The sequence below is a fragment of the Coloeus monedula genome, assembly GCF_965178545.1.
Source record: "Coloeus monedula genome assembly, chromosome: 11".
Taxonomy (NCBI): domain Eukaryota; kingdom Metazoa; phylum Chordata; class Aves; order Passeriformes; family Corvidae; genus Coloeus; species Coloeus monedula.
Window position 1 is genome coordinate 8,966,699 of NC_138791.1, and position 136,958 is coordinate 9,103,656.

Here is a 136,958-nt window from a genome sequence, read left to right on the forward strand (position 1 = left end):
TTCTTTGATCTCACTGAAATAACATCAAGTGCCTCAGTTTGTCAGCCTGGCATGGCAGCAGGCTGCAGACAGGTCACAGTGTTCATTCAGTTCTGCCCCACTCCTTGATGATTTTCCAGATCCGTGCCAGAGATGATGCTCTGCCCCTTGCTCATATTGCTCTTGCCGTGGAGGGGCCAGGATGGGCTGATCCCGACAACGTGGTCCTCAATGTGGCTAATGCTATCATAGGGCGCTACGACCGCACTTTTGGAGGTGGGAAGGTAAGAGTCTTGGGAGTGCAACAGGGAGAGCCTGGAGAACCTTCACTTTAATGTGAAGTGTTATGGAGACCCTAGGTGGATGTGCTTTAGGGGAGGCTGTTATGGTAGACTTCCAACTGCGAAGGGGTTAGGAGCCTGGAAAGTAGAATAGAAGTGTAATCGAGGCTAATCCAGGACAGTTCTTGAGAGGTGATGCTGGCAAATGAACTGAACCTTCTGTGCTAAGTTTGGAAGAGGTGTAGCTGGTGAATTCTCAGCAGCTTATTCCCACCCTCACAACTAACCACTCTGTGGGGGTGGTGATGGAAGCAGGACAGAATACCCTACAGTCTCATGATGCAAGTTTGCCTTACCACTGCAGAGCAAATGGAACTTGTTTAAAACCTAGATATTGCATCCGTTATCGTCTGGAAACTGTCTGGCCTGTGTAACTGTGCTAACCCCTGCTGCTGGGAGACCTTGTCCTCCCCATTTTCTCCCACTCCTACGATGGTGTGCATACCAGCTTTTCATCTGCAGCTGGGAAAGGAAATGGTTTTGCTGAATGGACTCCTAGCCCATTGTCTGTGGCTTTTCCAGCAGTGATTCTCATCTGTTGACCACATGAAGGCTCTAAATTAAACTCTCCTTCAGCAAAGTGTTCCGCTCTGTCTTGTCTGTGGTATTTGTGAAAACAGCTCAGTGGGAAAGAATTTGAGCTGTGAGGAAGCTGAAAGTGAAATGGCTGACAATATCTCCTTATTTACAGAATCAGTCTAACAGGGTGGCTGCGCTTGCTGCGGAGCATAATCTCTGCCACAGTTTCGAGCCATTCAACACCTCTTACTCAGACACCGGCCTCTTCGGTTTCCATTTTGTTTCTGACCCTCTGTCCATAGATGATATGATGTTTTGTGCTCAGGGGGAGTGGTAAGTACAACTTTGGCACAAGGTGCTGTTTAAGATCTGAGCCTCTTGTGGGAGACTGAGCTGCTGGGGGAGCATATTAAGTCTACAGAGAGCTGTGTCTCTTTATGAACTTCTTGGTGACTTGCATTCTGGTTAAGTGATCCTGTAAGTGGTTTCTGTAAATCTCTTAGGGTATATGGCTTTTGAGGAGCTGTTTAAGTTTCTTAGGGCTTTTCAGGTCTTTTATTCATGCTTTCAAGTATTAGCACCGAGGCTTTGGGGATTTTTAGATACAAGTGAGATCATTCCTTAGACAAGGCTTTCCTAGGTGCCCAAGAGATGTATCTCCATTGTCTTGTTAAGCCTGAGCAAAGCAGGCAGAGTTCCTGCTGCTCAGGTCCTTGTGTTGTGGCTGATGAATGACCTGCTGCTGGAATCATGCCAGCGTTTGGGAGCCTTCTGGCTGTCCATCTTATTGTGTCCATGAACCAGTAATGGTTCAATGGTACATCTGAGCTACAAGCCATGCTGTGTGTGGAGCAGGTGGAGTGAGCCCTTGCCCCAGAGACGTGGCCATTGGCAGGGGAAGAAGGGATTTAGCAGCTGGAGTCCAAACAGACTTTGTGGAGCTGTCTTGTTCTTTCAGCATCAGTTTTCATAGCAGCTTTCCATGCATGGGAATGGATGACACGCCTTCCTTCTCCTGTGACAGGGCAATACACAGCACATGCTGCTGGGCAAGCCAGAGCCAGCACCAGGGCTGCTGAACCTCTGAGTGTAAACTCAGTGTCTATCCTGCTAGCTGAATCCCCTGCCTGTGTGCTGGAGCTCTTACCTCCTGCTGCTCAGTGCTCCCCAGTTCTTAGCTGCTCTGTGGAAATCAAGGATGAATGTCAACCTGCAAGACAAGCAGTGTTGATAACAGCTTATTTTCGAGGAGGCTTGGGAAAGGGAGGAATTCACTTTCTGAGCAGACAAACATCTTTAAGAGTTTTCATGGTCTTTCTGTGTCCTCTCCAGGATGCGTCTGTGCACCAGTACCACAGAGTCAGAGGTGACAAGAGCCAAGAACTATCTCCGAAATGCCATGGTGGCTCAGCTGGACGGTATGTTCTGGTTTATGGGTTGACCACTGTGCAGCTTTCAGAGGGTTTCTGCTTGTGCTTCTCTTGGGGAGCAGGACCTGTGCTAAAGACTGCAGTTCTGCTGGCAGGCACTGGGCAAAACTTCTTTTTCCTGCTCCACACTCCTCCTGCCATGTTGTCAAAGCAGCTGACCCCAGCCTGCTGTGCTCCCACGAGTGACATACTGCCTGGTGACCTAAGAATTGAGACCCTCAGACTCGTCTGCCTTGGCTGTAACATTTTGGAGACTAGTGAAGCGATCTGTGTATTGCATAGCTCCTGGTGGAGCTGCACAGACTGGGAATTAAGACTGTGCTTCGTTAGCAGATGATTTAATGGTTAGAGTTTCTACTCTGTGCTTTGGCTGATGATCCTGCTGTGCAATTCTGGAAGGCTTCTTGGTGCACTAACAATGTGATGTCTTCAACATCCAGGTACCACACGAGTGTGTGAGAATATTGGAAGCCATCTCTTGCACTACGGACGCCGTATCCCTCTGGAGGAGTGGGATGCCAGGATTTCTGTGGGTATCCATTTGTTTTGGCTGGGATACCTGAGCGTGGTTGGTGTCAGTATTGTCTGGCCTTGGTCTGCTGCAGTAACACGTGGCTTACTTATTCCTTAATCAGACTGCCTGGAGTCCAGACGGTTATCCTGCTGACACTGATGTAACTGTCAGAATCTCTGGCACACACACAGTGGTGTATCCTGTGTCCTTGTGACTGGAGTCAGTCCATCCCAGAAAGGGCATACAACTGTGTCAAGCAGCACCACCTGAAATTCCTTTAACAGTTTTCCTAGTTTGTGTAATTCTGCAGCCACTCTATCCCTTAGGAGACTTCCGATTTTGGACTGGCTTGTCTTCTGTACCCACAAAAGAATGCACTGTGTAGGGACATTAGCCATACTTGCAGGCAGAGCTGGGCAGTTGGTGCAGATGGCCCCAAGGGTCTGATTGTATCTTTTAATGATCTTGATGTGTAATGGCAACAGTAACTTGCAACTTTGAGAAGTGGAGATCTGCGGGAAGAGTCATTAATTGCTTGTTTGATGTTTATTAGGCCGTTGATGCAAGAATGGTGAGAGATGTCTGCAGTAAATACATTTATGACAAATGCCCGGCAGTTGCAGCAGTTGGTGAGTAGCATGTGACAATCAGTACACACTTCAAAAACAGGATGGGGCCAAGAGCAGAGTGGAAGTGAGCTGTGGGCAGTCCTGATGTGTCTGTCCTGACTCCTTAAACCACTCTGGTTCTTTACTGGTGTCCTCCTACCTCTGCACATGAGGTGTGCCAAGGCCCATTTGCCACGAGATCAGACCTGCAGGTGATGGAGATGCAGTGGCAGTGAGCTGCTGGCTGTCCTCCCACCTCTGCCTGCTGTGGAGCCGTGACTAAGACTGGGAGTCCTGTAGCTGGGTGCGGGCCCAGCACGTCTGCCAGGTGCCCTTACCCTGGGGTCAGGGTGGTTTATGTAAGGGAAGTGAAGGGACCTGATCCTCCTGTACTGCTCTGGCATGTCTGTTTGGCCAAGGACAAATTCCTCTCGGAAAACCTGCCTAAGCAGCTCAGCTCTGCTGCCTCCTTCCTGTGTGTTGTGAATTCCCCTCCTCCTTGCAGCTGTTTCCTCTGGCCTTCAAAGTGGAGCAGTTTGGAAAAGGGAGAGAGTTTTTGAGCAGGAAGTTGAAATGACTTGGTGGCTCCCTGTATTTGATACCTGTATGGGGAGCTGTACTGAGCATTATGGAGCAGTGTGAGGAAACACTTAATTTTGTCAGGAGCTGGTATCTGCTAGTTTTATTGATGCAAGTTTGAGCTGTAGTTGCCTGGTTTTGTGCAAAGCTGCTATGGATTGCAAGCACAGGCTGCTCTGCCACCATCTGTTTTAAAGACCATGAGAAATTATACAGGGATTTTTAAGTATGTCTTCAAGTGACTTTTCTCCTGTTCACTCAGGTCCCATTGAACAGCTCTTGGATTACAACCGCATCCGCAGTGCCATGTACTGGATCCGTCTCTAGGATGTGTTGCCTGCAGGTTGGAAGTAATGAAGCTGTGGACTGTGACAGGTTCCCTCTGGCACTGAATGTCTTGGGCACCATGGGCAAGCTGAGTTCGTTCAAAGCAGCTGTCTTCTCGGTGTTAAATGTATAAAAATAAATACATCCTATGTGGAGTTGGTTCTGCTGGGAGTCAACTGTGTCTTGCTGGGTGGTGTGTGTAGACATTGTTAATCTTGCCAGATTGGGGAGATAGGATGTGAGGAGCTGGGGCTGTTGATAGACAAACATCTTTCCAGAGGGGCTATGTTATGACAACCCATATGTTTTTATATGGAGATGTGTTACCTCTCACCTTAAGCTTCCTGGTTATCTGTAAACCAGCTCAATAATGAGCAGAGATTATTATGTAGTGGTAGTATTGGGCTCCACATTCTTGTACATGACTCCATGCAGTCAGGCTCAGCTGTGCAATAACTGAGAAGCTGCTGACTGGCCTATGCCCATAAGATAATCTCTAGGTCTGAGTAGTTGGAAGAGCTACCCAGCCCTTTCTGCTTTTTTGGTGTTAAACTGGTTGTTGCTCCCTTGTCTTGCCTCTGGGAAATTGGAACATGGAATGGAAAGCATGAAATGGAGCAAGGCAGGGGGGTGGAGAAAAGTTTCCCACCAGGTGGCACTAGCCTGTCACAGCTACCCTTGGAAGCTGCAAGGTATTCCTGTTTGATTTTTTTTCTTTGGGATAAATGTCTCTGAGGTTCTCATTTAGTTTCCAGGGTCTGCCCTGACAAGTGAGATTTAAAAATAGTGTAAAAGTTTCTCGGAGTTAGTCATTACACTTGAGACTAATCCAGTGTGCTAAATCATTTGTGCTGAATCTGGATTCTTGATCAGAGAGTCAGTGTGTCTGAACCCATTGCGTACACTAGGCAAGTTTGAAACTGTTAAATGTTCTTGATGCAATTTGGATTTAACTATCGTCACAAGCTCTGGCTCGTTACAAGTGCACTGAGGGCTGAAAAACTAGACAAGCTCACTTATGCCTCCAGCCTTGTGGAACCAGTAAATTATTCTGCCTTGGTTTTGTGACTGCAATCAGACTAATCCTCTTTTGTCTTCCATTGCTATATATTTTCCCCTCACGGGTGATTTTCTAAAGTGTTTTGCAGTTGGTGAGAAATACAAGGAACAGGAGATGTATATCCTCGCCTTAGCATTTCCTACAAGTTTTCTTCTTTGGAGGTATCTCTTTGGGAATGTCTGTTTTCCTTGAGTAATTAATTCCTCAGGCTCTTCTCTAGTAGTTTATTCTAGGAACAGATTCAAACCCCTCAGCAACAGATGCTTTCCAAGTTGCTCTGTTTCTCTGCAAAAGCATCTGGCTGTGCTGAGCCTTGCTCCCAGCACTTCAGCAAGGAGCAACTCCTGACCAAAGGCTGCAGTTCTGCAAGGCTGCCTGGCTTATGCACCCTTAAATGGATTTTGTAGATGCTTTTTCCGTGTAGAACTCAGAGTATCTGGGCACATCTGGACTAGGACCTGTGCCCTGGTGAGTGGCACTGGATGCAGAGAACTGTTGGGTGCCTGTTAGAGTCAAGGCTGAGCTGTGCCCAGGATGTTGGCACTTTCAGACTGCAGTTGTGATGGCACTCTGCCTTGTAGTGCATGTTGTGTTAGTGTGCTGTGGCAATCCATGCCTCCAGAAATGTGTCTCACCAGCTCCAAGGATTGAGAGGTTTGCCATACAATTTTTTTTTCCTTGGTAAACAACAAGCATTCAGACTTGGGATCTAAAAGGTGGGGAGGGGAAACCCATTCAGGAGTCGAGAGTGTTCCAGCTTGGCAAAGACGCCCGTGCTCTGCGCCTTATCAGGGGCTTGGGAAGTGTAACCTGGAATTGATGGCAGTCATTAAGCATTTGGCAGCTGAATGCTTTGATACTGGAGGAACTGAAGCTCTAATCTCATTGGCAGGTGTCTTGCTGTTTGAGTTGTATGGGGGTGTTTCTGTTCCTCCACCGGAGTAGCCTCAGTCCCAGGGAATCCAAACTGGGAAATGTCCGGCATGACGGAAGTGTCCTACCTCAGCTTTTCCTGAACCTTGAGAAAGAGATCTTTTGCTGGACCTCTCCTCTCCCCTTCCTGCAGTTTCTGCTGCCCAGTGAAGGACAGTGCCAGAGGAGGGAGCTGGAACTATCCCTAGAAGCATCCCAAGTTCACTGTAACTGGAGATGGCCTGGGTGACCTAATAAATCTGTTTCCTGGCTCCATGGACAATGCGGGATTGTTCAGCGGGACTCTTTGACCAGTTTAGTTTTCAATGGCTTAAGTGTTTTATTTTGCTACTTCACTTGGAAGGTTACTTGGGATCCCATTAGTCTGTGCTGATAAATTTAGCCTGGTATATGGATTGGCCTTTGCTCCCTCCCCTTCTGCACAGTTTTACCCTCTCCAGATAAAGTCCCCTCTTTCAAGCTATTGCACTTGCTTTTCCTCCATGACACCTTGGCGTTCCATCTGTTGGCTGCAAAAGGGGAGGATTTGGAAAGGAGGATACTGTGCATTGATGTGCACCCTGTGCAAGGCTCTGCAGTTCCCTGCACAGCACTTCACTGGCTGTCTCCACCACACACAGCTATTCCGGGAGTATAAACTCTAGCAGTGAAAATGGGGAGCACTCACTAGAGCCCTGTGCTGAATGCTCTGTGTTGTCCTGGTTTCTGCAGAGAGAGCTGCTGGTACCCCCAGTGCAGGGCTGCAGGGCCCGGCAGATGTACAGGGTGGATCTGCCTGTGGAGCAGGCAGCCCCTTTGATATGTGAGATGCTTGTTTGGGATTCCAGTGCTTGCCAAGAGAGGGGCCAGAGCAGCCAATTGTCAGAGTTGCCTCACCTGAACTAATTACCCACCCTGGAAAGTACAGTTGATACTCATCATGGGTGCTGAGCCAAGCCTGTCCTGGGGAAGCAGGGAGCTGCAGGGAGGCTTTCACAGAAATGAGAGGCTTGGAGCTGTGCCACTCTTTGGTGCCAGAGGGCTCTTGGGAGGAGAGCCCACAGCCCTCCGGGCCTGCTCCTGTACTTGCTGTCCTGCCAAGGCTGGTGAAAAATGGCAGTGGGAGCCATAGGTGAGTGGGGTTTAGAAGACAGGGCAGCAGTGCAGCTCTGTGGTGTCTTGTGTTGCTGGAGCCTTGCTCTGCTCGGACCCCTGGTGCAGGGATTGACTGAGGTGTTGGCATGGCTGTGACCAGGGACTTTCTCCCCCATCTGGCCCCTGTATAGTGTGGTTTGCTCAGGAAAGGATTGGGTTCCCCCTGTGATGAAGTGTCACTCAGTGGGGCTGCAGGATTGCCAGGCTGAGGGAGGTACCTGGTTCTTGGTAGTCCTGACCAGGGCTCCTGCACTTCACTTTGCCCTTCTGTGCACTGCTGAGACTTTGTACACCAGCAGAGAGGAAGTGTGAGCAGTGGTATCTGGACGCATACCCAGCAATCCTGTTTCCTATTTGGAAAAGGAAATGCCTCGTGTAAAGCTTTAGTGTATTGATTGCGTGGAAAAGCAGTGGACAAAAGGCCCATCCAGGCCTGACTGCCAGCAACAGCCATCCCAGGCTGCTGTGAGGCACGAGGCATGGTGGCAGGAGCTGTCTTTGTCTGCAGTGGTGTGCCTGGAAGGGGTGAGCTGGAGCCCTGAACACCCTCATTAAAAGCTGCTTTACCCCACACGCCATCCAAAGAGGTTGGATGGTTCTCACTTTTCCATGCAAGTCTCTGCTTTCCTGTCCTTTCCCCTTACACATTTTCCTTCCTCAGGGCTCTGAGGTTTTTAGTGGGGCTGCCAGGCTGAGGTTTGGCTTTGCTGCCCATTCAGACCATCACTGAGGATGCCCAGAAAAGCTATTTGAAGTGTGGGGCCTGGAGAAGGATCTGCTCAGGAATGGAAAATGGAGTTGCTGGGGTGGCAGCCTGGGGAGGTCCCAGCCCTGATCTGTGAGAGCAAGAGGGGTTTTTTTCTGTACAAAGAGGTGTCAACAGTACCTGTGCTGGGTCATCTACCAGGTGCCCTGGAGACACTGCTCCTGCTCAGTGTCCCACCATCCACTGCTGAGCCTCTGCCATGACCTGGGGTTATTTAAGGCTCCATATCCTGCTTTGGTGCGAGAGCTGCACAGCGGAGACAGCACGAGGACAGCAAAGGAAGCTGGGTTGAATGCCTGGTTTGAGCAAGGCTTAAGATACTGAAACAGGAGCCTGAATATCTGAGTGCTGAGTTCCTGGTTCCACCAAGAGCCTGCAGTGTGACATGGAGCATTCAGCTTTCCAGGGCGCTGTGTCGAGGTGGGTGCTAACGCCAGGTGTATTGCACAGAAATAAAGCTGCTCCCTGTGCACTGCCCTCCACACACAGCGATTCAGGTGTGCAAAGCATTTTGTAAAGCAGCCCCAGTACTGTGCACTGCTTTCTGCTTTGCATGTGACTTTTATTCAGAGTAGGCACTTGGATAATGCAATAAAGGGAACGTGCTGCTTATCTTTGATTTGTTATATTTAGGGAAGAGTGAGTTGACTCTTCTGGGGGGGATTTTTTTAGATTAAACATTTGAATGTTTAATCTAGGGAATTAAAGTGATGTTGCTTCAAGATTTAGCAGTGGATGTATTTCAGATTCAGCACAGCGCACTCTGAGTTTCTTGGGGTGCACTGTACAGTTCACCATTGTACAGAGTCCTGTGTACCAAACCCATGGCCCCTGGTTCAGGTCGCATCACTCTTGAGCAGAGCTCGTAGTGATAGAGAAACAGGCTTGGTGCTACCCATGGAACCTCGAGGGTGGGATTTCCAGGTAGGGATAACTACCCATGAGCACGGGGGTCTCTCCCAGGAGGCTTGGTGAGCAGGGGCTCTATGAACTGGAGCAGCAGGTCCTGTGTCTGTGGCAAGTTCCTGCCTCTGTTCCCCTGGCATGAAGGATGCCCCAGCGTACCAAGGGGCTGTCAGGATGAGGAGATGGCAGGTGAGTGTGCTTGGGCATCCCAACTCCACGTGGCAGTTCTACTTTTTCCACCCCTTCCCCCCACTGTCTGCTGCGAGGCTGGAGGTCCCCACTGCCCCTGGCTGCTGTCCACTGTGGTTCTCTGGCTTCCCCTGCTTTGTTTACAGCTGTTCCAGATGTGCAGCACTTGGCAGGAGCCCCTATGACGTGGGAACACAAGTATCTCCTGTTCCTGCCTCGCACGCGTAGTGGTGACTCACAGGTGACCTTGGCCCAGCTCTGCTGAGGGGGATGGAGGATGAGGTCGTCACGGTTCAAGGTGAGGCCCGAAGGTGGTGAGGGGCCAGGGATGGGATGCTGTGGTCTTCCCTTCTTGGTGGCAACAAAGAGGGGTGCAGAGGTGCTGGTGATGTGCTTTCTGCCAGAACCTGGAGCTCTGAGAGTCCCCATTTGTCACTGCTCTGGGGATGCACTGTGTGGATGCAGACCGTACCCCATCCCCATTGGGACCCCCTCCCTGCCCCGTGCTGCTCAGCCTTCCCCCTGGAGCTCCACAGCATCCTGCCCCACAGCTGTGGGGTCCTTGTGTGGGATGTACATGTCCACCCGCCCCGTGCCATGCTGGTGACGAACCCTCCTGCTCGATGGAGATATGAAGTCATCCTGGGGAGGTCTGGGGAGGGAGGAGTTCCCATGGTGACAGACAGCGATTCACCCGACAGGGCAGGGCGGGTACTTCGTCCTTTTTGTTCCTTTCTTCTGGAGTCGGGCATGCAGCCAAAGAGCTGAAGGAGCAATGGCACAGCCTCGCGGGGGAGAGACACAAGGACAAGTCTGGTCTCGTGAGCTGCATGAATCCCTCTGGAGCACAGTTTCCCCTGCAGCCTGGCTGCTGCCCCACACGTAGGGGTGAGCCTGACCCCTCCTGCAGCATTGATTCCCTGGGTGCTGGCTCCCTACAGCTTCCTGACCATCCTAACAGACTGATAACCAGACCTTAATCCTCCTTCCCATGGACCATGGGCCATGTGTGAAACATTCAGGGCAGTATCCTGCAGCTGCTGGGGATCCACCGCTGTGTTAGCCTGGTATGGGCAAGTGTGGGTAGAAGAGCTTTGTGCTTATCCACGTGCTTTTACCAGTGCCCAAGGCCTGCAAAAGCCCTTTCCCCAGAGGCTGCAGCATGGCCCAAACTCTCTACTGGTAAGAGCCCCCTCCTGTGCCCCTGCCCATCTCAGGCAAGGCCCCTGCTACGCCCGGGTGTGAGCTGTGCCGTCCCCTCCCTGGCGGAGCACGTCTCTCACCAGCCCTCCAGCCGTGGGTGCTGCTCCGCAAGGCTCCACTGGGCTCCCCTTGCGCAAGGAGCAGCCGAGCCCCAGGAAGAGTGGGATAGGGGCTCTTTCATGAGTCCTGCCAGAAATTATATAGAGCTGCAGGTAGTTTTTAGGGGAGGTGGTGCAGGTTGTGAAACACTTTTATAGAGGCAGAGAGGAAGCGTTGAGCAACCACCCCATCCTCCCAGCTGTCAGACCGGCATCCCAGATGCAGAAGTGGAGAAGTGAGAGCAGGATCATCCAAAAGGGGTGTAAGCAAGGGACAGCCTTTCCCTGGCACAGGGGCTCTGAGAAATCTGGGTTTGGCAAGATGAGTTAGGCAAACTCCTTCCTGTACAGCTCCAGAGTGTGTCTCTTGGTGTCACTTGTGAGCACAGGCTGGCGTGCTGCTGTGCCAGGGCCAGTGGTACCAAGGCCTGTGGGCTGGCAGCAGGAGGGACCGAACACAAGGCATTAGTGACTCGTTACTTCCATCTCTTGGGAAGGCAGTGTCAGTCCACAGTGACCTGTGGGACAGCAGCAGGGTCCAACATGTCCGTCCTTGGGGGTTGGGATAGGGGCCTCTGAGGACTGGCTCCTTGGACTCATGAGGAATAGCCAAGCTATTCCTCTTGGCAACACTCCTCCCCTGTGAATCTTGAGCCCCTGCAGCCAGGGAGGCATCTGCTGTTGCCGTTGAAAGGAGGAACAAATAGCCCCATCAAGCTGTGTGAACCCCCTGCAAGGAGCAGCTTCTTGCAGCACAGCTGGCAGCATCCCGGGAACTGCTCCAGCTTCCCAGGCCCACGTGCTGCCTGCTTGCCTTTCCTCCCTGCTGCTCGGCAGTTGCTGTGAGCCCCTGTCACTGCCCTGCTCCCCCCCAGCACCCCCCTACCATGCTGCTGTCTGCTCCTGCAGGTTCTCCGGGGTCCATGGGGGCTCCCATGGCTGGGTTAGCCTGCAGCTGGCCTTGTGTCCTTGGGTGCTGCTCTGGGAGCTGGGCAACTGCTGTTTCCGAGAAAAGCTCAACATCAGGCAGCAGAACAGCTTCCACGCACCGGGGAGGTGGTGCTGCCTTGCCCATCTACCCCTGTACCATCTGCTCTCAGCATGGGTTGGGAAGGAGGGATGGGGCAGCCATGGCTTCATGGTGCTTGTCCCACTCTAATGGGGAGTAGAGGGGGTGCGGGGGGGATCTGATGGGAAGCTTGTCCCCACATGTGACAGGGGCTGCTGTGCTGCTGCAAGTGGCCTTGCTCTCTGCAGGGCTGGGCTCTGTCCTGGCCTCCTGCAGACACCGCTGCTTGGCTGCTCCTGTGTGCCCTTCCAGTCCCCTGAAGCCAAGGTGCCCCTGGAAGCCAGATTTGGGACAGAGCACCCTGCAAGGCCAGGAGCAGCCCCTGCTGTGACAGCCCCCCAGCACCTAGTGGGGCCTGAGCTGTCCCATCTGCCACACACCTTCTTGAAGGGATGCTGGTGAGGGCTCGAGGCAGCCAGAGGTGTGGCACCTTGGTGTTTGCAGGTAAGATGATCTCCTTGCTTTCCCCGGCACTGCAGGGAAGCACCAGTGACCTGGCCTTGCCCCGAGCTTCCTTCCCAGGGGCCGGCTGCAGGAATGCCACCTTTCACCTCTGCATCTCTCACCTGGCCCGAGGCGCTGCGCTGCCGACAATGCTGGTCCCTGGGGAACCCCGCAGAGGCGCGGGGTTGGGCGGGCAGGCTGCGCAGCGCTGGTGGGTGCAGGCGGGCACGGGCTGGCTCAGCCGCTCGGCGTGTCAGGTCACGCTCTGCGCACCCCGACCCAGCCCGCACATGCCCTGAGTGTGTGCGACGTGGGCTGGCAGCTCTCCCTCGGCTTCCCTTCATCTCCTCCTTCCTGCAGGCATCCGAGAGGAAACCGCTCCCTCTGCTCTGCCAGGCCCCGCTCCTGCGCTGCAATGGGTCCCTGGGTCTCCCTTCGTGCACCTCAAGCCCGGCTGTGCCCCAGGCGCTGCCAGCCACTGCCTGCTGCTGCCTGCAAACCCTACAGCCAGGGTTGGGCTGGGAGCACCTCAGTCCTTGTAACCGCAAGGCAGGGAATTTTTATCTGCCCCTACAAAGAAGCAGGAGTTTCCTTTCCGTAGCTTCATGTGCTGGGCTGGCTGAGGCATCTCTGGGGCATAAGCACCCCATGGGACTGTCAGCTTGAGGAAAAGCAGCACTGGCCCCATGCAGGGGTTCTGGGGGAGCTTTGCTTCACCTGGTCCCTGCATTTCTACCATCTCCTACATGCCCATTCTCAAGGGCAAGGCAGGTTGGTTTTACTGAGCCTGGACCCTGCTGCAAGTGGAGGCTGTAGGGCCAGTAGCAAAGGGGAGCAGCTTGTGCCTCAGTCAGTCGAGAAGCTGGATTCCTGCAGAAGATCCAGGCTGTGTGTGTGGCCACCTGCAGCGTGGGGCACTTCAGCCCCTGCCTGCACTCTGCTTACCCCTTCCCCCTGCCACCCCCTGGGTCCCTGACACCCAGCCCCAGCCACTGTGCAGCCTCTCTGGGCATCCCCAGCATCACCCAAAGCCCAGCCACAGGATGCAGCTGAGGGCAGCTTTTCAACTAGGGACTCTAGAGCCCCATTCAGTGCTGCTGGCTCCTTATCCTGCTTCCATCAGCCCTTCCTTATCCTGCTTCCATCATCGTCACCTTCCCTTTCTGGCACGCTGCCCCCATGCCATTGCAAAGCACCGCCAGCCCTTGGCAGAGCCCTGGTGGTGCCTGGCTCTCCCCTCACTGCTGTCCCTGAGAACCAGCCTGGCCTCTGCAGTCACGCTGACCAGGGCTGCCTTGTCCAGTACTACTCAGCCAAGGCGGGGTTACATCCCTGTGGTGTCACGATTCCCTCCTGCGCCCGTTTTGCATGGCCAGTGGGGCCTGGCCACAGTCCAGCACAGCTTCGTGCAATGCTGGTGTGCGGCTGTGCTGGCAGCAGCCTCCAGACACAACAGTTTACGGGCAGGAAAAGCTTTCCATCCCTCCACAGCAGTTGTGGGAGAGCTGGAACACACAACCACCCTATGGAGCCCTGGTGTGGGGGCACAGCAGGCTCAGCCTGACCCCAAGCTTGGCTGCCATGGGACCACTTGCCTCCATCATCCTTCAGTCACCAGACAGCTGCTGTCTCCACAGCAGCTGTGGTCTCCCACAGCTGGTAGCATCCCCTTCACTTTAGACATCCCAAGAGCCACTGGGCAGAGAGGGCAGCTCACTGATCGTGACTCCATCCTGATGTCATACTTTGATTTGTTTTGCCAGAGGGATGTGGCCGTGGGCAGCAGCAGGAAAGGGGATGCTGTAAGCTGTCCCCTCTGGCACAGAGAAGCTGGGGGGCTTCTGTCTGTTTTCCTTGTGAAGTGCAGCCTGGAGGGCTGGCATGGCTTTTTCCCACCCCTGACCCATTGGGTTAGGTCAGCAGGTGGTAAGGGCTGATCATTTCCCACCCTGGTCTATTTTGTGGTCTCTTGGGTTGCTGGGTTGTCCCACAGGCTGCACAAGCCTTCCCCAAGGCTGCACTGTGAGTGTCACCCTGGCCCTCTGGCCTCTCCCCAAGCTGACCGGTGATAGTGGCCAAGGGTCATGGGCCCCTTTCCCGGGATGCTGGGCATGGAGCTGGCGGTGGCTGGTGCTGGAAGACATTCCTGGAGCATGTCCTGACTGGCCCCTGTGGCAGACAAGGTTCCCCCTCCAGGCTCTGGCCAGCTCCTCCTCTCCTCACCCGCCTCAGCACCAGCCCGCTGCTGCTCCCCTCTGTTAGAAAGCTCCCCAGTTTGAAAGTGCTGGGAGAGGTGGCTTCTCCCTCTCAGCAGCTCCAGAGCTCTCCCGTGCATCCTCTCTGGCTGGGGATGCTCATGCTGTGCTGGAGCGAGGAGCCCTGCAGGACCACTGTAGGGCCAGAAAACTAAAATCCTGTAAGGGTTGTGCTGAATCCCAGCTCCCAACACCAGAGGCAGGGGGTGGAGAGGGTGGGCAGAGGATGGGGCACACTCCCCACAGTAACTCAAGTGCAGCTGGCTCTGTATCTTACCATGATGTGTGACTCATCCCGTCCCAGAGAGCTGAAACCTCACCTGGGGCTGAAGATTTCCTTCTTGTTTCCCACTAAGGCAGCTGTGAGGCCTCATGCCCAGCAAGCACAGGCAGGGAGAAGCTCAGCTCCCGTGCTTCCCTTGGGCATACTCTCAAACCAGGGGGCTCCCTTCCCTGGGGGTGGCATGACCCCTGTGGGGCTCAGGGTTAGTGCTTGCCTGGGCAGTGCCCTGCAAGGACCAGGGTTGTTGGGACCTGTGGAGGTGTCCTGGAATGTCTCGTGATCTGGCCAGCTGTTGAGTGGCATTTGGGAACCAGGCTGGTATGCACAGGCGAGGAGCTGGGGTCAGGGTCAGCCCTACACGTTTTGGTCAGTGTCAATGTAGAGGAATCGGCATGCTTTGGGGCTGAGCCCTGTGGGAGACAGGGAACCCCAAGTCTGGGCTGTGAGAATGACTAGTGGCTGGGCTGCCAGCCTTGCAGGCTTTAAGAAGGGTGTACAGCCTTTCGGGATGTTCCCGGAGGGACTGGCGTGCAGCAGCGCGGGGGTGTGTGCGTGAGTCACTCACACCTGGTGCTCTCGCTCTGCAGAGGCAGCCCCGTCCCGCGCCGGGGGCCGCAGATTCCTTACCTGGCCCTGGTATGCGGAGGGAAGCTGGGAAACACCGCGGAGGGGGAGACACTCTGGTTTTGGGGACCCAGCACCCCTGCGCGCCCCACTCCAGTGCAAATGTAAGGGGAATGCTGCTGGCAAGATGGTCAAGATGCTGCCGGGCTTTCCATGGGCGATTGGGGTTTGGGGACCACCCCAAACTAGTGCCTGCCCCAGTCCTGAGGGCCGAGATGGTGGGCAGAGCCCCCGGCATGGCTGTGAAGTGTCGCTGCCCCGGTGCCGCTGCCTGCGGTGCCCGCTGGGCGATGCTCGCCCCAGCGCTGCCCCCGTTGGCCGGGGTGACCCCCAGCCGCCCGTGCCCTGTCTCCGGCACCGCGCCCGTGGGGCTGCTCCACCAGCTCCGGGCCCGGGGCCAGCCACAGAGCCCTTGGCAGGCCCCTCCGCTCCCTGTTTAACGAAGCCCCTTGTCTAATTGGGACAGGCCGCCTTGTCTTCATTAAACGGGCTCTGGCGGGAGGAGGGTTTGGGGATGGTCCTGACCTGAGGATGCTGGACTCACGGCCGGACCCACAGGGCTGGGGCAGGCAGGGGGAAACCTGTGGCCACGGCGGCCTTCGGAACCCGCCCGCCAGGTTTGGGGGCCAGGGCTGGGGTCTAAGGAGAGGAAGGCTAATGAAGAGGAGGGGATGCACTGCTTGCTGTGCCTTTAAGAAGAGCGGGGGCACCGCCGCTCCTCCCCTGCCTGGGAACAGCGTGTGCCTGGGAAAGTTGCCTGCAGCCGACCCTGGAGCATCTTTGCTCGGTGGCCGGTGGCCCTGCCCCGGGCCCCCAGCTGTGAGGTGGCCGTGGGCCCCAGCAATCCCCACTGTTGCTCCCCTTGCTGCCCGCAAGAAGATGCCCCTGGACCTGTCCATTGCCCTGCCAGGAGCCGGAGGGGAGCTCCTGGGCCAGTGGCCAGGAGGGCACAGGTACGTGGGGCGCTGGGGACAGGGGAATGCAGGGTGGTCAGGGGGACAAAGGGCAGGTGGCATGGGGTGCATGGCAGGTTCCTTGAGCCAGGGTCAACCCCAGGTGAGCACAGGCACCAGTGGGGAGGATGGGGTGCTGTGTGATGTGCCCCAAGGAGCAGTGCGGTCCCACAGGTGCCCTGGGGATGAGGAGCACCCTGAGGGTCAGGGGTGCACCCTGGACTGAGGTGGAGCCTCAGGGGACTGTTCCACCAGTCACAGGATGGGCAGGAAGTGAGACCAGGGCAATACGAGGTCCCTGCCTGCCTTGCTGGGCATCTTCTCCCTTTTGCCTCCTCCCAGCAACTGCAGCCGCATCACCAGTGGCTTTCCAGCCAGTTTCTCCAGCTCTCAGATAGGTCTCAGCCACAAGCCTGCTGTGGTAGCTGCTGTGAGATGGTGTTTTGAGGAGAGCAGGATGATGTCTCACAGCTGGTTCCAGCGAGTCCCTGTACTAGAACCATGGGTGGCTAGGGTCCCACACGATGGGTACCCTGAGCCATGGGTGCAGGAAAGGTCCTGGACGAGGCCTGGCTGTCCTGCAGCCTCATGGGAGCTGCGCTGGCATGGGGACCAGCCCTTCACCACCAGTGTCCTTCCCAAGGCTATTGCTCAGAGCCAGGCTTTAACCCAGATGGTGCTAGGGCTCAAATTGCTGTGGCAGCTCTATCCAGCTCTGCTTGGGGCCAGGCCCCAGGTCTCCAGGACACATTCCCCTGAGATGGATGGATGGATGGATGGATGGATGGATGGATGGATGGGTGGATGGGTGGATGGACGGATGGATGTGGGTGGCCAGCTCCTGGCTGGCAGGTGCCAGAGCTCCTCACCTTCCTGGAAGATGTCGATTCTGGGAGGAAAACGGCCTTGAGCCTTACTGGAGCCCATTCAGCCCCTCACGGAGGTCTCGGTGGTAAACCCAGCAGCAAACCTTCCCGGGTGTCCAGCCCTCTCCTACTTCATCCCTATCCCGGAGCCGCTGCGCGTCGTGCAGCCGCGGGGCAGCCCGGGGTGGCACTTGAGGGGGAAGAGCCCGAGGAGCTGCTTTCTTTCCTTCCTTCCCTCTCTGGGAGCGGGTAGGAAAAGCCCTTTGGGGGGGGCCGGGCTGGGCGGGGGCCGCGCCGCTCCGCTCCCCCCCCGGACCGTGCTCCGGGCCGCCCTCCATAAAGGGGCGGGAGCGCCGGGGGCCGGTGCGCGGCGGCACCGCCTGCGCCCGGCTCGGCTCGGCACGGAGCGGCTCGGAGCGCTGCGGGACGGAGCGGCCCCGCGGGGCGGCGGGTGAGCGCGGGGCTGTGGCGGGGGTCCCGCCGCGGGTGGGGGGCACTGCGGGGCAGGACCGAGCCTTTGCGCGGGCACCCGTGGGCACTTGCCCACCCTCCCGCGGCGGGGCTCGCACCGCCTGGGCCGGGCTGTGCTTGGGCTGGGACCCGGCATAGCCACCGCGGGGGATCGGGCCCGCTGCCCTTCGCCCGCGGCGGAGCAGGAGGCTGGCAGGCAGGGCTGCCCACGCTGGCTCCCCGCTGCCCTAGAGCACCTTCCTGGGGCGGGAGGAGCCCCTGCCGGCGGGGGGGCCGGGTGCAGGAGCGGCCGGGGTGCGCCGCTACCGGTGCCGTGGCGTGGGGCAGGGGAAGGGGTGGCGGAGGTAGAGACCGGGCTGGAGGGGGCCGGGAGCTCCCTGTAGCCCCCGCACCGCGGACAGCCCCACCCGCTGTTCATGGACCAGCTGCTGTCCGCCTGCCCCGGCCCGAAGCGGGGCTCTCTCTGCCCCGTGGGGTGGCTGGGACGGTACTGGCACTCTGCCCTCCCAACGCTGCCAGGCGTTCTGACACGGGTGGTGCTGGGAATCTCCCGGACTGCTGTCCCCAGGGCGTGGGGCTGGTGTGAGACGATGGTGGCAGCATCCTCTCCTGCAGGCTCCCACGATGAGCAGCCAACTCCTGCTCCTGGCTGTGCTCCCGGCACTCCTGGGCCCTCCAGCTGCCATGGCACAGAAGAGGAGCCAAGGTGGGTGCTGAGCACTGGGTGCACACTGTGGGTGGGACAATAAGAGGGGTCCAGCATCAATGCGCCGCACTGCCAGTCTGTGCCCTGAGTGCTGTCACTGCTCTCCAGTAGTGTGCGAGGATGTGCTGGAGGCTGACATCGCCTTCCTGGTGGATGGCTCATCCAGCATCGGCAGGAACAACTTCCGTGCTGTCCGCACCTTCATGGACGAGCTGGTGGGGCCTTTTGTGCAGGTGGTGGGCGAGAAGGCAGTGCGCTTTGCTGTGGCACAGTACAGTGATGACCCACGGTGAGCCCAAGGGAGGGGGCATGTGGGGTGCACGGTGGCAGGGCTGGGACGTGACAGTGTCCCCTGCACTCCCCAGGGTGGAGTTCCCATTCTCCCAGCACAATGATGGCACAAGTGTCCGGAGGGCCATCCAGCAGCTGAGCTACAAGGGTGGCAACACGCGGACTGGTGCTGGCTTCCGCTACATTGCTGACAACTTCTTCGGTCCCACGCAGCGCCGGCCTGGGGTCCCCCAGGTATGTGCAGAGCAGTGGCCCTGGCAACATGGGGAGAAGTGTCAGGTCCATGGGCCCCATGCTGGATCCCACAGTTCTTGCCTGGCCCCGCAGATCTGTATCCTCATCACGGATGGCAAGTCCCAGGATGATGCTGAAGGGCCGGCATCAAAGCTGAAGAGCCAGGGCATCAAGGTCTTTGCCGTGGGTGAGCAAAGCTTCTGCACCACGTGAAGGAGTCTTCTGCTTGGTTCAGGTTCCTCCCTCACCCATCATCTCCCTCTGTGTAGGTATTAAGAATGCTGACCACAAGGAGCTGATCCGTGTGGCCTCGATGCCTACTGACGCCTTCTTCTTCTATGTCGGTGATTTCAAGCTGCTGGACACGCTGGTGCCGCTGATGACACGCAGGGTGTGCACGAGTGTCGGGGGCACCCTGCGCCTGCTGGGTATGGGCCCCCATCCTCCTCCCTGAGGGCCACAGGTGCTGATAGTGCTGGGTGCCAGACTGTGCACCCTTAGCATCCATCCGCTCTCCCCAAAATGACCTCCTGGCTATCCCATCACATCGGGCACACATCTGTGCTGCCCCAGCAAGTCCTCCCCTCTGCTTCATGCACTGTGGAGCCAACAGCCCCTTTGCTACCCCACAGATGGGCCAAGCCACACTGGCCCCTCCAACCTGGAGATCCCAGAGCGGGGCCTTGACCAGCTACAGATCCGCTGGAGAGCAGCCAGCGGTCCCATCACTGGCTACCGGGTGCAGTACGTGCCGCTGACAGGGCTAGGGCAGCCGATCATGGCAGAGAGGCAGGAGGTGAGTGCCCCCACCTGACTGCTCAGAGTTCCAGGGGGTTCCTGGTGGCCCCAGGTGTGACCTGGGGAAGATGAGGGGGTGACACTGTTCCTGTCCAGGTGAGCGTGGGGCCACGGGACACAAGCACTGTGCTACGGGGACTGCGCATGGGGACAGAGTACCTGGTCACCGTCACTGCGCAGTATGCCAACAGCATCGGCGAGTCAGTGTCTGGCCGAGCACGGACCCGTGAGTGTCCATGTCCATAGGGACGGGGGTGAGTGCAGGGACTGGGTGCCCACAGCACATGGAGCTGGGGACTCATCCCTGCTTCTGTGTGCCTCCAGAAAGCCGTGCTGGCTCCACGCTGGATTTTCGTGTGGTGGAGACTGGACCAACCTTCCTGCGGCTGGCCTGGCAGCCTGGGCCTGAACCCCCCCAGGGCTACAGCCTCAGCTACGCTGTGCAAGGTGAGGGGACGGTCCCTGCGAGGGTCGGTGCTCCCGGACACCGTGCCTTTGTGCAGCCCCACGGGCACAGGGGCGCATGGGTGAGGGTTAATGCAGGGATGCGTGCCCAGAGTGCTGTGGGTGTGTACACACCCACCTTCACCACGGCAGCCGGCACGCGTGCGCTGGGCGTGTGTGCAGAGGTGCGGAGGCAGCCTGTGTATTCCCACACCCGGAGGCTTCATGCGCAAGGCTCAGGGGGTGTGCTTGGGTGTGCACAACGGCTGGGGGCCTGGCGTGTGCCCCCATGGCTGCTGCACGTAGAGGGCAGGCAGCAGACCCCCATCCCAGCCAGGGACAGGGCTGGAGCCGCACACCTGGCGGCCCCACCCTGGCCTCAGGCTCTCCAGGGGGTGCCCCTACCCTGGCTCAGGTCCCAGCCTCTCCTGGTGCTCCCCACCCCTGGCACTGACTGGCATCCTCAGGGCAGGGTGCAGGCCCACAGACACCCCTTCCCTGCCGGGCCTGGTGTGTTCCATGTTCCTGTGCCCACCCACACCCCTCCAGGAGCACCCCAAAGGGAGGAGAAGAGCCTGGCGGCCAGTGCACAGTCAGCCACACTCAGCAACCTGCGGCCCGACACTGAGTACGTGGTGATGCTCCAGCCCCGCTATGCACAGCAGCCCGCTGTCCCTGCCACCCTCACCGCCCGGACACGTAAGTACTATGCCCAGCCCTGGGCCCAGCTGGGGTTAGGAACGGGTTCCTAGCACATGGATGCTTCCCTCCAGTCACTGTGCCCCATTGGGATGGGGCTGCCTGGCCCATTGCTGCCTGTGGGAGCAGGATGGGGATGCAGGTGAGCATGGCTACAAGGTGATGCTCTGGGCCCCAAAAGTTGCTCCGAGGGCAGGGTGCAGCACTGTGCGCTCCCAATTTCCTTTGCAGCCTTCTGGGAGTGTTTCCACCAGTGCTTTCCTCCCATGACATAAAAAATGTTGACTGAAAAAATGCAGGGTTTGAGTACAGCGCTCTGCAGGAGGAAAGTGTGGTTTCCACCACAGCAGAGGCTGCTGGAAAGCATCTCTGGGTAGGACTGGGGGTGAGGCCCCAGGGCAACATCTTTGCAAGCATCAGATTTTGGCAAACCAATTCCTTGAGCTGCCCCAGGCAGTCTTAACCCACAGAAAGTATTTAAGGCATTAAGAGGAAGACATTTGAGCTCCAGTTTGCATGAGTTTGATGCTTTGAAGGAGCCACCTGAGCTCAGGCTGCACTCAGTGATCTCAGTGTGGTTAGCATCCGTGAGCAGGGGCAAGGGGGCTTCCTGGAGAAGGTAGTTTGCAGGTGAAGGTGCTGCCCCCTGCCCCATTCTCCTGTGGGAGATGGACAGTCACCTCACTTCCACAGGGCACCTGGTGGGCGTGCAGCACTTGACTGTCCACAATGTCTCAGCACAAAGCATGCTGCTGGCCTGGCAGTCTGTCAGTGGTGCTACCGGCTACCGGCTCTCCTGGGCGACCCTCACAGGTAGGTGCCTCTCCCAGAGCTTGTGCCCCTTCTGCTGGTGGCCCCTGTGAGGAAGGACAGGAGGGAGTTGGTGGCACCTGCTGCCTGAACCCCCCAAGGGACTGCTGCACTGGCTCCCACAGGGCAGGACAGGCACAGGGTGGACCTGGATGCTGGGCAGATGTCACATGCACTGGTGGGGCTGCAGCCCAACACCCACTACGTGGTGATGGTGGCCCCACTCTTCGGGCAGCTGGAGGGGCCCACAGCCACTGTGCGGCAGAGGACAGGTAGGTGTTGGGTACAGGTGATGCCATCCTGCTGCTGTGCATGGGAGCAGGCAGGGACCAGCCCTCATAGCCCCTACTCTGCCATGTGCTGGGTGGCTGGCAGCAGAGTGGCACAGGGCCCATGGGGTCCCTCTTGCAGAGGCAGGTACAGACCAGACGCTGCAGACCAGCATCCTGGGCCCCACATCCATCCAGGTGCTCTGGACCAGTGCCCGTGATGCTCGTGGCTACCGTCTGGAGTGGAAGAGAGCCACAGGTGGGCTCGGGGTGCCTGTTGCCCCTCTGGGCCCTTCATGCCAGCAGCTGGCTGTGACCCTTCCCTTCCTGCAGGACCAGAGCCCCCCAGAATGGTGTCTCTGCCCAGCAGCACCAATACCTACCAGCTGACGGGGCTGAAGCCAGGCACTGAGTACCGCATCACCCTCTACACGCTCTACGATGGTAGGGAGGTGGCCACCCCCGTCACCACCTTTCAGACAGGTGAGTGCTGCTGTGGGTCCCCTGAGTTGCCCCCCACTGTCCCAAGCTTTTGGCATGGAGGGATGTCTTGCGGGGCGTTGCTCAGCCTGAGACTGCCTTGGCCATGAGACCCCCCCCAGCAGTCTGGTCACAGCCCAGGATGAGTATGGGGGCCATGCTGTCCAGGCTGTGCCGCTCCAGCCATGCCTCACATGTCCCCTCATAGGCGTGGAGGCACCCGTGGGTGCTGTGTCAGACCTGCGGCTCGTGGAGGAATCGGGCAGACGGGTACGGCTGAGCTGGACCGGTGTCCCCGGTGCCACCGAGTACAAAGTGGTGGTGCGCAACAACCAGGGTGAGTCTGTGGGCAGGGGCACAGGTGGCACCTGGGGGACCCTGACCAGCTGACACCGAGTGACTGCACTGCCCTGCTCCTGGCAGATGGCACGGAGAGGACGAGGCGCATCCCAGGCAGCCAGACAGGGCTGGAGCTTGGTGACCTCCGGGAGGGCATCACCTACCTGGTGCGTGTCTCGGTGCTGGCAGGCAGTCGGGAGGGCAATGCTGCCACACTCACCGTCCGCCTCAGTAAGTCCACATCAGGGTTTGGCGCCAGGAGTCCTGGTACTGCATGTTCCCACTCTGGCATGCATCTGTCGTCTATCCCCCCGCAAGCCCTTGGGGGGGCAGTGTGGCTGTGGGGTCCCTTTGGACTCCCCAAGATGATGCTGTGGTGCTGTGGGGTGGTGCAGAGTATCCGGAGGTGGGCAGCGTTTCGGAGCTGCGGGTGATGGAGGCCGGTCCCAGCCAGCTGCGGGTCACCTGGCGAGGGCTGCCGGGCGCCGGGGGCTACCTGCTGACGTGGCAAGGCAGTGACGGTGAGTGTATGGACCATGGGATGCTGTGGTGGCAGTGCTGGAGCCCTTCCTATCCCAGCCATCTGTCTTAGGACTCAAGAAATCCCGCTTCCTCCCTGCCGACCCCACCACCTTCACCATCGAGGGGCTGCACGCCAACATTGTCTACACTGTCAGTGTGTCAGCCATTGTGGATGGCCGTGAGGGCAGCCCTGTCACTGCCACGGGACGGATAGGTGAGGTGACCCCTGCCTGACAGTGCTGTCTGGTGCCATTTGCTGGGAACCTTGGTGACAATGGCCCTCTTGGTGTCACAGTGCCTGAGCAGGTGGGGAAGGTGACCCAGCTGGAGGTGCAGGCATCCAGGAGCAACGTTGCCCGTGTCACCTGGGTTGGTGTGCCGGGAGCCACTGCCTACCGTGTGATGTGGAGCCGCAGGGACGGTACTGTGGGACGGGGATGGGGGCAGGCTGTGAGGGCAGCAGGGCGGGGGGCCTGATGCCACAGTCTTTGGCAGGGGGGTCGGAGAATAGCCGGCGAGTTCCTGGCCACACCAATTCCTTTGACATCCCCAACCTGGAGGGAGGCGTCTCCTACACTGTGAAGGTGGCGGCACTCATTGGCAACCGGGAGGGCAACCCCGTCTCCATTGTCGTCACCACCCGTGAGTGCTGGGGCAGGGGGCATCACCCCAGGGTGGCACTGGGCATCACCCCAGGGTGGCACTGGGCACTCCTGCCCCTAATGCCTGCTCCTCTGCCCTGCAGCAGAGGCAGCCCCCCTACGCCCTGTCAGTGGCTTCCAGGTGACGGAGGCCTCGGAGCACCACCTGCGCCTGACCTGGCTGCCAGCGGCTGGCAGCACTGGGTACCGCCTGCTCTGGCGCCTGGCTGAAGGTGAGCAGAGCTGGCCGGCACCCCTGCATCCTTGCAAGCCCTCACCCGCACCCCCTCACCCCTCTCTGCCCCTGCCAGGGGGGCCCCAGCGCAGCCAGCAGCTCCCAGCCACCTCCAGCACCTATGACCTGTCGGGACTGGAGCCGGGCCGGCGCTACCACATCAGCATCACTAGCCTGGCTGGCAGCCGGGAGAGCGAGCCAGCCACCATCACTGCCATCACCGGTGAGGGATTGCCTGGGGCCAAGGCAGCATCCCCCTGACACATGGCTTGAGCCCAGAGGGGCACCCAGGGACTGGACTGTCCCAGCATTGGGCTGGGGAGGGAGCTGGGAGCAGGTTGGCGGCTGCCCCATGAAGCTGGGACAGCCTTTCCTCCTCCTTGGTAGGTGACTCAGGCCACATCACCAACCTGCGGGTGACAGAGGTGCAGAGAGATTCGGTGACGCTCACCTGGACCCCAGTCCCTGGTGCCTCCGGCTACGCCCTGTCCTGGAGCCCTCCTGCAGGTGAGAGAGTGGGTGGCCCCGGGACGGCGGGCAGCATCCCCGCAGGGCCTTGCTGATCCCTCTGACTGTCCCCTGGGTGGCAGCTGGTGGGGAGAAGGGGCGGACGCTGCCCAGCACTGCCAGCTCCCAGCAGGTCTCTGGGCTGCGCCTGGGCCAGCGCTACACCTTCTCCCTCCGCCCGCTCCTGGGGAGCGCACCGGGTGCCGAGGCGTCCGTCAGTGAGCGCACAGGTACTGTGGGGTCACTGCAGGGCTGGGCTGGGCTCGTCTCCACTCTGCTGGTGGCTTCACTCCTTCCCTGCCTGCAGTCTGCAGGGATGCCCTCGGTGACGTTGTGTTCCTGGTACACGGCACTCGCGACAGCTCCTCTGGTGCCGATGCTGTCCGCACCCTCCTCTCCAACACCGTGTCCGCCCTGGGGCGCCTGGGCCCCGAGGGCACACAGGTAGGCTGCTGCCACAGCACTGAGGCACGGGGGGCAGGGGTGGGCTGTGGTGCCCACTGCTCCCCTGCACCCTTGCAGGTGGCCCTGGCCACGTACAGCTACCGCAGCCTGCCCTGGCTGCTCCTCAACCGCTCCAGTGACCTGCTGGCCGTGCTGGAACAGATCCGCACCATGCGCTACGAGGAGCCCAGCGGCAACGCCATTGGTGAGGGGCAGCACTAGGAGCTGGGGCAGCGGCTTCTGGGATCCTGCTGACTGTCCCTTCTTCCTTCTCCCTCTCTAGGGGCAGCCATCACCTTTGCCAGGACCTACCTGCTGAGTCCTGGAGCAGGGCGCCGCCCCGGGGTGCCAGCAGTGCTGGTGGTTCTGGCTGACGGCCCCTCTGGGGATGATGCCATCGCTGCGGCCAGGGATGTCAAGGCTGGGGGTGAGGATGAATGGGGTCTCATCAGGGTGTGCAGGGAGTTCTGTGGGGTGCTGAGGGTGCTCTCGGCTCAGGGGTCCAGGTGCTGGCAGTGGGCATGGAGGGGGCAGACCGGGAGCAGCTCCGGCGCATGGTCACCAGTGAGGACCCGCAGTACATCTACCATGGCAGCAGCCTGGCAGAGCTGGAGGGAGAGCTCACCGATGACCTCTGCACCATCATCTCCACCAGGGTAAGGGCCAGAGTACCTCAGGGGGTGTGGAGGGGGAGCAGCCCCAATAAGCCAGGGGGTTCCCTTATCCCTGGGTTCACACAGGCTTGTCTTTTCTTGCCAGCCAGATCCACAGAAGCCCTGCACTGTGCAGTGCCCCAAGGTGAGCCTCCCCATGCTATGCCATGACATGGCGTGCCACAGGTGCTCAGCATGGGTCAGGGACCCCCAGTTGCCAATGGCAGAGGCCCAGTGGGGAATCAAGTACGAGGGTGCCAACCCCTAACCCCTTCCCTCTGTCCCCTTGCAGGGCGAGAAGGGAGACCGCGGTGAGGCAGTGAGTGCTTTGGTGACTCCCTGCCACCAGCTGGTGGCTTTGGGCAGTCTGCATCCCCTGAACCATGCCAACACCAGCTCACAGGGGATGCTCACCACTGGCTTTGTCTCTGCAGGGACTGCAAGGACGTGTGGGACCACCGGGTCCCCCTGGTCAGCCGGTAATATCCTGATGAGGGGGCAAAAGAGGGGCAGCTCCCCAGAGAGGGCAGTGACATGCTCCCCATGTCCTCATGTTCCCTTGTCCCTTTGTCCTGCTGGTGGGTGGGTGTGGGGCAAGGACGTGTCCAGCCCTTGCTACAGGGGTGGACAGGGAACACCTCTTGACCAGCACCTGCCACCCAGCCTGTCCTCTCTGCTGTGTCTCCAGGGTCGCCATGGCCTTCCTGGGCCTCCAGGTATCCCAGGGCCACAGGGTCCACCAGGAGAGAGTGCTGAGCGCCTGGGCAAGAAGGGGGACAGGGTGAGTACCTCTGGCCCCTCACCCAGGCACCCCAGGATCCCTGGACACAGTCACCTGCCTCCCTGGGCCCTCTCACTGCCCCTTGTCCCTTCATTCTCCTCCACACCTATGCTTGAGGGGGAATCCTGCTGAAGAATCGCAGTCCAGCCCGATACTGTCCCCTCATACCCCAGCTCAGCACACAAGGGAAAGGCATCCTGGAACACAGCTCTGCCTTGGGGCTGCCCTGGGCTCCCAGTGCTGGGACTAGCACTGCTTGGGGCACTGAAGGAGTCTGGCAGTCCTGGGGTACACCAGATGCTGGCATGATGCTCCTCTGTCCTGCAGGGATTCCCTGGAGCTGATGGGACACCAGGAAGCCCAGGACGCCCTGGGAATCCTGGATCACCTGGGCAGCCAGTGAGTAAGGGTGTCCTTTGGGTTTGCTGGTTCACAATGGGCTCTTCCCATCACCCTGCCTGCTGCCTGAGCCAGCCTCTGCCTCCCTGTTCCCTGTGCTGGGGGAGTCTCAGCAGCTGGCAGGGTCACTGCTGTCTCTGGTGTGTGTATCCCAGGCAAAGTGTACTGTCTATCCTTGCTTTGGCTGGAGCTCCCATGCCATGCCATGCCATGCCACCCCATTCCACTCCATCTCTTCCCATCCTCACTCCCCTGGCTGGCAGGGACGTGTTAACTTCCTGAGCTGTTGTTTTCCAGGGCATCCAGGGCATCCCTGGTCCTCGAGGAGATCCTGTGAGTATGGCCCCGGCCCTCCCTGGCCCTTCTCACACCCAACACCCCTCTCATTCTCATCTTCCCTTCCCAGGGGACACGGGGGCCCATGGGACTTACTGGCCCAAAGGGGGAGAAAGGTGAACCGGTAGGTGAAGGGCAGGGGGCTGCCCCACACTGGGGAGCACTGGGGACCCTGGTGGGCACATCTTGGCACCTGGCATATCCTGGCCCCAGGGTCTCCCCATCTCCCTGCCAGACTCCTGGCCTTGTGGCACTGTGGCCACAACAGGGCACATGGAGTCACTGATTTCTCCTCCCCCTCCTCATGCAGGGAGAGCCCAGGATGATCACGGATGGAGAACAGGGGCTGCCGGGCCGGAAAGGGGAGCCAGGTGTGCCGGTAGGTGTGGGAATATGGGTGTGAAGGGTCTCTGCCAGCTCCCCTAGCCCATGCCACAGCCTCAGCTGATGGAGCACCTCCGTCCTCCAGGGCAGCCCCGGCTCGCCTGGGATCCCCGGCACACGAGGGCCCCTTGGTGATCCAGGCCCCCCCGGTCCACTCGGACCCATGGGGCTACCAGGACCTCCTGGAGAGTTTGTGAAGGTACATCTGCCCGGTGCTGCATGGGGATGGCTGGGGGGATGTGTGGGCAGATGGATGGGGGAGCAGCCAGCAGCTTGGAGCTGCTCCCCCGTGGACTCCTGCTGGCCCTGCTTGTGGGCTGTGCCCCCCAGCAGCTGTGCCTGCACACACAGGCACATGCCTGAGCTGTTGCTGGCACTGGGCAGTGTGGGGAGAGGCACATGGCATGCACACACCCTAATGCCACTGATGATGGGCTCTACACAGCCTGTTTCTCTTCTATTCAAGGAGGGCACGGGGACAGCCCAGAACTGCCCTTATTTGCTTTTTTTGCCCTTGCAGGGAGAAAAGGGTGACCGAGGGGAAAGGGTGAGTGGCTTTGCATTTCCCTGACTCCTCTTCCCTCCAGGACGGAGGTCCCTTGAGTGTCCAAGGGTGCTGTAGCCCCTCAGAGTGCTGGGGAGGACTGAGCCCTCAGGGCAACCACACAGGAGCTGACACTTGTCTCTGCAGGGCCCCCCTGGACTCGTGGATGGGGCAGCACCTCGAGGGGAGCCTGGACCCCCAGTGAGTCCAGCCCCTAGGCCAACAGGGTTGGCAGAGGGGATCAGGGCTGCAATGGCTGTGTGTGCCCAGGGCTGAGTTGCATCCCCAGGGGCTGAGATGTTCTCTCTTACAGGGCCTGCCTGGGGACCCTGGGCCTCGGGGACCTGCTGGGCCCCCTGGCCTGAAGGGAGAGAAGGTAAGAAGGTGGCAGGGATGCTCCCCACTGGGGCTGGACCTCACACCACTCTCCAGTGGAGATTCCCATCGCATGGGCATCCCCATGTCATGAGCATGGCTATCACCTTTCCTAATCCCTAGGGTGATGGCACAGAAGGTTTCCCAGGGTCACCTGGCCGCCCTGGAGACCCAGGAGACAGGGTGAGTTTCCTGAGAGGAGGTAAGACAGGCAGGAGCTGGCCATGCCAAGAGCCAAGCCCCGAGGGCACATTGGAGGGCTCCTGCTTTGGACAGCCCGGGCATTTGCCTTGTCACACCACAGGTGACAACGTCTCCATCCTTCTTTGCAGGGTCCTCGTGGACCACCAGGGGAGCAGGGCAGGAAGGTGAGTGGTGCAGGGACCGAAGGGACACTCTTGCCATGCCTTTGGCAGGGAGAAAAGGGTTCTGCTCCAGGACCCAGGATGTCCCTCAAAGGTCCTGCTGCCCCTGACCCTGTTTCTCCTACACCAGGGAGACCGTGGGGCACCAGGCGAGCTGGGAGAGACGGGCGAGAAGGTGAGATGGTGCCAGAGCAGACCAGCACTGGCAGGTCCTGGTGTCCCTGAGACCTGGTGGTGGCTGTGCCTGGGGCTTGCTGTCTCAACCCAGTGGGCTTGGATGGGATTCAGGGCTGAATCACGAAGAGTTCTGGGGCAGTGTGTGGGGTGGGGGCAGTGTGATGTAGAGGGAGGAAGGCTCCCTGAAACCCTCCTCTGCTTTGCTCTGCAGGGAGACCGTGGTGTGCCGGGCCCTGAGGGTGAGAAGGTAGGTGTGCTGTGGGGCAGCTGTGGCACGGTGGAGTGAAGCCTAATCTGCCCTGGAGCAGCCACCCTGGCAGGGTCTGGCAGGATGCCCACGACACCTTCCTCTCCCTCCTGTCCTGCAGGGTGAGACGGGAGCCCCAGGGCGCCCAGGGCCATCGGGCAGAGAGGTGAGTCAGGGTAGCAGTTGTGGTGCTGTGGAGCTGGGAGCTGCCATGCCCTGGGTGCATGTTCCCTGGCACTGCCAGCTCCCTGAGGTCTCTAATCTTGCCACAGGGAGCTCCAGGACCGGCTGGCCCTCGGGGGGAGAAGGTGAGAGCAAAGTGGGGTTCCAGTGGGGTGGCAGGGGTCTGTTGGGGAAGGGACTGGCAGTGACACCTGTCTCTGCAGGGCGATCCAGGACCACCCGGCAAGCCAGTAAGTGATGCTGCCCAGCGGGTCCACCTCTGCCTGCCCCAGCCCCAGAATGGGGAGCCATGGGCAGTGCCCAGCATGGTCTCCTCTGCTTCCCCCCCAGGCTCCCAGCGTGGCCGGTGTTGGAGGAGAGAAGGTAACCCTGGCCCAGCTGTGCCCTCCACCCTCTGGGCATGGCCATGGGCTGGGGAGGGGGATTGCACAACTGGGCAATGAGCTGCACAGTTGGGCTCATCCTGGCCCCAGGCCTGGTTGTCCACAGATTCAGTGGGGAAAAAAATGGGTGGTTTGGGGTGCTGATTTTGTCTGCTCCAGGGTGACAGAGGTTTCCCAGGACCAGAAGGACCTCCTGGCCCCAAGGGTGACACAGGAGATAAAGGTGCTCGCGTGAGTACTGCCTTGAGGATAGGAAGCACAGAGCACACGGCACAGCCCTCCCCAGACTCACGGTGCCTGTGCCATTGCTCCATGCTACATCCTTTCATGTCTAGGGTCCCCCTGGCCTGAGCATCCCAGGGCCAGCTGGCCCCAAAGGCGAGCAGGGCGATCGGGTGAGTCTGGGGGCACCCTGGGGGCACCAGCTCATGGGCCTGGTCCTTCCCCTGTCAAGGAGTCACCGAGGTTCCCAGTGACACATGCTCTTCCTCTCCAACAATCAGGGTATCGTTGGCCTCACAGGCAGGAGTGGCCCAAAGGTAATGTCACTGTCCTTCCATCCATCTGTACGTCCATCTGTCTGTCTGGCTGGCTCTGGAGAGGCTGTCCCTGCGGGCTGTGCCCCTTCTCCCCCCAGCAGCCCCTGTGCTGCCCCCACGCTGCCCTGACTGTTGCCCCTTCCTTTGCCCAGGGTGACCCAGGAGAGCCAGGGGAGAAGGGGGAGCCAGGCCGAGCAGGCGCCCCAGGGCAGATCGGGATGCGAGGCAAGGAGGTAGTGTGGGACAAGGGGCCATGGGGCACTGTGGCCCCGAGGAGAGGTGGGGCTGGCAAGGAGCAGGGGGATGCTGGTGACTTGTGCTTTTCTCCCCTGGCCGGTGCCCACTGACTTGTGCCACAGGGAGAGCGAGGAGAGAAAGGTGACGAAGGCACCCCGGTAAGTGAGGGTCCCCAGGACCACTGCCCCTCTTCCCACTGCCCCTCTTCCCACTGCCCCCACTCGCCCCCTTTTTCCCCACAGGGTGAAGCGGGTCTGCCTGGCAAGCCTGGAGACAGGGGTCCCCGGGTAAGTGCAGGGCTGCCGGGCACCCTGGGGCAGGAGAGAGACCCATGGCCTCCGGGTGGCTCCTGCTAATGCTTATCTTCCCTTTGCCCTCCACCCAGGGCCTGCCTGGCTACCGTGGCCCCCCTGGGGAGAAGGGTGACTTGGGGGACCCAGGACCTGAAGGCAGGAATGTGAGTACCCCCTTGTATGTACCCACTGCTCCATGGACACCCACCACCCCTCACACTCCATTGCCCCACACCCACCCTTACCCCAGGGGTACCCCCCACCCCACAGGACCCACACCCCGTGGGTCCTCCATTCCCTCCCCCTCTGACTCCACCCCTCTTTCCTGCAGGGCAGCCCTGGAGCACCAGGGAGCAAGGGTGACCGTGGGGACCCGGTGAGTGACACTGGGCCACGTGTGGCCCCCCGACCCCGGCGCCAGCTGTGCCCTCCCCTGGGCTGCACCAGCTCCCCTTAACCTGCTTTCCTTGCTCTTCTTTCAGGGGCCTCCTGGACCCCCAGGAAGAACTGTACGTTCTGTCTCCCTCTTCTCCCTGCCCACGGGCTGGTGTCCAGCCCCATGTGTTCCAACAGCTCCTCTCTGCCCCACAGGTCGATGTTGGGCTCGGAGGAGCTGGGGAAAAGGGGGAGAAGGTAATGAGTGAGTTCCTGGCATGCTGTGGTGGGCTACCCTCTGCTGTCCTCTGGGCTCTGCCTGGGCACTGGGATCATTGTCCATCAAGCCCTCCCTGCCCAAAAGAGCCTCTGCCATGTGCAGCTGATGTGCACCACGACTGAGAGGCACATGGGATCCAGGGACACATGGGCTGACACTCCTGCTGGTGCTGGGAGGAGGCCCTGTAGGGCTGAGGTCTCCAAAAGAATTGGTGTGCTCCTGGCTCCCCAGCCCCACAGGACAGCACCCTACGCTCTGGGCATTCTGCTTTTACAACCCAGCTTAGGCTCAGGACAGTTTTGGCCACAGGCAGTGCTCTGTGCTGGGTGGCATTGTGGTCCCCAGCTGTGGCTGAGCTGGCTCCTGGCTCAAGCAGTGCTGCTTGGTGCCTTCCTTCTGCAACCACACTCTGGCCTCCACTCCCCCAACGGGAGCTGCATCGAGCCCAGTCACCTCTTTTTCAGCCTGTGCCTCTTCTTTTGAGACTTTTCCTATCACCTCACCCCTAAACTACACAGCACCAGCACTGTGCACTCTGGCACAGGCTTGGCACAGCGCAGTGCCCTCTGACCACTGTGCCCTTCCCTGGCAGGGGGACCCTGGTGACCCTGGCGAGGATGGTGCCAAGGGCGCCCGGGGTGATGCTGGCTCCCCTGGAGTGCCTGGAGAGAGGGTAGGTGCTGGGTCCCTGGTGTGGGAGGCACTGGGACAGCACAATGGGGGATGTTCTGCAGGGGGTCCTGGTGTGCAGGGACTGCCTGCAGAGCACCCAGGATCCCCTCCTTTCCCCCCATGCCCCACTGCTGAGCATGTCTCTCTCTTGCAGGGTGTGGAGGGCCCCCGTGGTGCCCCTGGCACACGGGTAAGTGTCCCCTTTCCTGTGGGGGTCTGAACGGGGGACCCGTGCCCTGTGCAGCTTCTGTTAATGGGAGATGATGCTCACTTTCTCTTCCCACCCCATAGGGTGACCCTGGGGACCGAGGCCTGCCAGGAGAGAAGGTGAGGGGATTGGGGGCTAAGGGCTGCCTCACAGCACCCCCATCCCACCCAAAACTCCAACTGTCCTGCCCTGCTCTCTTACAGGGGGACCGTGGCCCACCAGGGCTGGATGGCCGCAACGGGCTGGAAGGCAAACCTGGGCCCCCAGGGCCTGCTGGGCTGCGGGTGAGTGTGGTCCAAGGTGGGGGAAATGTCTGTCCCTGGGTGCCACGTGGGATGGAGGGATGATGGGGTGGGAGGAGCTGTCCCCCTGCACACCCTCTGCTCCAGGCTGGGGATGCTCTCGAGGGGGGGCCTTTGGCAGGATGGGAATGTCCCTGTCCTCACCTCCTCCTTGTTTGCAGGGGGACCCAGGAAAGCAGGGAGATCCTGGCCGGGATGTAAGTACCTCTGGAGAGAGCAGCTTTAGGTTGTATTCCTGCTGGGGCCATCAGACTTGCAAGGGACCAGTGTCCTGTCCCATGCTACTTGGCCCAGGGCAGTGCAACAGGACCCTCCCTGTCCCCAGCAGGGTGCCACTGCCAGACACACTCCCTGCTCCCAGGGCTGGCTGTGGCAGATGGGTGCCCTGCTGCCTTGTGCTCCCACCATCTCCTTTCCCCACAGGGGCTGCCCGGGCTGCGTGGGGAGCAGGGACCACCTGGCCCTGTGGGTCCCCTGGGACCACCCGGTGTCCCTGTAAGTACCAGCCAGCCTGGGGACACATCCTGCCCCATGCCCTCTTGGATCCCAGCTGGATCCATCAGGCAGGGCTCGCCCTGTGCCCAGCTCCCCCTTCCCTGCACCTTGGGGCTCCAGTGGGGCCCAGGCACCCCTGGCTGCTGGTGGCCCTGGCTGGTGGAGAACCTGGGGGGCTGCCTCACTGCCTTTTTTTCCTCCCAGGGCAAACCCGGTGAGGATGGCAAACCTGGCCTGAATGGCAAGAATGTGAGTAGGGGAAGCAGGGCTTGACTTTGGGGCTCTCCCAGGATGCTGAGGGATAGTGATCCCAGTACAACATAAGGCAAGGGGAGGAGTGGCAAAGAATCCTCATGCTCTGAGCCATCCCCTGGTTTGTACCCATGCTGAGATGGTTGAGTGGGGCGCTGACAGGCAGCCTTTGTCCCCAGGGAGAAGATGGGACGCCGGGAGAGGATGGGAGAAAGGTAAGGAGATGATCCATGGGTGGTTCCTGTGTGGTTCCTGCATGGTCCCTATGTGATCCCCACAAGCCTGGTGGCTGCTCCCTGCTCGGACCAGGAGCACCATTTTGGGCCATGGGATGGGGCAGCATCCCTCAAACTCCTTTCTCTCCTGGTTAGGGAGACAAAGGGGATACAGGAGTCCCTGGCAGAGAGGTGAGTACTCCCCAAAGAGCAGTGTGATGATGGGGGGTGCTGGTACTTGCCCCCATCAGGGACAAACCTGGGTCCAGGTTCTGGGGGTGATACTGCTCTCTCGGCAGGGCCGCAGCGGTGCCAAGGGCGAGCAGGGGGACAGAGGAGTGCCAGGCCCCCTCGGCCCCCCTGGCCTTCCCGGTGTCCCAGGGCTGGTCGGGCCCCCAGGGCAGGTGTGTAGTTCTCAACCCCACGGTGCCACTCAGCACCAGACCCTGGCGTCCGGACTGCTCTGAGGCAGGCAGGACCCGCATCCATGGCTCCCTCAGGGCACTGCCCTGTGTCCATGGCTGCTGGGTGCTACTGTGTCACCTCCGTGTCTTCCAGGGCTCCCCAGGCCTCCGTGGGGTGGCCGGACCAAAGGTAAGTGTGCTTCTGCCCCCCAGACCCCAAGGTCTGGGGGGGACCACGTGCCAGAGGGAATAAATCCCTGGCAGGAGTCCCCACCTCCATGATGACGGGGCTGGACCCTGGTGCTGCAGTTGGTTCTGGGAAGCCTGACTGCTCCCCTTGACCCCTTTGCTGTGTTTCAGGGGGACCCAGGGGAGCCTGGACTGCGAGGGGAGCCGGTGAGTACCCAGCACTGAGCCTGGCAAGCTGCGAGCACCCTAATCACAACTACAGCCCCTGCCCAGGCAGCACCAAAGGGTTAACTCTGAAACCTCACTGCTCACCCCTCTGGCTGCACCTCTGTACATCTTCTCATTCCCTCTTTTCCTGTAAACCTAGGGGCGACCTGGCAACCCTGGAGCACGTGGAGACCCTGGGACTACAGTGGTGAGTCCCTACCCTGACCTACTGTGCTGGGACAGCAGCATCAGCCCTGGGGGATGGAGAACTGTCCACAGTCCCCAGGGTGGGAACAGACGAACACCTGCTTTGTATTTCATGTCTTTCTATTGCAGAACATTGAACGTAGCCTGGAAGCGCTTGGCATCAAGGTATGTATTTCCTGACTGTCAGGCTGGAGCTTTTTCCTGCCACATGGCAGCAGGAAGACGGCATGGGCAGTGGTGGGAGATCCAAGCAATTTAGGGCGGGTTAGCAGGACTGTGGGGTGCTGCCACAGCTGGGTTCCACTTATGCCCTGACCAGTGGCTCTCTCCTCCCTCCCAGGTTTCATCCCTGAAGGAGCTCACGGGTGCCTATGACGGGAGCTCAGACTCGTTTCTGCCAGTGTCTGAGCGGCTGCGGGGCCAGAAGGGCAGTCGGGGGGATCCAGGAGAAAGGGGGCCCCCAGGCCGAGAGGTGAGCAGAGCCAGGCTCGATGCCAAGCCCAAACACTCTGCCCCACTCCCGCTTTCTGGGCTGGCTGGCGGGGGTCATGCAGCCAGCTCAGCCCTGGGGTGTTTGGGGGAGGCTCACAGCCCCGCCTCAGGGCTGGCTCTGGCAGTGCAGCTTATGTTTTGCAGGGCTCCTTAGGCTTCCCTGGCGAGCGAGGACCCAAAGGTGACAAGGGGGACCCTGGTACCCCCGGCCCGCAGGGCCCCATGGGCCGGGCCGTGGGTGAGCGGGGTCCCGAGGGCCCGCCCGGGCAGCCAGGGGAGCCTGGCAAGCCAGGCATTCCCGGAGTGCCAGGCCGGGCCGGGGAGCTGGGGGAATCTGGGCGGTCCGGTGAGAAGGTGAGTGTGTGTGGAGGTGCGAGGTGAAGTCTGGGGGACCTGGTCTAGAGGCTTGGGGACAGCCCTGTGACAGCCACCGTGGTGTTTTCACAGGGCGACCGGGGCGAGAAGGGCGACCGAGGTGAGCAGGTGAGCTGGGATGGGGACATGGTGCCCTCCATCCCCTCTTGTGTTGTGCCCCTCTTGAGGGGATGCAGGGCTCTCCGTGGGGCAGGCACATGCCCTGCAGAGGCCAGGAGTGCCCATACCAGGGTGGCTCTGCTCTCCCACGCCCTTTGACACTCAACCTACTTCTCTACCCTTCCCAGGGAAGGGATGGCTTGCCTGGACCCCCAGGGCCCCCAGGGCCCAAGGTAGGTGATGGCTGCTGCTGGGGACCATCATCAAGGTGCCAGCCTGCCCCTCTGGGGATGGATGGCCACATCCAGTCCCTTGGCACAGGGGCTTGGGGAGGGCTTTGCCCCTGAGGGGACCTTCCTGAGGTCCCCTGGGTGCTGGCCCTGACTGCGCCCTGCCCACAGGTAGACGTGGTGGAGGGCAGCCTGATGGGCCTCCCAGGCGAACGCGGCCCCATCGGACCCAAGGGAGCCAAGGTGTGTGGCTGGTCTGAAAGGAGAAGGGCAGCCAAGGCAGCCGAGCTGGGGCAACATCATGAGCTGGGACTGAGGATGGTGATGGTACAGAGGGGCAGCAAGGGCTGATGGCATCTGTCTTCTTCCCAACACAGGGTGAGCCAGGAGCCGAGGGCGAGCGGGGACCCAAAGGAGATAAGGTCTGAGGTTATAAGTCTCCAATGTCAAAAGGGAGCAAAACCCTGCATGGGGGTTCTGCTGGGCACACCCCTCTTTGGGTGTCAGCAGGCCCTGGGAGGTCATGGGAAGATCCCTGTCTGTCCTGTGACCCTGTGCCTGTCCCCACTGCAGGGTGAAGGTGGCTCGCGGGGTGACCGAGGGGAGCCTGGCGAGAAGGGCAGGGACGGCGCCCCGGTGGGTACTGCACTGTTCCCCTGCCTGGCACTGACCCCGGCCCCTGCCTGGCACTGACCCCTTCCCTGTCTCCGTCTTTTGCTCCAGGGTCTCCCGGGTGAGAGAGGGCTGGCAGGCCCTGAGGGGAAGCCGGTGAGTGGGGACATGGTGGGGGGATGCAGGCTGGGATTCGGGGAGGTCCTGTGGTGTCACACGAGCCATCACCAGCACCAGAAGGAGCTTTTATGCCTCATTCACCTCCTTCCCTGCCCCCTCTCACCTCCCTCACCCCATGCAGGGCCTGCAGAGCTTTAGGGGGCCTCTCCTGGCTGATTACCACACACTGGGAATGAGGAGCATGCGTGGGGGGGCAGGCAGGGCTGTGTGGATGTGGTGGGTTTCTGCTTGTCCACTGACCCTGCTGTGGTTCTTTGCAGGGCTTGCCAGGCTTCCCTGGCGTGCTGGGACGCCCGGTAGGTGTCTGTGTGTCCCCCCTGTCCCTGTGCTCCACCACCTCAGCACACAGCTGGGGGCTTGTGGCCATGAGTGCTTGGTGTTTGAATCCATGGGGGTCACCCTGTTGCTGGACTAGGTCCTTGGCCCCCCACAGCTTAGCAGGACCTGTCAGGCTTGTCTTACTTGGTGCTTACAAGAGCCACTGGCACTGTCAGGGTCTGCTCTCCCTGGGGACACCCCATGCTCCCACTGGGGAAAACCCATTTCTGCAGTGATCCCATTTCTTCCTCTCTTCAGGGCAATCAGGGAGACCCAGGACCCCCAGGACCTCCGGTAAGGAGCCACCTTGCACCAGGTGCAGGGGACTGTCATGCCAGGGCAATGTCAGCCAGGGTGGGCATTCCCCCAGGGAGTGGAGCTGGGGTGGCAGTGCTGGGACTGAGTGGCCCTGCTGCCCCCTCCCTGTCCTGTGCGACCAGCAAGCACCACCCCAATAATGTCCCCTTGTCCCCTGCAGGGCAGCACTGGCCCACCAGGGACCCCGGGCCCAGCTGGTGCCAAGGTAAGGCAGAGGCATTGGCATCTGCATCAGCATTGCCATGTCCAGCCTGGCAGAGGGAAAATGGTGCCTTGCCAGATTTGGGGACTGGAGGGAGGGCCACATTTCGGGAAGTTTTGGGCTGGAGGGAGGGATATTTGGGCTGGGCCCTCTCCTGGACACAGGTATGCAGATATGGCTGTGACCACAGTAGCTGGTGGGTTGGGGTTGTGGGGCTGATGCAGCATGTTCTTCACAGGGTGATCCGGGGGACCCTGGCTCTGGCATCCGTGTGAGTACTCATACCTTCCCTGCCAGCACCCACCTGACCCCCCCAAAATCAGCCAGTCACACCCCAATACACCTTCCCACAGGGGCAGCCAAGGTCCTGGCTGTGCCATCCCCTCTCTGATGTATCTGTTTCCATTGCAGGGGTTGCCTGGCCCCCAGGGCAACATGGGCCTGCCAGGACCCCTTGGCCCCCCCGGTCCAGGGGTGAGTATTTGCAACACCCCAAGCCCCTTGGCTGTTCCTGGTGCCTGGGATACTGCTTGATTCCTGCTCATGTCTCCATTGCAGGGCCCACCGGGTGTCCCTGGGCTGCCAGGACAAGTGGTGAGTGTGCTGCCCCCCACATCTGGCTGCCATCGGTGTGGCTGCTTGGGGCTGCCTGGGGGGCTGTAGGACCCCCACGCCCCAGCCCCACTCTTACTGCCTGCAGGGGGAGAGTGGGAAGCCAGGTGTGCCAGGCAGGGATGGTGTGCCAGGGAAGGACGGTGAGGCAGGAATGCCTGGGAAAATGGTATGTTGATGCTCACCCTGCCCCATCCCAGGGGAACCCCTACGCAGCTCAGCCTGGGTTGTCTGCAGCTAAGGCTGAGGGCTGTACCGCTTGTCCCAGGGCTTACCAGGACCTTCGGGGCCTGCTGGTCCCAAGGGAGAGCCAGGGGATGCTGGAGCCCCAGGGCAGGTGAGTGCAGAGCTGCCTTGTCCAGTGTTCCTGGCCAGGATGAGGGGGAGCATCCCCGTGCAGCCCTACTCACCTGCCCACTCTCTCATCTGTGCCCCAGGCCATCGCTGGTCCCCCCGGAGCCAAGGGAGAGAAGGTGAGGAGCCAGGGTGTGAGGGCTGGGATGGGCAGGGATCTGCTGGGCACTGGCATCCTCTGTAGGCACATCTGAGCACCCACGTGTCCCTGCAGGGCGAGCCGGCGCTGCTGGAGGGTGTGCTGCTGGGAGAGCCCGTGAGTCACCCCGTAAACCCCGACACCCCCATTACCCCCATCTCCCCTCATTAACCTTTCCCTACCATTAACCTCATCCCCTCCCACCACCCTTGCCTTCTGGGGAGCAAGCCAGCCCTGTGGCTGCCCCCTCCCCTAACACTGCTGTCCCCAACAGGGCTCCAAGGGTGACCGAGGCTTGCCAGGCCCCAAGGGCGAGAAGGTGAGCGCTGCCCTGTGGGTTGTGGGGTCCCTGACACCCTGGCTGCTTGGCCACAATGTGGGGATCCAGCTGCAGCTGCTCCCCCAGCTCATAATCCCACACATCTGCTTTTTCCTTGTTTTCTTCTGCTAGGGGGAGCCAGGAAGGTTTGGGGAGCCAGGAGATCCGGGGGAAGATGTGAGTAGGAGGCATATGGGAGTGGTGGGTGAATATTGGGGACAGTGGATGCTGGCAGAGGCTGGGATCTGTGCCCTTGCCACCTACTGCCCAGGTCTTCTGGGGGCTTGGTGTCTTCACAGGGAGCCAAGGGATCCTCTGGAGCCAAAGGGGAGAAGGTACGTGTCTCCTGCCCCCCGGGGGATCCCCCACCCTGGGGGATGCTGTGGCTGGCCTGGTGGCCCTGGCACCCCCATGCCCACCAGCCAGGTGATGTGCCACACACTCACTGCCACCTCACAGGGATCACCGGGTGTGGGTGCACGGGGACCGCCGGGACAGGATGGGCCTCCAGGTTTGAAGGTAACCTCTGTCCTCGTGTCGCCCTGGCTCTGATCACGTCCCTAATGCCCCAGTGATGCTCTAGCTTGGCTGGCTGTGTGAAAAGCACACTCCTGAGGAGCTGCTTTTGTGGGCTTTATCTTTTACTTCCCTGCTTCAGGGTGACACTGGCTTGCCAGGATTACCAGGACCCCCAGGCTTAGCAGGCATTGCTGGGACGCCAGGACAGCCAGGCCTGAGAGGGGAAAATGGACAGCCTGGCCCTCCGGGTTCCCCAGGAGAGAGGGTAAAGACTACAACCAGAACGTGGCATCATTGGTCCTGGTGACCCCGGACCCTTGTGTAGTGTCCGTGAGGCCCCTGCAAGCCCCACTGCCTCCCAGCCACAGCCCCTGCCCACTCCCTGCTTTTTCTCTGCCAGGGTTTGATCGGCTTTCCAGGCAGGGATGGCACCGTTGGACCACCAGGACCTGTGGGGCCCCCAGGGCCGGCCGTGAGTATGGTGCCCCAGCATTCCCGGGGGTGCAGGCTCTGCCCCCGCCTCCCCGCTGTGTCAGACAGGCTGACAGGGACCCAGCCGCAGCTCCCTGGCCCCTGGGGCGGGGCATTGCTGCAGTGTCCGGCACCGCGGTGGGAGTCTCAGCGATGCTGAAGGGTGTCTGGCATTGCCTTCCTCCTGCGGCTTGCTCACCCTCCTCCTTTCTTTTAGGGCATACAAGGGGCCCCTGGCCTGAAGGGAGACAAGGTAGGACTAAGGGCAGCGCTATAGCATGAGAGGTGGGAGGCTGCTTCTCTTGAGGAGTGTCCCTGCAGCCACCTCCCCCTGAGGGTGGTGAGCCCGCTCTGGATGGTGGCACATGGGAGCTTCCTGTGCACCAGGCACCCAGAGAGGTGGTGGGGACTGTGGGGTGTTCCCTGGCATGGGGGGGTACCTGGCAGGGCTGGGAGGAGCTGTGGGCAGTGAGGATGGGGATGAGTTCTTGCGTTCCCCTGGCAGGGGGCTCCAGGGGCCGGGCTGCCAGGAGCCAGAGGTGAACGTGGTGACCCGGGACCACGGGTAGGTACTGCCACAGTCCCCCCAGGTCCCCACAGCCAGGGACAGGAAGGCTCATGGTACCAGCCCTGACAGGACTCTGCACCAGAGCTGCAGCTGTCCCTGGGATGGGGTGATGCTGGGGAGCCCCCAACCTAAACCCCTTTCTCACATCTCTTCCTTCTTGCAGGGTGAAGATGGGCGCCCAGGGCCAGAAGGGGATCGTGGGCCACCAGTAAGTACCCCCCTTCCCCAGCTGCACCCTGATCCAGGCCCCTTCCTGACCACTCCTCTCTTCTCCTCCACAGGGCTTGCCTGGGAACCGGGGGGAGCGTGGGGACAAGGTAAGGGACTCTGTGGGCCGAGGAGCTGGGGGGAGAATGATGCACCTCCAGGTATTGGGAGGTGCTGTCCGCTCCCTGCAGTGCATCCTTGCAGCATCTCGCCTTCCTCACAGGGGGACCTTGGGACCCCAGGACCCAAAGGAGACAAGGTGAGTCCTTGGGGTGGGGGGCAGTGGGAAGGCAGGCAGCAGCCCTGGCCCCCCTGCTCACCCCCACCTCTCTCTCTGCTTTGGGTGTACAGGGCGATACTGTGGTGGTGGAGGGGCCGCCTGGAGCACGGGGCAGCAAGGGGGAACCGGTAAGAGCTGTCCCTGTCCTCCCTCTCCCCATCCTCCCTGTCCCTCTGGGAGGAGCTGGGGGAGCTTCTTCCTGCTCAGGAACCCTCCCTTGCAAAACATATTGTCCCCTCTCCTTCAGCCACCCTACAGACCCCCATGTTCCTGCCCCCAGCGAGGTCTGTCCTCCCCACCCTGATGTGTGTCTGAGCTTCTCCTCATTCCCTGGCCCCTCCCTGTGTTTCCTCCTTTGCAGGGAGAGCGTGGCCTGAAGGGCACAGAAGGGGACAAGGGGGACAAGGGGGAGCAAGGCATGCTTGGAGAGAAGGTACAGGGCTGGGGGAACTTGTGCCAGGCTAGGAGCTGCTGGGTTGGGGATCATGGAGGGCTGTTGACAGCGTGATGGACAGAGGAAGCAGGGCATGATGGCATCCCTGTGCCCTATGTGCTGGTGCTAGTAGGCACCAGGGATATGGTGCAAGGGGAGCTGCCAGACCTGGCCACGGAGATGACCATGGCTGTGCAGTGGCCATGCAGTGGCTGGAGCTCTCCCTCCTGCCCTGTGCTGATCTGGGTTTCTGCTTGCAGGGGATGAGGGGTGAACAAGGAGAGAAGGGCTCCATGGGCTTCCCTGGGGCACGTGGCCCTAGCGGGCAGAAGGTACGGAGTTGGGCAGCCCCACTGCTGGGGGATGCTGGTGGCACCATCCGCCTTGCCTGCCCTGATTGATGCCTTTGCCTTCCCCAGGGAGAGGTTGGAGCGCCGGGAGAGCCTGGCGAGCCGGTGAGAAGTTGTGTCTTGGTGCCTCTGCCACGTCACTGCAGGGCAGGAGCAGACCCTCGTCATGCTGTGTGCTCTCCCACAGGGTCAGCCTGGCCGCAATGGGATCCCCGGGGCCCGGGGAGAGAAGGGGGACATGGGACCCCTGGGCATGCGTGGCCTCAAGGTGGGTTGGCCTCTCTGGCTGCCAGTGCTCTCCTGGCCAGGACAAGTGCTGGCTTGGCATGACTCTGACTTCCCTCCTCATGCTTGCAGGGTGACCGGGGCATGAAAGGTGCCTGTGGCCTCAATGGGGACAAGGGTGAGAAGGTGAGTGGGTGCCTGTAGGGTGCTGCAAGAGCCTGGATGTTGCCTGGAGGCTGTGGCCCTTTGGATCCCCTCCGTCAGCCAGCGGGAGCAGGGAGATGGCTGAGGCCAGACCTTGACCCCCCGACAGGGTCATGGGGTCCCCTCTTCTGCCTTGGGCTCTGGGGTGAGCATTGAGGGGTGAAGGACTGACCGCCCTGCCTCTCTCCTGCCTGCTGTAGGGAGAGCCGGGGATCCCGGGGCGCTCAGGACTGTCAGGGCGGAAAGGCGAGCCGGTAAGCACTGCACTGACACTGGGGTGGGACAGGAACCATGGCTGGTGGCTGATGGACATCTGCTCTGTCCCCCAGGGAGAGCTGGGTCTATCAGGACCACCAGGCATTCCTGGGAAGGAAGGGCTCATGGGACCCAAGGTAGGTTAGAGCAGTGCTGGGAAAAGCTGTGCTGGCACTTCATTCCCTCGCTGCCTGCCCCCCACTGTCTGTCCCCTGCTGCCTGTCCCTTCCTCTTTGCAGGGTGACCGGGGATTTGACGGGCAGCAGGGAGCCAAAGGAGACCAGGGGGAGAAAGGAGACCGGGTGAGCAGGCTGGAAAGGGATGGGATGCATTGCACCACATTGCTTGTACCAGGATACAGCCTTGGTTGGAAGCATATCAGAGCCTGATGCTCCCAGAGGAGTCATTTGGCGCTGCTCTAAATTATATCACTAAACAATGAATGACAACAACTCCCTGCACTTCACAAGAAGGCACCAGTGCTAGTTCTTGATGCCCAGCTGTGGGGTCAGAGGATGTCCATGGCATCTGCTCTGGAGTCGGGGGCTCTGACACCCCTGGCCTCACCCTCTGCCTCTCCTCCAGGGAGCCCCGGGTGTTATTGGTGGCCCTGGTCCCCGGGGCAGTGATGGTGCTCCTGGCCCCCCCGGGCCCCCAGGCAGCGTTGGCCCACGAGGTCCCGAGGGCATGCAGGGCCAGAAGGTGAGTCCTCACCACAGGTGACTGGTCCCCCTCTGGGGCTGTGAGGATGGGAGGACCCAGTCCCCTTAGTGGGTGAGGGGTGGGTGGCATCTGGAGTCATGTCCCAGCTCTGTCCTGCCCTGCCAGCTTGCTGGCTTTGGGTTCCTCCCTTGTGTCCCTCTGCCCAGGGGATGGGAGTCTGAGGGGTCTGGGACCCTGCCTGTCCTTGAGTTGAGCTGGACCTGTCCCCATTCCCACCTGCAATGGCACCCCTGGGGTGCAGGGGTGGGAAAAGCAGCACATCCCTGGTTCTGGGGAGAGCAGAGAGGCTCCAGCACCCACCAGCCAGATCCTGAGCACGTGTCCTTTGCAGGGGGAGAGAGGCCCCCCTGGACAGTCAGTGCCGGGTGCACGCGGTGTGCCCGGCATCCCCGGCGAGAGAGGAGAGCAGGTGAGTGCAGGGGTGCCTGCCCCTGCCCGCACGAGCTCCAGCCAGGGCCAGCTTCCCACCTCCTTTCTGGTGTCTCCAGGGCAGTCCCGGCAGCCACGGGCTCCGTGGGGAGAAGGGGGAGCCAGGCATGACGGTAAGGAGCCAGGACCCATAGGCTTGTGGCACTCAGGTCAGTGGGGTGGGAAGGGATGCTGGATCCATCCCACTGCCACTGATGGAGGGGCTGCCCTCACCTCTGGGCTCTTCTGGACCTTGGGAAAGGGTTTTTTCTCCTCTTTAATTGCACCATCCCCCATTACTCTGTGCGACCTTTGCCCCTTCGTGTGCCTGGCAGGAGGAGGAGATCCGTGCCTTCGTCAGGCAGGAGATGAGCCAGCACTGTGGTGAGCATCTCCCACTGCTGCCCTGGGGCTGGGGGTCTGCACCTGCTGCCCCTGACCCCCACCCTGTCTCTCCCACAGCCTGCGGTGGCCACTTCCCACGGCACCAGGATTCACGTGAGCACTCAGGTTGCGGCTCTTCCTTCCTACCTCCCTGCCCCACACGTGTGGCACTGAAGGGGCCCCGGCACCCAGGTGTGCCACTGGTTTTGGGGAGCTGGAGGTGGCTGGCACTCTCCATGACCCTTCAGTCAGGGTCAGCATCAGCATCAGGACCCTGCACAGGGAGAAGGGATGGTGTGTTGCAAAAGTGATGGTGCAACAGGGATCCCCAGGGGCAGCTGGCTTGGGATGGTGCCAGTGGGGTCTGGGTGCTGCCAGGGTCTGCCCAACTGAAGGGGTCACAGGAACTGTACCCCATCTATGCTTGGGTATCAGAACTGGGGCAGGGGTCTTGCAGGGGTCAGCAGTGCTGGAGGGGAGGGTAGGCTGGAGGAGTGGGATTGGAGGCAAGGGGTGGGCTGGGATGAGGTGGGTGCTTTCTCTCCAAGGAGGCTGGGGGGCTCAGCCCAGGAGCAGCTTCCACTCTGCCCAGGGAGGAGGAAGAATTGTCCGCCAGGAGAGAGAGCATGACCAAACAGGTGATGGAGAGTCTGGAGGGCCTGTAAGATCTGGCCCCATGGGCATGTGTGCCTCCCTGTGCCCTCCCCTGTCCCTATCCTGATGGGCTCCAAGTGGGTGCTGTCTCTCTGGGCCTCCCCTGCCTGTCCCTCCTCTAGAAGCCCCCATGGCAGCCCTGGTCTGTGGTGCAGAGAGAGGAGCGGGTATTTCCAGGTCCATCATCCCTGTCCGTGTACCCTGTCAGGCTCCAGCAGGGTTGGGGCAGTGCTGGACTGCTCCACACCTGAAAGGGGTGGTTTTCCTTTGGGAAATAAGGGGAAAGCACCCCAGACTCCCTTGCCTCTTCCCTGATGCCTGTGTCCCCTTCACAGGGTCCTTCTCCACCCAGCCGTTCCCTGCTGGCAGCACTCACACAGTCCCTGTGCTCAAGCTGTCACACACTGAGGAGGAGGAGGGTGTGTCATCCCTGTGCTTTTAGTCCTTGTCCCCCTTTTTCTGTGCTCCGTGTGTGTGTGGTGTGCACTGCTCATGCATGGTGCTGTCTCCCAGGGCAGGACAGGCAGATCATGCTTGATGATGACGACCTTGAGTACGACAGCATGGATGGAGAGGAGGAGGACTACGATGAGGTCCCAGAGGTGGACAGCTTGGAGCAGCCCACACTGGATGGTGAGCTTCCCTGCACTCACCTGGCACTGAGGGTGAAGCCACTGGAGGAAACCGTGGAGCTGCCCCAGGTTTTGCTGGGGTGGTGTCTTTGCATCCAGCTGGGCAGTGGGTCCCTGTGCCATCTGTCTGGGAGAACTGGGGATTTTCAGCCCTCTTGCTGGTACCTGGGTGGGTTGCACCTTCTTTATCATGTGCTGTCCACACCATGCAGACCTTGTGCTCTATCCCCCTCACTGAAGCCATCACCAGCAGTGATGGGTGGTTTGCTGGGCTGGTGGGACCTGCTGCCTTGGCAGATTTCCTGTGCTCTGATCATGAGCCACAGGAGGGATCCCAAAGGCCCCAGGAGATCAGGGAAGTCCCAGTGGCAGCAGCCTTTGGGGAATCCCTCCACAACCCTTCCACGGGGTGCTGTGGCCATCATGTCCCCACGCCTACCCCCTTCCAGCTCCTTGCTGGGAGCTGTTCTGGGAGACAGCTTGCCCAGAGTGGTGCCTCCTGCCCTCAATTCCAGCAGCTGGGCAGAGCACAGAGATGGCTCCAGCCAAACCCTTCCCATGCTCAGCTGAGAGCCATCCCCCGCCTTCCCCTTCTGGGGTTTCCCCTCCTCTGCCAAGTGGGTCTGGCAGCCGCCAGTGTGCTGCCAGCCCCTGCCTGCCCTCACCAGCAGCGTTTTCCCGCAGCTGAGCCCTGCAGGCTGCCGCTGGACGAGGGGGACTGCCAGCGCTACACCCTGCGGTGGTACTACAACCAAAGAGTCACCGAGTGCCGGCCCTTCGTGTACAGCGGCTGCCGGGGCAACCTCAACCGCTTCGGCAGCAAGGAGGAGTGTGAGCTGCACTGCGGGCAGCGCCCAGGGGCAGGTAGGCAGAGCTGGGCACAGCTTGGCACCGGCAAGTCCAGCAGCATCCCCACCCCGTGCCGTGGGCTCAGCAATGCAGAGCTGGGGGGACAGCGCTGGTTCCCCACCTCAGCTCTGACGGCGCCTTGCTTCTCTCCACAGATTCCCGTGGCAGTGCCGGCAGCAAGGTGGGAGGGCAGCCAAAGGTGTAGGTGCAGGCAGTGTCTCGGCAGGCAGGGCTGCCTGGAAGTGGGGCCCAGCTGCCGCCCCGGCCGGGGCTGGGCTGCCCGTGGTGGCGGGGGCCACGCACCCACCAGCCCCAGCAGGAACCTGGTGCTATTTCTAACCTGTCTTTATGCTGCTCATGGGTTTTTCATTTCATATCAGTTTATTGTCATTAAGGTGAAATTTATATCAAATGGGAAACTGCCTCCCACCAAGGGCTTTGAATCCCCTTTCCCATATGGAGGTTTCCTGGGCTGTTCTCAGTTTGATTTTTAAATTATTTGTTGCCAACAGCACGGTTCTTAGCCCTGTTCCCTCTCTCTGGAAGCAGAGATGGGACTTGGCATAGCTGGGCTCCCTCCCCTCACATAATACCCTTGTACTCTTTCTTGCCCCCCACAAACCCCCAAACTCCCTCTCTGCTCCCCTCTCTCTGCCAGGAGAGCTGCCCACATCCTTGTGCCGGGCAGTGCCTCCCTGCACAACACCACTCACCCCCCATCCTGCAATCAGCTCCATCTGAATAAATTTCACCTTAACCTCAACTGGGGTCCAGTTCCCCTTTTGTGGCTGCGATGGTTTGGCAATGACCTGTGGGGAGACTGGAGGCTCTTTCCATGTGCTATCCTCCAGCTCACATGCCTGCCCGCAGCCCATCTGTCTTTAATCTGGGGGAGTCTCACCTGCACCCCCAGGCCTGTCAGGGAAACCCTGAGGATGGTGCTACGTTAGAAGAGGTTCCTGCTCGCCCACGCTTACTCTCAAAGGCTTTGTGAAAGTGATGTTGGCTGCTGGGGTCACAGCCCCTGGTTCCCCCCCAGCCCCAGGGCTGAGTAGGGACATGCCCCTCACTGCCCCAGAGCCCCAGGGGCTGCCGGGTGGGCTTTGTGGCCCCCACACATACGCTGCTCTCTGTGTATATCTGTATACAGCGAATGTATATGTGTACCACTGCGGGGGGGATGTGTATTAAAGATGCGCTCACAGGGACATGTCACACTTCTTGGCACGTTGCTGGAGTTGCCTGTGGAGTTTGGGGACAGCTCTTGAGTCAAGCATGCCTCCTGCTCACCCCAGCTGGGCTGCCCTTTCCAGCTGCCCACTGTTCCTCACCCCTTCCAGGGAACCCAGTGCCCCATCCCCATGCCCAGCACATGCCCAGCTGACACAAGCCAGGCCATGAGCCCCTGTCCAGGCCCTGACGTGTCAGCACGTGGGTCTGTGGTGCTGCATGATGTAATGTGTGAATCACTGCTGCCAGCTAATTTTGGCTACTGGGTGTGAGTTCCTGGCTGTCCCTGGGAGAAGGAACAGAGCTGGCATTATTTCTGTTCCCTGCCATCCCAGGGAGGGTGGCATAGGATAGGTCACCCTGTGGCCACAGGGGTGGGCAGACCCCCAGCGGTCTGAACCCTGGGCACCCTGGCTCCTGGCCTTAGCCAGCCCACGGGGCTGAGTGCCCACAACTCATCTCATGCAGGTGCTCACCCAGCCTGAGAGCCTTGGGATGCTCCCACAGTCCCTAAGGGGGGAACTTTTGGTCAAAACCCTTGTATATGGGGCTCACCCCACAGCATGGCCTACAGGCTGCTACCCACCTTGGGCAGCTGGCAGAGGGCCTGGGCCAGGCTGGACTGGTGCCTGCAAACCAGTGGTGTTCCAGTTGGACTGCCTTAAGGTGAGCTGCAAGCCACTGGTGTCCTGCAAACCAGCAGCCAAAGCAATGCTTGGGTTTGGCACAGCAGGGAGGTGACATGTCTCTAGATATGTCCTCCATGTGACCAGGGAGTCTGTCAGGACACTCTGCCAAACTGGTACCAGGAGATGTTTGGGGGCCGTGTGAGGCACAATGCCCAGAGAGCTGCCCATGGTTACTGGCCAGCAGCAATATGCTTGTTCTCTCCCTTCCTTGAGTAATTACCAAGGAGCAGGGAGGCCTAATTAGACGGAGAAAAAACATCTTGCAAGTCAGACATGAAACAATTGCATCTGAGCTGTCCCAGGTTCCCGCAATCCCCTCCAAATGCAGCTGGTAGAGCTGCAAGGGGGCACACGCCAACCCACATCCCAGGATGACTTCATCTGCTATTAGGCAAAATATATTAAAAGCATTTCCACCCCTCCGTCACCGTCACCCCCTCTGCGGGTCAGAGGTGGAGCTGGGACAGGATAAGAGCCAGGGCTTTGCAGAGAGCAGAGCAAATCCCCAGCTTGTGGTCCCTGCACCCCAGGAGCACTGCCTGAACATCGAGGAGACGAGGACCTGCTGCAAATGGTGAGGCTGTGCCCTTGGCAGTGCTTTCTAGGGGCTTTTAGCTGGGAAATGGGTTGCGGGGGGTTGGATGCTTTTCATTCCCCACTTCCCAGCAAGTTAACCGCCTCTGGCTGCCTACTCTGGTACTTTCCAAAGGGTTCCACCCCAGAGATATGTTGCAGGAGGTTGGTTTCACTGCTCTGCTTCCAGCTGGACAAACCCTGCTGGGTGACTGATTTTGGGGAGAGGCAGCCATACAGCAGGATTTGTGCAGTAGTGCCCCTGCACCTGCTCTGACCCTGACCCACATCCCAGCACCCTGACCCCCACCCTGTAGCACAGCACCCTGCAATCCCTGGGGCCCTCCCTGCATCAGGGTGAGGGATGGGGTGGAGAAAGTGGCTGAGGCTTGACACAACTCAGCACGTGTGGCCAGACTCCTGCCCTTGTCACCCCATTGCGATCAATATGCTGCATATTTTAGGCCAAGTGGCTCGTGTCCCTCCTTGGTGGGTGACTTTTGCCCCAGAGAGCCCAGCAACACTGTGATGAATGACATCTGCCAGGGAAGGTGTGGGAGGAAGAAAGCCCCACATCCCGCCCAGCCCTGAAACCCCAGGCACGTTACATTTCCCTGGCCAAAGGGCAGGAATGGGTCGGGGAGCAGCCACAGTACCCAAGCAGACACCCTCTGGATCAGGATTGGCTCCTCCTCTGGGTGACAGAGGAAGGGGGTGAAATTGAGGGCACAGCCAGCATCTGGCATGGGGCTGTATGAAAGGACAAGGACACCCAGGTGATTTGCTTCCCACGTCCCCTTCAGCCTCCACAAAACTCCCCATCCTGTTCAAGAGGATTAAAATCAAGGTGGAATAATGAAGGGTTCCTGAAAGGAAGGTGAAGCCCCGCCAGCTGGTGCAGGGAGTGGAGGGGTTCTGTGGGTGACACGCTGGTGGGGACATGTCCTGCCTGGGGGGCTGTGGGGCCATGGCAGGGTGAGGGGGGTGATGCTCAGCGCCAAGCCACGTGCTCCCCACAGGCACTCCCAGCCACGCTGCGAGGCAGGATGCTGCTCATCTTCCTGGTGGTCCTCGGGGCACCAACGAGAGCCTGGAAGGGAACGAGCCATGAGCAGCTCCTGCCGGGACCCCAAGCCGTGGATGGAGGGAAGCTGATGAGGCAGGAAACCACCAGCGATAACAAGATGCTGCCAGGTCTCCCTAAAATGAGGAGGGGTGACAATGGCTCTGGGGAAGGGTCTCATCTGGACAAAGCCAGCCTGCCACTGCTAGAGGGATCAGAAAGACAAGCACTGCCCTGGTCAATGAGCCCAGCCACCAAGAGAGCTGCTCCCAGGAAAAAGGGGAGGAAGGTGTCCCTGTCCCTTGATGTCCACACTCACTTACGGAAAATCCTGCTTGACCTGGCCAGAGAGAAGGAGCTGCAGGCCAAGGCAGCTGCCAATGCTGAGCTGATGGCCCGCCTTGGGCGCAGGAGATAAACTGTCCTGGCTGGGACACAGCTGGGCTAGAGAGGGCAGGGGGCTGCCCGGGGCACAGGCAGAGGGAAGCGTGGAGCAGCATCGGTGCGTCCGCAGGGGACTGTGGCAGCTCATTCCCCCGGTCTCGGAGCTCATGGCACAAGCAGCAGCCACGGGAGGATTTGGTTTAATAACCATCACCTCAGCACCACTGGAGAAGATAGAGCTGGGTTTACCTTGGCCAGTGCTGGAGCACAGCTGTTCCCAGCCCCAGGCACCACAGGGATTTTTATGTTTGGCTTTGCTCCCTGCTCATCCACCACTGAGATGTCTCTGAAGAGGCTGCATCCAGCCAGGCAGCTTTTCCTGTGTGCTGCTTCTCTCTGGGTGACCGGAGTACCCAAAATCCTCTACAAAGCTTGGCCGAGCCTCAAAGCCGGAGTTTTGCGTGAGCGTGCACAATAAAATGCAGCATCAAACACAACTTGTTGTGCTTTATATGGGTTCTGCACCCCTTTATACTCCCATTTTATGTTCCCTTTCCCCAGAGATGCTGTGAGGGCATGTTCTGGGCGGGGGTCAGCATAGGAGGTCATTAAATTCCAAACGAGGGATGTCAGAACTTGCACCGACAGCGGAGCCAGCCCCTGGCCCAGGGAGCCCACAGCAGCTCTGGGCCAACAGGGACACGGTGTTGTGCCACCGGAGCTGCTGCTTTCAGCACAGCTGGGAGATAAGAGCAGTGCAGAGCAGAGTGTGGCCGCCCCGTGCAAAGTACAGGGTGGTGCGAGCGAGGCAGAGGCCGGGGGACGCCTGCAAAGGGGCCACTGGAGCTGGTGGGGGACACAGCCATGCTCTTTGAAGAGTACTTGATGCAGGGTGAGTGAGCCCTTTTGGCTTGGAGTGGGCACTGGCTTTGGGAAAGGGGCAGAAGCAACTGGGGTGACCCCACGTTCCATGGGAGGGACAGATTTCAGGAAGGGATGTGCCAGCAGATGGTGGGTTGGGGTGAGGTGGTAAGGTGGGTAACAGGTCCTTTGCCATCTCTGCCTGACCTGAGGCTCAGGTGACACCCAGGCAGCGCTGGCCCCTTCAGACACCCCCCTGCACCCACTGGGTGTGTGCTGTGGGGCTGAGCCTGGAGTTTGTGGTCCAGGGTACAGACAGGGTACCAGTAGCAGTGGGAACAGGGGTCACAAGACGACCTGCCAGAGATGGTGCATCCAATTGGGACACTCCAGAGCAGGCAGCCTGGGTGACAACTGTCCACCACAAGAAGGGGGTTCTCCCCTGCCACCCCCACTTGTCCCTGGGACGCTGAGGATCTCCTCCTTTCCATGTCCTGCCCCAGTGTCCCATCTGTCGTCCCCGAGGCCCAGTGTGCCCCCATACTTCAGCGTCCTCTACCCCTAGCGTCCCCTCACCTCCCCAGTGCCCTTCCCCTGCCCAGCTCAGGGATCCCAGTGCCACCCCCCATCACCAGTGTTTCCCCTGGTACCAGTGCCTCCTGCCCCAGGCCCAGTGCCCTCCCCACCCCAGTGTCTCCAGTAGTGTCCCAGTGTCCTCCCCACCCCAGTGTCCCCAGCAGTGTCCCAGTGTCCCCTCCAGCCCCAGTGTCTCCAGCAGTGTTCCCTCCAGCCCCAGTGTCTCCAGTAGTGTCCCAGCGTCCCCTACAGCCCCAGTGTCTCCAGTAGTGTCCCAGTATCCCCTCCAGCCCCAGTGTCTCCAGCGCTGCCCCCGTCCCAGACCCCTCCGGTCTGACCCCAGCCCCGCCCCTCCGCCAATCAGGCCGCGCCATTGCCGATTGGCCCCGCCCCCTGCCTGTCAGTCACGGCTCCGCGCCACGCCCTGCGCCACGTCCGGGGGGCGCCCCCGCGCCTGCGCAGTGCGGCGGCCGCGGTGACAGTGACAGGCTGGCAGGAAAGGGCGGGGGCAGGAAGGGGCGGAGGCGGTGTCGGGATCGGGATCGGGATCGGGAGCAGGACCAGGATTGGGACCGGGATCTAGACTGCGACTGCCATTGCCACTGCCACGGGACGGGAGGGCCGCAGCGACAGGCCGCTCGGCAGCACCATGCTGAAGAAGTTCGACAAGAAGGACGAGGAGTCGGGTGAGGGGAGGCCGGGGGCGCTGTGAGGGAAGAGACCCCTCTGTGGGTTCGGAGCGGATTGGTGAGGGGGGACTCCTTCGTGGCTACGGGGGGAGCGGTGAGAGGGGACCCCCCTTTGGAAATGAGGGGAGCTGTGAAGGGGGAACCCCTCCTGTGGGTACGAGGGCAGATGTGAGGGGGGGGACCCCCGAGGGAGCTGTGAGGGGAGGCTCGGTGCCGGCTTGGCAGAGGGGGCTGGCTAGTGAGCACAGAGCGCAGTGGGAAGCACTGTGGAAGCGCTGTGGGAGCACTAGAGCAGTGTGCTGCTGCCTTCTCACAGCTGCAGCCAGAGGCTAAACTGCTGGCATCGGCACACCACACCGAGGTTGCCTGCCACATCACCAGGTGCAGAGCCTGAGACTAAATATTGACCATATTAGCCCTGTTCACTGTTGCCCAGCTCTCAAACCAGGTGCTAAAGCCAGGTGTAATCCAATTCATCGTTTCTGGCCCTTTTTCTGACACATGTGGTCTGCTCTTCCAACACAATCACTGCTACTTTCAGTGGATCAGAAAATCTGAGAGCACCAAGTAAACACAAAGTGATTGCCCAACTTTTCAAAACTTTAGGCTGGTTAGTAAGGAAGAGGTTGATATTTTATGTGGTGTGTAATTCAGATGGAAGTGATGCTTCATAAGACAGTGTTTCCTTTCACGGTTGAGCCTTGTGGTATCTTTTTCATCTTCCTATGAAACTTTCTACACATCTTGCTCTGCGTAACAAATCAGTGTGTCCTGAAGCAAATTGATTCAGCTTAAATCTTGGTGGTTGTTCTGTGTGACTGTGCTTGCTTTTTATCTTAATGTGCATTAAATGCTTTGCCCTTGTTTCCCTTGTCCAAAGCCTCCAGTGACGTCTTGATAAGCAGAGAATTTAGTGAGGCAGCTGTTGGAAGGGAATTGCTCTTGGCTTTAATTTTGGGGGCTGTTCTTCATTTGCACCTGCCACACCCATCGAGGTATTGATGTTACCTATGGCTAGGAGATGCAAGTATCCAGTTAATTGGCTTCTGTGTCTTTGCTTTCCACGGATGGTTTAGCTAGCCGTGGATGAGCTGCTCCCCACTCCCTTTGATATATTATTTTGAGCACAAAATGATGTTTCTCTACAAATCAGAATAAATTGTTGTTAGGTATCCAGTATTAGGAGCTTTATGAACACACAACCTCTGCTCTCCCTACATCTTCCCTCTCTGTGGAAGGAAACTTTGACGCAGGGTGCTGTGAGGACTGGGACCCCATGTACAATGTATTGCAAGATCCTGTGTGCTGTGAAACATAAAGAGGTGATGCTGTGTTGTTCATGGCTGATTTAAGGATTGTAGACATGCTGGACTATGGGAATATTGGGATGGTTTTTTGGGGCACGTTCACATGCTTATACTAGAACTGGTTCATACTCATACTAGAAATATTTTTGCTCTTTCTCCTTGTTTTCTTCTACCTCTTCAACCTCACATAAGTGTCTGTGCTTTGTTCAGCCACCTGCTGCCTTTGTAAACTTCTCCTGAGCCAGAGGAGGGCAGTTTATGAACCAGGAAGGAGCCAGAGTGCAGATGTGTTTGTGTATGTAAGGCTTACTCTAGAAAGGGCTCCTGGCATCAGCCTAGGGTGCTTCAAGCTTGGGTCAGGTCAGATTTGGGCCCAGGAGATGTTCTCTTTAGTGGATCAGGCTTTGGAACAAACACTGGAACAACCCTGGAAAAGGCTGCATTTTGTCCCAGGGCCAGGCTGAACATAGGTACTAATTAAAACCTGCTTATCAATAACTAGGAGCTTTTGAAAAGCTGCAGCTCACAAATGCTTGGGAGGCAATCTAATAGAGACCATGCAGAATGATAGTGCTTTTCCCTCTGATTATTTCATCCTTAATTGCCAGGGGTTTAATTATTTAGTGTAATTTACTTTGTTAAGTGGAACAATGAGAGCCAATTGTGTCAACAGTCAACAACATAATTGTGTCCAGCCTATCTAGTCTGCTGTCTTGTACTCTTAATTAGTGATAGAGCCAAAAATACTTTACTGGTGGATTCTTGATTGGTTTATATGCGAGGGATAAAACACTCCTGATTCACCAGTCTGGCAAGCAATACCTCTTTCTGTCTAAGCCTATCCTATCGATGCTCTAACTGCCAGCAAGCTCCCAGCCCAGGGGTGGAAATAGGTCTTTGGGGATACAGTGGAGCACAGTTATTTTACAGATAATCAGTCTACCTCAGCTCAGAGTCAGTTACTTCTGGAGGGGATGACAAATTGAAGAATGTACTGTCTGTTCTGCCTTCCCTGCCTGTCCTGAGGACATCCAATTAATAACTTCAAAGAGGGTGCTCTGATTGCTTGGTGTTCATGAAAAAAAAATCGCCCCAAAATGCTCAGACTGTTTTTAAAGTATGGGCATGGTTAAAAAGTTGCTTTCCCATGGCACTATCCCTGGAGAGATTTTTACTCTCTTTGTTTTGCAGGTGGGAATTCCAACCCATTCCAGCACCTGGAGAAGAGTGCAGTTTTGCAAGAGGTAAATCTTCCAACCATGTCCTCTGTGTACCCCACTCTGGATGGAGTCTTTCCCTCTCTTGAGCAGGTCACTGGAGAACTTCAGCAAGGAAATGAGGGTTTGTTACAGTCCTGCTTGCTCTGAAAGAAATGGACAGCAGTTCTTATTTTATTTTTGGACATATGAAGGGAGAAGGTTGAAATGGTCTCTGTAACAAATTAAAGACTGTGGACTATAAATAAAAGGAATAAAAATATCTGGGAATCACCTTAAACCAGGAAGATTGGGAAATTGGCCTTGGACACCCCAAATGTCTTGTGGATGACAATGAGAGGGGTGTGAGTGGTTATTAAATAGTCTATGAATTTTCTCTGAAGAAATGCCATTCTGTTCAAGAGCAGGTGAACATCTCAATTCCCAGCCCCTGTTGTTTCAGCATTCTCTGTTTGCTTGTGAGGTTGGGAATGGTGTTGGCTCCTGTAGCCTCGGCAAGCTCAAGTTCGTCTGTTGGAAGAGTGGTGCTTTAGCTAGCACACAATCCAGACCTGTGTGAGTGAAAGTGTGATGAGAATTTGGCCTTTAACCTTTATTGCTCTTGGATTTGTAACCCCAGACTACAAAACCAGCTGTTTAAAGGGGCCTGTGTTTAACAGGAATTAAGGGAAAATCTGATCCAAAGTCATTGAAGATCTTGCCATACCTCACTCAAAAAGTGTTGCTTCTATCATTGGCCAAGACCAGGCAGGACAGTGTTTGCAAGGGGGTGGTGGTGTCAGTCCTTGTCTGCTTTGTTTCCAGGCTCGAGTGTTTAATGAGACTCCCATAAACCCACGAAAATGTGCTCATATCCTCACCAAGATCCTGTACCTCATAAACCAGGTAAGAGAGAGAAAATGTACATCTATACAGACATGTGCATCAGGCCCAAAGCTGGTTGTGGTAATTGGGATTTCCTTTCTTCTTTCCGAACAACCAGGGGGAGCACCTTGGTGTCATGGAAGCTACCGAGTCCTTCTTTGCTATGACCAAGCTTTTTCAGTCCAATGATGTAAGTCTGCCTTTTGTTTTCTTTATTTACCTGGTAGGACAGGTTGTCCCTTGAGATATGCATTTTTATACAATCAACTTTTCTGTCCTGTCTGAAGCTACCTGATCTGAGTAGGAAGAGTAGGGTGAAAGTTTAGAAATGGTGATCAGCTTCCTAGCCCTTCCCAGATCTTGTAGCAGCTTAACTGAAGTGTGCTGTGCTCTTGAGGCAAGATTCCTCCCTCTGAATTGTTGTTTAACTCTTGAGATTGTGGTACACAGGTGGAATTTACTGTGCTTTGTCCCCAGCATTAAAAGAGCCTGCTGAGAGTCAACAATTGTGTGTCCTGGAGGAGGCTGGGAGTTAGTGCCTACCCACAGCAGTAGCACTGTCATTAGTTGTCCCCCAAACTGCAAGGCATTAAAATCATGAGACCAGTGTAGAAATCCCCAGACTCAGGAATATAAATTGTTGGTTTTCTTGCTTTTGAAGCAACACAAGGCTTTCAACCAGGAAACCAGCAAATGGTTTCAAGGTTTTTTCCTTGTTATTGTGAATGACAATAGGAAGATGAAACTGTAGATCCAGCTAAATCTGGTATTTCTATGGCCTCACCCTAAGACTGAGGGATTTAGAAGAGGAAGAGGTGTTTTGTTAATCAATATGGATTTTGTACATCTTTTACATTCGGGGAGTGGGGCTCTCTGAAGGTATCAGGCTCTTGTGATCTTCACAATAAAATTATGTAGGCAGGGAAAACTGAGATCCTTTCCTATCTGGGATCATCTCAGCTGATGCAGTTCTTGCTTTTTTTCTTGCCAGCCAACTCTTCGCAGGATGTGTTATCTGACTATCAAAGAGATGTCTTCTATTGCAGAAGATGTGATCATTGTTACTAGCAGGTCAGTCACTTCACTTTTATTGCTGTAATACTGACATGCCCTCCAGTAATGTCTGTCCAGCTTCTTGAAGATAACTGTAGTCCCTAAGCAGGGTGATGATAGGGAATGCCCTTGGTGAGGAAAAAGTTTTCCTTTATAAAAGACCATTAAAATACAGACACTGAACTCATAGTGATGTATGTAAAATGAGCTGTGTCCCCATATGCCATGCCTGTGGGTGTTTGGAATGTCTCTTGGTCACATGATATGGTAGCACTGCTGTTCTTTCCCCTTTTGCACAGGCTTTTTCATTAACTCCTGTCTGAATGCCTTGAAACTTTTTGAAGAATTCTGGCACAAATCTCAAGGCTTTCAACAGGTAGACAAGGATTTACTGCTCCTGTAGCAGCACAGAATACGACCTCACCAGGGAACAAAATTCCCTCTGTGAGTCATTCGTGAATTGCTGATCATCCCAGTGAAATGTCCTGCCGGGCAGTCAGGAGCCTAAGGGCACAGGGTCTGTGAAGGGCTGAGGCAGAAGCCAGTCTCAAGTGCTGTGATATGATGAACTCCCAGCCCTTCGCAGATGGTCTCACACTGAGCAGGACCCTGGGAAAAGGGCAGGAATGAGTGTTCAGTAAGAAAGACAAATGCCTCAGGGGTGTGTGTATGCTCCAGACTCACTTGGTGAACAGGAGCTGATGCAACTTGTTGATGGGCTTGGGACCTGAGTACTGATCTTTTCCTCCGGCCTTCCCACCCCAGTGGGATTTCCCTGAGACCTGCAGCTGCCTGCTTGGCATTCAGCTGTGATGCTGGCTGCCTGCTGCTCTGTGTGCACTGTGTGTGTGCTTGAGAGCTGCTGGCTCAGGAGTGCAGTATTGAGAGTTTCCTGTTTTCCCAGCTTAACCAAAGACATGACTGGGAAGGATGACAATTACCGAGGCCCTGCTGTGAGAGCACTCTGTCAGATCACTGATGTAAGTGCTGCTTTTCCTGTGGGGTAGCTCTCTGCCCTTCACTTTTTCCTACTTTACCCCATCCCACATTCCGCTCTGCATTTCATGCCTTTGCATCTCCCCTTTCACACTCCTAACAGCTTTCCCATATCAGCTGTTGTTTCCCTCTCCCTGCAGAGTACCATGTTGCAGGCCATTGAGCGCTATATGAAGCAGGCGATTGTTGACAAAGTGCCAAGTGTGTCCAGCTCTGCTCTTGTGTCTTCCTTGGTATGTACTCCCTGAAGCATGGGCCTGAGGGACAGTCAAGCAGGGAAGCAGTCATCTGTGGTGGGACTGGACATCTTGGGAGTTTCAGGGTTTTGTTGCTATTCCTGTCTTTGTTAACTGGTGCTCACTTTGCAAGAGATCATCAGCCTCCTGAGGCTGCAGCTGTAATGGCCAGGTCTCTGCATGCTGATCCCTTGTTCTTCTATAAGTTGCTGCTGCCAGCACACTCATGGGGAAGGCTGATTGCTTCTTAACATAAGCTGAAATTCCCAAAGCTTCCTCCATCCTTATCTCATGGGTTGTTGTGGCTTCATCTCCTTCCAGCACTTGCTGAAGACCAGTTATGATGTGGTAAAGCGCTGGGTGAACGAGGCTCAGGAGGCAGCTTCCAGTGACAATATCATGGTGCAGGTAGGACACCCACTGCCACCAGGGGAATAGCCAGCAGCAGCTGGGCATGGAGCAAATTGCTGGAGCACCAGGCACCTCTGGGTGACAGGACAAAAGGGGGAAGAACCCACCATGAGTTTGTGACGTTTTCTTTCCCTGCACAGTATCATGCTCTGGGCTTGCTGTACCATGTGCGGAAGAACGACCGCCTGGCAGTCAACAAGATGCTCAGCAAGTTCACACGCCACGGTCTCAAGTCCCCATTTGCCTACTGCTTGATGATCCGAATAGCTAGCAAGCTGCTGGAGGAGGAGGCTGGCAGGTGAGCGGGCTCCTTTGCCCTGCTGAAAGAATTTCCTGGTCCTGCTTCCATCTCCTCTTGCAGGCTCACTTGTCATCTCATTATTTCTGTCTTTGAAGAGCAGCATGCACCTTCTACCCTCTTATTGTTGGGTAAAAGCAGAGAAAATACAGAATGTCTTCGTGGTTGTTTTGAGATGGCTTCTGTGAGTCTTGCTTGCACATCAAATACTATCTTGTTTCTCTGGACTGTTCTGCATAGCTGTTCTTTGTTCTACTTCATTTTCTCTGTCTTCTGTAATTGCTTATCCACCTGGTATGCAGTGTGGCTTCCTGGTAGATAGGAGTTGTGGTGTGTACAGTCATTTCTCACTGTGTGAGAGTTGAGGGAGATTCCCTTTAGCCTGTAAGGCAGAGGGTGTCTTCTCAGAAGGCAGCCTGACTTTCAAGCATGCTGGAAGTACAGTATAATGACCAATGCAAAATCTGGGGACAGAGTGGGTTTATGGCTGCTTTTACCTTTCCATGGGCTATGGGACCTGCCCATTTCTGCTGCTGAATTCTTAATTTCTGTTAGTACCTTTGCTTTAATTCAATCTTGTGGGGTCTTCTGTCCCTTAGCCGCGATAGCCCCCTGTTTGATTTCATTGAGAGCTGCCTAAGAAACAAGCATGAGATGGTGGTGTATGAAGCTGCATCTGCCATCGTTAACCTGCCCAACTGCACTGCCAAGGAGTTGGCTCCGGCTGTCTCGGGTAAGTGGGGTGCTCATGGCCATGGTGAGGGAATGATGAGCCTCCAGTGGTGACACCTGCTGATTGTCCCAAGAAACAATGACCTTGTATAGTTTCAGGCTTGTTGTGCTGCTGTATCCTTTTTTGCTTTATGCTGCTGCTGAGAGCCTGTGGTGTGTGTGAATAGCTTTGTTCTTGTAAAGGTATTTCCTGGTGTGTTCAAGTGTGGGTTACTTCATGGGTCAGTTCTGGAAAAGGAGCAGCGTTTGCATGAAATGGAGAACAGCAGTTCAAATTGACTTAATAGGAAAGGTGACAAGGTGATGAATTTGGCTTTCACAGGCAGCAAAGTATAGCAGCACTGTGGAAGAAGAGGGAGGTGGGTAAGAGTTAGTTGTCAGCAGGGATGTGACAAAGGCAAAGAGGACACGAAGAAGGGAGGAATCTGTTAAAGGTACAACTGCTTCTTAAGCATGTTTCTAGTTACCTTATGCTTGCAGCTGTCTCTTCACTGAGGCTCTTGCTTTAGGTATGAAATGCTTCTCAATAATAGAGTGCCTAAACATCTGTCTTTGTTGGTTTTCCCACCTTGCAGTTCTGCAGTTGTTCTGCAGCTCCCCGAAAGCAGCACTAAGATATGCAGCCGTCCGTACCCTCAACAAGGTAGGAGCCAGTCTCTTGGGAGCTCCAATAGTGTCTCTCATGCAGGGAGGTGCAGACTTCAGAAGCAGGGGGTCAGATTATGTGATGATTTTGTGTGAATAACCTCTGCCTTGTGCTACAACCTTACATTTCATTGCTTGCTGCCTGGAATAAAACCTCAAAGAACACTCTATAGAAGGAAAAAAAAACCCTGATAATTTTCACTGGTCTCTTAGAATGTCACTGGTCTTAGTGTTACTGCATTCCCTTCTGAGCTTCCCATGGTGAGGGAGTTCCTTGTAAAACAGGGATCAAACCTTGATGATGCTTCTTGCCACTCCATGGCAGTCTTCATTCCAGCTTTTCCCTTCCACTTATAAACTCTACAGAAGGAAAAGAGAGAATGGCAGTGTCTGGTAACTGTTGTGCTTCCACCCATGAAGCTGTTTTGCACAGCTAGTCTGGCTGAATTTTTGTTGGGAGTTCATAGCTTGCTTTTCTTACTATATAGAGTTTAAAATAGTAGAAGATTGTTTATTACTACTGCTTTTTTTCCAGCAAGGGGTGCAATTCTGCAGGAAACAAGAGCTTGTTACCTAAACTCCAGATTAGCTGTTTGTCTGAGATGTCCCTCATCTACAGTCTATACCACTTACTTCTATGGGAAGGAGTGAGTTTTGCTGGGTTTTGCCAGCTGGGCCTTTTGCATCTGTTGGATTTTCATTCTTCCTTCACTGCTGCAGGTGGCCATGAAGCACCCATCTGCTGTGACTGCCTGTAACCTGGACCTGGAGAACCTTGTGACAGACTCCAACCGCAGCATAGCCACTCTGGCCATCACCACGCTGCTGAAAACTGGCAGTGAGAGCAGCATTGACCGGCTCATGAAGCAGATCTCCTCTTTCATGTCAGAAATCTCAGATGAGTTCAAAGTAAGGAAGTGGGAGGAGAAGGAACACCCAGATTCCTGAAGAAACCTCATAGTCTATGTCCATGTTTGTGTGTGTGCTCTAAACCTGCATGGAGCTGCTTCCAGAAGCAGCAGAATATTTGCAGGGAGGAGAAAGAATCTGAAGTTTTCTGCCTAAGCCATGCCTCAGTCCTACAGCTCCAAAGTTACATGCTCTCTTCTGGGGAGATGCCTTCTGAGAATCAAATCTCCTTCTTTCCAGTGGGTGTGGGCTTTCTTTAGGGGCTGGCCAGTGCAGAAAGATCAGTCTCCCCCAGTTCCTAGGCTTGTACCTCCCGGAACTGCATTTGTTGAGTAAGTAATGACAAAACATGATTTCTGGACTAGGGAGACCAGAATAAAATTGATACAATTTGGCTATTTTTTCCTGCCTGGTGGAACAGAATTGTTTTTTACTTGCCCCCTTTTCCTGCAGGTGGTCGTGGTGCAGGCAATCAATGCTCTGTGTCAGAAGTACCCTCGCAAACATGCTGTCCTCATGAACTTCCTCTTCACTATGCTTCGGGAGGAGGTAAGTTTGCACCACAGCTATGTGTGCCTTGCTTGTGTGCATGAACAGTACTCCCTGTGAGTGTCAAGCTTTTCCTGATAAGGCTGTGCAGTGAAAGCCTCTCTCGAAAAGGTTTGCAGTCTAACTGCAGCAATGCCCAGCTGTGCACAATAGTTATAAGCATACTGCTAGGCGTATTTTTAGTGTGGTTTTCATTCTGTGATTTTTTTTCTGGGGGTTTATTAACTCTCCAAGCAAATGCAGGCAACAGCAGATCTGTTGGCAGTCTGTGTGTGTATCACATTTGAACCAGCTTTCTTTTATCCTTTGACAGCAAATTCCAAGAAGTTTCGATAACAACCTCTTTATTGATGACACGGGACCACTTTTGTTCTGGTATCTGTGCTGTGGCAGTGAAGGGATCACGAGTACCTACAACCATTCTCTGCATTCAGTCAGACATAAATTGCAGAAAGACAGCTTTACAGAGGTTTGCTGAGGCTGTTTCTAAAAGAGCAAACATGCCTGCAGCACAGCTGGCACCACTGCTTGCTCTGACATCACTTTCTGCCAATTACAGCCTCTCAGCTGGGAACAAACCAGAGCATCTCATTTTCCTCCTGTGAAAAATGGACCATTCTCGTTTCCCAGATTTTCTGTGGGTGGATGGTATCATTTTGAATGTGGTTTTGTACTTCAAACCATTCTGTTTTAAAGCTTTTTTAATCTGAAGTAGCTCCAGAAAGAGCCAAATGCCCAACACTCTGCATGTAATTGGCAGAGGGTAGCGTGCAGTTTAATCCCCTGGTGTGTATTGAGGACATTAGTAAATAATGTGTGAAGATAACCAAGCATTACTGGCATATCAGGTTGTGTCTGTACCTGGGGAGGTATTGATTGCCTATCATCCCACACTAATGGAGCTATTTGCTGCGTCCTGCTGTGACAGATATGATCCTTCATATTTTTCTCTTGTGATTCATCCTCAGATGTCTAGTGCTAAAGGGGAGAGGGCTGGGCTTTTTCTCCTCCCATATGGCTGTTTTTAAGCTCTAATTCTGGCAGCAGAGGATTCTGATGGAGATAAAAGCCCTTCAGACAGATGAATTCTTTTACTCTTGGGTTAGGACTTGGTTTTTTTTCTTCAGTGCAGCCATTCTGAAGGGAGCTGGCAAGAGAGCTTGAATATTAGCTGGCCCTCTGGGTGTAAAGAGGGTCAAAAGTGAGGGCAGAATTACTGCCCTCCTCCTTTCAAATACACATTAAAAAGCACTGAGTGTGAATGACCTTTTCAAAGGAATGTTTTTCCTGTCTGGCTAGCTCAGAGTCTCTAAAATACTTTGAGATTTCCAGCTGAGCAGTTCCCTTTTGCTCCTCAGGGCGGCTTTGAATACAAGAGAGCCATCGTGGACTGCATCATCAGCATTATTGAGGAGAACTCAGAGAGCAAAGAGACAGGCCTGTCTCACCTCTGCGAATTCATCGAGGACTGCGAGTTCACTGTGCTGGCCACCCGGATCCTCCACCTCTTGGGGCAGGAAGGGCCCAAAACCAACAACCCCTCCAAATACATTCGCTTCATCTACAACAGGGTCGTTCTGGAGCATGAAGAAGTCCGGGCAGGTAAGTGACAGACCTGGGAAGCTCTCTGCTCTTGGACAGATCTTCAGGGAGCCATAGTGTATGAATGCCTCTGCTTTTGAGGGCTGTGATTCCCTCTAGGCCTGAGCAGATCATTTTACACAGCAAAGATCCTGCAGTAGTATTGATGGAAGAGGTGGCCTGTGGCTGAGAAATGGGAAGGGATATGCACTGGCTCTGAAACTAGACAGAGGTTTGCAGGCACTTCACTGTAATACCCCTGCTTCTTTCTAGTCAGTTTTACTAATGTACACAGTTTACTGATGTAGCATCTCTGACATGGCATTTGATCAAGGCCAAGAAATGGAGGAAACTTCAGCTTATTTCTTTGCTTTCTAATTCTGTTTTCATGACTTCTGCTACAGGTGCTGTAAGTGCCCTGGCCAAGTTTGGAGCTCAGAATGAGGAGATGTTACCCAGTATCTTGGTGTTACTTAAAAGGTCAGTTGTGCCTCAGAGTTTTCCAACATCCTAGGTGAAAAAACCTGTTTGTTTGAGAGCTTGTCTAGTCTCTTCTAGCTGTGGGTCTGAGAAGGTGCAGGGGGTACCCGTGGTCCTGTGATAGGATCACCACTGCATTCAGCACCACAAAGTGGACAGAAGCCATGTGTGGCAGAGTACTGCTTTTCTATTACAATTACTAGGAGATTGCTGGATCTCCCCAGTGGCATGTTTTTTCTGGTGCTGTGATGTGTCTTAGTCACGTGGATTCTGAACATAGTTTTCCACTTTCCTCTCAGGTGTGTGATGGATGATGACAATGAAGTGAGAGACAGAGCCACCTTCTACCTAAATGTTCTGGAGCAGAAGCAGAAGGCCCTCAATGCTGGCTACATCCTGAATGGTACTGTAGGAAGGCCTTAAAACAAGTCTGTGCCTCTTTCCTGGTTTAACAAGAATTAAACTTAAGACCTGGCATTGTTGTGGTTTTGGTGACCTGTCCCTTCTGTCCCCAGGGTTGACGGTGTCCATCCCTGGCCTGGAGAGGGCTCTGCATCAGTACACCCTGGAGCCTTCTGAGAAACCCTTTGACTTGAAATCTGTTCCTTTGGCAACAGCTCCTATCATTGAGCAAAGAGCAGGTGAGGAACCGGGTCCCCTGAATGCTAGTGATTCCCTGCTTTGGGCTTGCTGGGAATTGCTGAGCTCCATCCTATTTGAATTTTGTGAGATTGCTTCTTCTGGAAAGACTAAGGCCTGCAAATCTGGTTGCTCCCACATTAATATTTCAGTTTAGTCCAACTACTAATAATAGTTGGCAATCCTCACTGGAGCTGCTGCAGTTCTAAAGCTGCTTAGGAAGCCAAATATGGGTGTCTAGTCAATATCGAATGAAAAATGAGCTCCCTTCCTTTCCTTAATCAAATCCCTCTCCAGACACTGATCTGTCTTCTGATTTAGTAATTTCTTACTCTTCTCCTTCAAATCTTCGGGTTTTGTTTTTGTTTGCAGAAAATGCCCCCATTGCTGTAGTGAAACAGCCAGAGAAGGTGGCAGCAACACGGCAAGAAATATTCCAAGGTAAACTGATGCAAGGCCACTCCTCTGCCCATGTGTGAGAACTCTGTAGCCAGTCTCCTGCTGAGCCTGCCTTAGCCCCTCTGGCTTCTTCTCACCTTCTTGCAGGGAGTGACATGGGCTCCCAACTTAAGGTCAACTGTTCAATCCTGGAGGGTGGGGGTGCCTGCACTCATCTTTTTTCTGTCTTGCAGTAGGTGTGAGCAAAGGATGACTCCTTTTAATTTTAAAAGACTCTAGGGAATGTCGATGGGTATTTGATGGATAGTTCCTTGCTGTAGCAGCTTCTGGCAGCTGAAACAAGGGGTTTGAAACTGCTAACACCTCCTTGTGTCTTGAGGAAGGCAGTAATTTGTGTCCTCTATTTCAGAGCAACTGGGGGCCATCCCAGAGTTTCGGGAGCTGGGCCCACTCTTCAAGTCGTCCCCAGAGCCTGTGGCCCTGACAGAGCTGGAGACAGAGTATGTGGTTCGTTGCACCAAGCACACCTTTGTCAATCACATGGTGTTCCAGGTGGGTAGCTATGGGGTATGGTGCTGAAGACTCTTAAAAAATAAGCTCCTGACTGGCTAAAAGCTTCATTGTGAAGACATATCTCAGGGATATCATAGAATCCTAGAATGGCCTGAGTTAGAAGTAACTTTAAAGATAATATAGTTCCAACCCCCCTGCCATGGACAGGGACACCTTTCACTAGACCGGGTTTCTCAGAACTCCATCCAACCTGCCCTTGAACACTTCCAGAGATGCAGCACCCACAGCCTGTGTTCAAAGCACGACACTGCAATGAGTAGTCCTTAGTTTCTTATCCATGGCAGCAGAACCCCAAAGAAAATTAATAAGGGTGGGAGGGGGTATGTCTGAGCAATGCTTACAGGTACAGTCAAATCCAACAAGCACTAGATGGGGCTGTTCTCACGGAGCAGTTGGCAAGGGGATCTGTGTTGTTTCCTCAGAGTCCCCAAGCACGTGGTTTGGGCATGAAAGAGTGAAGTGACTGCATCTGAGAAGCTGAAAAGGGTACCCAGGAAAGGGATCCAGTGGGGGAGGGCTCTTCACCCGCTATGTTTTGTTCTAGCCTGTAGCACAGGTGCTTTCTTCTGTACATCCTGGCCTTGGCTGTACCACCCTGCTGCTGTGTGTGAGATGTTAGGATTGATGTGCCAGTCCCCCTTGCCTGTACCTCAGGGAGTCGAGGCACAGCGAGTCCTTTGCTAGCTTTGTGTTTTGTCTTTAGCCAGCTCCTTCCTCAAAGCTCAGAACTGCTTACACAGCCCTCACAGGGATTGACCTTTGCCTCTGTTGTCCATCTACCAGATGCAATTGTATGAGCTTAAGAGACTTGGCATTGCAGCTGGAACGAAGTCTAATCAGCAAGTTTAGACTTGCTGAAAACATCAAGCTTGCTGAAACTTGCTCAAGCTGCCCCTAGTTTTAGCCATGCAAAGGATCATCTTTTATCTTCTGTGAAGGCACTGTGTCCCTGTAGCTTCAAGTGGGATGATGTAGGCAACACAGTACTTGCATTTCCATAGAGCAAAGAATTAACCCAGGAATGACTGTCCAGGACATTGGAGCAAAAAGTTCCATACTAACTGGTGAACTGAAACAGGCAGAAGCTGACACATCCCTGCCCTCACTGAATTTGTGGTCCTGCTTGGATTGCAGAGGGCAGGCCTTGGATTGGTGTTTTAAGTCTTGTTTCCTTAAAAAAAAAGTTTGCTGGAGCACTGAACTCACCAGCAGGGTTTTAGTTTCTCCCTTAAAGCATTTAAATTAGCACTTTTTTGTCAAGTTGCTCTGTAATGAGTCAGCTGATAGCGAGGTGCACCATGAAAACATAGAGGGCTGGGGGTTCATGGGCTGACACCAGACTCCCACTGTGCCTAAGCTAAGTCTGATCTTCGGTGAGTAGTGAGCAGCTTCAAGCTGTTGCTGCTTTCCCCTTTCCTGTTCAGTTTGACTGCACGAACACCCTGAATGATCAGATCCTGGAGAATGTTACAGTGCAGATGGAGCCAACAGAGGGATATGAGGTCATTGGCTACGTACCTGCCAAAACCCTGGTGTACAACCAGCCAGGTACCTGCTACACGCTGGTGGCACTGTCTGAAGAGGATCCAACAGCAGGTAAACAGTCTGCACTCTTTCTTACTGTATTGCTTATCCCCACACATTCTACCTTGCATCCCAGCCAGATATTTATAGCCTGTGTGTGGGTGCAGCCCTGAGTGATGCTGAGCATGACTTGTCTTTGCTGTTTCGGGGGCTGTCAAGCCTTCCTTCTCCTCTGCTGGTTCCCTTGTGCTGTAGTACTGCCAAGTCGGGCTGTGAGAGCTGGCAGATTAGTTGTCTTTCATGCATCCTGGCATGTCCTTCAGCCTTTCTTTGTGTTAGACATGGGGAGGTTGGTGCTTGTAAAGTGCTGAGAGTGCCCAGATGCTCTGAGTAGCAAAGGGGTGTTTCAGACAAACCGCTAGAATTTCAGTGATGTCTGTTTGAACTGAATATGCCCCTCCCTGTTTGCCACTATCCAGAACATGAACCAGGCTTTACCTGTGGTCTCCCTGGTTTGTGCTCTGGAACTGCTCTCCTGCTGTGTTGCTGCTTTCACTCAACAGTACCCATCTTCGAGGGGTGAGTCATCGCTTCCTCTCCCAGCCGAGTGGTATTAAAGAGCTGCAGGATTTCAGTGCAAGGGGCTTTCATTTCAGAGGCGCTTGAACGGATCCCTAGATACGGGCATTGCCTCTTCACAAGGTGCTGGTGGGACATGTTTAGTTAGTATTCCCAACACAATGTGAAGTTCATTAGTAATAGCACTTGATCTGAGGATTATGGTCTTGGACAACCATCATGAGCCTGTCTTTATCACTGTTTGCTTAATATTATAAATAAATAGCTTGTCCTTGAGAGACAGAAACTGTTGGAGAGCTCTCTCTAGGTCAGTGGCTAAGCCTGTGCTGCTGACAGTGACTGGGAGAGCCTGGCTTCCCCAAACCTCCCAGCCCCGTTCTACCTCAGGGAAGTGTGGATATGGTGGTAATGTGAGCTTTGCCTTTGCTTTCTTGTCTCCAGTGGCCTGCACATTCAGCTGCATGATGAAGTTCACTGTCAAAGACTGTGATCCCAACACGGGTGAGACGGATGATGAGGGTTACGAGGATGAGTATGTGGTAAGGAGCTGGGCGTGTGCCTGATCATGGAAACTGCTGTCATTTTGTGGGGTTTTGTGATCTGAACTCTGATCCCTGCAAGCAATGATGTGACCACTGACACTAAAGTGGGCAGCATCACGTAGAGGAAGCTCTTGCTGTCTCTGGTGCAGATGGGAGTTTGCTGAGCTTGCTTTGTCTCATTTGGAGTATTATCCTGTTGCACTGTAGCTGGACACCTGACTGTGCAGGATATGTATGTTTTGGGAGGCCATGGTGCAACCTCCAGGTTTGGCTGACTGTGCCCTATGGGCTCCAGCAATGGCACACTCAGGGTTGTGGAGACAGAGGGCTGTTGGGCATCTTTTGTTCTGTGTGAGTTGCTCTTGCGGTGGTGTGGTTAATTGCCTAGAAGCTTGCCTGGCCCTGGAAAGTTGCCATCCTTGTTCTTACTCTGGGGGAGGTGGAGCTCTTCCCTCCCCAGCACTGACACTGCTGAAAGCAGCAGTGCTGCAGAAGCACCTCTCTTCCTTGGAGAGGAAGGGATGTTGTTCACAGCCTCAGCTTGGCCTGTTAGCTCCAGAGACTGTTTTCTATGCATTGCCTGTCACTGCTGTGAATCTGATTAGAGGCGCTGCTGTGCAGTGAGTCACTGTCTTCCCAGAAGGAGTGGAGAGGGTTTTTCTCAATGGAACATGCAAAGTTAACCCTTCTCTCAGCTTCCTACCAGTCACCAAGGCAATTGAGTGATACTTAAACAAACTCTTCAATGTGTTTCAGCTAGAATCAGGAGGAGATTGTTTCCTGCAGCAGTTGTTGGAATGAATGCAGGCTGGTGTCCTGCAGGGCACTGCCTGCCCTTCATTACACACTCTGGAGGGACAAGCCTGCTTCTGCCTTGCACAGGTGCAGTCACAGCAGCAGCTCAGCTACCCTGGTGCCAGTGTTAGGTGATCGCACACATGTGACAGTGTCTCACTTTACCAGCCTACAAAATGATAAGCCAGAAAGACAAAGCATAAGCTTACATGCATTCCAGGGAAGCAAATGCTCAAGCAGCTATTTCTAAGCTTTTGTTTTTCCCTCTGTTTTGGCCATTTGTCCAGTGCTTTGATCTCTTGTCAGGCCAAGGGCTGTGCTCAAAGCAGGAACCTGGTTTGTAAGCCCTGGAAATGGCATCACAGTGCCTTTCTCAGGCCTAGCAGTTGCTCAGTAACAAACCAGAAGCGGAAGTGGAGGCAATCTCCTGCATCCACCTGATCTCAGGGAATCCAGTCTAAAGTTCACTCTGGGGATAACAGGGTTAAGAACAACCACATTTCACTTTAACCTTTTCTACCACCAGCTTGAAGACCTGGAGGTAACAGTGGCTGATCACATCCAGCGAGTTCTGAAGCCAAACTTTGGAGCAGCCTGGGATGAAGTGGGTGATGAGTTTGAAAAGGAAGAGACCTTTACTTTATCTGCTATTAAAACCCTTGAAGGTAAGGAAGGGTGTGTGAGCACAGCAGAGCTCTTATTTTCCCTCCAGCAGACAGAGTCCAGAGGCCCAGTCTGGGTCACTTTAGATCTGTCACAGAAAGGCTAATGGGGCAAAACCCTTCACAAGCTTTACACCACAGCTGTTAAATAGGGAGCTACAGTAACTGTGATAAGTTAGTTCAGGTTTCAAAAAAGCAAATGAGTGTTTTGGGACCAGTGGAGACCAGGCGGGATTGTGGAGGCAAGAGACTATCTTGCTTTGCTCTTGCACTTTACCCTTCCAAGCAGACAAGACCATAGTTCAGTTATGAACTCCCACCATTCTTCTTGACGCCTGTAAGAAAAAATGAAAACAGCAGAAGACATGAGGTTGGTGGGCAGGCTGGTTGGGGTAAGCTCTCTTCTCTTTCATCATGTATTAAAGTGTCCTTCTATTTTTACTCAGAAGCCTCAAAACTCAGTTCTTTTGATGCCTTAACAGGGTGTCCTTGTCCTGTAGCCATCTCTGTGTTCCCTTGAACAGCCCCTTGGGGTTTGAAATACTCTCCTTGAGGCCTTTCCATATTTCTCCTGAAGACCTGTGTCTCCTGCAAGACATGTCCTTCCTTTGCATGTCCCCAGAGAAGCGAGCAGGCTGTCAGGGCTGTGCAGTAAGTGCAGCCAGCTGCACTCTCCTTCTGCCCTTGTCTGACTCGTTCCCCCTCTTCTTTCTGTTGCACATTTGCTACATCAGATAACAGAACTCTCCCACGGTGGTGGGGGTTTTTGTGTGTTGTCTTTGCATCCTTGTGGCCTCCAAAACCATGATTCTGGACAAGGAACATTAACTTGTAGGAAGGGCTTGAGTCACCTTTAGGTGCTCTTTATGTGCCCCAGTTAAGATATCTGTGACACAGAGCCCATTTTATTTATTTTTTCAAACAGAGGCAGTGAGCAATATTGTGAAGTTCCTGGGGATGCAGCCCTGTGAGCGGTCAGATAAAGTGCCAGATAACAAGAACTCTCACACACTGTACCTCGCAGGTGAGCTGTGGGGTGAGGATCTGCGTGAGGAGCAACTCTGGGAGGTTGCACAGAGCTGCCTGTTGAAAATCAGGGCAGGAGTTTCTGATGGAGCCCACTGTGCTCTGGGTTGGATTTTGAGGCTTGTTCCTGTCATGATTTCTGTCTCTGCAGTGCAGAGCAACTGGTTTTGGGATCAGGGAGGGTGCTGTGGTGGGGATGTTGGGATCAGCCCCAGGCTCAGCTGGGTGGAATTTGCTGTCTTCGGGATCTGTGGCACCTGCTTTGGAGCAAGCTTGGTGTGGGAAAGACAGCAGCCTTACACAGCAGATGAGTACCAGAGCTCTTAGACATGTCTGGATCTCTTCTCACCTGGAGTTTATTGTATGCTTTGCTTTCATGAGTTTTACAGTAGCAGGGGTCCCAGGTATGTTACAATGAATGGGAACTGAGCTGCTTTAGGGTCTCCCCTGGCCCAGTACTAGGATCTGCCAGACTACCTGTGGGAAACCTACCTCTGCCAAGCAGTAGTGTTCATCTTCAGACTGGCAGAGGAGAGCAACCTGCAACGTGCTCACCCCTTCCTCGCCCTCTCCTCTCCAGGTGTGTTCCGGGGTGGCCATGACCTCCTGGTGCGGTCTCGTCTTGTTCTCACTGACACGGTGACGATGCAGGTCACGGCCCGCAGCGCAGAGGAACTCCCTGTGGATGTGATCATGGCCTCCGTCGGATAAACCCCACTTTCCAGGACTGTCCTGACTCCGAGCCCCCGCGGGCAATGCTTCTTTCTCGGGCAGCAGAAATAGGGATCACGGTCACTACAGCAGCTTTTGTGTTCTCTGCAGTACAGCTGTACTTGTCTATAAAATCACCATGTTTTTAAGCTCTGGCTACGCCGCGCTTTGTCCCCGTACCGGAGCGTCGCGGCCGCCGCTCCCTGTCCTCCTGCTGTCGTTCCAATAAAGCAGTGTTGTGGCTCTTCCTGGCTGTGTCGGGGGCGGGACCGGCGTTTCCGCGGCGCGGGCCGGCCCTGCCCCCGGCCGCAGCCCCTCCCCGCGGGCGGGCGGCAGCGGAGCGCGGCGCCCGGTGCCCCGCAGAGCCGGCGGGATGTGCGGGCGCACCGCCTGCTCCCTGGGCGCCGACAACCTCCGCCGGGCCTGCGCCTACCGCGACCGCCGGGGCCGGCACCGACAGCCCGAGTGGGTGCGGGGGGAGCGGTACCAGCCCTCCTACAACAAGGGCCCGCAATCCAGCGGCCCCGTGCTGCTCTCCCGCCGCCACCTCCACCAGGTACCTCCTCCCTCGCTTCGCGGACCGGCCACACGGGCGGTAGGGCCGCATCCCGGCTCCGGCGGGGGCCATTTGCGGCGGGGGGCGGGTGCTGGGCATCCTGCGGCTCAAATCGGAGCGGAGGGAAGGAGGCCGTGCCTCCCGAGGGGTGGGGGACTCGCTCTGAGCGGCCGCGATTTGTTTGGTTTCGCTTTGCTGTACGTGGCAGGTATTGAATTTTCTAATTGCAAAAATGTCGCTTCTTGTTAACATTTACATGTTCAGAAGGAGGAGAGGAATCGGTACCGTGCTTCCAGCACAGTGTTTATGTTTTCTGCAAAAATGCGTATGTAAGTGCTTAACCTTGGTAGAGTTTTTTCCCAAAGGCCTGTAATTGCTCTGCTGGTTTTAATCGGCTTTCCTGAGGCGCTTTTTTTTTTTTTTTTTTTTTTAATTTCACAATTCTGCGGCGTGTGTCCAGGTCACGTTGATAGTAGGGGAGAGTAGAGAGAGAAAAAAATTAAAAATCTCAACTCTGGAGCGGTACAGTAGCTGTACACCTGTGCTGACCGTTGTCCCCGCTAATTTAAGCCTCACCCGACCTCCCCCGGACAACCTGGGCAACCTCTACGGCTGTTGGTGCTGCTCGTTTGGTTTCACACAGAAAGGCTGCCCGGCCAACTGCTGCTCTTTGGCGTTCAGTGGGGTGAAACGGGGTGTGCTCAATCGGAACACCCCGATCTGGACCCGCTCTGCTCTCCCTCCCCAGCTGGTGGGGCACCTGCACTTTGCAGCCGTTACTGGCACAGGTGATCAGGTGGGACCACTCAGGAGGGCCGTGGCCAATGCCATCAGGCATCCCTCGTGCGCTCCTTTCCTGCTTTGGGAGTCCCACGTTCCCCCGAGAGTAGGCAATAGAGCTGATGGGGCAGGGAATGTGGTACAGGTCACAGGCAGACACTTGCTTAGTTGTCCATCACTGTTCAAGTTGTTGGGATGCTGGTGCGGTGTTGGGTGTCCCTTTTTGCCACTCCTGCCCTGAGGGAGGCTCTAAAAGACTGCACAGAACTGGGCACATACACATCCCTGCATACACACAATAGTAGGTGTATGTGTGTGTCTATCTACTGCAGTCCTTTGGGAGCAAACAGCCCAGGAGGTGCTGCCAGGGCTGTGGGCAGAAAGTGAGAGCAAGCTGGGGGAGAATTGAAAGCCACAAACTGCTTCCTTTGTCCAAAGGCAGGTAATATGCAAAGCACAAGCAGTGAAAGTGCACCAGGTCAGGAGAAATCACATTATTAAAATGAAAGTGAGGCTTTTACCCCTTTGGAATGTTTGGTGTCACCGGGGGAGGTTTTGAGGACTTTGACACCAGCCTGACATGGCTGTTTACTCAAGAGCTCAGGAGTTCACGTCTCCAGCCATTTCCACTAAAAACAACCTGTGTTATTTCTTCCAGAAAGTTGTTGGGTGAGCCTCACGGAGACAGTTCTTTATTCCTGCAAAATATTAATGTGCTTTCTACTGAAGATTAATTCTTACAGGAAGACTGTTAAGAATATTGAGAGTTATAATTAGTGGCTATTTCTGCATGGCTTGTGAGGGAGGGGCAGTGAGCCCCAGCTTGTCTCTTGGCAGAGATGCTGGCCAGATTTGCTCTTTTAGGAGGAAAGGCCACATCCACAGGACTTCCCAAAGCCCCTCTCTCAAGCTGTGGGGATGCTTGTGGTCTCTGTGATGTGGCTCTGACCTGAGGTGTTTTTCTGTCTCATTCGAAAGGATGCTGACTCCTCTGAGCGGGTTCTCATGGACATGCGCTGGGGCCTGGTGCCGTCCTGGTTTAAACAGGACAACCCCTCCAAACTGCAGTTCAACACTTCCAACTGCCGCAGCGATACCATGCTGAGCAAGTCCTCCTACAAGGTGAGCTGCTGCCACCTTTGTGTCCTGCTTGAAGAAATCTTGTAGTTGGCAAAACCAGGGCTGAAACATCTGCTGAGTGTGAGTGCTGGTCACCACTCGCTGTTGCACAGGGGAGCAAGTCCCTGTACTGCAAAGCTGGGGGTTTCACTAAGACAGAAGAACTGAAAAGGCAGTTACTAGCAAAGCTCGTCATAGCACTAGTGGTGGCATTTGTGCGTCCCAGGGATAATTTAGGAAAGCCCTGGGAGGGAGTGAGAGGGCTGGGTGGTCGTAGGAGCCCTGTTCTCCATTGCAGGCTGCCTGAGGCTGCTGTTAACTGCTCACTTGTGCTGTCTCTCCTCAGGGTGCTCTCCTCAAGGGCAAGCGCTGCGTGGTCCTGGCAGATGGCTTCTACGAGTGGCAGCAGCAGAGTGGGGGGAAGCAACCCTATTTCATTTACTTCCCCCAGACCAAGGACGCCATGGTAGGGAGTCCCTCACTGTGTCTGAGCACTTGCACCCAGCTCTGGGCCTCTGCTCCATCCAGCTGCCTGGGGAGCAGCCCACTTCCCTCTTGCTGTGCCCATCTCTAGGAGTCTGTTTCCCAGTAGGGCTGTGTTCTGCACTGGGCTTGGCACTCTGTCATCCCTCTGTGGCTGGCAGTCCCCACCGCAGCGGTCTCCAGGCTGTAAAAGGTGACACAGCGTCCCCGCTGTCACGGTCACTGCTCCCCACATGCCGGATATTTGCATGGGTGGGCAGTGTGGCTCACAGGGGACTGGGCTGGGAGTTTCACTACCTCTTTCCTTTGGCTGAACCAGTGGTTGGGGTGTTCAGATGGGGACGAGAGCACTGGCTTACCTGTGAGAAGGTGAGGGTCTGGTACCTCTCCTGGAGTTACCTCAAATCAGTAGAAAGACTCTTGGAAAGCTTCAAGAGTAGTTCTGTTTGTGATGCAGATCTGAGTCACTGACCTGCCTCAGCACTGGCAGATCTGTGCTGCTTTGGCTGTGCATGGGCCAGCACTGACCAGGACAATGGGGCCTCTCTCCTGCAGGACAAGGAGACAGAGGGAGATGAGGAATGGAAAGGATGGAGGTTGCTCACTATGGCTGGGATTTTTGACTGCTGGGAGCCACCATCGGGAGGAGAAATGCTGTACACTTACACCATCATCACCGTAGATGCCTCCAAGGATGTGAGCTTCATCCATCACAGGCAAGTGAGAGCAGGCAAGGGGGTTGCAGGGTGGAGGGGGATGAGGGAGGAGAACTGCACCTTTAGACACCAGCCTGGCAGCTCACAGGCACGGAGTGCAGCCTCCTCCTCCTGCTCTCAGAGAAAAGTGCTACAACATTACTGACTCATTTCTGGTCACCAGCTCCTGCCCTTTCCATAAATCATCATCTTTGTGCCCCCACGGGTGGCAGTTGGAATTGGATCACTTTCTGGAATTGGTCTCCCTGCCTGACCCGTCTGCCTCTTCCAGCAAATCAGCTACCTGGGTGAAGTGAATGCACACTGCCTTGTGGAAGAGCAATCCTGCTGCTTCAGTTTTCCCTGTTTTCCCCAAGCTGCCAGCTCCTTGCTAGCTTACAAGTCTGGCTTTTGCCACCACACTCTGCCATATTGGTGCTGAGCTTTGGCTCCTGTCTGTCTTAACCCTTAGGATGCCAGCCATCCTGGATGGGGATGAAGCCATCAGGAAATGGCTGGACTTTGCTGAAGTGCCAACCCAAGAAGCTGTTAAACTCATCCAGCCCACAGAGAACATTGTTTTCCACCCAGTGTCCACCTTTGTCAACAACATCCGCAACAACGCACCCGAGTGTGTTGCACCCATCGAGCTGGGAGCCAAGAAGGTGGGTGCTGGTAGGGGCTTGGTGAGGGGGAGCTCAGCCACAATGATGTCCCTGAGGCGGGTCAGAGCTGCCAGGTTTCGGGGGGGGGGGGGGGTGGCAGTAGACAATGTCTGCAGGGCATGCCCATGCTTGATGCTGGAGTGCTGAGCCCTGGACAGATTCCCTTCCCTCTGCTTCCAGAAATAAACTGTCAGCCCATGCCAGGATTTTGTTGCCAAATGAGGCAAATTCCATGTGAAATGGGTCTTGGAACAAGCCTGTTCCTAGCAGTCTGGGGAACCTCCCACAGATGTGCCTGACTGCACATTGCTCCAGCCTCCACATCCCGCTCTGGACCAGCTCTCGGAGCCGGCTGGCTGCCCTGCTCTCACTGTGCTTCTGACTTCTCTCACACTGTCTTTTGTCTCTCCAGGAGGTCAAAGCCACCCCAAGCAACAAAGTGATGCTGGGCTGGTTAAAAAGCTCCCAAGAGGGCTCTCCCCAGAAGAAAGAAAATGATTTGCCCAAGTGGACAAGTCAGTTCATCCACAGCCCTTCGCCCAAGAAAACCAGCGCAGATGTCCTGCAGCAGTGGCTGGGGAAGCAGGGACAGCCAGCTGCGAAGAAGCGCAAGGCTTAGGCACCAGCTGGGATGGCTGGCCATCCCTTTTACCCCTGATTTTCCTCAGCAGAGTGAGAAATGGTATTTTTAGGAAGGCTTTGCAGACTGTTGTTGAGATCATCCAAGCCTCTCAGGTGTTGATCTGCTGCTCTAGGTTGTTGTCTCTCTTCTTTGTGTTTTGTTAGAGGTTGACATTTGTCTGTAAATATTTTGGCTTTGTCTTGTGTGGACAGGAATGAATATAACCTATTGGCCTCCCTCCCTGCCAGTCATGCCAAATGAAGATAAATCCCTGAGAAGCATCTCAGCCTGCCAGGGAGGAACAGCTTCTGCCTCCTGACAATGTTCATGTCTCCTTCTGTTTGGTTTTCTCTTCTGGTTTTTTTGGTGTTAAACTGATACCTCTTTTCCCCTTAATTCCACACTGATTCTGTGCAAATTCCTTTCCAATACTCTTGCCCTCAAAAGATGGCTGCAGTACAGAGGAACAAGCCGTAAGTATTATGAGGAAACCCCAGGCTGGGAAGATCTGCCAGATCCACTGTGCTCTGCACCAGCATTGCTACATGCATTCATAGCTCTTAAACAGGGAGATGTTCAAATGGCTCCTGGGAGGAGCTGGACTCTGCTTGGGTTTCCCTGCAGGCAGCAGGGTGGAACAGTATGTCTGTCACGTTGTTTGTACAATCATTTTGTTAATGGGATCTGAAGACTTAGAGAGGATTTCCTTGATCTGGGGAGGGATGCACTCTGCCTTATTTGAAAAGGTCAGTCATTAAAGCCCAGATAACCAAAGTGCCATTCCAGAGCAACATAGGGCTGTTGTTTTTGAGGTCAGGGATTTTGTAAACAGAGCCAGATGTTACAGACCAAAAGCCTTACACGGTGAAATCTTTGCTAGAAATCAGTACTTTCTTTGTGTTGGAAGCAATAAAATGGGCTTCACTGGCTGGCTGCGCCGTGCTCTTGTCCATGTGCGCGTCTGTGTTCCCCCACTGCAGCCCCAGTCCTGCTTTGCAGACAGAGCTTGTACCTCCTCTCATCTGCTGAGGAGGAGACCACCTACCCACTGCTGAGGTCTGAGGGTACGGGCAAGGCTGTGTTGCTGGAGCATTTCCATTTGCCAGTGGTAAATACTCCCTGGGGATTGATTCTGGGGCTCCTCTAGAATTGTCTGTCCCTGGGGAGCTGCAGGGGTGGCTGTAGCTGAGGCTTGTCCCTGGGGAGGGACAGCAGAGCCAGGGCAGGAGCCACAGGACGGACACCTGGGGAGACCCAAGTGCTCTTGGAGTGAAATCTGCCTCTGAATCCCTCTCGTGCTACAGAGGCAGCTGAGCCCAGGTTTCCTGGCTTATGGGAAACGGGTGGGATTAGGATTTCTATCCAGAAAGCCTGTTGCTAGCTGGCTCCTCATTGCTGTCACCATGACTTGAGGCAAGAGAATCACTGTGGTAGCAGCTCCTGGCAGAATAGATTTTTGGCTGCTGGCACTGTCACCTTGATGCCTGTCCTTGCAGGAGCCACAGGAAGAGGTTTCTCTCCCTGCCTGCCCATCGCTGTTCCAGGATGTGCTGCTCAGCTGCCCCAGACTAGTCAGTGCTGACTGCAGACCAGGCTTTTCTAAAGGTCACCAGCTCATCTCAAATTCATTTCAGGTTTCCAGTTGCTGTGGAGGGCGTGAAGATGCTGAGCACGAGTGGGGGGATGCTCAACTTTCCCTGCTCTGGAGAACATAATCCTTCCCCTGGGGATGCAGGGGCAATGCAAAGGCACAGGGTACAGGTTATCTCCCTCCAGACTGTGAGCACCAGCAGCAGCATCGCCAAAAAAAAACCCCCAAAACCCCTAGACTGAGTGTTTACTGAGGCGGTGTTATTGCTGAGCTACATCACCTTTAAACTGGTGTCTGGCTGCTTGCCCAAGGTTGTTTGACGCCCTTTCTCTAACCTGGTGTGGAGATGACCCCAATCAACTGGCCTGTCCACAGAAACTGATTTGGGAGAAACTTTCCCCTTTGATACGTGAGGAGACAAGGGACGGTAGTACTCGCTGCGGGTTGCCCTCCCTGTCGGGGGATCTTTCCCCCATAGCGTCGCCCTGGCCCGCAGACTTTGGTATCCTCTCAGGAGAGACATCCCGCTGGCCGAGGACGAGGCCATTCGGGCAAGGCACAAACGGGCACAGTGCTGCCGGGACACCCACGGGGCCTTCGGCCAACCCCCCCTCTCCCTACATCCTCGGCCCGACGCAGCCACGAAGCAGCTCCCGGGGCGCGGGGAGCGCCGGCGGGAGCCGGGACCGGCCGGAGCGCGGGCAGGGCCGCGTCACCGCCCGCCCTGGGCGCCGGCCCGCGGCGCAGCCGGGGCGCTGCGAGCCCTATGCAAATCAGGGATCGGCACGGTGACCAATCAGCGCCGCGGCGGCAGCGGCGGCAGCCAATGGGACGAGGCGTGCGGCGGGCGGGCAGCGATATCCGCGGCGCGGCGGCGGCAGCGCGGGCAGTGCGGCGGCGGGAGGCGCGCAGGGCGGAGCGGCGGCGGCGGCTCCTGCGGGTAAGGGCGGCGCGGTGCGGGCGGGGACGGCGCGGCCCCCGCGCGGTGTAACGGCGTTTGTCTCCCCGCAGGCGCCGGGACCCTCTGTGCGCGGCGCTACTTGAGAGGCGGGGGCGAGGGGCCGCTGCCTGCCGGCCATGTCGGGCCGGGGGAAGTCCGGCGGAAAGGCGCGGGCCAAGGCCAAGTCGCGCTCGTCGCGGGCCGGGCTGCAGTTCCCCGTGGGGCGGGTGCATCGGCTGCTGCGGAAGGGTAACTACGCGGAGCGGGTGGGCGCCGGGGCGCCGGTGTACCTGGCGGCCGTGCTGGAGTACCTGTCGGCTGAGATCCTGGAGCTGGCGGGCAACGCGGCTCGCGACAACAAGAAGACGCGCATCATCCCGCGGCACCTGCAGCTCGCCATCCGCAACGACGAGGAGCTCAACAAGCTGCTGGGCGGCGTGACCATCGCCCAGGGCGGCGTCCTGCCCAACATCCAGGCCGTGCTGCTGCCCAAGAAGACGCAGAGCTCCAAGAAGTGAGCGCTGCCCCCCGTCCCCTGCCCCCAGCTCCCTTCTCACCACTGCCTCACCTCTCCTCTCAACGTGGCTGGGGTTCCCCGTCCTGCCTCTCAGCCCGGGCTGGCTGGTGAGCCCTGGCAGCACCCCACCAGCTCTTCACTAGTCCCCCTGGCCTGGGCTGCGGCAGGGTGCTGGGCGAGCATGGGTGAGGTCAGGCCCTGCTTGTGCCCCTACTCTGCCTTTCTTCCCTCTGGAAGAAGTGGTTTTGGAGGAGGCAGCTGGATCACAGCTGTTTGCGGTGGTGACATCTGGAGCCGTGTGGTTAGGTCACAGTGCAGAGCTGCTGGTAGCTGCTGAGGATTGTTGTAGTTGGCACAGGAATGGACACAGGCACCCCCAGCTGCCTCTCCCCTCCGCCAGCCCTGGGACTGTGCAGGGCCCCCCCAGCTGGCCCTGCTCGCCCTGGCGTGTACTCGCTGCTGCCGTGCCCCCGCCTCCATCCTCAGCAATGCCATCCCGGCCGCACTGCAGCTGCGAGGGCAGGGGGCTGGAATATGTGAAGAGGAGGAAAAGTTTCTCCATTGGCAAGAAGTGGCTGTTAGTCTTAGTTTTGTTCATGGTAAAACTAGTGCATTGCCTACTGTAAAGAAGCTTTGGTCCTATTTATTTTAAGGTCTCTATTTTTGGGTACTTCCCTGTAAAGTCACCTCCTCGCAGCTCCCTGGCTCGGTGGGTGCTGGGGTACTCGGTGTTCCCACATGCTGTGGGCCCTGGTAGCGGGGTGGGGTGGAGGCTGCGGTGACAAATCCCCTCGGAGAGCGTCGCAAGGTCAGGCGCCCGCCGGGAGCGGGAGCTGCCATCTTCTGCCATGGCTCCCCTCCTCTCCCAGCTGCAGAAGCCCTTCGTCTCGCTGAGAGCTACCCTGTACCCTGGTTTCACTTCTGGAAATGACATACTGTGTCTCCTTTTTGTTGTTGTTTGTTTGTTCAGCACTATTTCTGGCTCTGAGAAATAAAGTGATGATGATATCTGTTAACTGTAACCCTTTATGGATTAATATTTCTTTTGAAAACCACTAGAGTTTGTATTGAAGCGCACTCCTGGCTAGTGCCGTGTTTATTTCCTGGCTGTGTGGCTAGTGTCGAGCATGGGGGCAGGATAGCTGTCCCGTGACCCCTGGAATAGCTGATGCAGAGACAGCTTTCCTGCTGCCCAGCGCAGCCGCTTCTGTGAGGCCAATAGTCGTGTGCATGCGGCAGTGTCGAGGCAATCGGACCTAGACCTTCATCACATGTTTTTTAAGTAAAAAAGAGCATCTTCTATTTATGTGCTGTAAGTAGCATGTGTTCAACCTATTGAATCAGCTGTTAATCTTGTGGATGAAGTAACCTACCCTGGCTCTGAGTTTAATGTTATCTAGAGTAGATGAATCTGGATGCTTGTCAGCTGGCTTTACGCAGGGGTTTTTCACTCTGGCACGTGGGAGCGGTGTGTTCACTGGTGTCGTGCTGATGGGGGCGTGGAGGTGTCCCATGGTTCTGCTGGGGTATCCTGACCTCGGTGGGTGGGGGCAGCAGGGCACAGCCCCACTGCAGCAGCACAGATCCCCTGGGATCTCTCTGCCTCCTGCAAAGGGACTGTTACCATCAGCGAGGGGGGGATGAGCAGTTTCCTTTCTGCTGCCCAGTGTGGTGGTCAATGTGTCTGTATCCTAGTGTCTTGTTCTCTCCCTCTTGTTTTCTCCAGGACCAGCATTCTGTAAACCTGAGAGTGCTTGTATTTCTTAGAAAAATGCAGAACTTGTGATACTGAAAAGAATGGTGCAAACCTGATATCTGATTAAACTGGTTCCCTGTTGAATGCTCTTAAATGTGCTGTGTGTTGTCACCTCATCAAACCCACGGAATCTGGCAGGCTCTCTGGTGTCTGGGCTCTGTGTTCTCCAAGGGGAAGGACTAGTAAAACACCAGACAGGACCACTGCTAGACTGGGTGTTTACCCTTCGCTCAGACAGAGAGTCTTTTCCTACCCTGGGAGCAGATAATACTGTTGTCTGGCTCTTTTCCCTGCTATGGGAATGCCACATTGCCTGCTTGCTCTGTCATGAGTGCCAGGAAGCTTCAGCTGCTCCTGGCTAGGTGCAGTGGAGGAGGAGTGAGGCTGGACCCAGGACCCTCCCCCAGTGCTGGAGGTGCCCCGTGGGCTGCTCCAGGACCCTTTGGGTGCCCTTGCAGGCAGGTAGGCAGAGATGAGAAAAGGTGATCTTGAAGAGAAGGAAGGAACTTGCAGATGCAAGGCTGTTTGTTACTCTCACACCCTCTCCTTTGTTGGACATTCCCAGATGGCTGTCCTGGAGGCTACTCTACAAACCAGCATTGCACTCTGCTTGGTTTTTAGGGAGGAAGGGTTGTGGGAAGCTTGGACGACTCCCAGTGGTGTTAGGGGTGGGTGTGGTTGGTCTGTGCAGGGCTGTAGTGTAAGTCCAGGCTGGGGGTGCTGGGCTGGTCCCTGTAGGGCAGTGTCACCTGCTGCCCTGCCAACTGTGCTGCCAGCACAGGGCAGCAACAAGCACTGGTGGGGGGGGAGGCACTGCCCAGGGGCTCTGCAGTCACCCTGGATGTTGTGTGGCTCTGCTGAGGCTGGTGGAGTGCTGAGGGTGCTATGACTGGTGGCACACGTAGTGCCCTCGACACTGAGCTCCAGCTGGGTTCTGAACTTCCTCTGCTGGCATGTGACGGACCAGCTGGGAAAGCTGGGATGTTGCAAGCCAGACCGAAGGAAATCCTGTCTGTCACAGCAAGCATTGCTAAAGTGCTTGGCCTTTATCACCTCATGAACTTCACAGCTGAACATTGTTGTGACCGGGAGATTTGAAAGTCTTGGTCTTTATAATAAAGCTGGAATAAATGTGGTCACTGTCAAGCCTGCAGCTCCAGGGATGGGTCTTGTCGCTTTCTGGAGGGGTGTTACTGGTCCTGGCTCTTCGGAATGCTTCATAGCACCAGAGCAGCTGAGCTCATAAAATGTGAAGGACTTGGCTGAGTAGAGCCTTCCCCAGAGGTCAAGTGAGCCTGGAAAGGTGTGTCTTGGTCTGTGCTTCCCTTAAGGGGAGAAGGCTGGGAGGCTGCAGGATTCTTCCCTTGCCTCCTCTTGGGTACCTGAGGGTGAGATGAGCACAGACTGAGAGCTGAAAGCTGCCTGCTGCAGGAGGCTGCTGTGCATCTCACCACGTGCAGCAGAGTCTCTGCCAGCTGTGTCCCTCGGCTCTGGCAGTTTGATGAGATGAGTCACTGGCTCTTGGAAGTCCCCAGGGCTTGGGTTTCTCTCCAGAGCCTGGCCCTCACGGTTGGCAGCACCCATGGGAGCTCACTCAGGGGTGCTCCAGCATCACGGCTCCTGGCAGGCTAAGCCTGTGAGGTAAGACAGCTCCAGCTGGATTGACACAGTGTGTCACCCTGCTGCCTTCCCTGTGCTGGGCAGCTGGGGGGTCACTGCCTTCCCTCTGCTCTTACCTGCCCACAGAGAATATGCCTGCTGATCTACCTGGAGAGGTTACAGGTGTAGCAGAAGGACCTTTCTTCAGGGAGTAAAACTTGCTTCCCTTCTCCCTGCTTGTTCTCCAAGGGACAAAGGGAATCAAGCAGCTGCCCTAGGCCTGGGCCTGAGCCTGAAGGGGCTGATCCTTTCCCAGGAGTGCTGAAAGGCCCTGCCATGGCCTGGTGTGGCAGTCCCTAGGCATCACTGGCTGCTGTCCCTGTCACCTCCTCCCGGGGATGTTGCGTATGGGCCTGATCCATGCTGTGTTCCCGAGGCACGGGAGAGCATGTTGATGCTCCAGCACAGCAGCTCGCCAGGGCTGGAGCAGCTCTCAGGCGATGCTCCTGCCTGAAACTCTCTGGCTTGTGGAGGCAGTGGGGCAGGGCCCTGGTGTGGGGCTGAGAGTTGGGGTGATGGCAGCGCTGCCACGGCCTTAGCCAGAGCCGGCCTGGGAGGTACCGCGCACCTCCACCTCCTCCTGCCCTCCGTGCCCCGCTTCCCATCCCCGCTGCAGGGAGCCGGGGGCCGGATCTTGTCCCCTCTCTCTCCTGCAGCCCCGGGTCCCCGGGGCACGGAGGGCGATGAGCCGGAGCTCATCCCTCGCCCCGTGCTCCCTCCCGCAGCAGGCAGAACAAGATGGCCCAGATCCCCGTCGGGATTTACGCAACCTCGCCGGGTGCGCTATAAATAGACAGAGCCGGGGGGGCTCCGCGGCTCCCCCCGCTGCCGCTCCCGCCTGCAGGAACTCGGCTCGGGCGATGAGGGACGCTCCGGGCCGGAGGGGCGGCGGGGGTGCGCCCTGGGAGCTGCCCCTGTGGTGGAGTCGATGCCGACTGGGGCGGGGGTCTGTGCTGCGGTGTCCGCCGGGCCCCCCCCACTGCTCAAGGAGCTCAGCCGAGCGCAGCTGCGCAAGGATCGCGCTCCTCCCTTGCCTCCATGGCGAGGGACCCTCCTTCCTCTGCTCCTGTTCTCCACTCGGAGGAGGATGTGGGCTCTGGGCATCATCACCCCGACGATCCCGGCCAGCGCGGAAGCCCCACTGCCCTGCTGGGACCAGCCCCATCCCCGCCCGTTCCCCGACAGTTGCAGGGAGCACACGGGAGCGGCATTTTATACCAATTTATTTGAAACGACGATAAATGAAAAGGAGAAAAAAAAAAATGAACCCAAAAAAAGACCCCACTAACCCAAACCCTCCCCAACCCACCCACCCCCAGACCCATAAAAAAACATTAAAGGCCATTGCGGGTGCGGCCGGCGGCCGCCAGGGGGCGGCCATTCCCGCGCGCCGGGCCGTTGCCATGGCGGCGGGGCCGCGGGCCGCCAGGGGGCGCCGTGGCCCTTCGGTGCGGCCGCGGGCAGGCACGGGGCGCGCGGCGGGAGGGGCGGGGCGCGCGCGGCGGGAGGGGCGGGGCGCGCGCGGGCGGCGGGAGCGGGGCCGGCCCACGTGGCGCGGGGGGGCCCCGCCGCAAAATGGCTGCTATGGAAACCGGGCGGGAAAAATCCCTGCGAAGAACCGGGGGGACGCGGGAGGGGGTGGGGGCCGGGAACCGTCTACAGGCGGGGAGGGGCACGGCCGAAAACAAAAGGGCGCGATCGGGGAAAAGCCGCGGAGTGGGATGGGGGGGGGGAGGGGAAAGGGGGTGGAAAAAAATAAGGCGACAGAGCAGGGGAAGGGGGGCTGGGGCAGCCGCAGCCCCGCTCACCGCGCACGGCGGCGGCTGCGGAGGCGAGTCAGCAACACAAAGACAAAGCGGGTCCCCTGGGGTCCGTCCTCAGAGCAGTCTGTGCCGCGGGGCTCACAGTGCGGGGGGCGGCGGGAGGCTCCCAGCGCCCCGATCTCATGCCTTCCGGCTCTTGAGCGCCTTGGGCTTTGCCGACTTCTTCACTTTCTTACCCCCGGGGGACGCGGCTCCCTTCTTGGTGGCCTTCTTGGCTTTGCCCTTGTCCTTCTTCGCCGGCGCGCCGCTGGCTCCCTTCTTGTGCGATTTCTTCTCGGGTTTCTTGCTCTTGGCCGCCGGCTTCTCCGCCCGCCGGGTCGAGGAGGCCGTCGCCTTCTTGTGGGACTTGTGGGCGCTGCTGCCCGTGCCCCCCTCGCCGCCGCCTTCCAGCTTCTTCCTGTTGAGCTTGAAGGAGCCGTTGGCGCCGGTGCCCTTGACCTGGAGCAGCGTGTCGTTCTGTACCAGTGCCTTGATGGAGTACTTCAGGTAAGTCCTGCCGTTCTGCTGGTCGAACCAGGCCACCTTCTTAGCCTCGTTGTATATCTTGGCCAGCGACGAGCCATTGCGCTCGCCCAGCTTGCGGATCGTCTCCACCACTAACTGACTGTATTTGCCCGGCTGGTTCTTCTTCTTGTTGTTCTTCCTTTTCTTCGATGGCGACAGCGAGGCGCCGCCGCCTCCTTTCGCCTTCTTAGCAGCTGCTTTCTTCTCCGGGGAGAGCGGCGCCTCCTCTGCCTCGGTCAGGGGCAGATCGGTTTCTTCTAGCTCAACCGACATGGTGCGGGCAGTCGCGGGCCGCAGGCCGAAGCGGGGGCGGGCGGGGGCAGCGGCGGCGTGGCGGGGCCCGGCGAGCGCGCTGCGTCTGCTCCCCTCGGTCCGCGTTCTGCCGGGGCGGGCGCCGCCGCCGCCCTTTATATGGGCGCGGGGCGGACCACGTTGAGAACAACAACAGCCTGGTCCTCCGCCAGCCCCAACTTGTGCTTCTTGGGGCTCCTTCGCGAGGCTCCCGCGCCGCCGCCGGGCCCCCCCGCGCCGCCGCTCCCGCTCCGCGCCCCGCGCCCCCCGGCCCGGGCCCGCCGCCGCCCCCGCGCCCCCCGCCGCGCACCGCCCGACGACCCCCGCCCAGATTTTGGGGGCGCGGCCGGCGCAGCGGCGGCGGCGAGGAGGGGGGCGCCCGGCGCGGCGACGACTGGGGCCTCACCGCGGCCCCCCCGCCCGTCGCCGTCGCCGTCGCCCGCCGCCCAAGAGGGGCCGCCGCGGGCAGGGGGAGGCGGCGGGGGGCGGGGGGCGGTGGCGGCGGCGCTGGCCCTGGGTTCTCCGGAGGCAACTAACACAGGCGACGCCCTCCCGCGGCCGCCGGCAGCAGCGCGGAGACGCCGCGCCGAGGCCGGGGGTCCCCGCCCCGGCGACTGGGGCCGTCCTCCCACCGACTCTCACCTCCGTGGCCAACGGGAGGAGGCCCCCGGGGGAGCCCTGTGTGGCCGGTGTGACACCCCCCCCCCCCCCCGGCGGCCATCGCCCCGCAGCGGAGGTTGCGGAAAGCGCGGCGGGGCCGGGGTAGGGCTGGGGAGGGGCCGGGAAGCCTTCCGACCTGGCTCAGTGCCGTGGGTGTGGGGGGAATGTGTGAAGCGTGGTTACCCCCGCAGCCTCTGCGTGCCGTGGTAGCGGGGCGGGGGGCTGGAGCCCCGCTGCGGGCGCAGCTCTGTGTGGGCTGGGGGGGGGGGGGGGGGCAGCAGCGGTGCTCTGAACGCCCCCACTTCACCCCATCCCCCTAAATCCCACCGGGGGAACGCGGCTTCGGGGGAGGGGGGAAGTGAGTGCACGACGCCTCCCTGGCCGAGCCCTGGGGCCGGGCCAGGAGGGGCCCCTCTCCCCCTGGGAGTGGGATCCGTGTGCCCCCGCCGCGGGTGGGCCGGGGGTGTGAGTGCGCGGGGCGCCCCCGCAGCCGGCACACGCGTGTGCTGGGACGCGGGGCACAGGCAGGGGGTGTGCCCGGGTGTGCGCACCCCCTGCACATGCACACACACACCAGTGCACACACGCCTACATACACACGCACATACATGAACACACACACGGTCACACCCACACACACTGTCGCACCCCGCCCCCTGCCCACGCACGCCGAGCCCGCACAGCCCCGCCGCCTCCCCTTCCTCCTCCTCCTCCCCCTCTCCCCATCCCCCCGACTCTCTCCGCCATTTCCCTCGCCCCAGCCCCCGCCGCCGGAGGGGACGAGCCCCGACTGCCCGCCGTGTTCGGGGTCCCTGGGCAGCAGGATCCTGCCCAGCCCCGTGTGTGTCCCCACCTCGCAGCGCGGTGGCCTGTCCTGCCCTCTGCTCCCCCACCCCGAGGAGACAGCCCCCCCAGAACAGCGGCGTTCTGCCCCCCCAGCCGTGCTCAGGCACCCCTCTGATGAGTTGTGCCCAGCCTCTGGGGGCTGCGAGGCGCTCGGGCACGAAGAAGGGACGCAGCCCCAGCAGCAGGGGAGCGGCCGCGGGATCCCCCATCGGGAGCCTCTCGGAGCTTCGGGAGCATCGAATACCCACCCCTGGGACACGGCACCCACCGCCTGCACGGCTGTCACCGGGCGGGGGGGGTATGGTGTGTACGTGTGTGTAACATGCAAACACACACCTGTTCCCGTGTAAATGTAAGGCTGTAGCCCGATGGAAGCTTGCAGCTAAGCCGTCTGTAGATTGGGGTTGGTACGTATGTTACGTGTCTGTTACAGATGTGTGATATCTAATAGTTGTTATTTAATGTAATAACTACATGTAAATTTACAATAAATGTAAGTGCATGCATACACATAAAGACCTAGCTATATATTTTACAAATATTTACAAATATGAAAATTTAAGAACAATATGTGTGGGTGGGTGGGTGGATGTGTGAGCAGGGCTGGGCAGTGAGTGCACTGATCTCACCCCGGCTGTGTGGCTGGGAGCAGCAGAGGGATCCAGCCCCAATCCCCCGCCACAGAGAGCCAGGGCTGTCAGTGAGGGCTCCTCTCCCTCCCATCCATAGACAAGGCAGGGAATGGAACACACACGTGGAAATGTATGGAGGTATGTGAATAGAGTGTATGGGGGAGGCTGCTTGTGTGTGAGAGAGAGAGAAACACAGAGAATGGGAAAAAAGAGCCCCAACACACAAACATTCTGTCCCCACATGAACATCCACACTTACATGGACACAGACAGGAGCCTTGTTCACACACACACATACATACACACACACATACATACACACACACATACATACACACATACATACACACACACATACATACACACATACATACATACACACATACATACATACATACGTATCTACAGCGAGAGTGTGACAGGTTCAGAGGCAGTTCTCTCTTGCTATACATACACACATATTGGCATATATAGAAACGGGGGATGAGCGAGTGAGCGTGCTGTTCAAACATCCTCACTATGCACACACACAGAGACATATATGCATAATGTATGCAATATATATTGATATGGGGATAAGCTCTCATGCTCTTCTCTCCTGACCTCTCTGTATGCACACACAAATACATGCACACTATTCTCTCTCACTATGTACATCCCTATATGCCCGGAGACACAGACACAGTGAGTGAGAGCTGTTCACACACATTATTCTCTCTTGCTGTCTATAGGTACATGTGCATATATACTTGAGGAAAAGAGCAAGAGCTATTGTCTCTCACACACACATTTTCTATCACTCTCTCTCCCTGCCCTATATAATTGTGTAATCTCTGTATAATTCTTTCTCTGTGTGAGATACATTGTAGAGAGCAAGAGTTTTTCTCACACACACAGGACTGGCTTTGTAAAGACACATGTACAGAGAGTGTTCACACACATATGAATTTATACAAATACAATTAGAGAGAGCATTGCTTACACACCTTGTTCTCTGTTCATAGATATGCATATATATACACCTATATACTGAGCTGTTTTCACAAGACAGTCCTTTCTCTTCCTGTATAGATACATATATATGCATATATACATTTGTACTCTTATATACTCAGTTGTTCACACTTAATTTTCTGTTCACACGTAATTTTCACAGAATATATAAAGTTAGGGGAGAGCTGTCCACACACACAGTTCTCTTGCTATACACACATATATATATGTGTATACAGAGAGGGTACAGAGCTGTTCACACACGTAATTTGCTCAGTACATGGGTATACAAACATTTATTTGGAAAGAGCTGTTGAAACACAGATTCTGTTGTGACACATATATATATACACTTCTATGTGTAGATAGAGCTGTTCTCTCACATATTTCTCTCTCTACGTATTTATACACACGTATAATTAAGGAGAGAGCTGTTCACAGACAATTCTCTCATTATATATAAATAAATGCATACATTCTTACACACACACAGAGCTGCTCACACAGCAACAGTCTGTGAATAGTTCACACTAACAGTGGTCTGTTCACACACATTCTCCCTCTTGCCATATACTTAGACATATATAAATAACAAAATGCATGAGAACAATTCATACACACAAACACAGCTTCCATGACTCTCTTCGCCCTCCTCCCCCCCATCTATATTCTCTGGGATGCATAAATACATGCATATCTATGTGTGTATGTTGATACAATCTCTCTCTGTATGCACACGCATGGGTAGAGATAGTAAGAGCCATTCTCACACACAGTACTCTCTCTTGCCTTACATATGAATATATAGATGCATATATACATGTATATACAGATTCATTCATGCACAGTTCTCACTCTATATGTCCATATATCCCTACATAATTAAAGCACATCCTGTTTACACAGAAACACTATTTTCTCTGCATTGTACACATACATATGTACAGTTAGTGAGCTGTTTTCACACGATACTCCTCTCACTTTCTACATGAATACATATGTATGCATATAAACACACTCATATATGCTGTACATACGGAGAGCCTGCTTTCCTCTCACATGCACTTCTCTCCCTACAGATATAGGGATATACTTAAAGAGCTGTTAACCCTCACAGTTCTCTTCCTATATATGCACACAGATATACATATTTATATACATGCATACATACAGAGAGACAGTTGTTCATTCATGCAGTTACACAACTCTCTCTTGCTACAGACACGTGCACATGCTCCATATATGTATATACATATATACATGGATACTGGGGGGATGAGGTAGCAGGTATGGTATATATAATATACAAAGTATTATATTTATATATTATATAGACTATTTGTATATTTATAGAAGTGCATATATACACACACTGAGACAGCTGTTCAGAGAACTGTTCTCACATACAGTACTCTCTGACGTATATTCTCTCTGTATGTGTATACGTATGTTCTCACACACAAAATGCTTTTTTTGGTAATAGATAAACCTATATACATACATATATTTGTGTATATATATAAACTGTTCACACAGAGAATTCTCTTTATATAAGCATGTATATATACATAACTGGAGAAAGCACTGTTTGCACTCATATATATATATATATATACAGAGCAAGAACATGTGAGCTGTTCAGAAATGTGCATAATTCTCTCACCACATGTATATACATAGATATGTGCTTAGAAAGGGATGAGAGCTTTTTGCATACAAGTTCACCTGAAATATATATATTTTTATATATATACCCACACATAGGTACATATGCATCTACAGAGAGAGAGAGTTGTTCTCACACACACACTTCTCTCTTTCTATAAATATACACACATATATGCATATATACTGTGTATGGAGGGGAGAAAGAGTGACCTCTTCATTCACCTCTCTCTGCATGTATGTGTGTGAATATAAATATAAATATAAATATAAATATAAATATAAATATAAATATAAATATACACTCGCCAAGTGTTCACACCAGCACACAATATCTTTTGCTGTATGTCCACATCCATATGAATATATTCTATCTATTATTACATATACAATTAGAGATATTCACACGCACACGCTGTATCCCTAAAGGCACACAATGCCCTTTTTCTCCCCGCATGCACATATATACGTACAGTGAGATTGTGAGCTGCTCAGTCTTTCTCCTGCTACACACACACACGTGCATATATACATATATGAAGCGTACATGCACTATTCACACACAGACAGAGCATTCCTCAGATCTCCAGCCACACACACTTTAAACATTTAATTACATGTGTAACTAATTGTGCATGTGTCTATTTTCTGCCGTTCTTCCCGTCTTTTCCTTTTCCCCCCAAGAGGGAGAGAAAGACCTACACAGAGCATGGTAAAAAATATCCCCATCATATCCCTCGCCCTGTAAAAGTGCATGTGGGGTATCTGTGTGTGTGAGGCTTTGGCCTTTCCCACCCTCTCTTCTGCCCGCATATATGGTATCTGGGATGCATATACAGTGTGTGTGTGTGCATGTATTGATCTAGACATATATTCTCTGTCTGCATGTGTGTTTATGAAGAGCAAGTACAAGGGAGCCAGTCATTCCCCCTCCCAACTCGAACACAAATATACCCATATCCATCTCTACATCCAATTTATTTAGATATTTGTGTCTGTATTTTCTTTCTTTCTCTCCCTCCCCCTCCTCTCTTTCTCAAAGAAATATCAAAATAGCTAAACTACACACATAGAGCTGCATGTAAATGACCCTTTTATATAAAAACCAGATAGAAATAAAAAAGAATATACAACTATATAAAATATTTAAATATGTATGAAATACACTCAGAGAAGTGTATAAATAGTAAGAAAAATCTCTGTGTGTAGACAAAGAGAAAAAGCCCACACCCACAAAAATACAAGCATATATGTATAAGATAATTTAAAATGTGTCTGAATGTGTGTGATCATCTCTGTCTCTCCATGTATGGGGGCAGTAACTAATACATGGGAGTAACTAATACATACAACTAATACCTTTGTATATGTGTATATCCATGTAATTCACATTTAGATTTTCTTATATAAATAAAGTATATATGGGTGTAGTCAGATCTATGTGTGAGATAATTTTTTCTCCTCCTCTGAGTGTATATATGTATAAGAAGAAAGAAATACTTCATGCTTCATGTGTGTACATGGGTAAGGCTGCAACCACGTGTGTCTCATAAATAGAAACCTGTAACTGACTCGTGCTCTGTCTCTGAGCCTTGGGAGATTTGCCTGTGTAATACAGCAATTCACACACGCACAACTCCGTGCCTGTGCTTCTTTGTGCTCTCCTGCTTCCCTGCTGATTTGCTCTCCAGAAGATGTGTCCTGGTGAATAAATACATACACACACAGACACACATTCCTGCTGGTGTAAATGTGCTTGAGAATGTAAACAGCAAACACACCCTTGCTTGCCTAAAAACATTTGGTGTACCTACAGAAACCCGAGCATGTTTTTGTGTTTGTATCGCACGTTTCCCCCGGGCTCTGTGCGGGCGGGGGTCCCTGCACACCTGGCCTGGGGCTGCGGCGGAGCAGCCGTTTGGGGCTCCAGGTGTGCGGGGCCGGGGCTGGCACCGAGCCCGCCCCGGTGGCTGCGGCAGCGGGCCCTGGGCTGGCAGGGGGGCTCCTGCTGCGGGGTCAGGGCAGGCTGCAGAGCAGGACATGTCCGGCCCAAAAGCCCAGCCAGGCGCCACTGCCAAGGCGTGCAGGAGTTTTCCTGCCCCGGGCTTCGCAGCTTGGCGTCTCCGTGCCGCTCTCCACGTGCCGGCGCTGGTGCTCGGCCTGGAATTCCTTTGACGCTGCTCCCCCCCCGCAGCCCCTGCAGCACAGATGGGGTTGTGTGATTCCCCAGCTTTCATATTTGCACCTCGCACAACACAGCTGCCTTCGAGCAGCTCCAGCCCTGCTGGGAGCAGCCGCCGCCGCCAGGCCCCACACCCGCCTGCCCTGCCGCGACCTCGCTCGGGTTCACCCCCTTCACCAAGCCTGAGCTGGCTGGAGCTTTTCCTGTTACACTCCGGTACGGTGGACTCGGGAACCGCCCCCCTCCCCTCGCCCAGCTAGGCTCCTTCTTCAGGTCTTTCCCTCTTGTCCTGCCAGGACCTCGGCAAAGAGCAAAACCAGGCCTGAGCTCAGCTGCCTCCATGAACCAGCTGAACGCCCCAGCCTCTTCCAGGGCTGGGTTTCCTCTGGGATTCGCTCAGCAGCAAGACCCCCTTGCACCCCCCTTATTGCACCAGCAACAGAGGTCATCAGAGAAGTAAAAGCCATGAGGCTCCAGTGGTGCAGGGAGTGGTTTTAAGCATGTGTGTTCCCTGCAGCAACAGTCAGTCCAGCCGGCTTCTCCAGACCACAGTGATTCCTGCAGAACACCAGTCCCCATCTGTGACACCACCACCCCTGAGTGTAACAGCAGGGCACCAATTCCCATGCTGCTTGCCTTCTGCACTGGTTTTTGTACACTTCTATTCCCACCTGTAAAAACACTGATCTGTAGGTGGCAAATGGAAACCTCCCCTCCCCCTTAGCATCCATCACATCCTGTGGCAAGGAGCCCCACAGCTGTCCTACCCCATCTGGAGCACTCTCCCTCTGCCTTGGGTTATTGCCAGTTTATCTGACTGGAAAAACATTAAACACAGGGTCTCTTGAGGGCTCAGCCACAGCCCTTACAGCCTCAGCTCCACCACCCAGGGCCAAAGCAGGCAGAAGGCTGCAAAGTTCAGACCATCCCCTTTTCCCAAAACTTCAGGGTTATTGTTCCCCCCTCCCCCAGCTTGGCTTTCCCCACACTGCAGCTGTGTCCACAGAAAACAAGTGCAGAGCAATGCTTTAAATGGGTATGAGCAGAAGGTCCAAGTCTTTCAAAAAGAATGTAGATAGAAAAGTGGTCCCACCAGGACACATTGTGAGTGCAGTTATTTGAGATTGATATGGACAGCAAAAGCGCAGTCAAGTGAGAAAAGCGTGATAGGACAGCACCATAAAATAGGATATGGAGCACAAAGACCTGTTAGAAAGCTCTTGAAATAACTGCCCTCATTTCTATAAACTCTGTTTTCCACCTTCCTCTGGGTACAGTTGTCAGCTCAGCCTTGGTGAGTGCAAGCAGAGGGTCATGCCCAGCATCTAGAAATTCCAGGCTTAACTTCGACTAGGCTGGACCAAGGAAGGGCCCCTCACCTCACTCCAACGAACCCCAGGCCAGCCTTGCTGGTAAGCAGGAAGGGCTGAGCCTGTTCTTCTCACACAACCCCTCCCAGGGGAGGGCAGCAAGAGCTTTAAGAGCCTGTCCTGAAAAACAAAGGCTGTCCAGGAAATGCCCAGAGCACGGCCGAAGGACTGTGCGCACTGAGGGATCTGATCCAGCACCATTCCTGTCCCTGCAAGCAGCTTCCAGAGAAGCAGAGGGGTAACTCTCTAGCAGTGCCCCAGCCAAGCAAGCAGGGACAGCTCACCCCACTCTCAAAAAGCAATCTGGAAGACACAAACTTTATAGTGAGGAAGAAGCACAAATGTCCTTCAGTTATAGCAGGCATTGGCTTGCTGGAATGGTGACTAAACAGAGGAAAGAAAGCATGTTAGTGGAGGAAAAAAAAGAGAGTCAGAAACAGGAATAAACAAGAAGGTTTGTTCTTGTTAAGTTTATTGGCATCATGTTTGTCTCTTTACATAAGAGCTCACCCTACGTACTAGAATGTAGACCTCTGGAAAACAGGTAGAAGGGCTCCATTTAAGCAAGCTACAAATGCAAGAACAAATACCAGGAAGAAAGGAAGAGAGGAAAGGGACTAGATTGCCAAGTTTTTCCATACCAAAAATCCAGATTAGCAGTCAGTAAGAAGAAAGGGAAGATTTGTAGTCCAGGTCATTCATCAAGAAACAGCTACCACACCCCAGGTGGGAGAAGAGCTCCTTCCACAGCACAAAGAGCCACAGGGACACCTCAGCTCCGGCTCCTCACGCTCGCTCCAGGATGTTAGGAGTTAAGCAGTAGGGGAGGTGAACAAATGAGGTCATTTCATAGCCGTATTTAATTTTAAATCCAATAATCCAGTGTGCATATCAATGCTGTTATGCAAATCTGAGAATTTAGATACAAGGAAGCCAGACAGATTTTTCCAGAAGATGAAGCCTTTTTGGCCTCAAAACAAGAAGGCTTACATAGGTTCATCTCTACTGTACAGAATACCTCCTCTATCTGGACTCTGCGTTGCTAGCACACTGCAGGTCACAAGTGTCCTCCTCACTTTCTACACAACCTGTGTTTCAGTACTTGAACATGTAATTCAGGAATTTTACACTAATTTATACATTTTTAATTGGTTGCATATATTAACATGTACTATAAGATTTTTCCTAAAGAAGCATTACATAATACATGGATACTGTAAAAAGATCTGATTAGTTAAAAGTAACAAGCATTAACAGAGATACATACAAAACTCAACCTAGTCAGACTGAGTGCTGAGCTTGCAATGAACTATGGGTAATCAGCCTTTCCAGTTGCAGCCTTCACAGGGGAAAACACGAGACAGTTAAAAATGTATGTAACTTGTTACACAGATTACCTGTAAACAGTTTCTCTCCATTGGACACCCGGAATTAGATTCAGTTCCAAACATACATAAGAGTTTCCATTTTAAACTAAGAGAAAGGTCTGTTACCATGAAGTGTGATGTGGATGGTGTGGGGACATGAGCTCTGAAGTGCAGGACTCAGATGCTCATGGGAGATGGGTGGATTTTGGCAGCTGGAGATGCAATTTTTTTTTTTTTAAATTTCATTTTAAACACAGAAGAGGGGCTATGTGTTTGAAGGCCTAAGTGTGATATTCATTTGTGAAGGACTGTGCTCAACCCCTCCCTCTCCCCTCAGCAGCTGCAGCTCTCCGCAGAAGCCTTCGCTCGGTCAGTCTTGTCTAGTTTGATGGGTTCAGGGAATTCATTGTAAAGCTCCACTTCGGTTTCCTAGTGGGAGAGAAGGAGGAGTTAATGCCACAGCTCTGCAGACAGTTCCCAGCATGCAAGGAGCTGCTCTTGGCTAGGGCAGGCTGGGGGTGAGCCCCAGACTGCCCACAGCACCAGCACAGGGCTGCACACTGGCCCCCTCCCTACCTGTTTAAGTGCATTTCGTGCAATCGTCTGGAAAGCTTGTTCCACGTTAATGGCCTCCTTGGCACTGGTTTCAAAGTAGGGGATGTTGTTTTTACTGTAGCACCAGGCTTGTGCCCGTTTTGTGGTGACCTGGGTGGACAGAGAGCAGCATCACAACTTTCTGCTATGCAGGGAGGGGTTTTATTTTCAGAGCAAGGCCAAAGACACCTCATATCCAACCTGAGCAGCTCTGACCTCATCAAAGCTGCAGCCTTGATACAGAACATAGGAGACCACTGCCCATCACCAGACAGACCCAGTCCCAGGGCAAGGAGCACCATGCCCCAGGGAGATGAAAGCACAGAGCACTGGCTTGCTCCTATAGGACCTGCTCAGCACACCCTGGGGAGGAGAAACAGCTCCTCTGCCCGCACCTCCCCAGGAAGCTGCTGCAATCCTTCCACCAGTGGGCAGGAGCATGCTGTGCACAGGGGTCTGACCTCTCCAGGCACAAGAAACCCTTCTCCGGTGGCAGACAACATCTGAGCCACTCTCAGGCACCTCCCACTCCCATTTCTCAGATAACCCTCCCGTGGTTCCTACAAGGTTTCCCACTCCAGCAATTTCTCAAGAGGAGGTTACCAAGTCCCAGTACTCACTTGTCTGTTTTCTAGGTCAATCTTGTTTCCCAGCACAACAAAAGGAAAGTTCTCAGGATCCCTTGGACTGGCCTGAATGAGGAATTCGTCCCTCCAGCTGTCTAGGGTTTTGAATGTGTTGGGGGCCGTGACATCAAACACCAGCACACAGCAGTCTGCTCCCCTGTAGAAGGCAACTCCCAGAGACTGAAACCGTTCTTGGCCTGCTGTATCCCATATCTGGAGCAAAAGACAGGGCAGATAAGCCAGCTCTGCTCTGACACAGTCAGTCTGCAATTAGGGCATTAATTCCAAAACTCCCCACCAGGCATATATAGTCCCCAGCTAGGCAGATAGCAGCACCTGAAGGCTTGGGAATTTCTGTAGGCACTAAGCATCAAGAGCCAGAAACACCTTCTAAAGATAGTTGACCCTTTTTGTGTTCAGCCTCAGCAGAGGACATATCCTTGTTCTGGGCAAGCAGGACATGGGTATTAGAGTCAGCAGGTGACCTGCCTGAAGTGCTTGGACACACTGGGTACCAGCAGAGTCCAAACAACTCTCTGATGGCTGCAGCTTTTGCTGCCTTGCAGTCAGTTTCACCATGGAGAGATGAAAGCTTCAGATACCAGAGACATAAGCAGGCTGGCAGGTTAACACCACACCCATAGGACTTGGGGCAACACAAGTGGTTGACCTAGGGAGTCCTTTCCCAGCCCTTTCCAGTTCTTGAACCCTAGGAAAGTGAATATTTCTAAAAGATCTAGTTTACTGACAGCACCAAATGCAGCTTTTTAAACAGGGCCTAGCAAAGCTGCTCTTGGCTAAGCCCAGATTAATCTTTGCCTTCCCTTGTTCAGCCCAGGCAAAAATTTGTAGAGAAGGCCAGAAGCACTTATGTCTAACAGAAGTTCAGTGTCAACAAGATTCACACCCAGTACTCTGACCCCTACACCACTGTGGGCTGCACCAGAGCAGATGCTTCCACACAAGTGGGGTGAAGGCACCCCTTGCAGCAGGGAGCAGAGTCCCTCCTTACCTGCATTGTCACTAGCCTGTCATCCACCATCACCTCTTTTGTCAGGAAGTCTGCACCTATCGTAGCCTTGTACTGGTTACTGAATTTCTTGTTCACATACTGGTTCATGAGTGATGTCTTTCCCACCCTGCACAGGAACACAAAAAGAAAGACTTGGTAGGCTGTTTCTACAACAATGTTTGAGTTAACCACCCTGAAGAGAACATTCCAGTGCCCTTCACTTTCTTTCCATAACCTCCTGCCCTTTCAACCAGGGAAGAAGCACCCACTTCTGCAAGAAGGGACCTGCACACCAAGAGATATTGAGGCACCAGCTGAGTAGGAGCATTAGCTACCCAAGGATACGAAGGATTACATCCTGAGAAACCTTGCTTCCCCATCACTAGTAAGGACGCTCCTTGGTAAGGAGCGGACATTATGATCATAAAGGCAATTTTGGAAGATGAAATGCTTCAGAGAAACCTATCACAAACAGTAATCTTCAGCCTCTGCAGGAGGAGGAGGAGGAAGAACAGACAATCTCAGATGGCAACAGCTCACAGACACATCTGCTAGGCACCTAGAGGTGGAGATCCTCCCCAGAGAGCAAGCTTAGAGGCTCACATGCCCTCTGTGTGGCTGAGAAACACTCCCTGAACAACAGCTTGCTGGGGACAGTGGTATAAATAAGCCTTATGTCATGGGAATCAGGTTACAGCCTGCACAGCAAGTAACCTGTGACAGCAGAGCAGACTCCTTGCTGAGAGCACAGAGCAAAGCCTTTCACTGCAAGGGGCAGGCTCCAGCCAGCCCAGAGAAGCAAAGCAGATGGCTTGGTACAGACTATGTCTCTGATAGTTTTAAGAAGTCACCTAAGAATGCTTACTAGTGATTTTTTGTGGTTTTTTTTAAAAGATTTTTTAAGTGAAACACACATTCCAACAGCACAGGTCCTCCTTGCAGAAAGCTATTAAATTCTGCTACTCCAGTGGTCTGCCCACCATACTTTCCCCATTTAATATTGTGGCAGGACTTCAAGACACTAGACTACAGGGACACATTCAGGACAGAGGGCAGCGAAGAGTTCTTAGACCTGTGAGGTAACACCGCTATCAGGGGCTGTAAAATCTCTCCTCCCAGCACTGCTGATTTCTTACAGTGCACTCAGGCTCCCACTAGTCAAGAGCACTGCTCTAGCCAGATACAGATTAGCATCTTAAAGGCTCTTCCACTTACCCAGAATCTCCAAGGATGATGACTTTCAGTAACACTTTCTTCCTAGACGTCATCTTTCACACTAGAAAGGAAGAACAATCCCATCACAAACCATTAGTTATGTCATTCCTCAAGAAAGCAAGCAGCAAGTTTAGAGTCTGAGAAACCTGACTCCCAGCAAGGAGCCAGCAACAGGCAGGGCCCAGCACTCCTGAAACCAGACTCCAATTCAAGGCTACACTCAGCACTAACCAGGTGTCTGCCCACTGTACAGGCTGGGCCATGTCAGACCAGTAGTGGCAATTTAATACCAAGAGGGAGATGAGCTGAGTGCCTGTCCTTTACCAAGACCCTTCTGAATCCTATTTCCAGGCCTTTTGGTAGATATACTGGCACATGCCATCTCCCTTGACTTGAGGCAGTGCAGTAAATCATACCAGCTCCTAACACAGGCTAATAATTCTTACATATGCCACAAAGTGAGAGGTAAGCAGGCAAGCGTTTAATACCACACAAGCTTTTTTTGTGCTGTTCAGTAGTTTCCCAGCAAAATATATGGGGGGAAAAAAAAAAAAAAAGAGAAACATTTCCTCCATCATGAGCTTGGATAAGTGGTAGCTTTCTCTAGCAGCTGTGCTTTGTGAAAGTACTGAATCCCAAGGATGTGCTGTGGTTGAAGCAGCTGCAACAGCCACACAGGGCAGCTGGCTTACAAAGCAAACTGCTACCAGACTCTGTGGCTTCTCTGAGGGCACAGGAGGCTGACTACTGCCACCTCAGCTTTGGTGTAATAAGGTTACAGTGACAAACGTCAACATTCAGCCTACTGATGGTCATCTACTCCGTTAGATGATGAGTTATAGCTGTGCTACTTGACTTCAAAGATCCTTGAAAACAGGCTTTGGTATTAAACCCTTATTTATGGACTTGCTTACCCTAAAATTCCCATCTTGCTACACCACATTCATTGCAGCACACAACTCCTACTCTTCAGGAGCTATTCCTGATTTTCACAGCTAAGGAGGCCTTTGCTTCTACAACAGGGATTTATGTCTTCCAAGCAGCTTGATCCTATGTGCTTCCTGGCATACACAACAGCCTAAGGTGCTAGATAACTGCACCCACTTCACCCCACTACTACAGGAGGCTCCAAGCTGTAAAAGCCCTCTTACTAGATGCAGTCCAGTTCCAAAAGATCTTAATAATCTCAAGCTTTGAGGGTTAGAAGACATGAAGTGCGTTAGCCTTTGCTGTCAGTGAATGCTGCAGAAGCTGAAGGAGCACTCCTGCACCTACAGCTACACCTTGCTGGACTGCACCCAGCTCACAGTCACAGGGTTGGAAAAGGCCTCTAGGATCATACAATGGGTCCAACCATTAACCCAGCACTGCCAAGCCACCAACCCATGTCCCTCAGTGCCACAACTACATGGCTTTTAAGCACTTCCAGGAATGGTGATTCCACCACTGACCTAGACCACCCGTTCCAGTGTTTGACAATGCTTTTGGTGAAGAAATTTTCCTTAATATCCAATCTAAACCTTCCCAGGTCCAACATAAGGCTGTTTCCTCTTGTCCTGTTACTTGTTACCTGGGAGAAGAGCCCAACCCTCACCTGGCTACAATCTCCTTTCAGGTGTTGTAGAGCCATAAGGTCCCCCCTGACCCTCTTCTTCTCCAGGCTAAACACCCCCAGCTACTCGCAAGGAGACTTGTGCTCCAGCCCCTTCCCCAGCTCTGTTGCCCTTCTCTGGACACACTCCACCACCTCAGTGTCTTTTGTGTAGTGAGGGGCCCAAAACTGAACCCAGGATTTGAGCTATGGCATCATCAGTGCCCAGTACAGGAGGACATCCACTGCCCTGGTTCTGCTGGCCACACTGTTGCTGATACAGCCAGGATGCCACTGGGCTTCTTGGCCACCTGGACACATGTTCAGCTGCTATCAACCAGCACCCCCAGATCTCTTCCTGCCAGGCAGCTTTCCAGCCACTCTGGCACCAGCCTGGAGATGCAGAGGGTTGGTGTGACCCAAAGGCAGGATCTGCCTTTACCTTGTTGAACCTCACACCACCAGCCTTGGCCCACTCACTGATCCAGCCTGCCCAGATCCCTCTGCAGAGCCCTCCTACCCTCCAGCAGATCAACACTCCCACCCAACTTGGAGTCATCTGCAAACCGACTGAGGGTGCCCTCAATCCCCTCACCCAGAGCATGGATAAAGACATTAAACAAGACTGGCCCTAGTACTGATCCCAGGGGAACACCACTGGTGACCAGCTGCCAGCTGGATGTAACTCCATGCCCCATCACTCCCTGGGACCAGTCATCCAGCCAGCTTTTTACCCTGCAAACAGCACACCTGGAGCAGCCAGCTTCTCCTGGAGCATGCTGCAGGAAACAGTGTCAAAGGCTTTACTAAAATGCAGACAGACCACATCCACAGCCTTTCACTGATACACTAAGCAGGACACTTTGTCACAGGGTACAAGGTTGGTCAAGCAGGACCTGCCTTTCCTAAACCCATGCTCACTGGGCCTGATGCCCTCACTGTCCTGTACATGTTGCATGATGGCACTCAAGGTATCTGCTCTATAACCTTCTCTGGCACCAAGGTCAGACTAACAGGCCTTCCACAGATCCTCCTGCTGACCCTTCTTGTAGATGGACATTTCATTTGCTAACTTCAAGTCCACTGGGACCTCCCTAGTGAGGCACAACTGCTGGATTGAAAGGGGCTCAGGGAGCGCTTCCACCAGTTCCCTCAGCATCCACCCACAGAGTCTTGAGTTTGTGTCTAAGTCATGTAGCAGACCTTTTCCTCATCCTTTGTCACTATGTTTCCCTCCACATCCAATAAAGGATGTGGATTCCCCTTAGCTCTCCTTTTGTCACTAATGTATAAAACCACTTTTTATTGTCCTTTACAGCAGAAGCCAGATAAGTGCTAGCTGGTCTTTGGCCCTTCTGGGTTTTTTCCTCCATGAACTCATGAGATCCTTGAGATGCATCTAAACAGAACTCAGTGCTGAGGAGATAACAGCCAGGGGCTGTGGTGTGAGCAGCAGTGACAGGTCACCAACAGGGCTCATGCTACCCTTAGATGGGTGTTAGCAGATGCTAGAGAGCATGTGCAGGACAGTTTCTCCTGTAAACACCTCTCTTTTTCCAGTGGACTGCATAGTTCACTGATCCAACTGGCAGCCCAGCTATGCTCACCGAGATAGAACCAGCTGAAAGCTGTCAACACCACCAACATTTAGTTCTGCTTCTGCTCTTGCCCAGATCTACACACCATAGCTTGTCTCTCCTATAGCCATGGGGAGAACAGGCCACAGAAGCTCCTTCAAGCAGTCTGCATCTCCTGTATTTGCAAAGCATCTAACAAGTGACACTTTTGCCAACCAAGCCAGAGACTTTTGCAGCACAAGCAGCCCAGATGGAGCAAGAAGCAAGTGCACAGAGCTTTAAAACAGCTTAAAGACAGCTGTGTACACTGAACTGTCATGAAAAACATCTGCATAGGTTCAAGTCCAGTGCAAGTCACCTGATTTCCTCAGGACAGAGGAAAACAACTCACCCAGAAGTGGCTGTGCCAGAACTCAGCATGCTTCTGGGAACTGCTTCTATTTTCCTCGGAGTGTTTCTAGTATCACTTGCTGCTGCAGCTCATTGCCTTCTGGTATTTGAAGCAGCTTTGGACAAGCTGGCATTAGTTCTCATGCTTAGGGAGGGATTTGCAGAGCCCTAAATTGCAACACTAAATCACACTGGATGCTTATCTCCCAAGTTCAACATAGCCTGAAGTCCCACTATGAGGGGAGGGAAAACTGCTCTGTCAAGATTCATTGCCTTGGAAGTAACTCAGCTGTGCAGCCACCTGCAGACATAGGAAGCCAGGCTGAGTCAGAGCTGACACTGCCTTCTTGTCATAGCTGACAGGCTACCCAGCAGTGTGAAGGGCTGTCACTGCCCCATCAGCACCAGTCAGGTGAGACACTCAGCTTCCATCCCAGGTGAGGCAACGGATGTGAGCCACAGCACAGGAGGAGCTGCCGCAGCTTCATATTTGGTATGAGCCATGAGACAGTGAGGAACTCCAGCCCTGCCAGGGACCAGCAGTGGACACTGACCAGACTCACACCCGTGTTCTACCAGCCCTGACTGATGCTGCCTTGAAGCCCAGCCAGTTGATGGGCAAAGCCCTCTTAATAATCTTCTCACTGCAGGTATAAACAGATGAACGCTTCAGAGTTATTCCTTGCTTAGTACAACAAGGAAACACATCTTCAAGTCATGTAGAAACTGGTTGGCTTGAGATAGGCTGTGGTCCCACTGACTCAGCACTATTTTGCACTATATAATGCAGCTTGTCTTGCTCTCTGATATTTGACACAATTACTCCAGAGCAGCACCCTCTTGAGGCACACATCCTTCAGATGTGAGTGTGAGAGCTCACATGGGGCTTGTGTCCAGTTCTGGGAGCACTTCTGAACAACACCTCCTTTTTCAGAGGTATCATGAAGAAAAACCTGTTTGTTAAGATTTGATTCAAGACATCAGCTCTGTTTCACACTGCATGAAATCTTTTGGAGTGAGGTCATCTGCATGACTGCTCAGAACACAGCCTACAGCAGCACACCCAGCCAGCCCTGCTCAGGAGCCACCAGACACTCCACATCAGCCAGGAGACCAGTCAGCATCATTCCTCCTCCTGGCTTAACTGGTGCCAAAGGAATGACACAGCTGTCTCTAAAACAGGAGAGGAGTCCTTCCACTCCATTTTTAATGCCTATCCTCTAAGCAAACAAGCCATTAATAACATGCTGACCCTCAGAAAATTAAGCTGGTATAGCACACTCTCTCCCACAATACTGTTATTACCTTTAAGGCTCACCTGTGGGAGCAGCAAGGGAAAATCCCTAACACCTGACCTGCAAGTGTTACTGGCTTAGCTGATCTGAAAGAGTCAAAACCCATCCTATGAAGCTTCATAGCACTACAGCTCAAATGCAAAAGCAAATAAAGCCTATGCCAAGTCTAATTAGGTTTCTCTAATTGTTGCTTCAGAGTACAACTATCCTTTCCCTCGCTATATTAAGACAGCTGCTTTAACTCAAAGCAGAAATGGATGGTTAAGAATTCCTTAGAGAAGTTCACATGTGTCAAGTCACAATGCAGGCATTTTAATATTAATTGGGTTGGTACAAGCAAGTAGTAGCTTGCATTGATGGATCACCAGACCTCAGATTAGCTATGCTTTAACAGAAGCAGGCCTTGCAAAAGGAACATTCTAAGTTGCTCATGGACAGTTTTAGTGTGAAAGCATCCAGGCCTCAGGGGAATCTCACCTCCATGGAAGACACAGCTCCCCAAGCAGCAACATACCCATACCAGTTTTGAAGCTGCTGAGCAGTCTTTACTGTTTCAGCTTTGCTATTGAACAGTTTGAATCACAATCCGAACATGTCTATAGAGGCTGGAATGTTTGACCAGGAGTTCCCTGTTCCTACAGCTATCAGCCTGCCACCTGCACCTTCCACCAGAAACCAGCTCAGCACTGAAATAAGGATGTTGAACAGCACCTCTTGCCTTGTGTCCTCTCTCTGCCAGGAATACTTAACACCACACCAACAAGGCACAGAGTGGTAGGGCAGCAGGCATCGAGCAGAGTTAAACTCAGAGAGGCACTTATGGATGCCTAGTTCTGCTCCCCTGTCCCAGCATACAGCACAAGAGTAAGCAGGTGTCCCACAAAGAGGTGTATTTGAACCAGAAGCACTGCAGCTCTGTTCCGGGTGCTGTGGCTGATAAGCAGAGCTGATAAGCCCGCTATACCACAGGACCTTTAGCAGAAACACCCACCATGAACAAGCTGATGTGGACAGATCAGGTCTCCATTATGGGCTACCACACACTGCAGCACACGCAGCACAGTGACCAGACAAGAGCCGCCCTTGTGTACTGGAAGAACCTTCTGTCCTGAAATGCAGGAAAAGTGTCCCAAAATGCAGCTAAGTGCACTTTTGACACAGAAACAGCACCTCTACTAAATGTTCTCTTGCATGGGGGAGGCTGCAGACCATTATATCTCTGTACTACAGAGAGCTATTTTTATTCCCTCCCTCCCCCTTCACTGGGTTCTGCATTTTTTCAAGGAAACTGAAGCTGGAAATATGATTCAGGACCAGCTCAGTCATACTGAACCAGTTCCCTCTCAAAAGTAGCAAGTTCCCTAGCATGTTTGGCCCCTCAAGGGCTTATGTCATCTTAGATCTTCAGCCACTGAAATGAGATGGTCACCGAATGTTTATCCTGTTTTTAGAGGGCAAAGCACACCAAACAGCCTGGCACATACCACTTGCCCCCTGGTCACACTGTACCTTGCCATGGTTTAGCTAAAGCTTTGAGTAGATACATGAATTTGCTCCAATTTTTCAGCTACTCTGAAAAAGCAAGGCCTCATCCTGAGGAAATGCATAGCCTGTTATGGCAATTAGTTGACCAGAATCACAGTTCCTGGTTGCAAAATGTCCAAGTGGTACAGACACCCTTAGTATTGAAGCCTCAAACTCCAACTGCAGCAGAGCCCCAGATTGGGCTGAACAAGCTTTACCAGTTACAATTCAACAACATCTTGGTTCCCACTAGCCAGTCACACAGACATTGCTAACACGATGCCAGCCAATACAAAGCTACAAGTAACTGCCTGAGCAGTTCAACACAAATCTGAGACCAACAGATACCAACCTTTAACGTGTCACTTGCATTCTCCTGAGAGTGACACAACAGCCCACAAGGAGGACAGAAGTCCTATCTTTTCAGCTGGGCAAAAGCACAGCAGTAGTCAGAGGACAATCAGCAGGGGCTATTAATTTTATATCAACATGACTTAAGAGATGCCAAGCTACCTTCAAGGAAGAAACTAGAAGTAAGTCTGCCTTTGATGTTTTTGACTGCTACAGAGCCTTCATATTTTCCTTACCAAACTTGGGTGCTCTACAGGTAGAACATGTATCCAGCATCCTCACATCGATGACTACTACACAAGTATAGGAAGTTAAACAGTAGGTTGAATCTTGCACTGACAAAGGCTGCACGAGCAGGACAGTACTCCCTTCCACTCCCACAACAGGACTACTAGGAGCTCAGCTTCTCCAGCTCACTGGAAGATACCATCAAGGAAAGCCTCACATTTAGTGGGGACACTTGCTGTGTCTAAAACAGAAAACAGGAACATTTTGTCATTCAGGCTGAGTACTTGCAAGAACTGCTGTCTGTAAAAAGGCTGTTTGTGAGGGCAATGGGCTCCTACAGTCCATACAATAAGAGGTGCCTTCAGGCCTCACAGATGCACCACAGAGCAGCAGTCAGTTCAAGTAGAGCCCACACCAAAATCAGCTGGCAAGATATTCCTCTGACAGCTTCACTGAAGGGTACACTCTAGCTGCTGTTCTATCAATACCATCTCAAAGCTGATTTCCACCTCCTTCTTCCCAACACGTTTATGTTGCTGTTCTAACCAATATATTCTCTCCTCCGGGTATCCAGCCAAAAGCTCAAGCACAGCTCCTCACTCCCTCCTCAAGAGGAGCAGCTCGGCTGCCTGCTACTTACTGCAGCTCCACCAAGAGCAGGCTGCTGTCCAGTTGGTACCCTTCCCAGACAGCCCTGTGAGGCAGAAATTACCTCTGTTCACAGAGCTGGAAGCCTCAGCTACAAATTAATTTTTGATACCTTGTGTAAAACATTATATAGCAAGCTGTCAGGTGTAAATATGCTGTCCAGTATATCCCACCCCCATCTGAGAGCTCTATGCCAAAAGCTTCACCTTCTCGAAGAACAGCCTAGAGCTTTAGATGCCTGCTAGCACACTGACATGGCTCAGATCAAAATAGAACCTCAGAACATGTTTCACTATCCCAGAGGAATTGGCTTTTTAGACTACAGCTGTCTGCAGTAAGTTTGCACCTCCTTTTGAGGGTGGAGTTGCAGCCTCCAGCACTGGAGCAGTTGCTCTAGAACCGAGCAAAGCTCAGGAACCAGCACCAGCTCAGCAACATGGCTGCAAGTTCTGTTCACTGTCTGCTTCAACGTGGGCACCAAACCAGTGTGAGTGCTAAAAGCCAGCTGACATGATCTGAAGTAGCTCCCAGATGGAGCTGACACCAGGCCTACACAAATATTCTGCTGCATCCTGTTCATGGGTAACATGCTCTTAAGACAGTTCTGTGCTAAAGGAAGAGAATGATGGGGCAACATGCAGCTTGGAGAAAAGGCAGAAAACCCAGCTGGGAAACAGAAGCTTTAGAACAGTTTTGAGCATAATAGGTTCTTGGTGTGATCAAGGAAGCTCCAGAGACAGTGCTGGGTAAGACACTCCTATCAGTGGTAGTAAGGTTTTAGCTTGCCTCAAGACATCCCCTCAATCCTCAGCTGAAGGCTCTACCACACATCCCTGATGTGGGCAAGGACTCAGAACTCACTGGAAGAGGACATGCCAACATCCAGCTTGCCAGAGTCCAGACAACACAGGGAAGGCAGAAGCAATGCCACTGGTAGGAGCCATGTCTGCAATGAAATCACAGGACTTGCACATGAGAAGGGGTCTGCCCTGCCTGAGATCTCAGCTCAGCTGTAGCTCCCCTAGGGCTGAGATTTGGAGAGCACTGCATTTCTGAGAGGCACTGATGCATATGATCAGTCACGCTCAAAGCCCAAGTTCTCAAAGCCAAGCTCTTCAGTCCGAGCCTCACTGATTCACAGCCCTGTTAGACCTCCTGGCATTTCTCCAGATCAGAGTTGTCCTATGCTGCACAAAGTTTAAATACCAATTGTGGAACTTAACAAGATTTTTGGCTGTAAAGCTGCCATAATGAATCGTGACTCTACGCTAGAAAAGTTCAAACTACATAGGACTAGATCCCACCTCTAGTGCCAAAAACTGATCTCTAATCTCTACTGGTTTAGACATCACAACAGCCACCTTCTCACGAAGAGGCATCATGTTGATCTGACTACATGGTTTGCAAGTGGGAGCAAAACAAGCATGAAAATGCCTTTGCTTACAGTACCATGGCAGATGTTTCTCCATGTTCAATCAGACCAACAGTGTGCTTAAGAGCAGTGGGAAAGGTCTGGAAGACATTTCTTGCTGTCTACAGGAACACTGCTTTGCCCAGGCTGCTGCTTAGCCTAAGATCACAGGAGCACACATAGGATCTTCCAGGTGATAAGCACCCTGAGCCAAAGGGATGGAGGGAAGGGAGTGAAGAAAATGTCCTCAGGGATACAGCCAGCTATGCTGGGCAGCCACCTTGGGTGGATCACTTTGCTCCTCGATAACCTGAGGATGATTCCCATCATCTTCACAGAAGGTAGCAGGTATGGGAGACTGTAGCTGTGGCAGGAGAGGAGTCCAGGAAGATCCTTTTGGAGCTAATGCCACACACTAACAAGACCAGGATTCCCAGGAAGAAAGCCAGGGCTGCTGAAGTAGAAGGCTTCAGCTACAGGAAGAGAGCTGTGCAAGAAAGCCATACCCAGAAGCTTCACTGAAAGCTGGATGTTTCCAGTCCTGAAGTTTTAGTCCACCTTTTCCTCCAGCAGCTAAATGGCCCTTACACCACAGAATATCCTTCTCCCAGGACTGGACAGACATACTCTAACAGACTGATAGCAAGCATCTTCTGCTACCCTTCTCTTGGAGGCTCAAATCATGTCATCATTCAAGAATCAGTATTGCTGTGCCCTGACCTTCCAGGAAGGAGCAGCTCCCCTGTTGAATCCTACAGGACTTCAGGTAGTTCCCAGCAGATTTCCCCCAAGGATGAAGCTGCTACAGGAACAGACAAGCTTGCTTTAACACCCCTCCCCCTTTATCAGAGCAAGCTCAACTTCCCCTATTCTGCCCTGGGGGAGACAATCTCAGGATGTGGGAGGAGAGTTGAGCACATAGCTGGCTGCTGGGAGACACTAGGCAACAAGCCATGTGTCTTGACTAAGGGCCTTGCCTACGCAAAGTGCTGCAGCTACACCAGCACAGCTTCCATGATGCCTCTACCACAACGGCCTCCTTGGTGGACAGCTTTCCAATCAGTAAAACAAATCTTAAACTAACTGGAACACAGCTATAGTGCTCATACAGTCCAGTTTATACAGCGGTGTCTGTCAGCCTTTTGGCACATAGCCACCCAGCTAGTGGAGCCACCCAACAGTTTTAGTAACCCTGACATGAATACCAAGAACCCGGCACAGTTCTCACATCAGGCCATACCCTGAGTGACAATTCCCTTACTGCCTTCTATAAAAACAAGCACAGTGCCAGAGGCAGCTGGCTTTTAATCTGTGTGTCCAGAAGATAAGGCTGCCCAATTCAAAATATACTAAGTTAGCCAAGCCACTGACAAACAGTCGAGTTGTTAGATTTTTACCATATCTGACAGTATTTTTAAGTGCTCAGATTAATTTCTAGTTTTGACTACAGCTTTCTAAGTTTTCACACATTCCTGTCATGCTTTCGGTTTCAGAAACACAGATAGATAACTTTTGCAGTAGTAAGCAAAGCACAGATCTTAGACCTTGTCAGTGGTAAACAAGCCTTGTTTATCCACTCCTGGCTGCCACAGTTCCTAGAGGCTGGGCAGGAAACAAGAGACTGAAAGGAGACTTTGACCAAGTAAAATGACAGCCCTTAGGAGGTCTGCCAGATCCTGTAACTTACACCTGATATTCAGATCTGAGAGTGAATATTGTGTGTCCTGCAGCATGAGAAGCTTGATAGAGGAGACAGGACAAATACTGATGGGAGCTCCTACTAGCAGACTAGCAGATGTAGTGAAGTACCAGACCAACACTAATGGCAAAAACCTCACTCCTCCTTCCAGGAGGTCCTGTTTTCAGTAAAGAGTCTTCTAGAGAGGAAGCTTTCTCTAGGGACAGGTTGTAATCTAAGAACTACACCTTGATCTGTGAGCAGAACCCTTGATCCTACACACACTCAATACCTCTTACTATGCTAATGTGGTTTGCAGAGCAGGAAGGACAAGTATTTCAGTACCAGGATGGGAGTGTAACACATAGCTTGCCATGACAGCTGAGTCAGTGACTAACAAGGAATTCCTACTGTGGATACTCAGTTTCACACTCATACTTCATACCCTCATACCTCTTGCATAGATCCTGCATCAATACTTTGCCACGTCACCTATTCTCTTGATGAAGTGCCACAAAGGTCCGATAAAAACCTCACTTGCATGGTGAGATTAAGAGAACTCTGTGGGCAAATGCCATCTTGTTAGGTGGGGGGAAAGGCTCAGGCTTAGGCATGTTTCAGCTAAAACCATCTCACTGCTCATGCTCAAGACACTGTCACCACCGTGCCAGTTTGGACTCCAGATATCATTATCCATGTCTGGGAGCCGAGTGACTCAGCCCACTTGAGGGAGACAAGCACCAGGCAGGTTACTTTGAAGAGGATTCTGCTTCCAGCTGGAAAGAGTTCAAGGGCTCAGCACAGACTTGTTAGATAAACTGGTAGCCCCAGTAACCAAGGTCCAGGTACTCCAGGCAGGTTGGCTCCAAAGGCAGCTCCAGCTGCTGGCCTCCACTTTTGTTCACCACTTCACTAGTCCACCTTGTCTGTCAAATGACAGAAGTTACAGTATATAGGACAGACTCAAGAAAAATACCAGGTTTTTTAATTGACATTAAAAGGATCTACTCAATTTCATTTAACAATTTCTACTTGAAACTCATGCAAGTATAGTTAGACATAATTAGTCACCTTAAATTGGCATTTTAAGTGGTTATACAGAAGAAAGAGCAAATCACTCACTATATCAAGTGCCTTTAAATCATACAGGTAGAAATCTGTGCCATAGGTTTACACTTCAATCCCATCTCAAAAGCAGTGCACCCCCTCCTGAAGCTTCACTGCCCTGTGAAGACAGCCGTGGCCCCAATAACAGGTTTCCTGGTAAGAGAAGTCAAGGCTATTTGAGATCAGCTGCAAATCAACACACTCCAGTGGCCTTGATGAGCTTGCTTCCCTCCCCAGGGTCATTGACCATGAGGTAGCAACAGGAGTGTTGACAAAGCTCTCCCACAGACAGAGCGCTGGTTGCTGGCACTGGAGAGGAGGAGCAGCCTCGCAGGAGCAGCGCTCACAGCAGCGATGACATCACCAAGGCAGATCTCCGCCAGCACAAAATGCAGCAGCACGCTGGGCTCGAGAGCTGCATCCCCACCAACAGAGAGCAAAAGCAACAAGCCGGGAGCCAGAGGTGAACCATGTGACACAGGGGTATCCCTTCACCGCCTGCTATTTCTGAGCAGCACATGTGCAGTTCCTGACCTTGAGCGCTCATTTGCAAGCTTTATTCAAGGTGCATTTAAAGAGAAATGGGACCTTCGATCGAGCCCCTCACTGCAGAGCTAACCATGGTATATTAACTATTGTCATTCCATTAATTATCCATATCTAATTTTGAGATGCACAGCACGTGTTTGGATTGATGCTGCAGAGAGTGACCCTTTTACCCCCACAACCTCCGGTCACAGCTATATCTGAAGGCAGACTGTTACACAGCAACTACAAAAGATAGTTTTAGGAAGCTGCAGAAGGAAGCCAACTCAACTCTAACTCATCAGGCAATTAAACTGCAATTATCAAGACAATGCTGTGCAAGAATGAAGTACTTCAGCATCTGAAGGATGTTAGACTGCTGTCAGACAAGCAGCACATGCTAGTGACCAACCAAGTTCAGCATTTAGCTAAGGTCTTAGCTGGACTCCCTTCTAAGGAAGCAACAAGCTTTAAACTACTCTACTGCTCTGCAAGCGAATCTTAGCTCCATCAGGCCTTGGTAACAGGGACTTCAGAGTAGGTCAGGTCATAGCTAAGGAGAAGACCAGAAGACATAAGGAAACACTGGTAACATACAAGGTGAGGGTTCTGTACTTGTTTCACAAAGGCTCAATTTACTTCAGTTACTAACAAAATTGCTGTATTCTAGAGGCAGCAACATGCCTGTGAGTACCTGTGAACCCACATCATCTACCAGTTTCAGAGAATGCAAACATCCAAGTGCCCTATTTATAGCCCTTATTCTCAAGCCAGCTACCTGCAAACCCTCTCTCATGATGCAGCATTTAAAAACACACCCTAATCAAGCACAGACAATTTTGTTTACAGCCAAATGTTAAGTTCTGCATAAACTAGTCTCATTTTCACACAGAAGTCAGACCAAAATCCCATACATGTTAGAGACAGAGCTATTTATAGTTTTGCACAGATGGTTTGATTGTAATTGTCATGTTTCCTCAAGGACAAGCTTTGCCAGAGATTTACTCCAACAGGTAATTCTCACAACCTTCCAACACAATTGTCTTAAAACACGAGTTTTAGGAAGGTGCTGCAGAAAATAAATCTGGTAACCCTCCTGCTTACAAGCTTTCATTCTGAGTAGCAAACCAAGCAAAGTTGTATCTTCCCCAGGTCACTTCAGAGCAGAGCTTGAACATTCTCCACTTCAGTTAAGGATTTATCGATGTTGTGACATGTCTGTGCTACTCAAAGAGTCTGATTCCCTGGCTTTAGCAGGAGGGCCAAGATACCTGTAGTGCAGACTCTGCAACACAGTTATTTAAATTCTTAACTTGGCACCTTGAAGGTACAACTCAGGGTGTCCTGCTCCCCACCTCTTCACTCTGGTGACCAGTGACAGGACTAAGAGAACAGCATGAAGCTTTGTTGAAGCAGGTTTAGGCTGGATATAGGGAAAAAGTTCTTTACCCAAAGGGTGGCTGGGCACTGGAACAGGCTCCCCAGGGAAGTGGTCATGGCCCCACACCTGACAGAGCTCAAGAGGACTTGAGCAACACTCTCAGGCACATGGTGGGATTGTTGGAGGTGTCCTGTACACAGCCAGGAATTGAACTGCAATGATCCTTGTGTGTCCCTTCCAACTTGGAATATTCTGTGATTCTGTGCTGAACTATTATCAGGATATTTGAGTTTGAGGACAGGGACCACTGCATGACACCACAGGGAAGAAGAACGTTTAACACAGTTACTCCTTTCCATCTTATCAGTTATATTTTGCACTGCACATTGGGAGGACAAGAAACTGCTATCAGATTTTAGAAGTTTTCCTTTTAGAGGGGTCAGATTAACCCATCTTAACAGCTTTTCTACACCAGATGTAGAGCATTAATATAAGAGCACAAAGAAAAAAGGAAAAGAAACCCAAAACAAGTAAAACAAAACTAAAAAAGGCAGCGCTTGAAAGTTAACAGTATTAGAGCTGCTTTAATTCTGAGGACTCAGGCCAGGCATGGTGGGTCCACTCATTAGTGCATGGAGGGCAAGTCATGTGTTCAGTCAGCTGGCGGGAGTCACAAGGGGGAGGGGGAGAGACAAGTATACTTGTTCTTCCTGAGTAAGTACAGCAACGGAGCCTTGATTATTTAACAAGGAATATTCAAATGACTCCACCCACTTTAACCTCAGATTCAGCTCCTGAGAGAGCAGGGTACACCGACTCCAGCAGCCTGGTTCTACTGGAAGCACAGCCAGGCTGCAGCTTCTATTCACACACCACTGGTACCACCACAGCCTTCAAGCCACAGCCAGCCAAACACCGTGGCATAGGTATTTAAGTACCATTCCCCTAAAAAGAGAATTCACCACTTCCCACAGCCCAAATTTCTACATGGATACAGAGTGTTAGGCACAGGCCAGCCGGTGACAAGTACTGGAAACTTTAAAGGTTCCATGCCAGCAAGTGTCAAAGAAAGATCAGCTTGCTTATAGTTGGGAAGACTTCGTTCTGTCATGTGTTCTCAGTTTACATATAAAAACCTCATACACAGGTCACTACAGCTCTGCTTATCAGCAAACACTTCTAGTTTTCCAGGAGATAATGCTGAAATCTCCAGCTTTAAGAACAAAAGGCTTGGAGTTACTAGGTGAGACATACTCATTTTGATGCTGAGGTTACCTATCCTACTTCAGATTAAAACCGCCTTTTTACTACTAAAATAAGCCCTCTATTTACAGGGAGTGCAATTGTCTTAAATACAACCATCAAGCATTTCCATATTTATTAATCTACATATATATATACGGAAACTAATAATGCATCTATCAGTTAATTTACCTTATTATACACTTACAGACAAAAGCACTTCTAACATCCACTCTAATACTTCTTAGGACTGACTCAGGCTTTACACACACCAACAGCTACTTTCGCAATAACTGCCAGTCTCCTCGGCCGCCTCTTTGGTCCGATTAATTGCTCCCGAGGCTGCCGGTTCATGTTAAAAGCAATCCCCACCGACCCCCAGAGCAGCGCTTCACCGTCCCGACCCAGCGCCCCGCCACGGCCCCGGCCCTCCTTCGGCCACCGGCTGCCCCGGAGCCTCTTCAGGCTTCGCGAGGAGCTACAGCAGCTCCACACGCCACAGACAATGCGCTCCCTCCCCGGGAGGCATTGCTCGGGCCTCTGCGAGCCTTTCAGCAGAGGAGGCTCCACAAAGGCCTGGCGAAACGCGCATCCCGGGAAAGGCCCTCGGGGAGGAGCCCCTTCCCGGGGAGACCCCCCCCCCCCCCCTGTATTGTCCCGAGGGCAGTGCCGGGCCCGGCTCCAGGGAGCTCGGCGCCGGCAGCGCGACCGCCTGGGCCCGCCTCGGGGCAGGCAAACGAGCCGGGCCCCGGTGCGGAGCCGGCCGGGAGCACCGAGACAGCGCCGCCCCCGCCGCCGCCCCCGCCACCTCCCCACCGCGGGCCCCCCGGTGCCGGGGAGGGGCCGCAAACGGCTCCCCTCACCCGGGGCGAGGCCGCCGCCCGCATCCCCCTCGGCAGCACGCGGGCCCCGCGGTACCGCCGGGCTCACCTGGTGCTGCCGCCGCGGCCCGACCCCGATCGCTGCGCCCCCCGCCCGCCTCGTCGGCTTTAATGGGCCCCGCCGCCTCCCGCGCCCGCTTCCGCCTCCCCGACAACTTCCGCTCACGGGGCCCTGACGTCACCGCGCGCCGGCCTCACGTGACCGCGAGGGCCCGGCCGCCATGTTGGGCCGCCGAGGCCGGGCCGTGTGCGGGACGCGGGCCCCGTTTCTGTGTTTGTGGGAAAGTAAATGTTTGAGGTACCACCGGAACCCGCACAGAGGGGAGGGGTGGGAAGGGACCTGCCTCCCCCGCGGGCTTCCATCGCAGCAGGGCAGCGAACACCGCGCCCTGGGCTGAGGGGAGGAGGAAAGGACCAGAGAAACCTTCATGTTTTCAGAAATAAAGGCTGGGGACACGCAGGCACAAGTCTGTTCTTTGGTCTCTTCTAAAATGTGTTGAAGAACTAGCAGGGAGTTTTCTACAGTTAAATTAGTAGGTGGAAAAAAATACCTTAGTTATTGCTATTAGAAATAAAGAGGCTATATTTTAGATTACATATATTTAATATTTATAAATTTTTACTCGCAGCTGTAATCAAAAGTGGGGTAGTAGCAACAGCACTTGTCAGGAAAGAAGATACAAGATGCCAGTTGAATATATATTCAGATTGATTAACCTGGCAGTTGCCAGCACCAAGATCAATAGTGCAGGCAAGTAAAATGGGACCCTTTGAAGTCTCTCGACCATATTCCATGGGGTAACAATTATCCTAGTGATACAAGAGAAATCCGTATTTTCTACTCTCTGTTGACAGCAAGTTCATTTTGTAACTCGGCATTCTTGAATATTCTTCTGTGGTCATCCAAGTCATGTGACTGCTGTGGGTTAGTTAGCTCATGACCTCAGGAAAGCAACCACGGAGAAAAAAAGTATTTTTAAAGCTAATGAAAAACAATAAAGGACCGAGGCTACTTCCAGCAACATTAAAAAGAAAATCACACAATCACAGACCTGCTGGGGTTGAAAGGGATCTCTGGGAGATCATGCAGTCCAGCCCCAGGCAGGGTCACCCAGAGCAGGTGACACAGGAACACGTCCAGGTGGGATTTGAGTGTCTGCTGAGACTCCATATCCTCCCTGGGCAGCTGTTCCAGTGCTCTGCCACCCTCAACATGAAGAAATTCTCCCTCATGTTGAGGAGGAACTTCTTGTGTTTTAGTTTATGGCCTTCGCTCCTCATCTTGTCGCTGGGCACCACTGAAGAGTCTGGCACCATCCTTTTGGCACCTATCTTTGAGATATTTTGTATGGATTAGAGATCCCCTCTCAGTCTTCTCTTCTCCAGACTAAACAGGCCCAGCTCCCACTGTCTCTCCTCGTAAGAGAGATGCTCCAGACTCCAGAGAAGGAACTTGTAGCAGCAGTTTATTAGGGTTTTTAGGGTGCCCCATTGGATGCAAAGAGCTGCAGAAAAACCTGGTACCAGTTAAAATGCAAACTGGACAAAAGAGGAAAAGCCCTCAGCACATCAGCAGCTGGTGGAGCAGAGCACTGGCGTGTCCCAGCCAATTGCCTTTAACAGGAGACCCACATGCTGGGCTGCTATGGGCAGACATTAATGGCAAATTACTGCGTGTTCCTCAGCTCTCTTCTCTTAAAAATTTCCATTTTTTTATTTGCTTTTTACACAATATGAAAAGCAAACAAAATCTGCGAGTGAAATTTCCTCCTGTACTGCAAAGAGAACTTCACATCAAGTTCCTGTGCCGCTTGCTCTTGACGTGACCAACAGCTGTTTTCCAACCCTCTGTGGGAACACAGCATTTTCTTAAGCTGATGAGGCGACATCCTGCTTGCCTGTAAGAACAGACAGATCCTGGCACTCCAGAGGACCAGTGGCAGCAGACAGGTCCCTGCTATCCAGGATGGGAGCTACATTCACAGAGGCAGAGTGAAAGTAGAAGAATGGTGGTAACGAGGTGGCAAATGGAAGTATTGAGTTGCGGCTCTTGACATGCCCCACCCCCCAAATCAAAATAAACACGTATCCTGCGGGACACCGGAGCGTGCTGCAGTGAGCAGCCCAGCACACTGAGTTTTAGCAGCCTCTGAAGGAAACTGTAGAATGTCAAAACCCAATGAAAACCTATAAAAACCGATCAGTTTGAAACCCAATGCCAATCGTTCCCAATCAGTAACACTGCTCTGAAGAAATCCATTCTCTATCCTTGAGTGGCCTTCACACAGCTAAGTGGATCTCTGAGGTTATAATAACAGGTCTTTAGACATTTACTGGTGCAGAAACCTCAACCTATTTCATGCACTCATTCCTCTAAACCAGGAAGTGAGAATGTCTCCTGCTTTGATTTTCTTCCTTTTGTGTCACCTAATCTCTATTTACTAATCTTCCTGATCCAATTAGAGACAATAAAACATTATATGTCTCACCCACCTCTTTGCTTTTGTCCTTGGACCAAAAGGGCCTCTCCCTTTCCCTTCTCATCCGTGAGATGACAGAGCGAACAGCAGTACAAAAACACCTGCAGAGAGGCCCAGGGAGGACATCACCTCAGCTGTGGCACCTACAGATCCTTGACGTGAGCTGAGAGCATCTGACATTCCCCACAGTGCTTAATGTATTCCCCCTCTCCTGTGGACACACAGCTACCCCACCCCCGGCCATCTGTGACATTAAAAGAGAGGTCCCCTTATTCCCGTGGTACTTGTCCAGCACATTTCAGCTCTTCAGAGTCCTGCAGTCCCTGGGACCCTTCTTTGCCTCTGTGCCCAGAAAGGTGTAGCACCAGCCTACAGTGGCTGTGCCTCAGTGAAAACTGACTGTCCAGAGCTCCCTGTGTGTAGCTGTCTTCTCTCAGCTGGCTGTGCAATGCTTTCCCTTGTCACCTTTGGCCTTCCAGACCAGCTTCCTCAAACTGTCATTATAATGATCCAACATATGAAAATTAAAAAAGGGAACTTAAATGCAACAAACACACAAAATGTTGCTTTGGTACTCCAAGCTTTGTCATTCTTTGATTTATCTTGTCTAAAGCAGATTCCCCTTGCTTCTGCTGGCATTTTGTTCGTTAGAAATCTGCTATTGCATGGTCACCAATGCATTTCCACTTGAAAGAGCACAGGCCTAGTCTTTTGCCTGCCCTGTCCCCTAATCCCTCCCTGCAGTACAAATACTGCTCTGGTAATCTACTAATGCTTTCACCTTTGCAATCCTCTGATAGTTTCCAAGTCATAGAGCAGCATCACATGAAAATGAAAAGGTAGCTCTGGACAAGACTCGATCACCAGATACCAACTGTAGGAAGCAACTGCAATCACGTTATCTCATGGCAGATCTCCAATCTGTGGTGCAGAGGACATTGAACACAGTGCAGGGATTACGTCTGTGCTCACTGAGAAAATGCATCTGCTGGAGGATGAACATCTTAAAGACAAAGCACCAGTACAGGGTCTAAATGCAGCCATGGAAGCCTGAGCCCCACAGGGAGGGTGGGGCCGACCTGCAGCGCTGCAAAGCCTGATTGTGCCAAGTCCCCTCACACCAGACACAAGAGACACATGAAAAAATGGCTTTGGACTATTTTGACAGCTTCCCTCTGTTCAATAGCAACAGCCACAAGACTACTGCAGAGTTGTCATCTCTTTGATACTGGGAGGTGGCAATGCTGGCATCTTCCCTTAGATGCCAGCTCACTCCCTGAGATGAGGAGGTCCAAACACCTGCTCGGCCTTTGAGTTAACCTCCTGCAGAGGCTGTGGACAACATGCTGAGCACAGGGGACACCCTTGGACAAGTATCTATGCTGGCCTTGGCAAGACAGGCAGGAAGAAACAACCCCATGCTGCTGGTTATGGTGTAAGCTGGGCACCACACGGCCTTGAGCTTACTGTATTTATCTGGGCCTAGACTGGTGGAAACCAAAGCCCATGGAAGAGTCAAGTGTCACAGAGGAAGGGGTGTTTTCATTTCCCAGACTGTGCTCAGGGCCAGAGAGGCATCCACAAACTATTTATAACCATAAACCCACGAGCTGTCACACAAATAGTGACAATCACCTGAGCCTCTTGCAGGTCTCACAGCTGTCCTACGTCCCCAGCTACAGAGGTTCTCCAACACCACCACCAGCAGCACCTTCCCACTTTTACAGCCAGTCTTAAATACCAGGTAATTACTTTTTTACAGCTGTGTTGAAGGTATGCCAGGTAATTTCATATGATTGTTCTCATACTCAAGTGGAGAAGATGATCCAGAGAGTGAAGTAACTTCCCTGAGGCCAGAGTGAGTCAGTTACTTTGTCAGGTCCGTGTCCTTCTAAACACAGACATTTCTGAAAGGCTTTTTAAACCGTAGGAATGGCATAAAAATAGGTACAGAGAGAGGTGAACAGCCAGCACAGAACTGCACAGGCCTTTGTTCAGGGATCGAGGTTTTGCATGAGGAGTGTGTCACCAAAGCAGCAAGTTCTGTGAGCTGTTACCAAGCACTGAAGCCTTCACAGTGAACATCTAGAGAGCCTGAGAGCTGTCAGCTCATGCCATTAGTGCCTTTGAAGCCATGAGGACAGGCAGGACAGGCCGATGGCTGGCAATGCTTGGGACACTCAGCAGGACCCAGAGTTAGTGCCACTGCTCCTCTCTGCACAGGGTGTTGTGCGATGGGGTGGACCAGCCACATGAGCTCTGCATCCAGGCATTCTGTGGCAAAGGTGGCCATGTCATGCTGTTGTTGCACCCAGAATGTGTCATGGGACAGGAGCCCGGTGCCACGTGACCTCTGTGAGTGGGACACTTTGTGGAACAGGTGACTTGCATGCTGCCTCTTCCTTAACAGTGAGTCAGTGCCAAAAGATGTCCCAAAGACAGCTCTCCGTGGGTAGGAACCAAACTGGCTGCAATGCAGCATGCTCTCTGGGGTCTGCAGGTCCATCCTGAATCCTAAGAGACAGGGGTTGTATGCAGAGGCCTAGGGAGTTCCTCTGGGACTCTCCATGGGAAGGACTCAGACATGTCCCACAGCAGATTTCCCACCTCAAACCCCAGGCACCTCTCTGCAAGCACGGGGTTCTGCATATTAGCTTCAGATCTCTTCAACTCTTTTCAAGTGACAGATTTTCGCAATCCCCTCTTGTCTGCTCTAAAAGGAGAAGCAAATCCTGTATCAATGGTAACCACAAGAAGCTGGTATAATTTTGAGTGCATGTTTTCAAAGACTGTGACAAAGATACTCAGCCTTGAAGGATAAGGGTGTGTGGGCAGTGAGGTTTGCTTTGCTTTTATCTTGGACAACACTTTTCAATGCCTGGTGCCTCAGCAGCTGCATTTCTGACCCCAGGGAGTTATGACTCACTGTTTGCAAATCTCTGAGCCACCAAATTGAAGGTATGCCTCGCAAAGCATGATCCTAAACTGAAATGCTTCTAAGTGGGTGTTACAGCCCCAGTTTTTCTGTTCCAGCATTCAGGACTGGCTCCATATCGCTGCCGGAATTTCTGGCAAATAGAAATCAGCATCTCTTACTTTTTTTAGAAAAACAGGATCTCTCTGGGCTTGTCTCCTTCAGTGAAGTTCTCAACCAACCTGTGAGCAATGAGGCTACAGAAGATGCATTATCCCATCTACCCCAGGACAACACCAGCCTGAGGAACATCTGTTCTGCCCAATTGCTTCAGACACCAACATCAGAGCTTGGGCTGGCCTTCTGGGGGCTAAGGCTGTCTTTTAGCTGCTTTCTGGGTGACCTGTGTGGGGTTAAGTGAGCCCTGGCTGCCATCCTTTCTGTTGGAGTGGATCAGCTCTCTGACTCAGGGAAAAACAACACAAATGTCTTATCAAATATTTCTTAGCAGGCAGGCAGGAGAGCTACGTGTGAGGAGCCCAAGCCTTCAGAGAAAGAAATAAGAACAAAGGATCGCAAGATCCTCACTTTTTTTTTTTCCTTGATCATCGATGTTTTTCTTATCAGGAAAGTGACTGCATACACTGCTGCAGACCAATGCTGTTCACAAGGGGTTAATGCTCCCTCTCTTTGGGAGACCTTCGATAGCAAGGAATCACCACCAGCCATCTGGCAGGGTATGATGAGGTTGTCTATGGGGAAGGGGCCACTGCTGACCGCCAGGTCCACACATGCTGAGGTCCATGAACAGCTGGGCTTGGGTCAGAGATTTTGATTCAGCCAGGCAGGGGCTCAGGGGTGCCTTTGCTGGAGAAATGTAAATCCCAGCTGGCACTTCACAGAGCATGATTCAGGGAAGTCCCTGCTGACGGATTCAAAAATTTAGTAACCTGGTGAGAAATCTGCATTATCTCACTGCTTGAACTCAGGCCTCCTGGAGGGAGCAAAAGAGCTGCCAATCTGTAAATGACCCCCTCTTGTTGCTGTCAGTGGGATCCTCAGCTTCCTGCTGTGTGTGGCAGATCCTGCAAAACTGAAGCTTTAAAATCAAGGTTAAACACTACATGAGCAACAGGCTCCTACATAGATACACCAGCAAGTGCTTCCCTTTCCAAAAACAAGCTGAGAAAGAGGAGTTGCTCTATGTGAAGATGGAAACTTCCTTATTGTGCTGAGTGGCCAGTGACAATTCCTCTCCAGACTTCACTGAGGACAGGATCATGGACCACAGAACTGTACTGGTCTCAGGTGGGTACTGGCATCACATTTGGCAGACCTTAAAGGGTCAGGAGTTAAAATGCAACAGCACTTATCAGAGAGATGGGCACTAAATCCCACGTCAGTCCCGTGGCACTCGGGCACTGCATCACCGCACAGCCCTTCCCTCACCTTCCGTCCTTCACCCCGGGGACAAACCACCTCCTGAAGTGACCCCAGCAGACGGACTGCCCGCCCCAGAGCCCGGCAGGCAGCGGGAGGGCACAGTGAAACCTGCAGATCCCTGCAGCGCCAGGTGCCCGCTATCCCCGCAGGTCCGGGCGGCTCTCGCCCATCACAAACAGCCCGGGGGTGCCGCCTCGCCGGGGGCTGCAGCCGGGATCCTGCGGGAGGGATCGCTGCTGCCGAGGTGAGGCCGCAGCCATCGGGGCGGCGCCGCCGCGGCCGGGCGGGCCCGGGGGCGGGGCTAAGGGGTGACCCCGCCCCTCCCCACCCCGCCGCGCCCCGCGCGCCCCCTGGCGGCACCGCGCGGCCATGGCGGGGTGGGGGACAAGGCCGAAGGGACATGGCCGCGGGGCGGTGAGGCTTTTTGTCCCCCCTCACAGCTGGGAACCGGCTCCATCGCCCAGTCTGGACGGGGCAGAAGTGGCACCCCTTCCTGCAGCTGCCGGCCAGGACCCCAGCACGCCCAGCGCAGGTCAGGGATCTCAGCACCAGCCTCTCAGGTGTTCCTACCTTGATTCCACTGCGGGGCTCTTTCACTGTATTTATCTCCGTGATTTCAGCCAAACGCGGGTGCTCTTGCCTCCACCACTGGCCTTGGGAGGTTGTAACCCTGTGGCAAACAAGCAGACGGAGAGATGTGATTCTGTGTGAGGCCTTGCAAGGATTTGGTGATCACAGCCCTCATCTGCAGCACAAGGGTGAGATTCAGCTGCTGCCCCAGGAGCCAGCAGGTCTCCCCTCTGCCCACAGCTAGGACCCCCAGCCTTCTCCTCTGGAGCCGGGAAGCACAGCAGCTTCCCTGCCTCCTTGGTTCTCAGTGATAGGCAGCGTCTGTCTTTTCCAAAACACGCACTTTTGTCCTCCTCTCTTCCTCCTCTGGCTTTGCAGATGCCAGTCCACCGAAGGCATTTTCAAGCTGTGGGGTACCCAGGTCCTACGTGAACTGTGAAGTGCTTGAGTTGCAGCCCTAATCACACCCTCAATTTTTTATATAGTTAAAACAGCACTGTTCCCTCTATCCAAAACATGCTCTGATCCTGTGACAAAATCCAGACACTCCCAGCCCAAAGCAGCTCTCCTTGTGTGGACCACATACCTTGCTCAGGTTTTGCATTTCAACTGTACATGTGTGGCAGATATTTTTCATTCACAGCCTGCCAGTGCCTGCCTATGGCTATTTCAGTTACATTTTTAGTAAGCTTTAAGAAGAGTTAAAAGTACTTTTTAAAGTTGTGAAGTGTCCTCTTTTCCACATTTTTTTTTCTCCTTATTTCAACAACACTCATCACACAGTGGTCTCACCTCCTTGCAGGACTCACAGATGCTCTCCCATATTCTTCCACGAGGTTTTCCCTGTGTGTTTCCCAATGCTTCAGACAATTGCTGTGCACAGACAGGTTTTTTCATTATTTTTTTTTTCTGAGTCTTGTGGTCTGACAAGGAGACAAAACCAGATTTTTTTTTTTAAAACCAGGAAGAAATTATTTTAAAGAAAGGTGAACACTATAAGGAGGGAGGAGGGATGGGCTACTGCAGATCACTAAATTAACTTGAAAAAACCCAGAGGAGCAGCCCCTAGGCAGACAGTACCCCATCACCACTGTCTCTCTGCTAAGGCAGGATGTGTTTCCAGAGTAGCTGAACAAAGAGTAGGAGCCAAGCTCCAAACAGCCCCCTCCAAGTCTACCATTCTATGGAAACCCCAAATAAGAATAACAGTGTGCTTTGCTTGGCAGAGGCTCAGTGTGAGTTGTGCTGACGAGCTAAAAAATGAGGTTGTAAAAATAATGAAACTGGAAGAGTGGTTTTTTTTTCTTTTTCTCCAGCTGCTTTTTGAGGGCCTTAGCAAGGCTAAGCAAACTTATACCTGTGCTCTCATGACTGGCAAGTGCAACACCTTGCTCAGGATTGAAAACAGAGAGAGAAGTGTCCTGTGCCTCCCACTGGCAGCCAAAAGGCTGTTGGATTTAGGTTAAATGGTGAAACACCAATAAAGTCTGAAGCAGGGAGGTTTTTTTCATGATCACCGATAGATTTGTATTAAAATCTTCAAGGTATTGCCAGGATGACTTCTGCTACATATGCATAGCCCTGTTTATTCTCTCCTGCCCCTGACCTGGGCTCCTCAGAGAGCAACATACTGTTTCATGGTCCCTGCACATTCCTGGTGCAGGCTCCCCACTGGTATGAGGATCACACCAGAATAAATCCTGTTCCCTGCTGCTACAGGCTTCAGTGTGCTTCTGTGGTCACAGCCAACCCCCTCCTTCCAGAAAACAACTTCTCCTTCCCTCCTTGAGAACAAATTGCTCTGACAGATGACACAGCTCTGAGTTTGGCATCAGCCCTGTAAAAACAGAGGAACGCAGGGCTTTTCCTGGGGTGCGGTTCTGTCCATGGTTTATCCTGCCAGAGGCATTTATTAGACCACTCTGGTCCCTCAGCTCTGGCAGACGGCTGGGCTGGCACCGGCTCCATCGCGGCTGTCCCCCTCCCACTGCTCCTTGGCCCTGAGGGTGACACGCTCTCTCCACAGCACACGGGGAGCTGGGGCACTCTGCCAGATGGCAGCAGGGTCTGGTAACCTCTCTCATGCTGCTTCCTGACCTGCAGCTCTCTGGGACGTTACTGCTGGAGGGAGACATTCCTTGCAATGAGGGAACTGAAAAAACAACACATAAAGAGAGAAAAAGCAGCTCTGAACTCCTGGCTCTCTCTGTTACTTGGCACCAGGCCTGGGTGGCCAGATCTGCACACGGGCACTGCAGCCTGTCCCTGCTTGAACACAGCCTGCAAGCTGTCCCTGAGCTGTCCCTGGAGCTGTCCCAGCCACCATCACCAGCACATCCAGCCAGGGGCTACGAGGAGCTGTGACTGACCCCATGCATGAAGAACAGCTTGGCACTGCTCACAGAGCAGTGGCAAGAGGGGCCTGCAGAGCCAAACGTAGCCTTGAACAAGCCCAAAGGCAGCAGCTTTTCAACCCAAGGACAAATTTAGCCTATGTGGTAGGGCTGAAGTCTTGAAAGAGATGATGCACAGGCTCAGCATGACTCAATTATCACAATTAGAAATGGATTCAAACACAGGGTTAGTGTACAACAGTATGGTTCAGAGCTCACCAGGGTCTGGATGAGTCACATATTGAAACTGGCATTTGTCAGCGAGTTCAAATCCAGCCTATGGGATGAACCCCTTGGAGAGCAACCTTTGGCCCAGGATGTAACAACTGAAGCCCAATCATTTCCAGACACAAGGGACATATGCATTTATTTCTTTCCCTCCATTTACCAGGAGAAATTGCCCTAAGGGAGAGAGGGAAATAAGAGCTGTAGCTGCGTGTCTTATTAAAGAGGCCGACTGGAGTTCATTTATTCCCTGTGACACATGGAAGGACAGTGACAGCCGTTCCTAGCAGAGGAACTTGCAAACCCAACCTGGACAACTGGAAAGCGTTCCCAGATGCAGCACTGCTGGCCAGCCTTAAATTAGAAGCATCTGTTCTGCTCAGCCTCTCATGTTTCATGGTTGCTTCCCTCTGAACGTGCCTACCCAGTTCCAGGCCCCAAAGCCCAGCTCTTTGGAGAAGGCCAAGATAAACAGGCTTTTCCTGGAGAGCAGAGGGACCTGGAACATCTCCCTGGCTGGAAGCATCAGGCTGAGGAGGTGGAACCCGCCCCTGCAGCCATCTCCTGCTGTGCTGCTGGAAGAGAGCACCACTGTCACCCAAAACACGGTTACAAACTACCTGCTTGTGCTAGGATATGCTACAGGGCAAACTGCCAAATTCACAGGGCTGGTGCCTACATAAATCAAAGGGAAAGTGAAGTAATGTGCCAAGAAAATTTCCATGATCGGAATTTGGGGGGGTGGGGGAATGGTAAAGGGAGAAAAAGAAAGCTAGTTGAGAAATGATGCTGTTTTGAACATAGCACACCAGGACACATCCCATTCTATTTAGCCTTTGCCAAGGGGCTATTTAACTCCATATCCAAACACATAATTTAGGAAATCCTCTTCCGATACTTGGCAATCTCAGGCCAAATCAAAGAATTATCTCTGTGACTCATATTAGGAACTTAAAGAAAGATTGAGTCCTGGATCCCATTATGCAAACATGAAAGGTCTGCTGTCCCACAGGGCTCACAGGCAAAAGCCCTGCTCCGGCAATCACAGCAGATAACATCCGTTCCTCGCTTTTATCTGCCTTAGATGTTTGGGAATAAAGTGTCAATCACCTCTTCCCCAGTCATGTGTTAAACCACTAACATTTTCCTTTCCCCAGCTGCCTTAAGTCAGTTCAGGGCTGGTTACCATGCCTTGGCTACCTGTAGCACTTCTACTCTAGCATCACCTAGCTGTCAATTATCTGTGCTTTTTAGCAGAAAACTTGGGTTCAGCTTAAACTCTATTTGTGTTAAACCTCACCTTGCTGAGCAACAATGATCTGTGTGCCAGGCCAGTGAGATGAACTGTCCCAATTTGAGGCTCATTAATTCAACAGCATAATCAAACGCACCAAAGTCCATCCCTCTGCAGTGCTCCCAGTGCTGTGCTCGGTGATCTCAGTGTCAACCACACCAATAGCTCCTCCAGGCCATCCTATGCCCAGCACTTCCACAAGGATTGACACCTCTGGCCCCTGGAAGCCCTGGCAGGAACCGGCCACTGCTAAAAACATGGAGAAACAGAGCTGCTTTGTGCCGTGGCTGGAGAGGAGGCTGAGGAGCACGTAAAAGCCCTGAGCATCCCGGAATATTTGTTAAAGTTGGGGTTTTTTGCTCTTTTTCGGGCAGAAAAAGAAGTGGGAGACCCCAGGAGGGCCCAACAAGCAGCCCTTGGCCGGTCCCAAGGCCTGCCCAGGCCTGAGAGCTCAGCAAGAGCACAGGCCCAGCTCCCCGCGGAAACACCCAAGCTCGCCGACAGAACCTGGGCACCGAGGAAGGGCCGGGGCTGCGCGAAGCCGAAACCATCCGCGGGACTCCGGAGCCGCCCGCCCAGCTTCTCCCCTCAGGCACCGCGGAAGGCGGGGAGGAGGGAGGCGGGCCTCCAGCACCGCTGGGAGCCGCCATCGCGAGCCTCCTCCCCCACTGGACGCCGCCATCTTGTGCCCTCCCCGTACAGCGCGGGCGCCGCCATCTTGTGCCCTCCCCACGCGGGTGCCGGTCATGGCGGGGCTACTGTGCCACCTCCTGCTCCTCTGCCTGGCGGCCGCTGCAGCCAGCGCCGATCTGGTGCTGGAGGAGGTGCGGCGCTCGCTGGACCTCAGCACGCACCTGGCCAAGGTCTCGGCCGAGCTCAACCTCGCCAACGCACCGGGTGGCGCGGCCGCCTCCGCCTTCCTGCTGGCGCTGGAGCCCGGGCTGGAGCCGCGCCTGGCCCACCTGGGCGTGCAGGTGAGCGTGGGGAGCAGGCACCGAGCGCCGCTCCCGCCGGGGCCGCGGAGGGGCCGCGGGCGCTGCCCGGCCCCTCGCCCGGAGGGACACGTCGGCACTGCCGGCCGCTCAGCGCCGCTCCCGGATCCCGCAGCGCCGCTCCCGGATCCCGCAGCCGGCCGGGAATGGGACTGTCTGTCGCGGTGTGAGGGCGGAGGTGGGAGGCCTGGCAGGCGATGAGGGGGGCGATTCACGCCGTCACGGCTGGGCGGGAGTCGCCGCTAGCACGGCCGGAGCAGGGCTGGCAGCCCCAGGCAGCGCCGGGACGGGGGACCTGGCCCTTACCCACAGGAGGAACGGAGGAGCAGTAGGACAATACTTCTGTCCTAATCCCAGAAGTATTGTCACTTTATATAAATTTTACATGCAGCATAGAGACGTACGTAACAGCGCTCTATAGTATATCTATATACCGGGTTCTGTAGTATACCTCAACTGGTCAAGCCATATTCCCGCGGCCTGCTCACTCCCCAGTCACAAGGGAAATCACAGAAGCATTTGATCAATATTCTCATTTCTGCAAATTATGGTGACTGTGCCTGGTTGGGAACCAGGGTGAGAGAACATGGGAACATGAGAGTTACCAGAAACCTCCAGTACCTGTTTTTGCACACTGACCACACTGCAGTTTGTATTCGTGAGCAACATTATGAAAGGGCCTTTTAAAAAGAATTTTCTTAATAAATTAATTATATATAAGCTTGTACTTTCCGGGGGACATCCCTCCTAAAAACTCCTTACGGGGACTGTACACTTTGCCCTGGATGTGTTAAGTCTATTAAATAGCAGCGCACTGATCCATATGTTGTTTGGGAACAGGTGAAAGGTGAGGAAGAGGAGGAGAACACCTTGGAAGTGAAAGAGACTAAAGTTAAGGGCAAAACGTGAGTATCACCCTCTAAGGTCAATACCTAGAGTTGTGCATGGGGGATTCATAATTGTCCTCACAGTGAAGTAGAGATACTACCCCAGTTCGACGTACCTAAAGATCACGAGTGTTTTCTTCCTCAGCTGTGCTCAGTCTCTTGTACTCAGTGCTTTGGCTTTGAGTAATGCCCTGGCCCCTTATTAAGGGACACCAGGTGAGACAAGCATTTGGTCATGCTCTTACCCATCATTCGCTTTTGAGCTCTCAGGTGGTTGGCCGAGAGTTTAGTGCCCTGTGCCTGTGTGGAGAGCACCACAGAGTGCTGGGTACCATGGCCCAGCACAGGCTCTTCCTGCTGCAGGGAGAGAGGATGCTGCAGTTTGCATCAGGCTCTGTACTGCCAAGCTTGGAATATTATGTGGGTGCTGCAGGCTGGGCACGCAGGTGTTTTCTGAGCCATGAGAGCTGAGTGGTGCCTGTAAAGTGGCTCAAAAGCACAGTGCAGCTGCATTTCAAGAGTACAGTGGCTTCTGATGTGCCCTCATGTCTCATATGATCCTGCCCTTGGGCCACCAGCCATGACATGAAGTATGTTCACTTGTGGCATCACCTCAGTCTGTCCAGTGCATCCTTACAGATTTGTAAAAGATTCTGTAGAACCTCCATCCAAAACATTGCTCCTATTCTGGCCATCCTTAATTTCAGATCCTGTGGGCAAAAATCTGAGAATGAACAGACTTTGTGGGAACAGGTGTTTAAGATGTTTGTGATTAGTCTTCTGGACTTGTGCCCATGCTTCCTTTGATGCAGATCACTCCTGTCATCTGGAGAAGAATAGAAAAAACTCTTGCTGAAGCTTTATAAATGCAGGATTAAGGAGTGGTGTTTCACCGTTCCTCTTCCAAAAAGGGAACGCGGTGGTTTTTTTGTGAAGCAAAGACTGTAACTGTGCCTGGACACAGTTCACCCTGGGCTGCTTCCCCAGTCTAGAGTAATCACACCTGCTGGGAGAAGACATCTCTATGTCTTGGAGGAGCAAGTAAAATACTTGCCCAAATCACACATTATACATGGGATACATGGTCACCCCTCCACAGGGGATGTTGCAGTGGGTGGATCTGAATGTTCTCTCAAGGGAGATCCCACATAACTTACCTGTTCTTCTCCCTCCCAGTGGGAAATTCTTCTCCGTGAAGCTGCCATCTCCTTTGGCCCCAGGAGCCAAGGTCCGTGTCTCTGTTGAAATGGTTTTCACGCACGTCTTGCAGCCCTATCCCACCCACATCACCCAAAGCGAGAAGCAGTTTGTGGTCTTTGAAGGAAATCACTACTTTTACTCACCATACGTCACCAAGACCCAAACAACCCGTGTCAAACTGGCCTCCAGGAATGTGGAGAGTTACACCAAGCTGGGCAACCCTTCCCGCACTGAGGACATGATTGAATATGGCCCCTTCAAGGACATACCTCCATACAGCCAGGTAAATGTCTGTGCAAAGGGGTTGTGGCTCTGCAGAGAGCATCTTCCAGACATGGAAGATGTGTCTCAGAGGCTGGAGAGTGGGAAGCAGAGGCTTTCACGTAGAAATTGCAGGTCAAACACGAGTTAGACTGTGTGCAGGCCAGGAACGTGTGTATGTGCCAAGGAGGGTTCTCTGTGACACATGGAGTGGATCATTGTGAGGGGAGCTTGCTCCTTACTTTGGGTCTGACAGTTTATCTTTTTTCCCCTCATTAGGACACTCTGAAGGTGCACTATGAAAATAACAGTCCATTCCTGACCATCACCAGCATGACACGAGTCATTGAGGTGTCTCACTGGGGTAACATTGCAGTTGAAGAGACGGTTGATTTAAAGCACACAGGAGCAGTGCTGAAAGGGCCGTTCTCCAGATATGACTACCAGAGGCAGCCAGACAGTGGGATCTCTTCTGTCAAGTCTTTTAAGGTTGACATTTTGCACATGTATTTTTTTTTGTAACTGTGGCTTCCCCCTTTTTTAGATCCCCAGAGGAAAAAAGATACAGTTGTCCTTTGCCTTTTGTTTGGTAACCATACCCCAATAATAAGGGAATATTAAAACTCTGGTCTATTTTCAGAGAAAGCTTGTGCTGCTTAGGAATAGACTTTAAAAGCAGCATTAGGAGGTTATACACTTTATTGCATCTGCTGGTCCAACAGACTGCACATACCAGGGCATATAGTGTTCTCCACACTCCCACCCCTCCAATCTCAGGGACCCTCTAAACCCCTTACCCCCCTGTATTGAGATGTCTGCTTTGGGCTTTCCACTGTGCATGGGCCATTTATTCTGTCCCCACCTCCTTGTTTTCAGAGTTGCCTCTCTGTCATATCCTCCTCATGCTGAACAGTATTAATTGGAAACTCACCCATTCATTCCTTGCTCACAAAGCACTCAACAAGAATTAAAGCTGTGGCTCTGCTAGCCAGATGTAAAAAGTATTATGTGTTCTCATCTGAACCAAAATCTTTCTTGCTGCTTGAAGCCTCGAAGATTGATTGTTGTAATTCTCTAGGGTGGTGCAGCCAAACAGAAATCTCATTTTGCTGAGTGCAAAGCCAGCAAGCCCAGTGAGCTAGGGCAGCAGGCTGGAGCGAAAAGGGGATTGCTGTCCTGGTGGGCATGATGCGATCCTTGCTGTCTAGGGAGTTTGAAACTGGGCTGGAGAAAGCACATTCATTTGGAGGCCAAGTGATTTTAGTGCTGGCAGCCACTTGTGGGATTGCTTGTAATAGCACAATTTTACCACTCAGTGCAACTGAATGGCCATTTTGTCATGTCTCACGTGGGAGCACAGTTTCTCAATGCTTACCAGCCCTTATTGGTTTTGCCAGTTTCACTGAAAGTAACACCCATCTTATGCACTCACTGTTGCTTCTCTCCATACAGACCATTCTCCCAGCTGCTGCTCAGGACGTCTATTACAGAGATGAAATTGGGAACATCTCCACCAGCCACCTCCTTGTCCTGGATGACTCTGTGGAGATGGAGATCCGTCCCCGATTCCCCCTTTTTGGGGGCTGGAAAACCCATTACATCATTGGCTATAACCTGCCAAGCTACGAATACCTCTACAATCTTGGTGGGTGGCTGAGGGGAAGGGAATAAAAACTGCCCTCTTGTGTGTTGAAAGGTGGTTGCTGTACAGTGAAGAATTGAAAGCTGTGATACACTGCACCTTAACAACAACAGTTGCCAGCTATTTTTTCTAGAATATGCAAATCCACTTTTTTTGTGCTTCCCTCAGGTTTTTGTAGACATCTGGTTAAACTATATCTGAGTGAGCTAGTGCCCCCTGCTGCACAATTATCCATGCAAATTGTGCTCCTGCCTTGGGTGGGAGCTGAGCTTCAAGGTTGTTTCTTGTTCTCTGAGGAACTGTAACCACCCTCTGCTCTGCACTCTTAGGTGATCAGTATGCCCTGAAGATGAGGTTTGTTGACCACGTGTTTGATGAGCAAGTTACAGACTCTCTGACTGTCAAGATTGTCCTGCCAGAAGGTGCCAAGTAAGTGTCATTCCTCCTGGCTTGTTATTGCAGACAGTGCTGTGTTGGTGGCAGTTCTCCAGTCTGCTCTAATGGCCTGGGGACAGTGAATCAAAACCATGACTGTGCATATGGAGGAGATCTTGGAACACAGCTTTGCTTCCTTGTAGAGCCTTGTTTAAAGTGCATAATTTACCCTGTGCTAGAGGCCACAATTGGCCAGACAAGTCCTGGGTTACATCATCTCAAACACCATAGGGTCATGTGGAACTGTCTGGTTTTATCCGCAGGAATATCCATGTGGACAGCCCCTATGAAATCAATCGTGCCTCAGACGAGCTTCACTACACATATCTGGACACTTTTGGACGTCCTGTTATTGTGGCACACAAGAGCAACCTGGTGGAGCAGCACATCCAGGACATTGTGGTGAGTGTGGCCTCAGCAGTTGTGCCTCCTCTGAATTCAGCAGCATGGTCAAAACACCTAAGAAATGAACACTTGCTGGACTGCATGGGTCGTTCTGCTGCTGCCTGAGGAGAGGGGTTAACCCCTGCAGTAACATGGGACTCTGCTCAGTGTTTGGAACTTATCTTGTAGGTTCATTACACCTTCAACAAAATCCTGATGCTGCAAGAGCCTCTCTTGGTGGTTGGAGCCTTTTACATCTTGTTCTTCACTGTGATCGTCTATGTCAGGCTGGATTTCTCCATCACCAAGGTCTGTATGATGAAGAGCCCTGTGGGAGTATAAGCAGATTTCTCAGCTGATGAATGGAGATTTTTCATACCAGTAATTCTCACTGAATGTTCGTGCTGTTCAGATGTTTTACTTGTTGTTTGAAGTCCTGTTTTTGTTCAGCCTGAGCATTGGTACTCCTGTAGGGCTGATCTGGTGTCTCCCTCTGCAGTGTTTTCACTGTTAAAACTATTTGTTGGGCTGGGCTAAGTGCTGAAAGGTGCTTGCCCTAATCAGCACTTGCACCATTCACCTAATTACTGTCAGTTGACTTAATTGCAAAAGGAACAGTTTCTATAACAGTCCTGTGGCAGATTGCAGGCGTGGCTTGATGCAGGTCAAAGATACAACTGCTTTGATCTTCCCTTCTGTCCTGTTGCAGGATCCAGCTGCTGAAGCCAGGATGAAGGTTGCCTGCATCACAGAGCAGGTGCTTACTCTGGTGAACAAGAGGCTTGGGCTGTACCGTCACTTTGATGAAGCAGTGAATAAATACAAGCAGTCGCGGGACATCTCCACCCTGAACAGTGGCAAAAAGTCTTTGGAGATGGAGCACAAGGCACTGACGAATGAAATAGCCTCTCTGCAGTCTAAATTGAAGACAGAAGGCTCTGACTTATGTGATAAAGTGAGAAATTAAAATTTATTTTATAAGCTCTCCTGTTCTTGGCTCTGTCAAGTATTCTGCATGAGTTTTAACTGGGGGTTTAGTTTCTGCAGCCAGTCTAGGTTGTTTTTTTTATCTGAAAATGGCTTGATCTCTGCAAGGGGGTGTGAAAAGTGTTATTTTTGCAGTAATCTCAGTTATGCAGCCGTGTAAGTGTTGCTGGTAAACAGCTGCTTGTGCTGTTTCTTAAGTAGCCCTTGAACCAGCTGCATTTGTACACATTATTGAGTTTGTAACACAATCCTGATGCTTCTCATTGAGCTCATGGCAGTGACATTTAGGCAAAAATGGTGACTATCCACACATTAATAGTTCTGACTTAACTACTCACACCAGTCAACCCAAAATCTTCTCTCTCATCTCTTATTTTCTTCCACGTTTGCATTTGGTGCTGACAGAATTTTGGTAACATGATGCTCCTCGGGGGGTGTTTTGCTGTGCCATGTTGAAAGCCATGGCACAATGAACGTACACCCACTGTCCTGCCCTTCAAATACATTTTAACACTTACCCAAAATAGCCACTTAACCCCAAGTGAGGGACACTTTAGTCTCTAAGGTCCATTTAGTCAACAGCCACCTTGGTTAATCTATTATTAACTCTTAAGAGTAGCTCTGTCATTGCAGACCTGCTACTCACGCACCATGAGTGTTAAGTGTAGGGACACAGCTTCCAGCTGTTAGAGCTGTGATTTAGCTTGAAGCCTTTAAAATCTGTCATTAAATACTCTTTAACAGTCTCTTGCCAGTATGGCTCCTGGGTCCTTGGAGCCCCTCTTGTCTGCACTGCTTAGTTACCCATTCATGGAATATTCTTCATAATGTGATGCCAGGGAGAGGTGATGGCTCAGGAGGCAACATTCAGGGATTGGAGATGTTTCTACTTAGCACTGACTTCATCTACCATCTCTTCTATTCCAGCTTCACTGTAGGGATTTTTTTGTTTTGTTTTGTCTCCTCTAATACTCCCTTGCTTTGTCACCCTGCCAGGTAAGTGAGATTCAGAAGCTGGATGGCCAAGTGAAGGAGCTGGTCCTGAAGTCATCGGTGGAGGCGGAGCGGCTGGTGGCAGGCAAGCTCAAGAAGGACACGTACATCGAGAACGAGAAGATGCATTCCAACAAGCGCCAGGACCTGGTCTCCAAAATCGACAACATCCTCGATGCCCTGTAACTCTGCTTTAGCAACCACACCGAGGGGAGAGGTATGAAGGGAGATGAGAGTGATACACTTTGAGTCAAAACTCCTTCCCAGCAAAATTAGGGGAAAAGTTGATGTGGAATGTCTGAAAGTACATTTTGTTTTTAGATTTTTCTATAGAGCCTGTCTGCTCAGCAGCACGTGCTGTGCAAGGGACCACGCCATCATGTTTGGCTGGGTAATGGGGTTTCTTTACCAGAGGTGGGACTCAGCCAAGTTATGAAAGAGTCTCCTGCTTTTGGTTTGCCCTGAATAGATGTGCCCTGAGTAAACGCACACAAGGAGCCGGTCTGAGCACACACATGCTCGTGGCAAAGCTGAATGTTGCAGCTCTGGAAAGAATAAAAAATACCTTTGTTTTACTTTGAAATAAAACCATCACTGCCTCGCTTCTATGTGTTGTGCTGGGCTGGGGAGAGGTGGAGGGGCTGGGTAGCCCCATCCTGCCCACGGCCAGGCAGTGCAGTTCCCTGTGGAGCAGAGTTCAGCCCTGACCACTCCTGCCTCCTGTCAGCTGTGTGCCCTGAGGTCAGAGCTCTGCCACCCCACAAAGCCCTGACCCAGACAGGGGCAAAAGCCAAGCCCTTGTTCCTCAGGGATGTGCATGCACTTACACCCTTATGGGGAGAAAAACAACAGAACCCCTGCCAGCCTCTTACTGTGTGCTGCATGTGCCAAAAGTCCCTGCATCCCTTGTGCTGCCCATGTAGGTCCTCACTCACACTTGGATACCTTGGGGGGTGCTGCCTCAATTCACTGTTGAATACCCCAGACATAGCTGCAGGGACAGCACTATGGTTCTCCACAACTGCCTTTGCCTGGCACAGTTGTTTGGGCCAAAGTGGTTAGAGATCCTCATACAGCAAAAACCAGAAGGGGCTGTGTGTCCCTCTGTCTGCCCTGAGCTGCAGGTGTTGGCAGCTACCCATGGGTGGGTGTGTGTGCAGCCTCTCCACTGGACACCTGCAGCTTCCTGTCAGAAGCAGACTCTGCAGAGAGTCTGGAGGCTGCCTGCAGACTCGGCAAAGCACAGGGCTGCCCCACAGAGCAGTGGCTCACGAGGTACCAGTGCCAAATGCGGCTGTGCTGGGGAGTGAAGGTTTTCCACAGTACCTGCACTGGCCCCCTGTCAGGCTTGGGGCAAACACAGCCCCTGTGGCTCAGTGCTGCCTGCAAGCCCTGTGCTTGGATGTGCACAAGCAGCAGGACACTTGCCAGCCCTTTGCCAGGCCACCCGCACTGCTGTCCCTCTGTCCTGGACCCACATAGCCCAGATCTGTCACAGACACACTTGTCTCTGCTCCTTACTAGCCCCTCTTATCTGAGATAAAAGTTGCCTTTATCCTCTCCTGTGATGATTTTATCCTTGTACAGAGGATGCACTTAGTTGGAAAGCCCTCTGCCCTGGCCACACAGCTTCCAAAGTGGTTTTTTGGGAGCTTTTTGCAGTAGGCCTGAGCCCAGGCACCCAACACAGTGTCACCAGGTGCCAGCTCTGTCCCATGCCCACTAACCTCACTCTGCAGCAGAGTGAGCAAGCTTAAATCCCTGCCTCACTGCTCCCTGTGCAGATGCTATGGGGAGCCCTGAGACAGTGAGTCGTACCTGACCAGCTGCAACCAGCTAAAATCAGACAAATGGTCATTAATCTATCGAGCCAGAACACACACCATACTCAGGGAGTACCAGGTGCATCCAAAGCCAAACAAGGGCTGCCTGTTGCACCCAGCCAAAGCAGGCAGGTCCAGAGGATGAAAAAAGGGATCAAACTAGACTTGGGTGATCCCAAAGTCACCCTTAACTTTCCACATCCCCAGCAGAGGAAAAGCAGTGCCACCCTTCCTTCCCACATACCACTTCTGCCTGGCTGGACAGGCAGCTCAGACCCCCGAGGGTACAGTGGAGCTTGTGGCACCTGTTACAAAGCCCTGTAAGAGGGGTTGATGGTGCCTGTGTCTTTCCTTTTCTATCCCAACGGGATCTGGTCAATCAGCACACACCTCAACCCACACAGCTACTGGACAGCTTCAGATCCTGCTTGTTAATGGAAACCACATCTGCAAAGACAGCAGCTCTAAATAGGATGAACACAGGCAGCCCCAGCTAAAAAGGCCTCCTGTCCCCAAGGAGAGCTGCCCCAGTTCCTGAGGCTGAGAATAAAACAGCCGGTGCTGAAGTGATGCCTCACTCCTCTCCACACAGCTCCTTTCTGCCACCCTCCCTGGGGGTACACGGCCTCCCACACTGCGCTCCCTGAGCTCCTTCTGCCCCAGTGCTGCTCCTGCAGCAGTACATACATCAGGGAACCTTTTAACAAACACACAGCAGCAGAGTGACCTAGAAACCTGAGCCATTTCTGGATTCCTGCACATTTACTACTGAGAATAAATGAGAAAAAAAGAAAAAAACACAGCACCTACCAGGAGCTTAGAATCTCCAGGAGCCAGGGGAGAGACAGAGCAGCAACACCTGACAGCAGCAAATGGACCAATTAGGGCTATAGCTGTTTGTGTCTGCCAAATTTAAAGGGAGCAGCTCCCAATCCCTGGGGTGGGGGAAAGGGTCATTGGGCCAGGAGGGTGGTCAGCTGGTCATCTGCTGTCTTCCCCATCAGCTCTGAGGGCTCAAGGGAACCTGGCTTCAAAATCTCTCTTCCCATGGTTGGGTTTTACAAACTATAAATACATCCAAGGAGGTTTCCAAATGGTTTCCCTGCTCAGACTCTATGACATGCCCAGGTACTGTCCCTTGCCAGATGGGTGACCCGAGGTGCCCACTGAAGACTGGAGGAGCTGCTGCAGGGCAGCCCAAATGGAGCTGTCAGGGAGCTCAGTCTCTCATCCACCTGGCTCAGGTGGGGCTTGCTTTATTCCTCCAGCCACTGTCACCATGCAGGCTTCTGCCACCAGGGCTACTCCAGCAGGTCCCTGGCCAGGGGTGGCCTTGCAGGCACCATTTTTGGCTGGCTTTGGGATCTCCCTGAACTCCAGATGCTGCTTTGTAAGGATATCCCTTATGTCTTCCAGGCTTGGCAGCTCATCAAGTGTGAGGAGCTGGAGCCAGCAGGTTTCCCAATGCATCACAGCCAACGTTAAGCAGGGATGTAGGCACTGCCACCAGGGAATCCAGGCACGAGGGCTCCTCTTCCTTTTAGCCATGCTCGTGGCCATCTAACCTGAGACCGGTGAGCAGGGGGAATCCCAAGCTGATGGAGAGGGCCATCTCCATTTTCCTGCTGCCTCCAAAAACAGCCAGGCCTTCAAGAGAGAGCTGGGAGCTGCCGAAGGACTGTCTCTGCTGCTCTTCACAGAAGTTTTTCTGAGCTAGAAAGTTCACTTGTGATCTTGCTCAAAAAAAATAGCCTGGGGAGGCTCTTAGGAGTTGGGAGGCATCTGCCAGGGGAATTGCAGAGCAGCAGAAGGAAAAGAAAGGCTCAGATACTAGGAGCACTTGAGACCCTCCAGCAGATTAACATCTCATGTGTGATTAAAGCTGAGCCCTGCTGGGAGTTTGTGTTTAGTTTTATTCCTGTGCAGAGTTTGGAACCAAAAGGTTGGAAGGGCTGAAATTTGCCTCTGCAGCAAAAGGAACAAAGTGAAGAGAGAAGAAAAAAAAGTGTACATAGCAGAAGGAAAAGGAAACCACACAAATGCAAGATTTGCTGGCAAAAGCGAGCAGCCATGATTTCAGAGCACAGCACAGCACAGCCACCTGCCTTGCACGGGCATCTCACTGCTCCCACCACCTCCCCACACCTCCCCTGCTCACCAGGGTGA

The 136,958-nt window shown here is 54.1% G+C and overlaps 8 protein-coding genes across 8 annotated transcripts in view; 6 read left to right on the forward strand and 2 right to left on the reverse strand.

Annotated features, from left to right (window-relative positions):
* UQCRC1 (ubiquinol-cytochrome c reductase core protein 1) overlaps positions 1–4,452 on the forward strand; it is an 8,921-nt gene extending 4,469 nt beyond the window's left edge. The window contains exons 8-13 of the mRNA XM_082288652.1: positions 120–263; positions 1,012–1,172; positions 2,172–2,257; positions 2,710–2,798; positions 3,337–3,412; positions 4,233–4,452. Coding sequence (XP_082144778.1) covers positions 120–263; positions 1,012–1,172; positions 2,172–2,257; positions 2,710–2,798; positions 3,337–3,412; positions 4,233–4,297 — 621 coding nt within the window. The 3' untranslated portion in view covers positions 4,298–4,452. The remainder of the gene's footprint in view (positions 1–119; positions 264–1,011; positions 1,173–2,171; positions 2,258–2,709; positions 2,799–3,336; positions 3,413–4,232) is intronic.
* A 13,723-nt stretch (positions 4,453–18,175) lies between these two features.
* On the forward strand, positions 18,176–50,057 carry COL7A1 (collagen type VII alpha 1 chain; the record flags this gene model as incomplete). The annotated part of the gene is made up of 109 exons (XM_082288786.1): positions 18,176–18,257; positions 18,366–18,546; positions 18,623–18,782; positions 18,876–18,969; positions 19,052–19,210; positions 19,415–19,578; positions 19,677–19,806; positions 19,905–20,027; positions 20,574–20,723; positions 21,417–21,536; positions 21,659–21,805; positions 21,945–22,061; positions 22,136–22,285; positions 22,491–22,619; positions 22,706–22,852; positions 22,987–23,142; positions 23,214–23,357; positions 23,439–23,564; positions 23,639–23,785; positions 23,889–24,017; positions 24,126–24,242; positions 24,407–24,526; positions 24,610–24,756; positions 24,834–24,970; positions 25,049–25,175; positions 25,254–25,397; positions 25,469–25,626; positions 25,730–25,768; positions 25,916–25,942; positions 26,312–26,404; positions 26,732–26,803; positions 27,210–27,263; positions 27,450–27,518; positions 27,609–27,722; positions 28,044–28,070; positions 28,215–28,268; positions 28,381–28,443; positions 28,566–28,625; positions 28,775–28,810; positions 28,938–28,982; positions 29,196–29,231; positions 29,745–29,777; positions 29,957–30,028; positions 30,133–30,192; positions 30,301–30,336; positions 30,489–30,569; positions 30,816–30,860; positions 30,959–31,030; positions 31,198–31,242; positions 31,349–31,375; positions 31,458–31,499; positions 32,114–32,194; positions 32,348–32,383; positions 32,485–32,520; positions 32,605–32,685; positions 32,865–32,900; positions 33,127–33,198; positions 33,403–33,447; positions 33,630–33,665; positions 33,965–34,069; positions 34,224–34,259; positions 34,430–34,465; positions 34,802–34,837; positions 35,013–35,144; positions 35,309–35,518; positions 35,612–35,647; positions 35,827–35,871; positions 36,040–36,111; positions 36,442–36,504; positions 36,592–36,636; positions 36,921–36,956; positions 37,237–37,272; positions 37,457–37,501; positions 37,910–37,972; positions 38,057–38,092; positions 38,199–38,279; positions 38,379–38,447; positions 38,548–38,583; positions 38,679–38,720; positions 38,878–38,922; positions 39,055–39,099; positions 39,222–39,257; positions 39,382–39,441; positions 39,581–39,706; positions 39,842–39,913; positions 40,130–40,165; positions 40,418–40,477; positions 40,644–40,688; positions 40,762–40,797; positions 40,911–40,946; positions 41,039–41,095; positions 41,329–41,400; positions 41,661–41,732; positions 41,820–41,855; positions 41,938–42,018; positions 42,108–42,161; positions 42,380–42,433; positions 42,509–42,571; positions 42,674–42,736; positions 43,020–43,136; positions 43,489–43,566; positions 43,646–43,699; positions 43,901–43,949; positions 44,028–44,063; positions 44,939–45,022; positions 45,117–45,236; positions 45,920–46,099; positions 46,240–46,265; positions 49,596–50,057. 109 exons carry the CDS (start codon positions 18,176–18,178, stop codon positions 50,055–50,057), a joined length of 9,045 nt encoding a protein of 3,014 aa, XP_082144912.1.
* Positions 50,058–51,996: 1,939 nt separating this feature from the next.
* COPG1 (COPI coat complex subunit gamma 1) lies at positions 51,997–71,085 on the forward strand. Its single transcript, XM_082288991.1, has 24 exons — positions 51,997–52,146; positions 54,648–54,700; positions 55,478–55,558; positions 55,656–55,727; positions 56,529–56,608; positions 57,495–57,570; positions 57,727–57,819; positions 58,144–58,230; positions 58,374–58,531; positions 59,131–59,264; positions 59,839–59,906; positions 60,629–60,817; positions 61,271–61,366; positions 62,725–62,968; positions 63,352–63,427; positions 63,727–63,830; positions 63,943–64,068; positions 64,439–64,507; positions 64,875–65,017; positions 66,463–66,634; positions 67,583–67,680; positions 69,005–69,143; positions 70,066–70,164; positions 70,747–71,085. Exons 1-24 carry the CDS (start codon positions 52,110–52,112, stop codon positions 70,875–70,877), a joined length of 2,625 nt encoding a protein of 874 aa, XP_082145117.1. The 5' UTR covers positions 51,997–52,109; the 3' UTR covers positions 70,878–71,085.
* Positions 71,086–71,227: 142 nt separating this feature from the next.
* On the forward strand, positions 71,228–76,648 carry HMCES (5-hydroxymethylcytosine binding, ES cell specific). The gene is made up of 6 exons (XM_082288504.1): positions 71,228–71,433; positions 73,192–73,335; positions 73,679–73,798; positions 74,371–74,531; positions 74,983–75,175; positions 75,588–76,648. Exons 1-6 carry the CDS (start codon positions 71,251–71,253, stop codon positions 75,792–75,794), a joined length of 1,008 nt encoding a protein of 335 aa, XP_082144630.1. The 5' UTR covers positions 71,228–71,250; the 3' UTR covers positions 75,795–76,648.
* Positions 76,649–78,279: 1,631 nt separating this feature from the next.
* Positions 78,280–79,867, forward strand: LOC309576919 (histone H2A type 2-B). Its single transcript, XM_082288517.1, has 2 exons — positions 78,280–78,328; positions 78,400–79,867. The coding sequence occupies exon 2, from the start codon at positions 78,466–78,468 to the stop codon at positions 78,844–78,846; it is 381 nt and encodes a 126-aa protein (XP_082144643.1). The 5' UTR covers positions 78,280–78,328; positions 78,400–78,465; the 3' UTR covers positions 78,847–79,867.
* A 3,729-nt stretch (positions 79,868–83,596) lies between these two features.
* On the reverse strand, positions 83,597–85,070 carry H1-10 (H1.10 linker histone). Its single transcript, XM_082288528.1, has one exon. It carries the CDS (start codon positions 84,858–84,860, stop codon positions 84,204–84,206), a length of 657 nt encoding a protein of 218 aa, XP_082144654.1. The 5' UTR covers positions 84,861–85,070; the 3' UTR covers positions 83,597–84,203.
* An 8,611-nt stretch (positions 85,071–93,681) lies between these two features.
* Positions 93,682–114,013, reverse strand: RAB7A (RAB7A, member RAS oncogene family). The gene is made up of 6 exons (XM_082288553.1): positions 113,919–114,013; positions 98,041–98,101; positions 96,826–96,952; positions 95,808–96,026; positions 95,170–95,298; positions 93,682–95,022 (listed from the first exon to the last, which is right to left on the reverse strand). The coding sequence occupies exons 2-6, from the start codon at positions 98,091–98,093 to the stop codon at positions 94,927–94,929; spliced, it is 624 nt and encodes a 207-aa protein (XP_082144679.1). The 5' UTR covers positions 98,094–98,101; positions 113,919–114,013; the 3' UTR covers positions 93,682–94,926.
* Positions 114,014–125,872: 11,859 nt separating this feature from the next.
* Positions 125,873–133,573, forward strand: RPN1 (ribophorin I). Its single transcript, XM_082288526.1, has 10 exons — positions 125,873–126,162; positions 127,021–127,085; positions 128,244–128,550; positions 128,808–129,017; positions 129,981–130,173; positions 130,500–130,599; positions 130,869–131,007; positions 131,179–131,298; positions 131,699–131,944; positions 132,973–133,573. Exons 1-10 carry the CDS (start codon positions 125,935–125,937, stop codon positions 133,153–133,155), a joined length of 1,791 nt encoding a protein of 596 aa, XP_082144652.1. The 5' UTR covers positions 125,873–125,934; the 3' UTR covers positions 133,156–133,573.
* The last annotated feature ends 3,385 nt before the right edge of the window (positions 133,574–136,958 follow it).

Coding starts and splice junctions, on each gene's coding strand:
- COPG1 (XM_082288991.1), top strand. CDS start 52,110: ATGCTGAAGAAGTTCGACAAGAAGGACGAGGAGTCGG. Junction 55,728..56,528: donor AGCTTTTTCAGTCCAATGAT/GTAAGTCTGCCT, acceptor TTTTCTTGCCAG/CCAACTCTTCGCAGGATGTG. Junction 64,069..64,438: donor TATCATTGAGCAAAGAGCAG/GTGAGGAACCGG, acceptor TTTTGTTTGCAG/AAAATGCCCCCATTGCTGTA.
- LOC309576919 (XM_082288517.1), top strand. CDS start 78,466: ATGTCGGGCCGGGGGAAGTCCGGCGGAAAGGCGCGGGCCAAGGCCAAG.
- RAB7A (XM_082288553.1), bottom strand. CDS start 98,093: ATGACGTCTAGGAAGAAAGTGTTACTGAAAGTCATCATCCTTGGAGAT. Junction 96,953..98,040: donor ATCATCCTTGGAGATTCTGG/GTAAGTGGAAGA, acceptor GTTCCTGTGCAG/GGTGGGAAAGACATCACTCA. Junction 95,023..95,169: donor CACGAAATGCACTTAAACAG/GTAGGGAGGGGG, acceptor CTCTCCCACTAG/GAAACCGAAGTGGAGCTTTA.
- HMCES (XM_082288504.1), top strand. CDS start 71,251: ATGTGCGGGCGCACCGCCTGCTCCCTGGGCGCCGACAACCTCCGCCGG. Junction 71,434..73,191: donor CCCGCCGCCACCTCCACCAG/GTACCTCCTCCC, acceptor CTCATTCGAAAG/GATGCTGACTCCTCTGAGCG. Junction 73,336..73,678: donor TGAGCAAGTCCTCCTACAAG/GTGAGCTGCTGC, acceptor GTCTCTCCTCAG/GGTGCTCTCCTCAAGGGCAA.
- RPN1 (XM_082288526.1), top strand. CDS start 125,935: ATGGCGGGGCTACTGTGCCACCTCCTGCTCCTCTGCCTGGCGGCCGCT. Junction 130,600..130,868: donor GTCCTGCCAGAAGGTGCCAA/GTAAGTGTCATT, acceptor TTTTATCCGCAG/GAATATCCATGTGGACAGCC. Junction 131,945..132,972: donor GCTCTGACTTATGTGATAAA/GTGAGAAATTAA, acceptor TCACCCTGCCAG/GTAAGTGAGATTCAGAAGCT.
- H1-10 (XM_082288528.1), bottom strand. CDS start 84,860: ATGTCGGTTGAGCTAGAAGAAACCGATCTGCCCCTGACCGAGGCAGAG.